Raw genomic sequence first — 114,743 nt, forward strand, 5'->3', positions numbered from 1 at the left:
CCAAATTTCAAACTGTTGGAATGGCAGGTCCAATTTCCTTCATCATGTCCTAATTCTAAGTAATTCAATATTTCAAGAGTGTTTTTGCACTTTGTTTTGGGCCTGGCCCATTTTTCGTTCTTGTATCAGCTGTATACAGTTACTATATATCAGTGTATATGCTGCTTTTGGGCCAATTTTCAGTGTATATCGATACTGTATACCAGTGTATACATGCTCTTATATCAGCTTCCAAAACTCGAACAATGATGAAGGCCGACTCGAGGGAATTCAACTCGATGAAATGCAAGAATGGAATCCAAAATAGACTTAGCCGATATCACATGCAACAGAGAGTAATGAAGGAATTAGTACTAATATTCATGGAGATCATAATACACCAATCATATCAATTATGAGAGAAAACATGATAAATGGTTTTAATTAGACATGAGAAAGTAACATACAATGGAAATTCAAAGGAAAGAGGACAGGGGATTAAGGATGAAAGTCTATTGCCATCATGCTTAAGGTACAATATGCGTCAATTAAATTAATTAAGATCACATTCTTTCTTACCCATAGCATGAATAACTCAACATCATATGTAAGGGAGTAAAAAATAACCAATTACTGGTAACCCGTTCAACCCGTTCATAATTTTAAGGGTTGGGCTTAAGATAATTTGAATTGAGTTTAATCTCAACCCATCAAGTCTTAACCCATTTTAAGTGAATCCTTAATTGAGCTCAATTTAATCTCCAATTTCAATCCGTTTTAAGACTCTTTATTTTCATTGATGTAATATATGTTACTATATTGAAGGTATGAATTACTATCTATTTTATATATTTTAGAATTTATCTATCCATTTGTAACTTTTTTTTTTTAATTTTCTTGAGTTGAAATTAAAATTATGGCTATAAAACTTAAATAACAATATATTAAAATTATTGAGATTAAGCGGGTCAAATTGGGCGGGTCAAAACCAACCCCGCTTTTAAGCCTAAAGTAAACTTCGGAGGGTCAGAACCCAACCCAATTTCTATTTCAACCCATTTTAATATCTTTAATTTCAACTCAACCCGTCTATTTGACACCTCTAATCATTTGTTGATTCCCTCATATTAATCACATAGTATTGAGATTCACATAAATAAATAAATAAATAATAATTCTCCTAATAGGACAGCTGGACAATTCACATAAAATGGCAAAGAATGAACTTAACAAAGATTATGCCTATCGGTTGGAAATGGCCCAATTTCGGTCTTTTGATGGGTTGAAACTNNGGGTCAAATTGGGCGGGTCAAAACCCACCCCGCTTTTAAGCCTAAAGTAAACTTCGGAGGGTCAGAACCCAACCCAATTTCTATTTCAACCCATTTTAATATCTCTAATTTCAACTCAACCCGTCTATTTGACACCTCTAATCATTGTTGATTCCCTCATATTAATCACATAGTATTGAGATTCACATAAATAAATAAATAAATAAATAAATAAATAAATAATAATTCTCCTAATAGGACAGCTGGACAATTCACATAAAATGGCAAAGAATGAACTTAACAAAGATTATGCCTATCGGTTGGAAATGGCCCAATTTCGGTCTTTTGATGGGTTGAAACTAAGTGAGGCAAAGGGAGGGGGTTAGATTTGTAATAAAAGAGCTAGTTTTTTGAATTGAGGAGTTAGCAAATAGATTGAACTCATAGCCAATTATAGTTAAGAACGTAGCCGAATTGAATTAACGTAGTAAAATTGGCTAAAATTTAAATAGGACGAATCAATATAATTAACTAACGAGCTTCTTAGTCCTAACGAAAAAATAAAATAATTAACTTAACGAAAAACTAATTAACTCGATGATCTAAACTATTGATTAACTAAACTAATTAACAAAATTTTACGTAAAAAATACAATCTTTTTAAGAGGATTTTCGAATATTCATAAAATATTACTCCCTCCGTCCCATTTTATGTGGCAACATTTGACCGGGCACGAAGTTTAAGAAATAAATGAAGACTTTGAAATGTTTACCAAATTGCCCTTTAAAAAGTAGACTTTTTTTTCTCTCTCCTCATAAATGTATTGGAGTATTATTTTAAGATTAAGTAGGACTAACAAGGATAAAAGAGGAATTGTACCTTTATAAACTTACCATATAAGGAATTTGGGACTGACCAAAAAGGAAATAGTGCCACATAAAATGGGACAGAGGGAGTACTAATTATATAAAATTATATAAAATACAAATTTATTATTTAAAAATTATAAAAATGACTAAAATTACTTTAAAATAACTTGAAAAATATTTTGAATTTTATAAAGCCAGGTATTTCAAATCATTTGAAATTGGAGAAACTCGATGGTTAAAATACATTGTGGAGGGCCAAAATTGGGTGTCAACAGTCTTGTCTAACCAGCTTTCCCCAATATTTCTTTAGCTACCTCTACCTCTCTTCAGACCCACTATAGCCAACCTCTCACAACTCCTTATTGGGGCATTGTGCATCTCATCTTCACATGTCTGAACCATCTATGCCTTGCTTCTCTTATCTTGTCTGACACAAAAGTCACTCTCACCGTGTCCCGAATATCTTAGTTCCTAATCTTATCTCGCCTTGTATGCCCATACATCTATCTCAGCATTTTCATTTCCACTACTTTAATCTTCTGGATGTGCGAGATTTTGAACGACCAACACTCCCAACATATAACATAGTTGGTCTAACAACCAGTTTATTAAACCTATCTTTAGATCTTGGTGGCACATCTTTATCATACAAGACACCGAATGCGAGCCTCCATGTCATTCACCTCACTCCAATAAGATGTATAACATCATTGTCAATCTCTCTATTTCCTTGGATTAATGGCCCAAGGTACTTGAAATTTCCTCTCTTGAGAAATAACTTGCGTATCAATCCTCAATTCCACATCTATCTCTATCTCGTGTGTTACATCACTAAACTCTTGCTCCCAAGTACTTTGTCTTAGTTTCGCTCAAGTTGAACCCTTTTCAACTAGGGAAAAAAAGAAGTAAGACAAGTGAAGCTTTAGTTTGTTATCGGCTAGAGCTCCCGCTTTTTTATTTACCCACTGTATGGTGGCCAAACCCACCAAATAGAAGTAGGTAAGTTCCATAGATTACTACATTTCACATCAATATTTTAGAATCCAACGGAAACTATATAAAAAAAAGGGAAACATATAAAGCTACTTTCGTCTCAATTCCAACAAACAATCAGAAGTAAATGTAAATCATCAACCTCTTGCGTAAGGAACATAAACCTCCCTCTCCTTCTTTTGGAAACTATAGTGTAAAGTGGTTAATTAGTGTTTCTAATCTCTGAGGAGAATAAGATCTACAAAATGTATTGTTTGATCTCACTTTCACCTACTTGCTTCCCCACACATCCAAAAAATGACGGCCTAATGCACAAAACATTCATACAGGGTTCAGGAAAAGACCTTCGTACCTCAAGAATATTTGTAATGAAGACAGTCTACCCTGACACAAATACTAATGATTGTTTCACACACACATTACATGTACTTAAAATAGGATCCATGTTTACACATCCTAAACCACAAAGGACTTAAATCATCATATAAAATAACTATGGTGGTTTTGCATGTCGATGCTCCTAATTTTTGTAACTTACTTAGCAAAAGGTACTAAATGGTCATTCCCAAAACCCCATATAATCAATGGCTAATGTTTTCCTCATGCCCCACTTTGGGGCGAATTTATAGCCTTATTTATATATAGTTTACATTAATCCATAGTCTTTCTGCCAAATTAGGTATTTTATGGACATATTTTTTAGAATTGATCAATATTATTTGCTCACACCCCTTTTCTACAAATGTTGAATGGTGCACTTAGTTGAATACTAAGTTATTTATCCAAAAAAATACTAATCAGTTTTCACTTAATATATACCTACTTTTTTCTCCTAATTTAGTGGTGCACCCCACTCCTAAACTTACATTACTGGGGTTGCTTCAAAAGTTGGCAAAACTAGTGATAGCTTTCAGTTATTGAAATTCATTTATTTCATCTTTACTTTTTCCTGAAATTTAACTATGGGAGTCATCCCAAATCCTTAACACCCGTCGTATTGTATTGTATGGTTAGTTTAAATACAATATTTGTTTTGTTTGTTACTTAAATTATATTATATCGTATCGTTAGGTAACGACGAAAAAATACGTAACGAACCGATTTATTGGTGTGACGCGTCGTTACCTTAATATTTTCTCCTCATTTTATCTTTATTTATTATTTAACAATCATATTTCATCTTTTATCCTGCATTTTCATAGTAACTCTACACCGTACCCTACTTTTCTGGTAGATTTATCATTCAAAATATGAATGTTTGACATTATGTAACAATGAAGAACGATATAATCTATCTATTCCTTGAAACAATACATAACAACCCTCCAAACAAAGTGTAAGTAGTAAGAAATATTTACGTACACGACGGAGGTGTATATAACCTTTCTAACCCTTTACAAATTTGTTTTTGGTTTTATACCTTTTCTTTGTTACTAAAGGATCATAATTTTACACGCAAGACAAGAAAATAACAGACAACAGATCATGTTTGCATGATCATCATCGATCATCTGTTACATATTGTAAATGGTCTTAATCAAGATGAGCTACACAATTTTGCTTACTACAAAAATGTATAAAATTAACCAAAAACAAATTTGTACTTTTGGGTATATGTTGGTATTATATATGACAAGGTCTCCTACACAAATGAATGTGCAAGTAGAGTAAAGTACTCTACTATCAGAAAAAAGAAAGAATATAATGGCCTTTTGTATGCAACAACTCGATTATACTTATTAAATAAAAGTTTCTTTCTGACTCTTCAAATCCAACACAGCTAACAATGACCGACCTTTGGAATTTGCAAAGACTATAATTGAATATATGAGCCAATTTAAACCCACTTTTCCCTTTTACTTTACTTAAAATAATTAAATTATTTGTCCCTCAATCTCTTCACGTCTCTCTAATTCTCTTTTAAACAATTGCTAACCTAAATGACACGGCAAAATTAAGTTTATTTTGGGTATTGCATTTAATCTTTCATGATGCTCCTCCATCTCGTTGATTATCATTTTATTATTATGCTAATGTGAAAACGTACTCGTATCATGTATTTATACTATATTTTATTAACGTAGTGGTAAATAATATATTAAAAGCGATAATATGTAATTAGCACCTTAATTGTGGCGTAGTGCTCAGTGAAGGTTGAGAACCATAATGCCTTAGTGGAAGAAAATTATTTTCATCTGTCCAAATTAAATTAGTTGAGGTGCGCGATTGATCCTTTAAGTTCTTAAGACATTACCACATTATCTTACCTGGATTCTTAATCTCTCTCTCTATATTTAATAATTCCACTTAATATCGTCAACACCAATTCGTTTAAATTAAATAAAAGTAGATTTTTTACTTGTCATTCCAATTTGGCAATTTTGTCCGTTCGCCGCATCCTGACACGATTTGCCATCATCCAATATATATTAATTTGTGGATCAATTATAATTAGGTTATCGAGTAGGTAGAGTCGTGTGAGTTCAGTCGAATTCAATAACTTCAGTTTAAATCTCATATTTTTTAGAAAAAATCATATTATTTAGTTTAGAACTCATAACTTAAAAGAGCTAAAATCTTGAACCTTTAAATTTCAAATCATAATTTCTCTTCTGAGTAGAATTAGCCTGATATTTAATGGAAAAGGATAAACAAATGGATCAATTATCCCAAAAGTACAGTCAGAAAACTTTGTTCATATACATCCAAAGACACAAGAGTTTTTTTTTCAATTCTAATCCATGATTCATCACTTTATAGTTTATATTGTTCAATTTATTATGTTACATTCAGGGAAGTGACAAAATAATTTGCCAGTTAAGGACAGTGATCATTTAACTGCTACCAACTACTATTCATAATTTTAATTATTGCCAGTGTCTCACTTTTATTTTATTCTATAATTTTATTTGAATTGAATTGTTTAGTTTATTTTATATTCTATATATTCTATGGTTTTGCCGCCTCCACTGGGTACAATGTAAGTCAACAATGCTACAGTAAATGATTAGTTGTATAAATTGCCATATTTTATTTCTCTTTAATTAAATAATAGATTATCAAAGTCTTCTTGTTTAATTAACTAAAATAAAGTACTCACATAAATTTAAAGAGCTTTTGAGCATTCTGATTAAAATATAGTTTTTTGATAGATTCCAATTTCCATCCCTACGACTGAATTTTTTTTTCATTGATTCTTTTTTATTTTGACGAATTATTCATTTTGGATCTTGATAGTGACGCTGTTCAAGATGCTTCCATTTTTTTTATTCCTAATTGTTTATTGTTCGTAAAAAGGTAAGTGAGAAAATATTGTTTAAATAAAAATTGAAAGAAAAAAATTGTCGATATAGAATCTTGGTAGTGACGCTGTTCAAGATGCTTCCATTTTTTTTATAGCTAATTGTTTATTGTTCATAAAAAGATAAGTTACGAATTCACGTGAGAGGTAAGTGAGAACATATCGTTTAAATAAAAATTGAAAGAAAAAAATTATCGAAATAGAATCTTGCACTCAGTATTTATACAAATCAACCTAATGAATACAGAACACTTACACTGGCAAATATTTCCTAGTCTTATTAAACATATTTGCAATTCAAAAACTGAGAGATTCTTTCCATTTTTAAAATTTAACATGTTTAACTTTGCATCAAATTGTTTGATAAATTAAACATGTCCATGATATATATGTCTCATATATTAACTTTTTCACGTCCCACCGTATTTTAATTTACTTTATACTTTTATGATCATTTTTCATCTTCACATACAAGAATGACACCCTCTCAAGACCTGAAAGGCCTAATAATAATTGCATAAATAGTGTTGCTAAATAGAACATATAAAGTGACAAATTAGTAGTAGAAGGTGATGGAATTGTACAATATAATTATCAGTTGATAAAGATGTTCCATTTAATTAATGGAAATGATGTCTTATGATCACTTACAAATTGAATAGAATACAATAATTTTTTCAGATCTTTTATAAAAAAAACGTAAAATTAAAAACAAATTTGTAAAGAAGATTATTGAATCGAATTGATATTCAATTTACTCATATTATGTGCTGATAAGCACGTTTCACTCTCAAAGTTTATTTATAATATAAGCACTATTTTTAATCTTTTAGTACTAGTATCATTTTGAATTCTGACACATTACCAAACATTTTTGTTTTTATCTAACTGATTATATATAAGTGGACGTGAAGCACGCCTTCGTTCTCAAACTGTTTGTACTACTAAAAAACAGAGCACATGGGGTCCCTAATTATAGATCAAACCACTTTATTTTGGGCTTTTTAAACAACTTTTTTCATATGATACTCCCATGTCCCTAATTACTTATCTACTTTTGAATTGACACATCTATTAAGAAAATAATAATTGAAATAGTGATTTTACCATTTTACCCTATTAATTATGAAGTGGGTGAATTAAAAATTTAAGTTTTTTCAAAAAGTTCTACCTTTTTCAAAGTAATTAATTGAGGGTATAATAGGTAAAAAAAATTGTTCTTTTTTTATTTGTCAAAATAGACAAATAATTAGGGACAACTATAAAAAAGAAAAAGTAGAAGTAATTAAGGACAGAGGGAGTATGATTTTAAAAGCGTTTAGTAGTTAACGACGAGGGTTTAATATTTAGCTAGTTAATTAAGGTAGGGGTGAGTTTTAGAAATAAGTACTAAATGTTTTTGACGTTTTAAGATTTCAATATTAGTTAACATTTGGAGTACGTACACAGACCATAGTTATAAAGATTTTGGCGAATATCTTCCTTAGTAGAAGTTCTAATTTTGTAAGTGTGATAGTGTACTTTCGGTTCGAAAGAGTAGAGATGGATGCAGTGTTGTAGCATCGAAATAAATTAAATCTTGTATCTGCTTCTGAGTCGAACTCAAATTAGTGGCTGCTCAAGTGACGAAAAGTTGCTAGAAAATAAAGAAGATGACTGTCATTTTCCACAAAGGAATGGGACCTCATATAGTCCTTCACTTTTTTGAACTGATTTTCACATAAGTGAGCCATGTGAGATGAACACTTTAGCAGTAATGTTGTGTCACTATATGGCCATACCCTCTGCTCTCTACCCTCAAAACCAACATTTAGCTATATATATATACCGTTGTGGGCTATGATTATTAACAAGGGGTTTAAAATTTGAAGAAGTAACACACAAACTAATTGAAGGGGGTTTGACTACATAAAAAATTTAATTATATATAAATAATAATATTTTCCGCCCGAAGAGATATAGAGTCTCCATCAAAGAAAAAGAAATATAACTACCGACAAGATTTGGCAACGGGGACCATATGGACCACGTAAAACATGGAAAATCAGCGGCGGCAGAGAGATGTAACTAGTCACTCTCTAGTGCCATTTTGACTAAACTTTGTAACCAAATTGTACGCGATCTACGCTTGAATACTTTTTTTAAAAAAAATTATTCGGTGTCTGGTATTCATATTGAGTCCTACTAAATTCGAATTCACACTTAGAAGTCCCACATTCAAGAGACTCGAACTTGAGGCTTCTGATTAAAAATAAAAAATATTTATCATTTCACCACAATCCTTATTAACAAGGGGCTAAACAAGTAGGTCATATGGGACATTACATTCAAATGTTTCTCTCATTTATTCTTATTTATCTACTTTCGACTTTGCATGCCTTTTAAAACTTAAGATTTAATATGAGTAGTTTACCATAATATCCATATAAATTGATGACAGTCTTATATTTTAAAAATGATTTAGGGAATAAATAATTAATGTTGAGCATAAAATTGATAAATTTTATAATGATTTTAAATTAATATTCAATAATAACTATATTTATGATTAAATATTTATAAATAATTAATAAATATATAATACGTAGTTCGCACATTTCAGTTAGACAATTTTGAGTTCGGTGGATTTCGCAATCATAATGTAAACGACTTTTTAAAGTCTAAAGACGGAAGACTAATCCAACATCTCGATTATTTTGTTCGAAGTAGCTCTCCCACATGTTAACTCTACTTTTTTTTAAAAATAAAATAGACCATAACTGAAAAGCTTTTAAGGCTTTAACCAAAATAGATACTTTTTTGTTCTATTTTATTTGTCGATTATATTATTTATTTATTTTTGTCTATCTTAGTAAATGATCCAAATAATTTATTATTTTTTAGTAAAAAAGATGTTTATTAAAAAGCTAATAAATACAATTTACTATTCATATTCTAATATATTTTGAAAATTAAATATTATTAAGAAGATAAAATATAAAAATATATATTATTTTTTCTTAAAAATATACTTTCCCTGTTTACTTTATTTTGTTCATGAACAAAGAAATGCATGCATATTTTACGCTGTTAATATTTCAAAATTAGGAAATTATTTGGGGATGAATAGTTAATGTCAATAGTAAAATGTGAAAATAAATATTTTTTATATTTATATTAAAATCGATAAATATAAATAAATAATTAAAAAGAGTACTTTAAAAAAAATAAAGTATCAAATCAATATAAGATCAAAGTAAAAATATAAACTGAGGGAGTTGGTAATTAGAGAAGAAAAAAGCAATTTGGGTACGTGGTGGTTGAGATTTTGACATTAATCAAAAGTTTAGCATCATATTAATCATTGTTAGTGCGCCTAATCTCCCTATATTTTCATTAATTAAGGGAAGAAAAATTCAAATTTGACTTTGTGTAATTCATTCCCTTTTTTGCCTGCTTCGCAGTTTCAGATATATAATCATTTTTTGTACAAGTGCCACGACATATATTTCGTCGAAGAAATTGTCCTTCTAGTAAAAATTTATCTTTATCAAATATTTACAACAAATTAATACTATAACTTATATTGATTAAGTAATTTAATGAAATAAAAAATGTATTTTAATTATAACTTAAACTTTTAGGCTATTAGCACTTGGTGATATTTTCTGCACTAATTTATCTTTTTGAAAAGCTTTGAACTTCAATGAATAAACATGTGCAAATATATATATGCAAGTAGGCTATGGACATCAAAAAGGGGAAAAGAGAAAAAAGTAACAATACGTAGCCTGCTTTTTGGTCTGCAACAACTTAATTATAATAAAAATATTCCCTCCCTCCGAGTTTATATAATTTATACTTTCCTTTTTCGTTAGTTCTAAAAAAAAATTTTTTTTTTTATATTAAGTAATAATTTAACTTTAAAATATATATTTTATTCTTAATAAAATGATTTATAACAATACAAATATTCTAGATCACAAGTTTTAAAAATTTTTCTTTCTTTCTTAAGTTTCGAATCAAGTTAAACTAATTCATATAAAATGAAAATGAAGAAATATATAAGTATTTTTATCAAAAGAAAAAAAGTCTAGTTTGTGACTCTTCAATGCGTGAGTAAGAAAGACTGACTGACCTTTTGTTATCAACAAAGACTAACGAATTGGTCCCCTCATTTACTGAAATGGCCAACTACTTGCAATAATTTGTCCCTCATTCTCTTCAACTTGCATCATTCTATTTAATTACTCATCATGGACTTCCATCTCCTTTAATTTACTACTATTCTTTATTATACACTTCTATAGTATAGTTGAGTACAATTATTATTATATATAAAAAAGAATATTCTTCGACGGTCATTTAGCTGCTTTAGAGTGTGTATAAACGGTCATTGACATTTATCAAGAGAGAAATATTAAAAATATTTTTACACTTGGTGTGAATTAGTAATTTCGTTTCTGAACTATTGATAACCTTAAAAATATTCATTTCTTTAGCTAACTTAATTTAAATACACCCACAATCTTGTAATATGAGTGAAATACACCCCTAAATTCTCGCTAAGTTTAGTTTAGGGGTGTTTTCAACACTTCTCTAGGTTTTTTATTATAAGTTTCCTCCTCCTACAAGAGTTTGATCCCACTTGTTATGTTATGTAACAGATTTTGTGTGTATCTAAGTTTAATTAAGACTGTCAATAGTTTAGAGACAAAACTAATAATTTATATCAAGTTCACGAGTGATTTCAAATACTTCTCTTTGTTTATTAGTAACCTGAGCATTTGATTTTAATAAGTCTATATACTTTTACGAAAAACAATACAACCAATTGTTTTTTAATTAAAACAAATATATATTTTACTATCAATCCAATTTGGCAATTTTAGTCGTCCATTCGCCACATATTAACAATTCATCAACCATTCAATTTTTTATAATCAACTTATAATGCATGGATCAGTGTAAGACACATCCAATGTCTGTTAAACAAATATATCTTCTATTATCAATCCAATTTGGCAAATTTTGTCTGTTCGCCACATATTGAAAATTAGTCAATCATTCAAATTTTATTTTTTTAATTACTCTTATAACGTCATGGACTGTGTAAGACACATCCAAATTCACTTAATTGTCCATTTGCATTAGATTTCTTATGAATAATTAAATGTTTGCTTTACCCTCTTCAGATTTAATTTCAGAACTATACTGAGTTTGTTATTATTGTTATTGTCGAAAAAGGGAAAAGAAAAAATAATTATTTTAGTTGAAAATTATCATTTTCTTGAGCATAAAATGGTTTAACGTATTTTTTAATTCTAAGCCAGGGGTGTATTTTGTACTTCAATTCTTCATGTTACATTCAGGATTAGTGAACAACTAACTGCTACCAACTAATACTAATTAACTTTTAATTAGTGTTTTAATTAATGCTAGTGTTTCGCTTTTATTTTATTCTAATAGTTAGTTTATTATATAGTTCTCCGGCCCTTCCACTTTCATTGGTTACAATGTAAGTCAACAATTGCCACATTAATTGCAAGCACATCGCAATTGGTTAATATAAGACAAAAAAAAAGTTAATAGTTTTCGTATTTTATTTCTCTTTTGAACCACCAAGAATCTACAATTTCCTTGTTTATTTAAATCCAATTAAATTATTATGAATTTAAGATCCATTGAGCATTGTGATTTAATTATATATTTTTTACAGGTTCGTTTCTCTGCAATTTTATTCTATTTTACTAAATTCTTTATCGAGTATAACGAACTATTCATTTGGGGATCTTGATAATGACGCCGTTAAGAAAGCTTAATTTTATTTTACTTTTTCTTCTATCATAAATTATTTATCGTAATTTTTTTTATACGTCTCTTGAAAAACTTTAATGATGAAGATCTTTATCTAGTTTATCCTTTTTTATTTGAACAATTATAAATAATTGAGGTGCTTATAATCTAGTCATAACTATTAAGGAAAAATTGAAAAAAATAATTAATTTTATTTAAATTTTTAAATATTTAAAATAATTATTTTAAAAATTACCATATATAATTTGAAACGAAAGGAATACATTCTATAATTATTATTTTGCGCTAAAAGGTGGGTAACAGATTCCCTTGTATAGTGGGTTGGCCATGATCAATAGTTTTGGTTCGGATAAATTACTTAGCTAAAGCCTAAAAGTTCTACTTGGTTCGGATATTGTTGTATTTTCAATTTTAACCATCTTTCAACTCTGCATTAATTAAAAGACTAATTATATTCTAATCCATCTACGTGGATACAAATATGATTAAAAAAATAATAATCTTGGTTGGTGTGTTAGTTAGGTACACCTCACCAACCTTCATGATAATGATGTATTAATCACTTTTTTAGTTCTTTTAATACTGTATCTCAAAGTAAAATATCCTCCCTTTCTAGTTATTTGTTTTGATTTTCTTTTACATGTTTCTTAATGCTAATCAAGTGAAAATTTTAACTATTTTACTCGTTATTGTTATTTGAGCAATCATAATATTACCCCATAGTTAAAGTATTTATAGGTAAGAAAAATATACTCATAGTTTGAGACGAGAGAGCATATGGTAATTAATTAAGAAACTCATAAGGCAGGTTCAAGGTATTTTCTCTATTCTACTTTTACATTACTTAAAAAGATATAAATAAATAAATAAATAATTAGAATATTTTTCAATTCTAATTAAATACTAACAATAACAATAATATTTTAAGTATAGTATTAGGATCTAGATTTGGAAAGAGTAAAGTCTATGTAAATTTTATTTTTGTTTTGTTGAATGTAAAAATTATTTCTAATAGATCTTCGATTCAAGAATAGTTTTGAAAAAAATAGCGATAATATCTCACAAAATCACTTAATTTTAAAAATTTATCAATAGAGTCAGTCAACTATCAACATAAACCTTTGTATCAATAAAATCACTCTTTTCGTATAATTATTTATACTTATTTTATCTTACGCGAATCCACTAACTAATGTTTTATAGGATTAATATTCTAATAAAACGTGCTACACGAGTTCATGTAACTTTTCAATCACTTTTACCTTTTTGAATGGGACAAGGGGAAAGGGGGTGGGGGTAAATAAGTAGGAAAGAAAGATAAAAGGAGAAAGAAAACGTGGCTTCATGATGTCCTTGTCGTCAGAATATTTAAATTTTATTTACGTACAAGATAGAAACGTACATTTTTCATAGCTTAAGACTCTCTCCGTTTAAAAAAAAATGACTTAATTTAACTTGTAATGAAGTTTAAGAAAAAAAAAAAACTTTTTAATCTTGTGGTTCTAAATTAAAGGTATGTCAAATGTACCAAAATGTCTTTTAATCTTGTGGCCTTAAACATGTCACGTGAAAAATTGAAGTTAAAATATTACCAAAAAGAAAAAGGGTCATTCTTTTTTAAACATAGGGAATACTATTTTTTAAAAAACTATTAAGTGTAGATGGTGCAGAAACTTCATTTTTATTTATCATAGAAACTATTTTACTTTATATTTAAAAATGATAATTATATTTTTGTGAGAGTTATCTGGAAATTAGGCGTTTGGTCGTATAATAGTTTTTTTAAGAAATACTTTTTGTGTCTATGAATTAATTAAGCTCTAGTATTAGGTAAGATTTCTTTTTCATCCTTATAGTTGAAGTGCTATATATAGAGCGTGCTAACTGCTAAGTTACCAAATATTACAAAAACAAAACTGGGGTGTTTGGTTAAAGTTTTTCGGAAATTTTAGGTTTTTTGAATAATAGTAAAAGTTAGTTTTTGAATAATAGCAAAACTTTTGAAATCTTTGCCAAACAAAATATTTTGTTTTAATATTGACAAAAACACTTTCAAATTAATTAGCTACAGACAAAGAAATATGTACATCTCTTAAAAGTGTTTCTTTTTTTCTTAAAAGCACACCTAATAATTTAAAAAATTAAAATAAGCAAATTTTAATAGCTCAGCCAAACAAATTTATAAAACCATTATACAATTCTTTGTCATATTATGGCACATGAACAAGAGAGGGAGAGCTATGAAAATGGTTGATATAACTGCTGGGGATCTTTTGGTGTAAGGGATAAATGATAGTTAATTTTGAAATTAATTATAAGATAAGTTTATTACATGTTTAGTTGAAATAAAATTATGGAATTAGTCATATCACTGTTCATACATTGGAGTATGATCTATGTACACTTTACCCTCTCTTAACTCAATGGTAGGATCCCAAAATTATAGTGTTAATTATTTTATCTCATATTATGGGTGAGATTTGACAATTCTGAAGTAAGTAATCCCGAGATAACTTGATCTATGTATACTTTATTCTTTTCAAACCTAACTGTGAGATCCCGAGATTACAGTGTTAATCATATTATCCTATATTGAAAGTAAGATCTGACAATTCTGAATTAATTAATCCAAAAATAACTTATTATTCCATCGAACAAAGTGCTTTTAGAACAATCAGAAGAGTAAATTAGATATTGTTGGTCAAACTTGAGAAGCATAACCTTTAATAGACAATGAGATCTTGGTTAATTCAAAACCACAATTATTCCAATCAATGAACTTGGATAAGATTTCCTTTTTCATTAAACACATTGAACTTTCTATCAAATTATTTTGATAAAAATGTTCACTAATACTGTCTAATTACCTTTACACGTCCCACTCTAATTTAATTTAATCCTTGTTCTTTATCTCATATTCGAGATTCACAAATTAGTCACTCTCAAGATCCTCCAAAGTCCTAAATATTGCTGAATCAACATAATAGTGTTATATGCTATTGAATTGTCTGATCATCTCATAATAAAATTAAGTGATAAAAATAAATATATTTTTAATTACTTAAATATGTGATATATTGACTTGTAATCTTACATATGAACTTGATACTTTTCATAAGCTAAATATGAGGATTTTTTTATTTTTTTGCATTTTGGATGACAGTGAAAATTTAATCTATGAAATCACTTATCGATTCTTAAAATGATAGAAAAATATATAATTTAATTATTTAATTATATTATGTTTCAACAAATAAACAAAAGTGACATTCACAAAAACAGATGATAATGATTCTCCTATGGATTCCTTTTTGACTACTTTAAAAATACTTTCTGCTTTATATTCTCATCATTAAGTGGAAATAATTACGTAAAATCTACGCTAATTATTAGGTACTAATTCTCAAAGTATATCTACAATAATATTCTTTAATCCAATTCCTTATGTTTTATCCAGCTGATCAAGTGACCGTGAATCACGTCGTCAATTATTTGTAAAAATATGTGAAGCTCACTCAACTTTAAGAAATTATCTTCTAATATTATTCAATTTTATTTTATATATGTAAAAATCACTCAACTTAAAAAAAAATTCTCAAATAAAATCACTCAATTAGAAATGTAATTTTAAAAAAGTTCAAATGAAAAAATAAATTAAATTTTATTGCATAAAACATGGATCACAAAAATAAAACAAATAAAAAAAAGACTATATTTTACATCCTATTCCGTAATTGTCAAAATTATAAGCCTAAAAATTTACCGGATTCTAAAATATTATTCAAATTCATTTTTTTTTTTTGAAAAAAATATCCGAATTCCATATATCGACTTACAATATTTCTTGGTTTTTGGCGCTTAAAAGGGCTAAAAATTATGGACCTCCAAAGTTNAAAATTTCTTTTACCAACACCTTTCTTCCCCACCACCAAACCCTAATTTCAACCAGTTCCCTCCCCCGCAACCTACCCAGCAACATCCTTTTATGCCTTTCCGTCGAGACAAACCGGCACCCATTGACTTACCCAAATTTGATGGCCAACATGCTGAAAGCTGGGTGTTTCAGGCCAATCAATACTTTAATGTCTATGGCATTCCAGATGAAAACCGCTTGAACTTAGCCTCTTTCTACCTGGAGGGTACTGCTAGAGATTGGTACCAATGGATGCATAAAAATCATCAACTTATTGGTTGGGATCATTTCACCAATGCATTGGTGGTTCGTTTTGGTTCCAAATCTATGGAGGCACCCGAGGGAATTTTGGCTAAACTCCAGATGACTTCCACTGTTCGGGACTATCTCTCTCAGTTTGAACAAATCGCCAATCGCACCTCTGATGTTAATCCACTGATGATGAAGCATTGTTTTATTTCTGGGCTGCATCCAAATATAAAAAATGATGTTTTATCCTTTCGGCCCACTACTCTGAATGATGCCATTAGCCTTGCCTTTTTACAAGAGCAGAAACATTTGGGCCAAGTGAAACCACCAACCCGACCCATTCAGTTCTCTAAGGCCCTGTCCGTTTCTTTACCTTCTCAGTCCACTTTCAACCCCAAAATCACTTCGCCTCTTTCATCTGCTTCTTCTTCTCTGCCTGCGGCCTCACTTCCTGGTGTTGGTCGGGTTCCTTTTTGAAAACTCACCCCAACAGAAATTCAACGAAAACGTGAGCTTAACCTTTGTTTCAATTGTGATGAAAAATATCAAAAGGGTCATCGTTGTTCTTCTCCACCACAACTTTTTCTCCTCCTCTCTGAAGATGAACCACCAGATGACTCAACACCTGCATCGCCAACATCTCCATCACCTCCACAAGATCCTAATATCTCGTCCCCACCGACTGAACCTTCTCTCCTTACTATCAGCTACCAGGCTTTGTCTGGTGGACCTTCCACCGTCACATCTCTTCGTTTCACTTGTCACGTAAAAGGCCAGACTGCTCAAGTTCTCCTTGATGATGGGAGCACTCACAATTTTATCACTTCACGTGTTGCAAAATCTCTTAAATTACCCATTGAATCGTCTGTCAAATTTTCTGTTTTGGTGGGTAACGGTCATAGTCTTCCATGTTTAGGTGTCATCCGCGATCTTTCTATCACTATACAAGGTCACACCTTCTCGACAGACTTCTTTGTCATTGATTTACATAGTTCTGACTTGGTTTTAGAAGTGATTTGGTTGGCGACTTTGGGTCCAATCATGACAGATTATGACCAACGCCTCTTCCAATTTAAATTCCACGGGAAACTGGTATCTTGGTCGGGAGATCCTCCTCCCACACTTAAACAGGTGCAACCCTCTGCTTTACGACGTTTTAGTCAGACCGATTCCATCTCTTGCTTGTTTCGTTTAGAGCTGTTATCTCCAAAAAAAACCCCAGAGTCTGACCACCCTCCTGTTCTTACCCAGTTGCTTGAATCTTATACAGATGTGTTTGCGTCTCCAATAGCCTTACCACCTTCACGCCTTCAAGATCACCGTATTCCACTAATCCCTGGCTCTACCCCTGTGAATGTCCGTCCATATCGCTACCCACATTTTCAAAAGAGTGAGATTGAACGATTGGTTTCTGATATGCTCAAGTCTGGTGTCATTCGACCTAGTTTCAGCCCTTATTCCTCTCCCGTTCTGTTGGTGCGTAAGAAAGATGGCACATGGCGCTTTTGCGTCGACTACAGGGCCTTGAATTCTATCACTGTCAAGGATAGATTTCCCATTCCCACAGTGGAGGAACTATTTGATGAGCTTCATGGCGCTTGTTTCTTCTCTAAACTCGATTTGTTGGCTGGGTACCATCAAATTCGAGTCCATCCTGAGGACATTGAGAAAACTGCATTTCGCACCCATGATGGCCACTTTGAGTTCCTTGTTATGCCCTTTGGGTTGTCTAACGCCCCGTCCACATTTCAGGCCACCATGAATTCCATATTCAAGCCTTTTCTTCGCCAATTTGCCCTCGTCTTCTTCGATGACATACTCATCTATAGTAAGACTTGGCAGGACCATATTACTCATTTGCGTTCTATTTTTGAGCTTCTGCGCCATAATTCTTTAGTAGTCAAGCGTTCCAAATGTCACTTTGGACAGTCTTCCATTGCATATCTAGGGCATATTATCTCCTCCATCGGTTTAGAGGTTGATCCAGAAAAGATTCGTGCTATTGAATCATGGCCTAACCTATCTTCTATCAAAGAGGTTCGTGGATTTTTGGGCCTAACAGGGTATTATCGCCGATTTGTCAAAGGATATGCCCAACTAGCCTCACCATTAACGAACCTTTTGAAAAAAGACTCCTTTGTATGGTCAGATGCTGCTTCCGCGGCCTTCATCGCTCTAAAAAGGGCTTTGAGTTCTGCTCCAGTTCTTGCGTTGCCAAATTTTGCTAAAATATTTTCTGTTGAAACGGACGCCTCAGGTACTGGTATTGGTGCCGTTTTATGTCAAGAAGGACACCCAATTGCCTTCTTCAGCCAAAAGTTATCTCCACGAATGCAAGCAGCCTCCACCTACACAAGAGAAATGTTTGCTATTACCGAGGCTGTTCAAAAGTGGCGACAATATTTGTTGGGTCGGAAATTCCTCATTATTACGGATCAACAACCATTGAAAGCTCTCACTAATCAGGTCATTCAAACACCTGAACAGCAACGCTGGCTCAGCAAGTTGATTGGTTTCGATTTTGAAATCTTATATCGTCCTGGCAAGTTGAACTCGGCTGCTGATGCTTTATCACGGGTTCCCACTATGATGGCTTTAACTTTGGCGGTCACTGAGATAGCCTTGATCAACAAATTGAGACAACTGAATAGGACAAATGCAAAGTTGCTTGACCTCCAACATCAATTGTGCACTGACCCTGCCTCATTGCCCCAATTTTCTTTTCAAGAAGGTCTACTGCTATTTCGAAATCGCTTGGTCATTCCCCCTGATCATGATCTCAAGAAGCTACTCTTGGAGGAATTTCATTCTTCAAAAATTGGTGGACATGCGGGTATTTCCAGAACTTTTCACCGTCTTTCCTCTAATTTTTACTGGCCGGGAATGCGCCAAGATGTCAAACAGTTTGTTCTAACCTGTCAGATATGTCAACAAATGAAGGATACTTGTTCTAGGCCGTCTGGTCTTCTCCTTCCCCTCCCCATCCCGTCTGCTATTTTTGAGGATATCTCTATGGACTTTATAACTGGTCTTCCCCCTTCTCATGGCCGCACTGTTATACTAGTGATTGTAGATCGACTTTCAAAGTATGGACATTTTATCGCTTTACCACCAAAGTTCACAAGCCATAAGATTGCAAAGGTGTTTGTCCAGGAATACATCCGACTCCATGGTTTTCCATCTACAATTGTATCTGACCGTGATCCCATTTTTTTGTCTGAATTCTGGGCTGAAATTAACAGATTACAAGGGACTCAATATCACCCTCAATCAGATGGTCAAACGGAGGCTCTTAACAAGTGCTTAGAGATGTATCTCCCATGCTTTGCAGCCGATACTCCTACCAGTTGGTTCCCTCTTCTTCCTTGGCAGAGTTTTGGTATAACACCTCTTACCAACACAGCTCTAAGCTAACTCCTTTTGAGGTGGTGTATGGTCGCCCTCCGCCGACAATTGCTCGATATGTTTTGGATGGAAACACCACACTTGTTGTTGCAGATTCACTTAGGCAACGTGATGATACCTTAGCACTGCTGAAGTCTAATTTGCAGTTTGCTCAGGCTCGTATGAAACGATATGCTGACAAAGGACGTAAGGATGTGGCGTTTCAGATTGGAGATTGGGTCTTTGTTCGCTTGCGTCCCTATAGACAACTTTCTCTCCGTCTCCAGCGTCATACCAAACTTAGTCGAAGATTCTTTGGGCCATTTCAGGTGCTTCAACGAATTGGTGAAGTCGCCTATAAGTTGAACCTTCCACCTTCATCAAAAATTCACCCTGTCTTCCATGTTTCAGCTCTTAGAAAATGTTTGGGTACACCTGATCAGCAAGTCACTCCTATTGATCTCCTTGATCATTCTTCTTCACTCATGCTCTCCCCGGAATCAATTCTAGACAGACGCACCATCACTAAAGGGGCTCATCCGGTTCGACAGTTTCTGATCAAGTGGCAAGGCCTACCTCTTGAGGATGCTACTTGGGAGGATTCTCATTCTCTCCACCAACGATTTCCTGACTTGAACCTTGAGGACAAGGTTCATCTTCATGACGGCGGCAATGTAACAAATCCACAAGACCACAGAGGAGCACTACGCCGCAGCAGCAGGGGTAAACAGCCCCCTAAATACTTGGACCAATATGTGGTCCCAAATGCCAAGCAAGGACCACCTGTGCTAGTACCGTTTCCAGCAAGTAGTGGTGCAAAGAGCTCTCCAGCCTAATACCTATCTATATAAGCAGAAGAGATACAATCAAAGAGGGCAGGAATGAGTTGTCTTTTAATTTCTTAGCTTTGTAGCAGTCTGGAACCTCCCTCCGTTCTTGTTTTTTTTTAGTTTTTTTAAGCTTTACTACAACTTTCAGTAATTGTAAGTTGCTATCTATCTTTCAATACAAGTTCATTTGTTCCATTTGGTGCTTTCATTGACCTCCTCTACCAATGGGTGATGGTGCTCACAANATTAGGTACTAATTCTCAAAGTATATCTACAATAATATTCTTTAATCCAATTCCTTATGTTTTATCCAGCTGATCAAGTTACCGTGAATCATGTCGTCAATTATTTGTAAAAATATTTGAACCTCACTTAACTTTAAGAAATTATCTTCTAATGTTATTCAATTTTATTTTATATATATAAAAAATCACTCAACTTAAAAAAATTCTCAAATAAAATCACTCAATTAGAAATGTAATTTTAAAAAAGTTCACATGAAAAAATAAATTAAATTTTATTGCATATAAACATGGATCACAAAAATAAAACAAATAAAAAAAGACTATATTATACATCCGATATTCCGTAATTGTCAAAATTATAAGCCTAAAAATTTACCGGATTCTAAAAAATTATTCAAATTCATCTTTTTTTTGAAAAAAAAATCCGAATTCCATAGATCGACTTACATATTTCTTGGTTTTTGGCGCTTAAAAGGGCTAAAAATTATGGACCTCCAAAGTTTAATTATATTATAAAATAATAAAAATATGTATATATATAGGAACTTGATTCTTTTTTCTTTTCTAAAAAATTTAAATATTGTAAAGTATTCCTCTATTTCAGATAATAAAAGATAAAATAATGAAATCAGACTAATCCCTACAACACCAATAAAACTTAAGTAAATATAGGAAACTACTTAATAAAGGGATATAAACTACTCATATCCCAATTCACTCGGTCCTATTTGATTTGGAATCACTCTTCAAGCATAAAAGTCATTGCTTTACTTTTCAAATCTCAATTCTTTATATGTTTTTCTTCTTTTATTTTACTATTTCTTTTTTACAATAATTATAAAATTACTTTGCCTTTTTAAAAAATTACAATTATAGATTGACTGAATCGAATGCAAGATATTAAATCTTTAAAATTTTATTTTATTTATGATATGTGGTGGAAGTCATATGAAATTACAAAGCATCTTGTTCATTATGATTTAGAAAACACCCTAGATACACTATAATGAAGATTTAAACAAGAAAATAAAAGCAAAGACTTCTGAATACAAAATTTGGAAAAGTGAATATTTGGTAATGAGATTGAGAAATAAAATTTCTATATCACACTTTAAATTATGAGTTAAATTATATAAAAATGACTTTAGAAAAGTACTTCATATCATCAAGACATAAATAATAATTTATTTTATCATATCAAAATATTTTTTTGTGGTAAATTTAGTTGCGTAATTATATAAAAGAAAATTTCAAATTTGAGTGATTTTATAGATATAAAATAAAATAAAACAACTTAATAATTACAAGATAATTCTCAAAGTTGAGTGTGACGTTTTGAAATATTTACTCAATAATTTTAAGCCTCAAATATAAAGTGCACGCGCACGTACACATTAGTTATTTATTACATTATTCTTTTCTACGAGAACTAAAAAGATATGTTAACTATTCATTCAAAAGGTGCTCATCAAAATTATTAATTAACAAAAAGAGTACCTAGGTAGTTAAGATTGCGTTAGGTGTCGATATCGATTGTTAGTATATCTTATAGTCTTAGCATTATTTTCCTTATTATGGTTGGTAGAAATATGATATAACTACTGAAAAGCGAAAAGTAAGAGGCGTGTGGAAAATGTTGTTAGAATATATTAATAAAATAAAAGATACTTTCTTCCATCAATTATCCCACCTCCTTTTTACAATTCTATTTTAATGTATACGGTTGGATATAATTATGTCAAGTTGATATATCATAAAAATTGTGTAATTTTTGACCATGTATTCTTTAATTATATTTCGTTTGACGTGATTTTACTCGTGAAAAATAGAGTATACTGTGTTTTCATGCTGAAATCCCATTAATATATAAATATGTTATTTTAATTTGGATTTATTTAGTATTTATGTTCTCCAATTTTGAAAGTAGACATTTAAATTTATACAAAATTAAATAAGTAGACATACACATTTTTATGTGACAATTCACGTGAGGTTACTCTTAAATTAATTTATATTACGTTAGGTAAAACATGGCGTCTGAATTATTGGTCCTATACTCCTATTTCAAATTTAACTTGATGATTGATACAGCACGGGCCAATAAATTTGTACTATGTCCATATCCTTTGAATATAAGTTGCCATCTTTGAATCCAATAGTTTTTGGCCTAAATCATGTGTATTTATTAAGAATTTTATTAAATATGTAATATTAAAATTTTGAACCCAATAATTTAAAGGTTTAATACATTAACCCTTTAAATTTGTGCATAAATTTTATTTAAATAGTTAAACTACGACTTGTTTTAATTCATGAACATCTAAACCTAATATAATATGGAAAAAGGGTTAGTATTTTTAACGCAAATAATTGATCTTACATGTAGAACTATGGAAGTCATCATTTACAGATGTGGTGTAGTGGATAAGGTTGTTCTTTTCTTCTTTAGAGATCTTTGGTTCGAACCTTAGGTATGAAAAAATTCTTGATAAAGAGTAGCGGAGTGCTACTCCCGAATTGAGCCCTACCTAATGTGAATCCAGAATAGTTGAGCTTCAATGACCAGGTGGACGAAGAAAAACCTAAAAGTCTATTTAAAAAGTCTACTCTAAAATGACATGTTGCGAGGCTACAAATACAATTCCAATTTTGTTTATCCATTCCTAGTAATTTCTTCATCAAAGAAAAAGCAGCAACGTCAGCCGACAAGCATGGACCATAAGGAGTTACGGACCACAAAAAGTGGTTAGCGGCGATCCGAAATGTCATTTTTCTTTACTTGTTGTTGATATTCGATATTCATAGTAAAGTCTTTATCAATTTAATTCGTATAAAAGAAAACGCTCTAGCCAAAATATGTTCACTAGTCACTCTAGCCCAACCTTCACATTTTAAATAAGACAACTTTATGACCAAAAAGTAGACAAAGTCATTGTTGAACATTGCAATTTTGTTCCTTTCTTCCCCAACATCAACACTGAAATGCAAGTATCAATAGTTGTGGATTTGATTTAGATACTTCATATCTCATCCCCATACTTGTATTTTGTACGTCTCTATTATGCCCCTTTATATCATTGTAAACCTACCAATTTGACCTCATTTTTTTTTTTAAAAAAAAAGGTTACATCTATCTTGTGAGTGAATGCTTCATAATTGTCGTATTAGAATCGGAAAAGGGTCATATTTACCCCTGTACTCTTAGAAAAGGATCATATTTGCCCTTCGTCATACTTTTTTTGATATGTTTCCCCTTGTCATCCAACTTTAAGGCCATATTTACCCTCCATCCGTTAAATCTCCATATTTTCACATAATATTATTCATGTTGTGCCTATGTGGATTTTATTTTTATAGAATTAAATCTAAATATTATTAAAATTATTTAACTGGCTCCATACATTAAACCCAATCCACTAATCAAAATAAAACCCAATCTTGATTCTTCTGCGTAAATTTCTTTATGGGCATTCTATTGGAACAAATGTAGAAAACTATATAGTATCTCCTCTTTCACATTAGACAACACTCAACGTTAGAACTAATACAGATTTTAGCATTCAATTAGATATTTTTGTTAAGTAAATTAAAGTCAAGTTTCATCGCTAATCTTGATGCATAAAATTGATTAATCTTAGCATTCAGTTCGATATTTTTGTTAAGTAAATTAAAGCCAAGTTTCATCGCTAATCTTGACACATAAAATTGATTAATCTGCAATTTATTAAAAAATAAGTAGAATTTCACCAACATTCTACATGTGCTCTGTTTTCTCGATGGTTTCAGACGGTGAAGAATGTGAAGTGAGGTTCAACAATGGAGATGGATGATTTAAGTTGGTTTCCGGTAGCTATCAATGGTGAAATGGGAAAGGAGATAAGATTAAATTCGAAGTAAATATCAGAAAACTTCTATATATCTAGAATATTTAATGTTGTTCGGGAATATATTTATTTGATGGATCTGCTTCGATGGTTCAGGATGGTGTTTCGATATTCCGATAGTGATGGAGATCTCAGATGGGATTACAATTACATTAACCCATCTGTCCCATACAAGTATAAAACCCAAACCCACGATAGTTAAAGACTTGTTCTTGGGTTCATTAGTGGATGGGGTTTAATTCAATGTGGGTGGGTTAAAATGATTTTAATAATATTTAGATTTAATTAGATAAAAATAAAATCCACACAGACATAACATAAATGATATTATGTAAAAATATGGAGATTTAACGGATGGAGGGTAAATATGGCTTTAAAGTTGAATGGCAAGGGCAAATATATCAAAAAAATATGATGAAGGGCAAATATGATCATTTTCTAAGAGTACAAGGGCAAATATGACCCTTTTCCGTATTAGAATAATGTACCTTTATGAGACCTAGATTGACATTGTGACACAGAGAAAAGTAAATTACAGTACTCTTGCATTTCATATTAATTGAATTGTTGAGGTGCTTCACATTCTTTAAGAAAAGAAGATTAAGATATAAATTAGGCTTAACTTTCCATTTTTACCCTTACTAATTATTATCAAAATTATGCTTAAAATAACTAAACATTAATTAATAACTAATTCTAATACTAACTAATGAAGAGTAAAATTGGAAAAACATTTTAAAAGTAGTCTTGAAAATTGAACAATTAAGTTAGTAGGCGTTTGGCCATGCGATACCATATCACGATATGGTATCGTGAGATGAAATCAGCGTTTGGACATGCGATTTTACGCTGATTCCATATCATGAGAGGTGATATCATATTCTCCAAAAACCATGATATGGAATTACATGGTGATTTCATATCATGATTTGAGATATTTTAATACAATACTTGATCCATTAGTTTATATTTTGTTAAAACAACCCCACATTTATATCTACTAACCATTTGTTTCATATGTAAATAAAATTTATAATCACATCATTATTTTTTAAAATTTATTATTCTCACCGACATAAAATTTATTATTCGCACTCACATATAGTCACTTTAACTCACACCTCACGATTGTGAAACTTTTCAACATTCACTTGAAACAATTAACCGGCATGTTAAAATAGTTGCCGAGGCAATTAGTAAGATAGCACCAACATTTACACAACCAAAAAATATGACTGGTGTGCATTCCAAAATTCGACATAATACTCGATTTTGGCCTTAGTTTAAGGTAAAATTTCAATCACATTAATAAATTTATTTTATGGCCTTAATAAGTGCACATTTATATTTTATGTGTAAGTTATTAGTATTTAGTTACATATTTCTGCCACATGGTAACTTTAAATTACATCCTTAGAATAAATATTATTTATTTACATAAAACTGTCTCATTTACGTCACATATGCTTTTAGTAATTCTTTATAAAATGTTTTTTGGTAGATAAATATTATGTTGTTGATGCAGTTTCCGAAACACAAAAGGATTTTTAGTTCCATACAAAGGACAACGCTATCATTTGCAAGATTATCGAGGAAGTGAAAGAGAGCCTCAAAATGCCAAGGAACTATTTAATTATAGGCATTCATCTCTGCGCAATGTGATTGAACGGACTTTTGGAGCTTGGAAAAATAGATTTAGAATATTGAAACAACACATGAACCATTATGATATTGATACACAAGTGAAAATTGTCATAGCTTGTGTAGTGTTACATAATTATTTGCGAAAATATCAAAGTAGTGATGAAATATTTATGGTCTATGAACATGAAGATATAATTGCGGAGGATATTGACCAACAAATGGCTCAAAGTAACAATGTTGGTTCGTCTTCTCGGTTACATGATCGAGAAATGCAAGTTCAACGTGAGAAAATTGTTTGTACTATGTGAGATGATTATATTAAAGACTGGTACACTACAGTTTATGTTCAATTTTTTTATTAAATTAAAGTTAGATAAAACAATTACTTAAGTGGAGAACAAATAACTTTGTAATAATTTATTATGCGATTTTATAATTTTTTATTTATTTGATAAGATTGAATAAAAATTTGGGGCTATTTTAATAGTTTTACAACTTATGAGATTTTTTTGTTTATAAGAAAATATACAATACAAAAATTCCATATCGCATGTCCAAACAAACCTTTAATTTCATCTCATGATTCCATATCATAATACCATATCATAATACCATATCATGATATCATATCGCATGGCCAAACGGGCCCTTAATTTGAAAAATGAAAAATGCCTCAACAATTCAATTAATATGAAATGGAGGGAGTAATACATTAATTTCCATTAAGTATGAATTTAAGAGCTTTCACTCTCTTTTTTCCCCATTAAATAAGCATATTTTCTTATAATGATAAAAACAATTGATTTATATTTCTCAAATTAGTGTATTTCAATTGAATTTATCATAAAAACTAAAAGTATAAGATTTCTATGAACATCATGAATTGCATGTTTGACAAAAAGATTAACATTATAAATAAAATTACTAAAATATTTGGCAAAGAGTAATCCATCAAGTTTAACTAAAAAATAAATGACTTGCAATGTGAAGTCTCAAGTCAATACTATTAAGACAAATGAAACTGAAAATATAACATAAGTTCTAGATTCAAAACAAATTAGTCTTATGTCAAATTTCAACATAACATACATAAATGTGATTTAAAAGAAAAGAAAAATGTAAGTCTATAACCTTACTCAACAATGATTTTTATTTTAATTTAAAAATTAGGATACTATCAAAATTATGTTTGTAAAAAAAATAAATATGACATAAAAAAATAGATAATAAGAAAAGTTATATTGAATCACATGAGGTAAATGTTGAGAATAAGAAGAAAATGAAATATAAAAAATAAAAAACAAACTTTTAGAAAAATAAATGAAAAAAAAAGTAATCAATTTGTAATTACATTATGTAATTACCAGTAATTCACAGTCTCTCCATTAGAATTGAACTTTCCGAACGATCCTTACTGTTTATCCTCACCTAACCCAAGTTGGTTGGTGAGGTGGGGGCACAGGACCCACAACTTTAGATTCCCAAACGACAAAAAGTAAAAACAAGCATAATGATAGATCAATGACCAATTACCTAAAAAAGGTAAGGTAGTAACCTCATTTATTTTTGACTTTTTAAAATGCTTTCACTTCAAACTGTTGAACGTGGAAAACAAGGCCATTCCGTACTTCTCATTATTTGCCTGATAATCCTACGTTCTTATATAAGGAGAAAATCACTAAAATAAACACCAGTTATTTATCAAATTATTACTCCATCGGTCTCTAATTACTTGTTCATTTTTTTTAGTTATTTTAATTTCTTGTCAATTTTAATAAATCAAGAAATGACAATTTTTTTTACATATTATATCCTCAATTAATTATTTTGAAAAAGATAAAACTTATTCATAATTAATAGGGGTAAAATGGTACACTTACTATATCAATAATTGTTTTCTTAATAAGTGTGTCAATTTAAAAGTGGACAAGTAATTAGAAACAGAGGGGATATACTGTTAGACTTCACGATTTTTTTTATCGGAGAAACAAATTGAAATGGAAAAAATACTATTTATAGTAAAAGCAAATTTATTCATATAAAAAGAAAAAAAAAACTTTGCATCTCAAAATATTTCTTTAAGAAATCTATGAATAATTTTGTATGTTTAAAAAAACTAAAGAATAGACTTTAAATAAAAAGAGATATTATTATTATTATTCAAAATTTTAATGTCTTCGATTCATTTTGAGGCTTTAGGTTCCCAATGCCTAAACTGCCCTTGTTTTTGGTATAGTAGTTTATTGAAATTGATGGGTTTTTCTTGGTGTTTTTAGGTTAAATTATTTTTATATATTAAAAGGATTAATATTGTTCAATAGTTTCTTAAGAAACTATTTTGATCCTACTCGAAATATTAGGACCATATTTTTATTTTTATTTTCTCCCTCCATTGCTAAGGCATTTTGTTTCCTCAGGTCTTTCCATTTTCTTGTTTAATTAATTGTTAGAAGAATGTTCCACACCAAGATTTTCTTCATTAATGAGATTTAAATTTGAGATATTTAATTAAAGATAAAAAATTTCATTGATCTCAATATATCTTTTGTTGATAGTCATGTTCCCATTTCCTCACACGTAAGGATAATTAACAAAATACAATTCAATTCAAACATTCTTCCTATCAATATTTCACTTCTATTTTGTGTCTATTTTTGGCAGACTTAACTTTAATTTTTTTCCTTCTATTGAGCACTTTTAGTTTCTGTCTATTTATTTATTTATTTTTGGGCAGATTTCACTTTTTTTAGCTTCATGTTTTGAACCAGATAATTTCACTAACTATTTATTTGATAAATAAAATAAGCTAATCAAAGTCTGCATCTTGATTAAGGAGTTTATTAGGACACGTAATATGGACTTTCAGTCTTGGTGGGGTTCTTCCAAAATTAGGAGTTATTTCTATATAAAAGTTATGTACCGGCGCAATGCGCGGAAAATGGTACAAAGAAAATGTAGTATGAAATTAATATATGTATCAACGCGATGAGCGAAAAATGGGTATTTTTAAATCTTATTTTCCTCCATCTAAAATGTTCCTATGTATGTGCAATAAATTCCTGAGATTTTTGATGAATTGTTAGTATTTTTGAAAATTGCTTTGGGTTTATTAGTCGCTAAAAAGTCTAAAATAATTCTATATTATCATTTGTCATTCTCTTTTATTGAGTAAATATATATATATATATATTATATATATATCCTTCACTTTGAAAAGTAAAGTAATCCTTCCTCTTAAAAACTTGAAATGCAATTAAATTCTTTAAATCCTCTTTGTTCATTGCTACCACTCCTTCATCCTGATTATTTTGATATCATTACACATGATTAGTGGTATCAAGTAGGTAAATTGAGCTGAATTTGAATATGTTTAAATGAGTCAAGATTAAATCATAGCCTAATCCATTCAATTCTTACAATTTAAAATTCTTTATTTATTTTCTAATAATTTGTTTGAATACCTAATAATTAATTTTCCCTTTTTATTATGACTATAATATCAAATAAAATCACCAAAATTGAACGAGTCACAATTTTATGAAATAGTTGATTTTGTCACCCCAATCCCTACCCCTACTCATGATCAATTTAGTCAAATATACAATTGGATTTATACGTAGTTGTAGGCGTTTGTGTGTGCGCAAAATCATGTCACTAGCATAATCATTGAATTTGTAAATATAATTTGTTTATTATACATCATGAATCACAATATATAAAATTATACTTAATGAATCTTATATTACTTCCAATATTTTAATTTAAATTCGTAATTAAGATATTTACGCTGTTTGTGAATGTAATAGCCTGTTTGACTAAGGACAAGGCTTTTGTAGATTAGTATTTTTTTAAGTGTTTTTAAGTAATAGTAAAAAAAAAACCAAACTAATCCTATCTTCTCAGCCTAATTAGCCGTTAAAGTTCATACTATGTGCAGCCCACAAGAAATAAACCACATAATTAACAGAAGACAAATGCGAAATGATAAAACAGAAATTAAAATCCTAAATTAAATACGCAGAACTAGAATACAAATGCAAAATGATATTTCTTCTGTTTTAATTTGTTCTGCCTATTTCTTTTCTAGTTCATTTAAAACAATGAATCTTTTCGTATTAACTTTTTAGTTTTAGCTTTTCACATTATATGTTTAAGATCAAAATTTATTTTGATATATTTAACATATTTTTAATTTTATATTATTTCATTCAGAATATTTTAATAATATCTTAAATTTCGTATTAAATCAAAATAGGAGGGAGTATGTGAAAGCTAAATTTCTGACTTTTTCTTGTTTCATTTTTTTTTCCTTTGTGTACATTTTTGGTCTTAGTATTAAGACATTTTGTAGAAAGCGTAGTAAAAGGAACATGATTGTTTTGTTTATAATTTTTTGCCGCATAAAACTACCGGCACTTGCTCTCTCACGTAAACTATTGGCCGCGTCTGTTTTTTATTTTTATTTTGGTACACTCTAATCTCAATTTATGTTTATTCATTTCGTCATTGAACTCGTCAATCTTATATCAATTATGTACTACTTCCTCCGAGTTTGTGGACTAAAATGAATGATAAAAAATTGTGTAGCTATAAATCATTTCATTAAGGTTAAAATGAACGTTTTAAAGTTAAATTATTACTTAATATAAAAATGTGTCATTCTTTTTGGAACTGACTAAAAAAAAAGTAAGTCATATAGAATGAGATAGAGGAACAAAATATATTCCATGTCACCATAATTTGACATATATATTAGTTGTGGATTAGCAAGTTTGATAATCAGATTTAAGAGAAATATTCTATTGTTATAATAAGTCAAAAGCTATAAGTCCTTCCAGTGAAAGTTGTCCAATCACAAAGTTGATTGATTATTAGTTGTGTAAGTTAGAGAAACTCAAATTTTAATCTTATTGTGAAATACATAATGTAATATTTTTTTCATTTTTAGTTTGTTTTTCTGATTTTAACTTGATACAAAAGATAAAAATATATTTTTTTAATTTTAATCATTAGATATATAAAATATATCAAAAACCTTTTAGTTTTGTGATATTTATATATATGTAGAAAATTAATATCAACATGAATTATAATGTAGCTATGAGACTGCTTCATTCTTGATTAGACGTTTAGAATTCAAGCTGTGAAACTGAAGAAAATTCTATTAAAACCCCGAGCTATGATCTAGAGAAAATTCTCTTGGGACCGCCATGAAAAACAAAAAAATGTTCTTGTTAGACACAGGAGAAAAGGATGATGTAATAGTTTTTCTTTTGTTGCAAATTTGTTTTTGCTCCCTAGTCCCTAGTGAAACTTTTCTAACATCGGTTGATCAACTCGCACGTAGCAAATTTGCACCTGAGAAAGCACAATAAGGGGGTCCCACAAAGAGAAAAAAAAAAACTGAAAACCTGTAAGCATTTTTTACCGTGCCCGAACCTTGGAGGCTTGTAACCGAGCCTAGAGGCGGCTATAATATAGAATATCATAATCACCACCGTGAACCTCCTCGGCAAACCGTGGCCGACGGAGAGACCCCACCACGAGCGGTTGTCGGGTGCCGCATAGGAGATTCATCTTCTACACGTGACACCAACAAATTTTAGTAGGTGTTTTGAGCTGAAAATAATACAGTAACTTTTATCAACAATGATTGTACTAGAGTCGTAAGTATTCCTTCATTCTTAATTAAGAGGTCTCAGCTTTGAGCCCTCTAGGTACAGAGTCGCCTATGTTAGGGAGCACTTTACCCCATGTGAGACTTTTCGGTACGAATTTGAATTTAATTAGACTTCAATGTGTGTACGGTGTACCGGGTGGGAAACAAAAAAAATACAGTAACTTTTTATAATAAAATATCTGTAAATACGAGTATATCATTAATAGATTCTCTTATTCATTATTTATTAAATTTAAAGTAAATTGAAAATCGGATTTAGGGAGTATTTGAAAGAAATAAAATTGTGAAAACAAATACTCCTACTATGTTTAAATAATGATTTTCTCTCACAAATTTTCGATTTATTAAAAAAATAGAGATAGATTTATGATAAATTTCAAAAAGTCTACATATTTATACTTAAAAAATATATTAAATAACAACAAAAGTTAAAGTATTATATATAATAAAATTGAATTTATCTAGTGCGATTTATATCTCTTATAATAAGATAAAAACTTATTTAAATTATACCTATGTAATGTATGATAAAAAGACATTAATTAATAGACTAGCGATTAAAATTGTAAATGGTAAAATTGAAAAATATCTACTATTATTTATTTAATGATGATAGAGGAAGAGTTTATCTTTTTTGTTTTTTTACTTTAAATGGCACTACGAAAGATAGATTATATTATATCATTTAAGATAAAACAGATACACATAATACTCCTCATTTATCAATCAATGGATAGATTTTGTTTTAAAACAAAGATAAAAACGTTTTTCTTCAAAAAAAAAAAAACACTCAGGTAGGGCCCACTCACCCCACCCCTCCAAGTCTACACACCCCGACAACTTCTACTGTCTAATCTCATCTATAAAATCATAACACAAGCCACCTCGCCCATGCCGAAAAACGAACAAGAGTGCAGAGCTCCGCCACCTACCCCTGTCTCCTCTCCTCTACTCTCTCTGTGAAGCTCTCTGGTTTTTTATCTGCCCTTTCGTTTCTCCTCATTTTCATCTCCATTTATGTGAAAGAAAGAACCTTTTTTTTCAGTTTTCTTGAAAAGTTCGTCTGGATAAGGACAACGGACAGCCCCTTTTTCTCTCTCTATATCCATCGACCCCTTTCGCCGCCTCAGTAGCCCCTTCTGGTTTATTCATCTTTTCATGTGATCTGCTGAAAAATCGACTGATTTGGTCATCTTGAACAACGGATCTGAGAGTTTCTTGACGTTTTTAAGAATCTTGGTTCCTGTATACGTTTTGTTTATTCATAAAGATCTCGACTTTAATATTATACAAAAATCTATCTTAAAAACTGGTAAAGATTTGAACTTGGGTGTTTTTGAATATGTCGATTGCTTCGAGTTCTGTACTTCAGACCAAGAACAATGGCGTTGTTATGCCGTCACCGGTTAAGAGTCTTGTGGGGCATCAATTGAATGCTATGCCTTTGGGTCGGGTCGGTGTTGGTCTGGGTAGAACTAGGGTGACGAGGAGCTCGGTAGTGAAGAGGACTACCGGTTTCGAGAAGAAGTTTTATGGAGCCAAGCTTCGGGCTTCCGGGTCGGAAAGGTTGCACCTTTGGCAATCTGACGGGCCGGGTCGGGCTCCGAAGCTAAGGGTCGTGGTGCGTTCTGCATTGTCTCAGGTGCCAGAGAAGCCTCTTGGACTCTACGATCCATCATTTGATAAGGACTCTTGTGGCGTTGGGTTTGTTGCTGAACTTTCCGGTGAAAGTAGCCGGAAAACGGTAAATCAGAAAACCTTAGGACTGTTTTTTGTTTTTTTGGTCTGTGGAAAGCGTATGAATTTGTTTTTGTTTTTTTGGGTGATAATAGGTTACTGATGCTATTGAGATGTTAGTGCGGATGTCTCATAGAGGCGCGTGTGGTTGTGAGACTAATACCGGAGATGGAGCCGGTATTCTTGTTGGTTTGCCTCATGACTTCTACAAGGAGGTGATTTAATTTAACTGCTCAGAATTACTGCTTAGTGAATTATTTTCGTCGAATCGATGTTCTTGACTCCTGTATGACTTGTTCATTTGATGGCTGCTTCTTTGGTTCTTTACTATTTATGGTTGATCGGGCGTGGGTGGATTACCAGAGAATGTTAGGAGAATTGTCATGGTAGTCTGCTAATCATAAAAAGTGGGGGTGGGGGGTGGGGGGGGTTGGTGAGAAGGAAATGGTGCCATTCTTATATATGAAAATGATAATAAAGAGATTTTATTTTAAAATTCAGTATAATTTGAAATTAATTCGACAAAAATAATAGTAAGGATTTTCTTTTCATTTATATGTTCTTTTTGAAGGTGTTGCTGATAGCTATTTTGTTAATTGATAATAAGAAATGGACTAAGAATGCAGAATTTTGTACTGAGAGTATTTGTAGTCAACTCTCATTAGAAGTTGTAATTTGTGAGGGCTGAAATCTGAATGTTATATCTTCTGTACTTTCATCAGGTAGCTAGTGAGGCGGGATTTGAGCTACCACCACCTGGACAATATGCAGTTGGTATGTTCTTCCTGCCTACCTCTGACAGTAGAAGGGAGCAAAGCAAGATTGTATTTACTAAGGTGAATTCCTGCTCTATCTGATGCTTTACTGAAAAACAGATTTATTCAGGTCAATTATGCTTTTATGTGTTCTGATTATCTTTTTTGATTATTTGTTCTTCGGCAGGTGGCTGAGTCACTTGGGCATACAGTTCTTGGATGGCGTCCAGTCCCTACAGATAATTCAGGACTGGGCAAGTCTGCATTGCAGACTGAGCCTATCATTGAGCAAGTGTTTCTGACACCAACTCCTAGGTCAAAGGTCGATTTTGAGCGTCAGGTAGTTGTCTGTTACTGAAGTACTTAGTATATTCATTGGTACTTACTATTTACTGTATCAACTACCATCCACTCATCCATTCTGAATCTGTTCCCCCTGCAGATGTATATTTTGAGGAGGGTGGCAATGGTAGCTATACGAGCTGCTTTAAACCTCCAACATGGTGGCGTGAAAGATTTCTATATATGCTCTCTTTCTTCAAGGTTTGTTCTGGAGACTCAGAAGTCAGAATACATTGCTCTTTGCTGCAGTGCTATGACTAATTTTTTGAAATTTATATGCTTCATACAGGACTGTTGTTTACAAAGGGCAGTTGAAGCCTAATCAGTTGAAGGAATACTACTTTGCAGATTTGGGCAATGAAAGGTTTACGAGCTACATGGCCCTGGTAAATATTTAATCCATTCTCTTTTAATTTGTACACTGACTCCATACTTCAACAACGAACAGCAGTGGATCAACCAGAAAACTGAAGAGATGCAAGGTTGAGGAATGACTTCTGAGGCATTGAAGTATGAATGATCTCTTAAGTTCTTCCACTCCCTTGATCACAATTTGAATTTGGATGCCCGTTTGGACTCTTTGGTGAGTTGGTAAGGAAACTCATTATGAAGTAAATAATGTTTTCAGAAACTTGGTGCCTTGCTCTCTGCCATCTGTTGTTAATAGTAAAACCTCCACTTAAATCATGTGGAGGGATTTGTGTGTGCTCAAGGTTAGACTAGGGCTCAAGGTTATGTGTCCTGTCACTGCAACAATCTTCAAAGTGCCTGAATTCAATTCCCGCTGCATTCAGAAGACATATCTCAGCATCTCTATTTTTTATTCTAAAAGAAAATCAGTTTTTTCCAAAATATAAAATTTTGGGTGTTTCTGCTGTAGGTGCATTCTAGGTTCTCTACAAATACCTTCCCTAGTTGGGATCGTGCTCAGCCTATGCGTATCTTGGGTCATAATGGTGAAATTAACACACTTCGAGGCAATGTGAACTGGTAAGTTCCCTGCAGAAGTGCATTTTATAGTAAAGTAAACGTAGTGCTTACTGTAACTCATTTAGGATTGATCTCCTGAATGCAGAGGTAGTTTAGATAATTTGATTCCATGTGAAAATTGAGAAGGAACTTCATTGACACATTGTAAGATATGAATTGTGAGGATAAGGAGTTGACCGTAGTTGTTGCTGATCAGTGAAATTTTTTTCCATGCTACACGAGTGGCACTGACGGATGCACATGTCTTCCTTCCTTTTGCATCAAATAGCTTCTCTTGTCCCCTTTGTGTTCTGGAGTAACATATTGACTGTAAATTGGCTAGCATGCCTCCTCAGAAGCTGAGGAAGAATCTCACATAAAATTCCGTTGTTTTACTGTGGCAAATTACTGTTGTTTCTTGTTAATTTGTCATCTGCATTGATTTTAAACTTTGTTCTGGACTCATTACTTTTGCCTATTCAGGATGAGGGCTCGTGAGGGTCTTCTTAAATGCAAAGAGCTTGGCCTTTCAAAGACAGAAATGAAAAAACTCTTGCCCATTGTTGATGCCAGTTCATCTGACTCAGGTTCTTATACTACCTCTCTGCACCTTGAAACAGTCAACATCTCAACCTATTTCCCTACTAGCTGTTATTTGTGTTGATTGTCCCGTATCTGATTATGATCTCCATTTATCAGGAGCTTTTGACGGTGTGCTTGAGCTACTGCTTAGAGCTGGTAGAAGCCTCCCAGAAGCTGTTATGATGATGATTCCTGAAGCCTGGCAAAATGACAAGAACATGGATCCTAGCCGGAAGGCATTGTATGAATATTTTTCAGCCCTCATGGAACCATGGGATGGACCTGCTCTTATGTCATGTAATATACTTCAAGGAATTAGCTGATATCTTTTATGAGGTTTTCCAGTATGCTGTTTGCTTAATGGGGACACTTTGCTTTGCAGTTACTGATGGGCGCTATCTTGGAGCTACGTTAGATCGGAATGGTCTGCGTCCAGGTCGCTTTTATGTTACATACAGTGGTAGGGTTATTATGGCAAGTGAAGTTGGAGTAGTTGATATTCCACCTGAAGATGTATCCAGAAAAGGTAGACTAAACCCTGGAATGATGCTTCTGGTGGACTTTGAGAACCATGTTGTTGTTGATGATGATGCTTTGAAGAAGCAGTATTCTCTTGCAAGACCTTATGGACAGTGGCTGAAAAAGCAGAAGATAGAGCTGAAAGACATTGTTGAGTCAGTAAATTATTCCTATAGGGTCCCTCCACCCATTGCAGGAGTTTTGCCTGTGAGTACTGTGTCTCATACTAATTTAGTTCCTCCAAATCTCTTATTAATTAACCCTTTTTGCTGTTAACTGTACTTGTTGTTATTTGTTGTTCTTTAAGTGCCATTTTATTTATCTATCTGTTCTTCTAAAATTTTATAGGCAGTAAGTGATGAGGACAGTATGGAAAATATGGGACTTCATGGTTTATTGGCTCCATTAAAGGCCTTCGGGTATGTATCTTTTGCCTAAGACAGAAACTTCCTTGAAATTTTTTGACAACATGAAGAAAATAGTTTAATCACTGACCTATTATGCAGTTACACTATAGAGGCCTTAGAAATGCTGCTACTCCCAATGGCAAAAGATGGTGTTGAGGCTCTTGGTTCAATGGGGAATGATGCTCCATTAGCAGTGATGTCTAACAGAGAGAAACTTACATTTGAGTATTTCAAGCAGATGTTTGCTCAAGTCACAAACCCTCCTATTGACCCTATCAGGGAAAAAATTGTCACGTCTATGCAATGTATGGTTGGTCCTGAAGGAGATCTTACGGAGACCACTGAAGAACAGTGTCACCGCCTCTCACTCAAAGGGCCTCTTTTGTCCATTGAAGAGATGGAAGCTGTAAAGAAGATGAACTACAGAGGGTGGCGTAGTAAGGTTCTTGATATTACCTACTCCAGAGACCGTGGTACAAAAGGTCTAGAGGAGACCTTAGACAGGATTTGCTCTGAAGCGCACGATGCAATTCAGGAGGGTTATACAGCAATCGTACTTTCTGACAGAGGTACCATTCTTTTTAGAATGCCTACTCTTTATACTCTTGTTTTTTTTTTTAAAAAAAAATCTGTCATTCGGCTGGACTTAGGCTCTTTATCTCTTTTATTGACATAGCATTAAATTTTTCTTCTTAACCTTCCTAGGCTTCTCGCCAAAGCGTGTTGCTGTGAGCTCTTTATTGGCTATTGGTGCTGTCCATCATCATTTAGTTAAAAAGCTTGAGCGAACTCGAGTTGCATTGATTGTTGAATCTGCCGAGCCACGAGAAGTACACCATTTCTGTACTTTGGTAGGATTTGGTGCTGATGCTATCTGCCCTTATTTAGCCGTAGAAGCTATATGGAGACTACAGGTTGATGGCAAAATCCCACCCAAGTCAACCGGTGAGTTTCATTCCAAGGATGAGCTTGTCAAGAAATACTTCAAAGCAAGTCACTATGGCATGATGAAGGTTCTTGCAAAAATGGGAATATCAACATTGGCATCGTACAAGGGCGCTCAGATTTTTGAGGCTGTTGGCCTTTCATCAGAAGTGATGGAGCGATGTTTCAATGGAACTCCTAGCAGAGTGGAGGGTGCAACTTTTGACGCACTTGCCAAAGATGCACTCAATCTGCATGGACTTGCATTTCCATCACGAGCCTTGGCTCCAGGGAGTGCAGAAGCTGTTGCACTCCCTAATCCTGGTGATTATCATTGGAGAAAGGGTGGTGAGATTCACCTTAATGATCCATTTGCCATTGCGAAACTGCAGGAGGCTGCACAATCTAATAGTGTAGCTGCCTACAAAGAATATTCTAAGCGAGTACAGGAATTAAATAGACAATGCAATTTGAGGGGACTTTTGAAATTCAAAGAGGGAGAGGTTAAAGTTCCTCTAGAAGAAGTTGAACCAGCAAGTGAGATTGTAAAACGTTTTTGTACTGGAGCCATGAGTTATGGATCAATCTCCTTGGAGGCACACGCTACTCTTGCTATGGCAATGAACAAGATTGGAGGCAAATCTAACACAGGTATGCTTTTCTTAAATGGAATGTTGACAGTGATCTTTCTTTTGTGAGGCTACCATGTCTTACCCTTGGGTAGTGGAATTTCTTTACTGTAACATGAAAGCTGTACCTACTTTTGAACAGGCGAGGGTGGTGAGCAACCTTCTCGGATGGAACCTCTTCCCAATGGTTCAAAGAACCCAAAAAGAAGTGCAATTAAGCAGGTTGCAAGTGGTAGATTTGGAGTCTCAAGTTATTACCTTACAAATGCTGACGAGCTACAGATAAAGATGGCTCAGGTACACTTCACATGCATGCGCACTACAATATGTTTCATTTATGGTTATTTTCCTTCATAGTCATGTTTGTATTAAATGTTGGTCCATTCCTATCGGGTCCTGTATTCCAGCTGGAATAGAGGTTTCTCTTGTTTATGAATTTATGTTCATGGACAGATGATGCTGCATCTGCAAAGCACCTATTGGTGTCTTTGCCTCTTTAACTGAAACCTGCATTTGGCATTTGGTGAGATAAATGTTAACAATGAAGTTTTCCGTGTATGTGTCAAACACACCTATTCACTTCTTATTGTATTTTGCAGGGAGCCAAGCCTGGAGAAGGGGGTGAACTTCCTGGACACAAGGTCATTGGTGACATAGCTGTCACTAGGAACTCCACAGCTGGAGTTGGACTAATTAGTCCCCCTCCTCATCATGATATCTACTCAATTGAGGATCTTGCACAGTTAATTCATGATCTTAAGGTATTGAAATCTCTTGTATTTGTATCATGTACTTTCTGCTTTTTTGTTCATTGATCCTGAGGTGTTACCCTATTGTGCCTATAGAATGCAAACCCAGGGGCACGTGTTAGTGTCAAGTTGGTTTCTGAAGCTGGTGTTGGGGTTATAGCCAGTGGCGTTGTCAAGGGACATGCTGATCATGTCTTGATCTCCGGTCATGATGGAGGGACTGGTGCCTCAAGATGGACTGGCATCAAGAGTGCTGGGCTTCCATGGGAACTTGGTCTTGCAGAGACGCATCAAACTTTAGTGGCTAATGACCTCCGTGGCCGAACAGTGCTGCAAACAGATGGCCAATTGAAAACTGGAAGAGATGTAGCTATAGCTGCTCTTCTTGGTGCAGAGGAGTTTGGTTTCAGCACTGCTCCCCTCATAACACTTGGCTGCATAATGATGAGAAAATGCCACAAAAACACTTGCCCAGTGGGGATTGCCACTCAAGATCCAATTCTTCGGGAGAAGTTTGCTGGAGAACCAGAACATGTCATAAATTTCTTTTTCATGCTGGCAGAAGAAGTGAGAGAAATCATGTCTCAACTTGGTTTCAGAACACTTACTGAAATGGTTGGCCGTTCAGACATGCTTGAAATGGACAATGATTTAGTCAAGAACAATGACAAATTGAAGAATATTGATCTGTCCCTACTGCTTCGACCTGCTGCTGATATCCGGCCTGAAGCTGCCCAATATTGTATACAGAAACAGGATCATGGTTTGGACTTGGCTTTAGATAACAATTTAATAGCCCTTTCCAAGGCTGCTTTAGAGAAAAGTCTTCCTGTATATATTGAAACTCCAATCTGCAATGTAAACCGGGCTGTTGGTACTATGCTAAGCCACGAAGTGACCAAGCGTTATCACCTCGCAGGGCTTCCAGCAGATACCATTCATATCAAGCTTAGTGGAAGTGCAGGACAGAGTCTGGGGGCTTTTCTTTGTCCTGGCATCACATTAGAGCTTGAAGGAGACAGCAATGATTATGTTGGTAAAGGTTTATCGGGTGGCAAAATCGTTGTTTATCCCCCAAAAGGAAGCAAGTTTGACCCCAAAGAAAATATTGTGATTGGAAATGTAGCTCTTTATGGGGCAACAAGTGGGGAGGCATATTTTAATGGGATGGCAGCAGAAAGATTTTGTGTCCGTAACTCAGGGGCCAAAGCTGTTGTAGAAGGTGTTGGTGATCATGGCTGTGAGTACATGACTGGTGGTACAGTTGTTGTGCTAGGAAAAACTGGAAGAAACTTTGCTGCTGGTATGAGTGGTGGTGTTGCCTATGTTCTTGACTTGCATTCCACTTTCCACTCTCGTTGCAATTCAGAGCTGGTTGATCTCGATAAAGTTGAAGAAGAAGAAGATATCATGACTTTGAAGATGATGATACAGCAACACCAGCGTAACACAAACAGCCAACTGGCAAAAGAAGTTCTTGCTGACTTTGATAATCTTTTGCCTAGATTTATTAAGGTCTTCCCTAGAGATTATAAACGTGTTCTTGCAAGCATGAAAAAGGAGGAAGCTTATGAAGCTGCAAAAGAACGTGCCATCAAGGAAGCGGAGGAGCAAGAAGAAGAAGAGTTGAAGGAGAAAGATGCCTTTGAAGAGCTGAAGAAGTTAGCAGCTGCATCTAAGGATGAATCCAGTCAGGTTAGTTCATCTATGGAGTTTCTAATTGAACTACCTTGGAATTCCTTTTGTATTATTTCATCATATTTCAGAAAGATTCTATATTTTCTCTTGATAGCTAGGAATGCTGATATATATATTATATGGATGAAAATCATTAAAGCATCTTTGCACTTCCGATTTGGGAATGAAGATTTGTTCGGAAGGCCTGCATTTCCGTGTATTAGAACCTGACTTTTCCATTAATTATTTTATTGGTCTTTGGAGTTGCATATGGGTATTTAGATGCTGTGAGAGGCTTTACAATATGTGTCGCAACTTTATATATGTAGTTTTGGTCTTTGCAGGTTGAAGAGGAGAACACATTGAAGAGGCCCACCCAAGTTGCTGAGGCAGTCAAGCATCGAGGTTTTGTTGCTTACGAGCGACAGGGTGTGTCTTACAGGGATCCAAATGTTCGGATGAAGGACTGGAAAGAGGTTATGGAGGAATCAAAACCCAGTCCACTCCTTACGACACAATCTGCGCGTTGCATGGACTGTGGAACTCCTTTTTGTCATCAGGTAATTTTAATGCTGAAATATGCGGTGATTAATACACACAATGAAATGTAAATGGCCAAAATCTGAGTCGACTATGTTATATAAAATATTTTGTAGGAGAACTCTGGATGTCCTCTTGGAAACAAAATACCAGAATTCAATGAGTTAGTGTATCAGAATAGATGGCGTGAAGCACTAGATAGGCTTCTTGAGACAAACAACTTCCCTGAGTTCACTGGCCGAGTGTGCCCTGCACCATGTGAAGGATCTTGTGTGCTTGGTATCATTGAGAATCCCGTTTCTATCAAAAGCATTGAATGTGCCATTATTGACAAAGCTTTTGAGGAAGGGTGGATGGTGCCACGACCTCCTTCTGAGAGAACCGGGTATGCAATCTCATCATTTGCTTGTACTGTATTCCCCCCCCTCCCCCTCTCTTCCACACACACCCCATCCAACCTTATGCCTGATTTCGTTTTTCTTTGAAGATGATCCTCTTTCTCATTTGTTATCTTTCAATGTGTTTGCTGTAAGCACCATAGTTTTTCAGAAGTAGTTGTGCCTGTACTGATTGAGGCTTATAGTAGTTAGCTTTAATGGCTAGACATTTTAGACTCTACCATACATAACTTTGATGGTTCACATTTTTCCTCTTAACAGGAGAAGAGTCGCAATTGTTGGAAGTGGACCCTCAGGCCTGGCTGCTGCTGATCAGTTAAATAGATTGGGTCATACTGTCACCGTGTTTGAACGTGCTGATAGGATTGGTGGTCTGATGATGTATGGAGTGCCCAACATGAAGACCGACAAAATTGATGTCGTTCAGAGGCGGGTTGACCTTATGGAGAAGGAAGGGGTGAAATTTGTGGTCAATGCAAATATCGGAAATGATCCTGCGTACTCCTTGGATAGTCTTCGTGAAGATCATGATGCAATTATCTTGGCTGTTGGAGCCACAAAGCCAAGGTGAGTACCATGGACATCATTTCACTTTTGGTTCAGCCGTCAGTGTGTCTTTTCTGAATTAATAATTGCTCACTCAAACTACTTGTTGACTTATCGTAGGGACCTTCCTGTTCCTGGACGAGACTTATCCGGAGTCCATTTCGCCATGGAGTTCCTTCACGCAAACACAAAAAGTTTGCTTGACAGCAATCTGCAGGATGGAAAATACATTTCAGCCAAGGGAAAGAAAGTGGTTGTTATTGGTGGAGGTGACACTGGGACAGATTGCATAGGAACATCAATTCGCCATGGCTGCAGCAGTGTAGTTAATCTAGAGCTTCTTCCTCAGCCACCAAACACTAGGGCTCCTGGAAATCCTTGGCCACAGGTTTGATCATGTTTTAGTTAATCTAGAGCTTTTTATTCAATTAGATGCTTGCTTTATGTCTATCATGTGCATGATGGTTTCAGTGTCAACACGAGGTTTTTGACAGCTAAAATCTTGAGGAAACTGCTCTTTTATACCTCCTGTGGAAGTTACTAGAATTGGCTTTATAGTAGGAGTTAGGATCACTTTTCTTTATAAATTCCTGTGGAAGTTACTAGAATTGGCTTTATAATCAGAGTTAGGATCATAAAGTGATCATGGAACTTCTGTTGACAAGTTTTTCATCAAATTCCTGAATGTCATTGTGACCCGTTCTTTGCCTTTCTTTGTTGGCAGTGGCCTCGTATCTTCCGTGTAGATTATGGGCATCAGGAAGCTTCTGCAAAGTTTGGTAAGGATCCGAGATCCTATGAGGTTTTGACCAAGCGGTTCATTGGAGATGAAAATGGAAATGTGAAAGGGTTGGAGGTGATACGTGTACAGTGGGAAAAAGATGCCAGTGGAAGATTCCAATTTAAGGAAGTAGAAGGCTCTGAAGAAATTATCGGGGCCGATCTGGTTATGCTAGCCATGGGGTTCCTTGGTCCTGAATCGGTTAGTATTTAATGACTTCCATTTTAATTTCCTCTTTAAATCCTGGTGCTGTGATGAAACCCAATTAAATATTGACTTGGTTATCCTTGCGTTTGATTTTTGTTCAGACAATAGCAGACAAACTAGGATTAGAAAAGGACAACAGGTCCAACTTCAAGGCTGATTATGGACGCTTCTCAACAAGTGTAGAGGGGGTGTTCGCAGCAGGAGACTGTCGTAGGGGACAGTCTTTGGTGGTTTGGGCCATCTCTGAAGGACGGCAAGCAGCTGCTCAAGTTGACAAGTTTCTCATGAAGGATGACGAGGACTCGTCTGCTGATGCAGCTAGCCAACAAGAATCTGTCAAAAAGCAGCCAACAGTCGTGACATAAGGCACTTGCTTTTGGCTGAGGCTGGTTTTGGGATTTTCCTTCAAACGACTTCCAAGAAAAGAAACACGTAGTAAATCAAAAGCAGCTCAGCTGGAACATAGGATAGGGGGACTAGTTGAGAATTTCTGATTCTTTTTTTGGGGGAGTTTGGGGGTAGGGGATAGTATTTTGTTTTTTTGCTGCATCTTGGGTGTTCATAACTATATTATGTCCGTGTCTGTTTGCTTGGAGGGTAGCTCCAACACAGGCTAGATGAAAAAAATAAAATAATATGTACAGTTCGTTTGCCCAAAATTTCCTTTAAAATCAATATATGGGGATTTTCTTGATTTATTTGGTTGTGCACTTTGCACGTTATACATTATTTCTGATGACTGTGTGCGCATTTACTAAGTTATATAAGTGAAGTATTGTCCAACTTACTTTTTGCAATTTGTTCAAGTTGTAGATGTAGATGCTGAAAATCAAAATATTATCACAAATCTACTGATGACAGTGATTCAGCTTTACGAAAAAAGTAAATAGTTCATCACTTTTAATATGTCATAAGTATCTCTAGGCATAGTCCATGGAAGTTCCACCGCCAACAAATTACATATCAAGTATAATTTCACAAGTCAGATCATAAATTCACTAGTAAAAGTATGGCCAGAAAACATCCTTGCTTTCCAACATAATCTAACCGTCTACAGCAAGAAGAGATCCTTACTGTGAGCTCTCTCCAAAGTAGAATAGTTTGTTTTGTCCTAACTTGTTCTTTCAAGAAATTAGCCATCTTTCCAATTCCTAAGGATCTCTAAAAACTTACTTATAATCTAGTTGTACCAATTGAAGTCTCCAAGCTTTAGATTTATTTTCACTAATAAAAAATGTAAAAGAAATCATATTAAGAGGTCGATTCAACACACAAAGCTCTTGGAGTCCAACTTAAATATACCAGGTGCTACCTTTTGTAATCAAAACAACAATAGTTTCATTTATTTGTGACTAGTTTTTTTCCTTTTCTTTTTTAATTAATGTAAAACTATATATGTATGGAGTGTAAAAGGGTTCAAAATGCTCTAAACAGCTGGGGCAATTTTGATCAAAGTATTAACGATACATTTTTAGATCAAAGTATTGATAACAAAGATATGTTTGGCGAAACTAAAAAAACAAAGATACTTTGGTTCAATTTCACATTATTAAAGATTTTTTTTTTTACCCATTTCCGTATAATTAGAATAGTTTCATTTTAGCTGACCCATTTGTTTCCACCATATATATATTTGCCAATCTTTTTTAGGGAAGAACTGAAAAAAGAGGAAAGATCGAAGGCGCAGCAGATTCAAAATTGAATCAATCGCCCAATTGGTATATTTCGAAGCTTTTTTCACAGATTCCCCCCTAAACCCCTAGTTTTTACTTCGTCTCTTACAACTGAGCTTGTTTCTTTTTTTGAACTTGGTAACTTGGGTTGTGGCAAATTGGTTGCAAAACAAGGAGATTGCTTCTTCTTATTCCTGGGTTTCCCTTAATTATATGGTAGTTTCAAAATTACATTTTTTGTGATTTTAGGTAGATAATTACCACCTAGATGACTGGTTGATCTTGTGTCTTTATGTTCTTTGTTGTTGATACAATAATTCATCCCATGTAAATATTTTACATTTCATTGTCGAAAAGTGTCTTGATTAGGAGAATCTTGCGTCAAATGGTGGTCTTAATAGTAAATTTTTGTGCCCAGTAGTTGTGAGTTTTTGACGTCGAATCTTGGTTTTATTACCACCTTCGCATTTTCCATCAATTTTAGAGAGTTGCTTTATATGGCCACAGTACAATTAAAGTGATGAGTCAATAGTTCGTGAAATTGGATCTATCTAATGAGTGATGACATTATCTTCGAATGATACAACAAGAAGTAGCAAAATTGGGTTGTACTTTCTTCAAGCCTACTTGTTTATCATTTATTTATTTACTTCCCTTTGTGATTTTGGTTAAATTCAATATTTTATCAATGCTAGGATAGATGTTTCAAAAAGTGTTGATCTTGTGTTGTATTCGTGCTAAGGAAAAAAACATATTTGCTATTCTAATGCCAAATTATATTGCATGAGTTGGTATAACTAAGTCACATGCATGAGATCGTGTTGGCCTGCAGAAATAAGAAGATACTGGGTATGGATCAGAATATTAGGTCTACCCATGAATTTGTGGCCTCAGGAAATGTTCAAGGAGATCGGTAACCAGTGTGGAGGATTTATTGAGACAGTCAATAATGTTCATTCATGCGATATTGTTTGGTGTTGGAATAGCAACATTAGTGACCACTACTTAGACAATCCACAGTAATATGAATATGATTTTACTGAGAGTGGTTAAACAAATAAACGTCTTTGTGGGGAGAATATTATCTAACCAAGGATGAAATAAAAGAAAAGAACCTAGGTCCAACTTTATATCCTCATAATCTATCTTTTTCTTTTTGAATAATAATAAGATTCTCATGGCTATCTTGTGACTTTTGAAGACGTAATTTTTCAAGGGAAAAAATAGTTGTGCTAGGATGACATGCAGACTCTAAATGATGGAGTCAAGTTGCTAGTTGTAGCACCTAAGGTCCAGACTCCAGGGTCCGTGAGAACACGTTCTTTCTGGTAGCACCTCTGTGAATTTATGTACTTCTGATAGTGCTTAGGTGCCAACTGATGGTGCCTAACCAACAATCTTTCTTAAGTTTTTGTTTCAGATCCATCAGTTAGCGCCTATGCCCTGTTATTTAGAGCCTAGACGCTATACACCTAGGATGTACTATTTTAAGGACTTACAACAACAACTATACCTTAATCCTAAACAAAATCGAGGTTGGCTATGTGAATCCTTACCGACCATGTAAAATAATCCCATCTTCACTCTGAATTGATTACTAGGGTAAACAATTACAGGTCAGTTGCTGAACTTAGTATAAATCCATGGTTATGGGGAACTCCTTTGTATCTCCTACTACCGTTCTCACGCTAGTGACGGCTCCTTCTTACATGTCCGTTCTGACATTTATCTGTTTAACATGAATTTCTTTTTTCTCCAAAACACACCAAAAAAGCTATTTTGGTACACTGTCATATGTTTTTTCAAGATCGATTAACACCATGTGTACATCTATTCTCCTCTTGCTATGAATTTTCATCAATCTTCTTAGTAAGAATATAACTTTTGTTGGAGATATATTGGGTGTAAATCCAAACTGATTCTTAGTCACTCTTGCAGTGTCCCTAAGTTGCCTTTTCCCCGAGTTTCATTGAACGACTTATAAATTCAATTCCATGATTGTTTTACAACTTGGAATATCTCTTTGTATCCAAGGGTGTGGCCTAGTGGTCAATGAAGTTGGTTTAGAACCATGAGGTCTCATATTCAAATCCCAACAAAGATAAAAAAACACTAGGTGATTTCCTCCCATCTGTCCTAACCTTGGTGAAAAAAGTTATCTAGTACATGTTGTTTGGTAGGAGGGGACAAGTGTTTTGTGGAATTAGTCATGGTGCATGAAAGCTGGCCCGGACACAATTGTCATAAAAAAATTATCTTTTTTGTTCTTATAAATTGAAATTAGGGTACTCCTATATTCGTCATGCATCCTACCACCTTAAATAAAACATTAAATAGCTTGGTAAACTTTCCTTCTCCGAAGACACTCCCAAATCTTAATGCATTTACCATTTGGACCGCATACTTTTCTAATCTTCTTTTTATGTAGGCAGCCACTAATGCTTGTATTAGGTTAGGCTGTCCACATAACACCTCTTGGGGTTTGACTCTTACCCGGACTCTGCTAATGCAGGATGCTCTGTGCACTAGACTGCCTTTTTTTAAATATTTTTTTTAGGCTTAATTCTACCTGTATAGCTAAAGTTTCTCTCGTGCGCAGATGTATTTAGATCCAAATTGTATATTCTTGTGGCTTGAGTTGAACAATTGACCAAAATAGCCTCTCCATCTCTCTTTGATCTTGTTATCTCCACATAACCAACATTATGCCACACAGTTGGCCATTATGGCAATGTGAACAGAAATGCTTTTTATGATTTAGGGGATGATGGAAGAGTCTGACATGTGGTTTTGAATTGCACCTTCTCTATGTGAGTATTAGATACAATACATGTGTTCCCTTCAATAAACTTCTCTTATCACTTTGTTTTAATAAAAGAAAATGAAATCTTTGCCGTAAGTATATACAGTTTTTAACTATTTGCTAATTTTGTGCTACTTGTCCTCTATTAACGTTCTAGTTTTTTCAGATTTTTTCTCCAATTGCAAATCTCCTCCAATTAACAGTCTTTATAGCACACTTAAGAGAGAGAGAGAGAGAGAGGAAACTTTTCATGCCTCTGTATCTATTCTCAGTATCACTTTCCACTGTGCTCTCCCTGTCTATTTTCAATTCACTTCTTTGCTTCTGTTTCTCTAAGTTGTTCCATGAAATCACTGTCTTGTTAGGGTTCCTGAATTTGCTGTCGTTATTTCTCTATGTGCTTTCCCAACAAAGTTTTCCTTTTTAAAAATTACTTGTACTGTTTTATTTAGGTGGCAGACGAGGTCTAATGACAGTTTTTAGATGCATTCTTTATTTCTTTCTACAAGTTTGTCATGATTGCCTTTTTCTCTTGTTGCTATTTATCTCATCATTTTCACTTCCTTCCTCAGAGCTGAGAAAATTATGGAAGCAAGAACAATGATAAGAATCATTTATTGACCAACTAAATGTTGCATCTTCTTGTTGAATGTTGTGTTCTCATGAGGAACTTATACTTGAAAGTCTTTTTCACTATAAACTCTCTCAAAATTTCAAATGTGAGGATAGAAATTTATCATCTTATGATATTTGTCTTAAAATTAATGGTATCAATGAAGCATCTTCTCTGCATGATATTAGTCTTAAAAACAATTTCCTTTCAGATGAAAACAATGTGTATTCATTTGTTTTTTTTTTTCATTGTGGTATGAATCTGTATTGAATTGTGACTTTGAATGTCAAAGCTTACGCTTGTGACATTTTAAGCTGGCAAGAATTTTCAAAATGCTTTTTGGTGATAGTCAAGGAGAAAATATGGAATTGCACCTGTTAACTGCAATCTGATCAGGCACTATTTTTTACCGTTTCTGAAGGTTTTCTGTCTCGCTAGCGAGTCTGGTCAAGACTGGGCGAAGCAAATAGGAAATGGCAAGAAATATGGGTCATCTCTTGAAATCGTTGATTGAGCTTCCAGTATCCAAAGTTGGTTTTTCAAAGAACTCAGCTAGTCGACTCATTTGTTCTTCAACTCAAGGAGGGCAAATCAAACATGATCATCCTGGAGAGCATGATGCTCATACTTTGGATGAGAAGGAGAAGGTTGATAACAAAAATGAAGGGAATCTTGAAGTTGAGGACGACAGTGATGAAGAGGATACTTCTAATGTTAACAAAAAGACTGGTGAGATTGGAGGCCCTAAAGGTCCTGAGCCCACCCGCTATGGTGATTGGGAGCGTGGTGGTCGCTGCTCTGATTTCTAATCTTCTTTTCAGCTTTTGATTCAAACTGTCGTCTTACAGGTAATGAGTTGCCTATCGGATATGTAGGAGACAAATACTAATAATGTAGGTGCTAGTCAAATAGTGATATTATTTTTCGAAGTTCTTTTTTTTCTTCTGATGCTTGAATAGTGCAATGAACATTGAATAAGAGCAGCTGTTACATGATTGTACAACGCGTGATATAATATAGGTAAAATGGTCTTGTTAATTACGAATTACTGTCTCTAAATGATAGTGGCTTTTAGAGGATTAGATGATTTACAATATATGGCATTTGAGATTACAAAAAAATCTCTAGCTAACTATACAAACTATCTAAGTCAGAGCTAATGAGTTAGTAAAATCCTGAAGTTGTTCTGCATTAACAACAGGATACAAGTTGGTCCAATTAAACAAATTTTCAGTGCACCTAGTCTTCAAAATGCCTAAAGCAGTTGACTCTCCATCAAAACATCTCTTATTCCTCTCTAACCAAATACACTAAAAAATACAAGCATGTATCATAATCCAGATCTTCTTCATGGCTTTGTCAACTTTCCATAGACTCCAACTCTTATATGCATCCTTAACAGTGAGGGTGTGGTCCAATTGATGCCAGAGAGACAAAAAAAAAATGCTCCATAATTCTGAGGCCACCTCACAATGAAGAAGAAGGTGTTTGGGGTTTCAGCCTCTTTTTTGCACATATAGCATCTGTTTGGGAATTGGATTTTTCTTTTCTTTATGTTGTCTTGGGTGAGACATGCCTCATATAGAGCTATCCAGGTAAAAAAAACTACCTTAGGTGGTAGCTTGGTCCTCCAAATGAGTTTCCAGGGCCAGTTAGCTATCACGGAGTTTCTAGAGCACAACTGTTGATACCCTTCCTTGACCGTATAAACTCCTTTCTGGTGACCCCATTTGAGCTTATCTGTTGCCTGGAGATTAATGTGACAATGTTGTAGTCTAGCAAAAAGGTCTACCAGATCATTCACTTCCCAATCGTGCATATTTCTTCTAAATCTTATATCCCAATTGATCCCTTCTCTATTAGCAGCAATAATAGAATTATAATCTTGAGCAATGATAGAATTGGAATCATCTGTATTAGATGATTTGAAGTTTTCTGGTATTTGGGAGATATTGAAGTCTTTGATGGTGACTTGAATCATTTTGTGTGATGGAACATTCAATTAAACCATTTTACTAAGGCATTGACCAACTCTATGTCTACAAAGTCAAGAGTTAATGTAGTATTATTATCTATTTCTAACTTGGAATTGGTAAAATGGTGATCATTTTCTTGATATTTATGATCTTTCTCCTTCCCCCACCACCATAATTTTCTCATTCATTCATTCATTCATTCATTTTTGTTTTGTGTTTTTTCCACTGGCCAGTTTTGAGTGCTATACAAGCTTTCTTCTTTTCCCTTATACATGAAGTAGGGCTGGAGGTTCGGATTGAATATGAAAATTTCAATCTTGATTTTTGATTTTCAGATTGAAAAAAAATTACAATCCCAAATAAGTTTGGATTGAATTGGATTTTTTAAGTTCAGTTTTGGTTTAATCAGTTTGTATATTTCAAATTTGAAGTTTTGACTTTTAAGCCTTTCGGTATATCATAATAATTAACGGTTTTAATTCACCTTATAGTTTGCCCGTTAGAATGTACAACTTTCTATGATTAATAGGGATTGAAGTCATCCTTTTGCAGTCCATGTCATGTAATTTCATATTGAACTTTATATAGGATCGTAGGTATTGAAGCCCGACTAATGAGATATTCATGCCGTCTAGGGCCTCATTCGGAGGGAAGTGCTCCATATCAAAGATCTTTTCATATCCATGGCTCGAATCTGAAATCTCTGATTAAGGGAGAAGTAACCTCATCCACTACATAACATTCTTTAGTTGCGCTGTGCACTTGCTTGTGCTATGGCCTTTCATCCGTAAATTGTTTGTTATGAGTAGTAATTTAGTGGGGCATAAAACAAAATTACTGCTCCTTTGTCCCATGATGCGATACTTTTTTTAGTTTATTAAAATAAAACAAAACAATAACATACTTTTCTTTTCCAAAAGCTATTTAACTTTAGCGTCCTTATTTTACTTTCAGTAATCCAATTTATTTTAATCCACCTGATATAAAAGTTCAACGAAAATACACATATGCTTTTACCGCCACTCGTTAGTTACCTACTATTCTTTATTTTACTTTATTGGATACATAGTACTAATTAGGTAAAGAGTAGGAATTCAATTCTCTTTCTGCCTTACTATAAACCATATTACAAACAAAACAACACTATTAATAACTCTCTCATAATCCTGATAAAGTTCAAAGTAAATTGTTGTAATAATAAATTACTACTCTTCTTTTTGACCAAACAAAAAATATATATTAAAAAATCAACTCTAAATAACATTGACTTGTGATATTGACGTCCTGATTCATACCAATTAACAACAATAATACTCTTTTTAACAATACTATAGTAGTAGTAATAAGTATCATTTTACAAACCAAAACTGTATTATTTTTTTTCAATGGAATTGGAGAAAACAATTGCTCTGTTTCTTCTCTTGTGCTATTTAATTAGCACAACAAGCACAGCTTGCTTCACATCTGCATGTAGCAAAGATGAACCATTAATCCGATTCCCTTTTCGTCTCCGTAATTACCAATCTCCAGATTGTGGCTATCCAGGATTCAACTTATTCTGCGATGCATTAAATAGAACAATTATTCGATTACCAGGAGAATTCACAGTGGAAGCCATAAATTATTCTACACAGGAATTATGGCTTAACGATCCTAATGATTGCCTTCCTCAGCTTCTCCTGAACTTAAATCTATCTGCTTCCCCTTTTTTGGGAGTTTATTATCAAAATTTCATATTGTTCAATTGCTCCTTTGATTATACGACGCTTAAGCTAAATCCAATAGCTTGTTTGAGTGGTTTGAATTATACTGTTTATGCTACATCTTCTATGAGGGGATTTAACTTGTTGTCGAGATCGGAGTGTAAATCGATTGGAACTTTACCGGTTCCTGTACAGTGGCCTTTCTTCGAACAGGTGGTGTCCTCCGATCTTAGTGATGCTATTCTGGTCACATGGGATAATCCAGATTGTAGAATCTGTGAGTCAAGAGGTGGAAGATGTAGTTTGAAGAGGACAACGTTTAATCGAGAAATCATTTGTGAAAATAGTCGTCGAATTGGTAAGATCTCTAAACATCAATCTTCTTTCGTTATCAATCTCTGATTGCCGTTTTCCTAATCAAAACATCCCTTCTCCTTGTGCACTTTTACTTGTCCAGATTTTTGAAACTTTCCACAATATTAATTGATATTTACTTTTAAGTTTTGAGAAATGATTTTGGTGAATAAACCAGGAAAATAATAGTATGTCTTTTTCTCTTCATGCGCGAAAAGTAACAAATAAAAATATTTCTATTTTTTAATATAATGAACAGGTAAAAGTAAGCTGAGGGAGTATATTCAAATCCAATAAAGAGCTCCTTAAACTCTAAATTGGTGTGTGAATATTTAGAGCTTTTCATAGGCAAGTTAAAAGGCTTGTTGGTCGCAAAATTAGGATGCTTTCTAATTATAGTTGAACTATCCATAGATGTGTCACCATATGAGTTTACACTCAATAGCTTTTTTTTTTTTTTTTGCTTTCTATATACTTTTATTAGTTTTAATGTTATTTTTTGCAACTAAAAATAGTTTCGCTAATTTTATTGTTATAGTTAATTTGAGTTATTTTACTAAGACAAAAATAATTTTGTGACTTCACACTATAATTGATGAAGTTCAATGATCATACGTAAAATTAAGGTTTTCCATTCCATTGAAATTTCTCTTCTTCTTTCTACACTTTTTTTTTCGTATAGCATGGCACTTCTTATACAAAATTTGAGGGCTTTCCTTGTTCTATTGTTGAGAAGAAAAAGTCTCTCTTCTCTCTTTCTGGCATTGACCAAATAAAAGTTTCAAATGATCATTTCATAGCACAAAATTTTAATATTTCATGTCATTTAATAAGGTTTTAGGCCTAGACTTCAGTATTTGAAGTCTCCTATCCTTTTGTTAATTCAATAATCTCGAAGCTTGCAATTCGTACTTCTTTTCACATGTTTAAGTCAACATAGCCAACTCCCCTCTTGAAGACTGTGTTCATTTCATATGGTTGATAGTCCGATAAACACGGAAGTAGCCAACCATATATAATAATATTAGAAGGTACTTAGTTAAATAATTAATTAGTTAGTATCCTGTTTCTAAAATCTGAATATGCACACCATAATGTGAGAAAATGTCTTGTAGAACATTTCGATATGAGTTGGTTGAGATTATTGTGTTTGAACATTATGTTGAATGTAGCTTAGTTGGAGAGTTGTTCACATCTTCACTCTATGCTGAGGTTCATATCCTATTGTATTTGGACATGAAACGAACTTTCATATTGTATACTTCAAATTTGAAATTGAAATAATGGACCAATTTGATAATGACTACTAAATCAAAAACCATAAAAGACAAGTAAAGAGAAGAAGATGCAAGAAATGATAACTTCATCTGACTTTTAAAGCCATTTTCATTATTTTAGTGGCATTTTATTTTTGTGGTTTTGTATCTTTATGTTTCCTTGCACTTTATCTATGTTACTCAATAGTTTTATGGGACGCTCTTTATTTTTTTCCCCTTTGCACTCAAATATTCAAAGTTTGACTTTGGAATTGGAGCATTAAAACTTTGAGTGAGTCAATAGTCCCCACATACGCCCTTTCTTCTACGTTATAAGGCCATGCGTGAAATGTTGCCTTACTTTTCTCTTTCTTGCATTATTTTAATAGGTAAAGTGACGAAGGAAATATGTTGAACCAAAAAAATAAATAGAAGTGTGAAATCAAAGTAAATCCCCCATTATTCATACTATAGTCATTTTTGTAGAAAGATATTGGAAAATAACCTTTCTATCTTCATGAGGTAGTATTAAGGTCTGCTTACACTCTATTATTTTAGACCCCACTTGTAAAATTTCACTAAATATATTGTTGATATGTTGTTATATTAGAGTTGCAATAAATTAAATAGCACGGGAATTGAATTGAACATATTGGATCGAATCTCCTTATGTCAAGAGCTTTTGGCTTATCAAAAGAGAGAATTTAGGTCATAACTTAGGAGACTGTGCCATGAGTAGCTATTACTATTAAAATGGTATCATTTGTTTGTGTGGACAAAGTACTTATTATAACAGGTTAAAATGCATTGACAATACATCATCATCACTATGCCAAGTTAAATCTATTGTAAGTAATCATTTTTTCCCCTTATACTACCTTCTTTATAACTAGACTTCTATCCATATTCACAAATAGTAGTTTTTTTGTTTCTCATCTGGTATCTAATAAAAGGTGACTCCGTATTCAAAGCTCAAACTACGAAACATCTAGTTAAAAATAAAAAAAAAGTACTTGTCATTTCACCATAATCTTTGATAGTTGCTGGTGTATTTTAAGATATACCAACTCACTAACTGTAAAAAAATAAAAAATGATTTGAAATTGTTTGCAGTATTTCCTAGAGGCGCGCGTTACGCTATAATTGTGGGAGCTGGGGTACCAGCAATGTTATTCTTGATTGGGCTTCTATGTTTCATACGTGGAAGGATAAGGTCTTGCAGGAGAAGAGCCCAACCAGTACTAGAATTCAGTTCTGCCGTTGCACCACAACCTATCGTATTTACGGGCTTAGATGGGCCCACAATAGAATCATATCCCAAAACTATATTGGGAGAGAGCAGACGTTTGCCCAAGCCTGATGATAATGTCTGCTCAATTTGCTTGGCTGAATATCAGCCCAAAGAGACTTTAAGGACCATTCCTGAATGCCTACACTGTTTCCATGCAGACTGCATAGACGAATGGCTTCGATTAAATGCTTCTTGTCCAGTTTGCCGCAATTCCCCTATGTGTGTTCATGGCACTGTATAATATGATTTTGAAAATTTCGATTCGATAATTTGAAATGGTATATCATTACCATATTGAATTAGGTGGATATGGTTCAGTTTTGATTTGTGTAGTACTGTAATTATGGTTTATTCTATTTCAACTTACATATAATGGAGAATTATGACTTGGGAATGAAATCTCTCATGCTTGAAATGATCAAGGGAAAGTACGATACATATGTTTGAGTAATTACTTTGTACTGTACATGACTATATATGTATAAATTAAGTTTTTAGTTTTATAGAGTATTTAGCCGGAAAGACGAGAAGTTTTTAGTCAGAAGGATTTTGGACATTTTATTACTTTATATTAATTATCTGTATAATAATATATCGTAGATTATATATGTAATGAAGTAAAATATAAATACGTATTGAATACTAAGTTTTAAAAACCATACCAAATACCGTAACGCTGAAATCAAAGTGTCATAAATTTATCCGATATTGTTATATGTTTTGATAATTGATACGCTGGTTTAATATTGAGAAAAAAAGACATAATCAAATCTCATTTGTGATTTGAGTTTTATACTTCATCTTGTAATCTAGACTACACGAGATGAACCTTAGTTTAGTGAATTAAAGTTAGCCTCGACTCCCAGTTATTGTGGTATATGTATGCATAATGAGGTGCTCACTGCTTGTTGTCGGCTTTAATCTTTGAGAATAAATGGAACTCATGCTCAATGTTCTTGTGAAAATTAGACAGAAAAGTTCTTGGCCTTTCCTTTTTAATGGTTTTTGGTGTACAAGCTAATAATACAAGCGTCCTTTTTTACATGCCAAATGGTCATATTGCAACTTACAAGTCTCATTTGCTGTATTGTAAAGTAAATTCTCTATTTTGAGAAATCAGCTTTATTCAAAGTTTTATTGAGTACAATGTATAACAACCAAATTGATACATATATACATCAAGGACATACTAGATCGTATAGTATCAATTAACTTGAAAAATATACAATGCATCACATCTACTCAATTTGAACTTGCACCAGTTCCAAAACTACTTTCAATCTCACTGCTAAATTGGCTTCTCTCTGCACTAGTCTTCATGTCTGTCGAATTCATTGAGCCGAATGGATTTGGTGGCATTATGGGAATGCCTTCTCCTACTAGCATTTGAATCACAACTTTCATGGATGGCCTATCCGCTGGAAACCATTGAATGCACCAAAGTCCTACGATTGCTAGTTTCTTGATTATGCTGTTCTCATCTTCATTCTCAATTTGGATTGCTATTTCTTCACCTTTCTCGAGTTGTTTGTACATCCACTCCGGGTAGTAAATCTGACTACTACTGTTCTCCGCCTTTGCAGCATCGTCAAATTTGTTCCTTCCACCAATCATATCAAGCAACAACATGCCAAAACTATAAATATCTGCTCTATATGACACATCTCCGTAGTTCCTGGAGAACACTTCAGGGGCGATATAGCCAATAGTACCTCGAGCTGCAGTCATTGACACAGCACTTTGCTCCTTGGCACACAACTTTGCCAGCCCAAAATCAGCAACTTTTGGATTGAAATCTTGGTCTAACAAGATATTATGAGGTTTGATATCGAAATGAACAATTCGTTGATTGCAACCTTGATGGAGATACTCGAGTCCCTTGGCGATTCCTACAGATATTTGTAACATCTTCTCCCAACCTAGTGATGATGACCCTCTTCCATTCCCTGATGATATGATCTTTTGAAGTGTATCGTTTGATAAATATTCGTACACAAGAGCTCGTCTATAACCATCAGCACAATATCCAACTAAACGCACAACGTTCACATGATGAATTCTACCTATGCTGCCTACTTCATTGATGAAGTCTTCCCCTTCACCCTTGAAATTGTTAAGTACCTTAACCGCCACGAGAATTTCATTTGATAACTTCCCTTTGTATACTTTCCCATAGCCTCCTTGACCAAGTTTATACTTGAATTGCTCTGTGATCTTCTTAATATCTGCATAATTGTATCTTGTAGGCCTCAGAGCTTTATAATCCTCCAAAAACCTCTCAATTCTTTTCTGATCCTCTTTCTTCATTTTCAATTTGACAATCTTGTAGGCTGCTAGAGAGACTAACACAAAGGCAAACAGGCTACCTAATACAATTGCAACAGTAACTTTCTTTGACAGCCCTGTAAATGAAGATGATAATATTATTAGCTTGTAGTGGTATGTAGTACTTGTTATTTAGCACTAAAAAAAGGAAATGAATACTAACAATCTTGATCTCTTAAGACTATAACTATGTGAATTCATATCAAAATATCCCCTCCGAATATGACATGCTACATGAGCATCAAGCTCCGTCAAAGAGTTTCAAGTGACAATACACATGAAAAAGTTTGAGTGAATAGGTTAACCCCCCCTCCCCACCCAAACTATCACCTATTTGCGAGTTTCATACCTAATGAACTCATTGTTCTAGTTGACTCTTTTTCATCCTCCACGCGTTTCTTAGCAAGTTATCCCAAACATTTTGCCACATATTCAGTCGAAAGGTTTTTGATCTAAAAGGAGTTATAGATTCAGAGGCATATATAGCATTAAAGTTATCCATGACTTTAAAAATATAATGAGTTCAATGTTAATAATCTTAAAATTGAACCTATAGAGTTTAAATCTTGAACCCGCCTCTGGTTATAATCCAGGGAAGTAACAAGAACATCCAATAGTTTAGACATAAAACTTGCAAAATAGCAATAGTTTAGAGGGTTTTGACCTATTCCTTACTTCTATGCTAAGGTTCTGATTCTTATTCAAGGTAAATAAAAAATTATTAAGAGACTGAAAAGGGGAAAATCAATTTTAAAGATGTACCTTTGCTGGGTTCTTCTGGAATGTCAACACATTCAGTTTCACTACTTGAACTATTGGATTTCAACTTGCAGTACTTCTCATCCTCTTCACAATTCCCACAAAATGGTTCAGACCAATGCAGATAAATTCGTGTATAACTATATTCTTGCTTCCCGAAAAGTACCTCGTTTGGAACATCTGAAATGTTGTACATCATTGTACAAGATGAGGGATACTCAGAAATACTATTGTAAGATCGAAAGGCAAGGACATCATAGTGAGGATTGCTAAGGCAATTGATCCGAATAGAAGACGATGAATACGTTTGCTTTGACGAACAATTGAATAAAGTGAATCCACCATACGAGTTCGGATCAAAAGTAAAAATTGAAGCAGAGGAGTTAATGTTCGCAATGTGTCTGGGAAGACACGAAGCATTGAGGTCTGATAATGTTATTGTCTGTGACTTGTAATTAATTTCCTGAACAGAAACGTTAGCTGATATTGAAATGTCGACTTTGTTGATAGTTGCTTGTATTGGAAATTGGAGGTTGAATTGAGTAACATTTCTTGAAGTACAAGATAGTTCGAAACCAGGGTATCCGCAGTGACTTGGCTGATGATTTTGGAGACGAAAAGGGAATCGAATTACCGGACCGAAATCGCCACATCTTGTTGGTAAACATTGATCATGGGGTGTTACTTGTTGTCCTAGAGTTACAGTTAAGAAAATTAGATGAAGAAACAAGTGGATCAGTGGAGACATTTCTCTAACAATGGTGCTTTAGTTGCCAATTAGGAAAGTAATAAAAAGAATGGTTCCTTTGGGAAAAAAAACTAGTTGTGTGCTTAAAGGTCAACACGCTAAACATATTATAACAAGTTGCTGAGCTGTTTGAATTGAAGAGAAAAATATGACAAAATTTGTCCCTTATGTTTGAGGATAAATTCAAAATAGACTTTTAAGTATGGATAATATAGTTTTGGGCCTTCAAATTTGCAAAAAGTTAGTACGTAGTATTTTAGCGCTCATCAAGTATTAATGGTTTATGTTTGTTAGATTTGATGGACAACATTTGAAAAAGAATTTGATAATAAATACCAAGAAAATCACGTCAAATCCTAAAATATAAAATACAAAATGTTGCATCCCTCCGTTTTAAAAAGAGTGGCCTGGTTTGACTTGACACGGAGTTTAAAAAAGTAAAAAAGACTTTTAAATTTTGTGGTCCTAAATTAAAGTTATGTCAAATGTACAAAATTACCCTTTAATCTTGTGGCCTTAAACATGCCACATAAAAAATTGAAATTAAAATGTTACCAAAAAAAGAAATAGGCCATTCATTTTGTAATAGACTGAAAAGGAAATGAGGTCATTCTTTTTTAAACGGAGGAAGTAAAAAGTTGCAGAAATTACACCTCAAAAAGTTACACCAAACTCTAGAAATAACAAATATTACAAAAAATATTTGAAGGAGACTAAAAGCTTACCTCATTGACTCGATTTATATGACATACTTTCATTTTCAATCAATGCCAAAAACTTTGATACATTTATATATTTAGTAATAATTTAATTTTAAAGTGTTAATTTTTATTACCACACAAACTTCTTGTGACTTATTTAAGACCATAAATTTTAAAAGTCAATTTTTCTTTCTTAAACTTCGTATCCAATCAAACTATATCATATAAATTCAAACAGAAAAAGTAACTCATTAACAAACTTAAAAGACCTAAATTGCTTAGTGCGTACTTAAAAGAAGGGATAACCCATCGGTGGCCCCCTAAATTTGGCATCAATTTTCACTTAGACACCTGAACTAGACTTTGTTCATTTTAGACACCTCATGTAAGGTCCTGATGTGTCATTTTGACACTTTTTGCTGATATGGCATAGTGAGTGTGACCCACTCATTAACCGCGCGTCAGGCTCTTTTTTAGCCAATTTTTATTTTATATTTCCTTGTTCTTCCCCATTTTTTCAACCACCATTTTCTCAAACTTAACCTTCTTCCATGGTGAAATATATTCGATGATGCCACAAACGAGGAATCTAATTCCAAACGTCAGGGCTTTCCCCAAGATTTCCCAAGGATGATGCCCTTCTTCCTCAATTTAATATGAGAAAAAAAGACTGAAATTTGAAGAAAAAAAATGAAAAGTTGGGGATGAATAAAAAGTCACTAAAAAAAAAAAGAGATAATCCCATTAAACGAAACTTAATAATGTGATATGAACACGTACACATTTGTATTTTAAAAGTTCATTGGATCTTAGATTTTTTTTTTTTTTTAGCAATAAAATCTTAAGAATTTTCTTTTAGCAATAAATTTTGTGGAGCTGCATTTATTTGAAAAAATTTGAGTTACACGAGTTCACTAAAGTTATACCATAGAAGGATTGAACAATATTTAAGTAAAAGAGATAGAAAAAATTTCGGGTATATGGTAGAAGATTAAGGGGTGTGTGCTACTATGCTTGTTTCTCCAACGATGGAGAAGACGATGGGGGTGGCGGTGGGGTGGGAGATGCTTGTCCTAATGATTTTTTAAGGTGATTTAATCCTTCTTTTGTTATTATTTGGGAAAAAATGCCATGTGTCATCGATCCATTGGCCTTTTTTTTTTTTTTTATAATTGATAGTTTATTATTTAAGAGTTATTTTGAACAAAATGACAAGTGTCCTCATTTAATTTGACACTTTACACATCATCCGCGAGTGGAACACACTCACCATCATATTTTTGCTGAATGTAAAAAAAGTGTCAAAATGACATATCAGGGTCTTACATGAGGTGTTTAAAATGAACAAAGCATAGTTCAGGTGTCTAAGTGAAAATTGATGCCAAATTTAGGGGGCCACCGATGGGTTAGCCCTTAAAAGAACTATCATAAACCTACCTTCAGATATAAAGAACCATTTTAGTAATTCTCTCTTGAATCTTTCAATAAATATCTTTGACTTTCAAACATGGCAACTAAAAAATCATTTCCCCCAATTTATCTTGAAAATGTCATAAGTCCACTCTGTCATGTTACTGAAAGCAACGTGTGTAGATAAGACTGGGCAATACATTTCTTAACCTATTCAACTTCAACTTAACAAATCAATAATCCTAACATTTAATTGCACACGCTGCAAGAAAAGTCATTTTTATTCCTTATATATATAAACCACACATCAAGAAAAAAAGAATATCATTTGTGTCTTTCTATTTTCCTCAGTATATTCAATTGACAAAATGTCCATAACAAATTCATTTTTTGCTACTGTTTTTCTATTTGTTACATTCATAACAAGTTCTATAGCCCAGAATAGTACGTCTCAATGTGTCCCTTCTTCCTGTGGCGATATTCGCGATATAAAATTCCCCTTCCGATTGAGGTCTGATCCCGAGCATTGTGGTAAGACCGGATATGAACTCGATTGCCAGAACAATGAAACCATTTTCCATTACAAGTCGCGAAAATTCTACGTACAGGAAATTAACTATACAAACTTCTCAATTAGGCTACTTGATCCCAGCCTAAAAAATCAGACTGAAAATTGCTCTGTTTTCCCAGAACACAGGGCAAGTTACGATGCCATGACTAGCCTAATCTTCGGATGGCTTAATGTTGACAACGATATCAACTATGTCAACTGTCGTGGTCCAATCAACTCTTCACGATACATTCCAACAAGTTTTTGTAGCACAAATACAACTGCTACCAATTCTAGTTTTAGCTATTTTGTCGTAGGTGAAATATTGCAAGCTTCAGATTTAGCAGGCGGTTGCAGAGTTGAAACTGTGGCATGGTCATCAGCTCCGGGGATTTCACCTAACATATCGTCTTCGTTATCCAGCATTCATCAGGCCCTGGGTTACGGATTTGAGCTCTCTTGGAGGCGTGATTTCTTATGCGGAGAGTGTGGGAGAGATGACGAATGTGTTTTCAAAGACAATAGTGATGTAGCAACTTGTATTCATTATTGTAAAGAGGACACTCCTGTTTCTGAACGTACTTTCGGATGCAAAGTCGAGTACTATTCTGGTAAGAGTTTTAACTTATATACATCGACATTATAAGTTATACTCATGTCATAAAATTTTACTAACTTGTTTTTATGTTCTTCTTTGGCAGTTTTTGTAGTGGCGTATGGCGGTATAGCAGTTGGTGCACTCATGCTTGTGGGAATCGCAATCTTGATTGCAGTTGTGGTGTGGCAGTGTAAAAGGCGGAATTTGAACACATCGAACCATGATGTGTTGGGGAATAAAGCTTCTTCCAGTGAACAGAATTGTTAGAATTCTTTGATAATTCTAAGCTTTATCATCATAAGTACTCCATTTGTTAGTATCCATATGTACAATCGAAGCTATTTTGTATTTTGTTCAGAACTCTAGGACAAGGTCAATCTAATCCAGTTTAGTCCTGTATAGTATCTAGAGATTCCATTATTATCTATTTGATTCATTGATTGTATATCTTAAGTATTTTTTTAAAAATCTTTTGATTAACCTAGTTCTTGTAAGTGAATGAGTGGATATTTGTGCATTCTGTCGATTATTGGACAAGAAATTATTTCGTTTTTGGATCAAAAGCAATAGTTCTCTGTGTTGGAATTTGGTAAAATCTTTTTATTTTATTTTATTTTATTTTAGTCTAAAAATATTTTATAGTATTTAGTTTCCTTTCAAGTCTAGGGTTTACATTAATTGCAAAATATTTAGTTTTATTTTAGTCTAGTATCTAGAAGGATTCTCCTTTAAAAAGGATTGTCCTTTAAGAATGATTCTCCTTTAAGAAGGATTCTCCTTAATTATTTATAAATAGGGATGTACTCTTCTATTTGAATCACTACAAGAATCAATACAAAGAGTTATCATTTATTCTCTCTTTAATTTATCTTTCTAGTTTCTTCCATTCCATAACAGTGGTATCAGAGTCTTACATTGATCTTAATGGATCTGTGAGTTCGTTGAAGAAGAACTTTCAACCACTTTTAATTCATATCTATTTTCAACCCACTTTTAACCCGTGCTTTTATTTTTAACGCAGGGCCAATTTTAACCCGTGCTTTTATTTTTAACGCAGGGCTACTTTTAACCAATTTTTAATCTATATTAGTTTAAACCTTATTTTTCAAACCATGACAAGCAATACTCTTTCTTTCAATGCCTCACAAACCTTCAATGGTGAAAATTATCAAATTTGGGCAGTTAAGATGAAGTCTTATCTTCAGGCTTATGATTTGTGGGAAGTTGTAATGGAAGACAAACCCATACAACAACTCACTGAAAAATCTTCTGATGCTGAAATCAAACTTCACTCAGAAGAGAAAATCAAAAAACACAAAGCCAAAATTGTAATTCAAAATTCAGTTGCAGATTCAATCTTTTCTAAAATCATTGCATGTGAGGCAGCAAAAGAAGCTTGGGAAAAACTTGAGAAGGAATACCGAGGAAGTGAACGAGGCAGACAAAATCAAATTCTGAATTTGAAAAGAGATTTTGAATCTCTTAGGATGCAAGAGGATGAGACTATCACTAATTATTCTGACAGGATTTCCTTGATTGTCAACAGAATCAGGTTGCTTGGTGAGGATTTTAAAGATAATAGAATAGTTGAAAAGATTCTTGTAACTATTCCCGAAAGATTTGAGTCTAAAATCTCTGCTTTGGAAGAGTCTAAAGATCTCTCTACCATCTCTCTTGTTGAATTGATTAGTGCTCTTCAAGCACAAGAGCAAAGAAGAGCTTTCAGACAAGATAAAATTGTTGAAGGTATCTTTTATGCAAACTATCAAAAAAGAAAAGTTGATTATCCTCCTTGCAAATATTGCAAAAAGAAAACACATTTGGAAAAATTCTGTTGGTGGAGATCTGATGCAGTATGCGGAAGTTGCAAACAAACAGGTCATGTTACAAAAGTGTGCAAGTTCAAAGACACTCAAGATAAATCACAAGCATTACTAGTAGAAGAAGAATGTGAGGATGAATTTTATTAGAAGATATTTTTGAAGAATAATTAAGTGTTCAAACTCAAGTCAAATACACCAACTTGAGTTTGAGGGGGAATGTTGGAATTTGGTAGAATCTTTTTATTTTATTTTATTTTAGTCTAAAAATATTTTATAGTATTTAGTTTCCTTTCAAGTCTAAGGTTTACATTAATTGCAAAATATTTAGTTTTATTTTAGTCTAGTATCTAGAATGATTCTCCTTTAAGAAGGATTGTCCTTTAAGAATGATTCTCCTTTAAGAAAGACTCTCCTTTAAGAAGGATTCTCCTTAATTATTTATAAATAGGGATGTACTCTTCTATTTGAATCAATGCAAGAATCAATACAAAGAGTTATCATTTATTCTCTCTTTAATTTATCTTTCTAGTTTCTTCCATTCCATAACACTCTGTTGTACGTTCAAGTATACCTTAATCGCGAACAACAAAATCCTGTATTAAATTTCAAAAATTTTATGCACAAGAAATAAATTCAAGAGCTAGGTTTAAAGTCAACAACCCAGTTGTCAAAGTGTATTGTGTTTGCACCATACTATAGAGTAGCAGGGCAGGGTGATAGCAGATTTAGTTAGCCATGTGTATTTTTGAAGTTTATATAAGCTAGATTTAGTTGTTATAGTATGGGGCAATAGAGTTATTGCTCGTTTGTCTTGTAATAGAGTTATTACAAGGGGATAGGAATTAAGAATTTAATTCATGGGTTGCAAGAGCTAGTAATTTGATACTTGGGTTGTGTTGTTAGTGAAGTTGTTGGTGGAACCCTTCAAGGTAGGTCGTGGTTTTTTTTCTTTCTTGAGCAAAAGGGTTTCCACGTAAACTTCTTGTGTGCTATACTTTCTGTTGTGTAGTTTCTTCTTCCTTGTTCTTAGTTAGTTTTTCGTAAAGGGCCTGATCACTTGCCTCGGGGTGGACTCACATACGGACTAAAGATTATAAGATGAATAAACACAAAAGTGCATGGAACTAAGGGGTCATTTGATAGAGTGTATTAGAAAATATAATGCATGCATTAGATGTGTGTAATAGTAGTACCTTGTTTGGTAGACTTTTTCATGCCATGTATAACTAATGCAAGCATTAGTTATACACTCTATTGTGTATTAAGTTGTGTATTACTAATACCAAGTACTTCTAGGTATTAGTAATACATAACATTTTAACACTTGCATTAGATTAAATAATTACAAAACTACCCTCAAAATCCTTTTAAAACATTTCCTAGCATTTTTTCACAACTTTAGAATCTTTTCATTTTCTTTCTTGTCATATGTTTTTATTTTTATATTTATTTGTTTTTCAGTGTTTTTAAATTTGTTGGTGTCTTAATGGGGTTTTTTTTTGGGAGGATTTGATTTCATTTTATTGAATAAAAGGGCCTGCCCTACTATTCATCCAAAAAAAAAACAAAACAAAACTACTGTGTTTGTAAGGTTCCAAGTTAAGAAACGGATTTTCCTCCGTTTTCTTACCTCTATAAAACGTAAGATACCACAAGAACTGATGCAATCGATATGCCAGCTATTGCTCCACCTGAGATTCCTTTTGAGCTTGTAGAAGTTCTTAATGATGGATAAGTTCCATTTTGATAGGATCTTTTAAGTATCTTTTTTTTAAAATCTAATTTCAATACAATTTAATCAATTTTTTTTACTATTGTAGCGATAAACTTTATAAAAAATATTTTTGCCAATTTTTCACAAAAATATTTTGACGCAATAGTACAATTATTTAATATTATTTTTGAAAAAAAAGAAGAAGAAGAGTTAATAATGTTTTAACAAAGATTTTTTTTTTTTATGTTTTAGCAAAGAACTTTTTACAAAGGAAGTGTAAAAATAAATAAAGTGTGAAGGGTATTTTTGTAAATATATATTTTTAAATAGAAATTATGCAAGATTTGTTATTTTTAATACATCAAATCAAATAGTGTATAAGAAATAATGCTTGCATAACTAATATAAGTATTACTAATGCACCTTATTTTGCATTGTTCTTATACACCCTACCAAACGACCCAATATTTTATGTCCAATGTTGTAAAGAAGAAATTGTGTACATTAAAAATTGTAAATCAACATGAAAAAAGATAATGCATAGCATAAAAGGACAGTTTGATTATTGTTCAAAGTTGAGTGGAAGGGGTGGGAGTGATTTTTATCATTTTCTGTTGAATCTTTTAATATCTTTTGACTTTCAAACATGGCAACTGAAATATCATTTCCCCCAATTTATATTGAAAATGTCATAATCCCACTTTATCGTGTTACTGAAAGCAACGTGTGTGGATAAGACTGGCCAAATGAATAATCCTAACATTTAATTGGACACACGCTGCAACAAAAGTCAAATTTATTTATCAAACAACTAAGAAAACTGCATCATTATATAAACCACATATGAAGATAAAAGAATATCATTATCCTCTGTATATTCAATTGACAAAATGTCCATAACAATTTCATTTTTTGCTAGTGTTTTTCTCCTTGTTTCATTCATAACAAGCACTATAGCCCAGACTACCTCTCAATGTGTCCCTTCTTCCTGTGGCAAAATTCGCGATATAAAATTTCCCTTCCGATTGAGGACTGATCCTGAGCATTGTGGCAAACATGAATACGAACTCGATTGCCAGAACAATCAAACCTTCTACACTTACAAGTCCAGAAAATTCTATGTGCAGGAAATTAACTACACAAGCTACAAGATAAGGCTACTCGATCCTGGCCTAAAAGATCAGAACGAAAATTGCTCTGTTTTCCCTGATTACAGAGCAAATTATTACGGAGGCTTAACTAGTGAAATCTTCCAATTGATTCATATTAACAATAGCATCAACTATGTCAACTGTCGAACTCCTATCAACTCGTCACAATACATTCCAACGACTTTTTGTAGAACAAATACAACTTCGCCCAACGCCAATTTTAGTTATCTTGTCTTAAAAGAAATATGGCAAGCTTCGGATTTGGAAAACGGTTGCAAGGTTGAAACTGTGGCGTGGTCTTCAGCTCCAGGTATTTTTACAAACAAGTCGCCTTCGTTAGCAAGCACTCATCAAGCCCTGACTTATGGCTTTGAGGTTTCATGGAAGTACGGTTTGCTATGCAGAGAGTGTGAAGCGAGTGATGGATCTTGCTATCTTGAAGACAACAGCGATGTTGTAACTTGTATTCATTATTGCAAAGAGGACACTCCCGTTTCTGAACGTTCTTTCGGATGCAAAATCGAGTACTATTCAGGTAAGAATTTAACTTATATACATGGACAATTTTTTTTCTTACACAATCATGTCATAAAATTTCACTAACTTGTTTTTATTTTCTCTTCTTCCTTTACAATTTCACAGTTTTTGTATTGGCCTACGGCGCTATAGCAATAGGTAAGATCATCTGAGATATTATCTCATTGTTATCGTCTTAAGAAAATTGGAGATTTTTCTTACGATATATATTATTTTTTGATATTCTGCAGATGCACTTATTGCGCTAAGATACATAGTGGGAATCGCAATCTTGATTGCAGTTGTGGTGTGGCAGTGCAAAAGGCGGAACTTGAACACATCCAACGATGATATTTTGGGGAATAAAGCTTCTTCTAGTGAACAGAATTGTTAGGATTCTTTGATTTTACGCTCTATCTTCATAGTATTTGTTAGTATCCACGTACAATCCAAGCCATTATAACAGACGCTTTTGTGTATTTTGTTTATAACTCTAGGACAAGGTCAATCTATTTACTGCTAGAATTTTTGTTTCCAGTTTAGTCCTGTATTGTATTTATTCCTTTATTATTTATTTGATTGTATATGTTGTTTTCTTAAATCTTTTGATTTACCTAATTCTTGTAAGTGAATGAATGAATTTTTGTGCATTCTGTCAATTATTGGACATGAAATTCTTTCGTTTCTGGATCAAAAGCAATAGCTCTCTGCTGTCCGATCAAGTATACGCTAGTTAGGAACAGCGAAATCATGTACTCACTTTCTCTCAATTTATATGGCACTATCCGATTTTTGAGAGTTAACTGATTTAGTTTTTACCGTGAATTCGTACATGTGGGATTTTCCAACAACTAAGTTACTAAAACTCATGTTCACTCTAAAAAACAGAAGTATGTAGTACTGTTCTTTGTCTTAATACATAAACGTGACTTTTAACTTGATCTATGTGTCCTTTAATTATAGTTGTGCACAAGTAGACATTTAAACTTGTATAAAATTGCACAAGTAGACACACACGTTCTACATGGCATCCTATGTGACATCCTACATGTATTATGTCACGTAGGACACGTATATTTATTTGTTCAATTTTATACAAATTTAAATGTCTATTTGTGCACATTCAAAGTTGGAGGACATATATTTCAGTTGAAACCAAGTTCTCTTTATCTCTATCCTTGTCCAAGAAATGAGATTTGTCTCAACGATAACTTCTTGTCGTTTCTACAAATACTCGCCTTCCTCGAAGAAGATATAGTCAATTTACAGTATACAAGTGGCTTAGTTTTATCCAGGGGTGTTCCTGGTTCGATTTGAGTTGGTTTAGACCTAGCGGGGATTTTTCCATTAAGTACTAATAATAGAAAATGACAGTGTGTTATGTGTTGATTTGAAGAGCAAAAAAAAAAGGACACTCAAACAGCAGTTTTGGATGTTTAGCTTGTTAACCGTAGTTCTGTTCTCTCATTCAGCTATAGATTCAAGAAAACATTACTTGGTGTTCTTCTTCTTGCAGTTATATATATATTCATGACATCAATTTTCTTTACGATTGAAAGCTTATCCCAGAAATGGTGGAGATTCAAATGTTCCGGCTCGATTGCCAAAACAATCATACTGTCATAAATTTGGATTCTAGAAAAATACAACGTGGAAATCAACTATGATAACTTGTTGCTCAGGCCAATGGTTGCTGAGTTAAGAATCATTCTAGTAAGAGTCAACACGCTAAAACATTCTCTATTATACTCACAAATTTCTCAGTTATTGAATCTTCCAATAATGTCAACTGAAATTTGACTATTTATCTTGAAAATGTCATAATCCTATCATATAAGTAATAAAATAGACTGAAGTGGACAAGACATTCCACTTTATTTTTATTAAAAAAACAAGATAACTTGATCACTATATAAAACCACATCAACAAGAAAGATCCATTCTATTGACAACATGTCGATAAGAAATTCGTCTTTTGATAGTGTTCTTCTATTTGTTACATTCATAACAATCTCTCTTGCCCAGAGTACTACTTCTTCTCAATGTATCCCTTTTTCCTGTGGCGATATACTAGAAATAGAATTTCCTTTCCGATTGAAGTCTGATCCCGAGCATTGTGGCAAACATGAATACAAACTTGATTACCAGAACAATCAAACCATCTACACTTACAAGTCCAGAAAATTCTACGTGCAGGATATTAATTACAGAAGCTACATGATAAGGCTACTTGATCCTGGCCTAAAAGATCAGAATGAAAATTGCTCTGTTTTCCCTGATTACAGAGCAAATTACGGAGGCTTAACTAGCGAAATCTTCCAATTGATTCATATTAACAATAGAATCAACTATGTCAACTGTCGAACTCCTATCAACTTGTCACAATGCATTCCAACAACTTTTTGTAGAACAAATACAACGGCATCCAACGCCAATTTTAGTTATCTTGTCTTAAAAGAAATATGGCTAGCCTCGGATTTAGCAAACGGTTGCAAAGTTGAAACTGTGGCATGGTCTTCAGCTCCAGGTATTTTTACAAACAAGTCACCTTCGTTAGCAAGCACTCATCAAGCCCTGGCTTATGGCTTTGAGGTTTCATGGAAGTACGGTTTGCTATGCAGAGAGTGTGAAGCGAGTGATGGATCTTGCTATCTTGAAGACAACAGCGATGTTGTAACTTGTATTCATTATTGCAAAGAGGGCACTCCCGTTTCTGAACGTTCTTTCCGATGCAAAATCGAGTACTATTCTTGTAAGAGTTTAAGTTATATACTTATAATTTTTGTCTCAACACAATTATGTTATAACTCAAAAGGTGAAATTTTACTTACTTGTTTTTATTTTTTGTTCATTTCTTTGTAACTTTGGCAGTTTTTGTATTGTTCTATGGCGGAATAGGAATAGGTAAGTCTCTATAATTAAACTCTAGTAAATTGTTGTCTCAAGAATTTAAAGTGCATATTTTTCTTACTACATGTAACTTTTTTGTTGTTTGAATTCTGCAGGTGCAATTATGGTGTTGAGCTTTCTTGTGGGAATCCCAATTTTGATTGCAGTTGTAGTGTGGCAGTGCAAAAGACGGAATTTGAACATATCGAATGATAATGGCTTGGAGGATAAAGCTTCTTCCAGTGAACAGAATTGTTAGGATTTGTTCAGCTTTTTGTATAATGTCTTCTTTTTTATAATCGTACTTCGGAGCTTCCACCTTTTTACTCATTTATTAGGAACGTGAACACGAAGAAAGATGCTTACTATCTAAGCGATTCTCTCAATCTAATTAGTCCTGTATATTTTTAATATTTTTATCTAACTGATTGTATTTGTTCTTTGCTTAAATCTTTTGATTTTCCTAATTCTTTCAAGTTATTGAATGGATATTTGTACTCTGTTTGATTTGAGCATTTAAGTTTTGCAAGCCAGGGATAAAGTGATAATGATTTTTCGTTTTAAGTTCTCATATAAAATGACTAACATATATTTTCTATTAATATATTGAAAATGACAAATAAAAATATTTTAGTAGATGAGTGATTAAAAATGTACGGAATGAGTAACATTTTGGCTTAATAGTCAATGACGTAAGTTGATAATTATGAGCTTCAAACCAAAATTGATTGATTTCTTAATATGTGTGTCCCGAAAACCACTTCTATAAACAATTGACAGACTAACACCTTGCCCTTTGTGTTGTATTGTATTACTCCCTCCGTCTCATTTTATATGTTATCCATTTTTATAAATAGTTGGACCACAATATTTGTCATTTTATAAAATTTATGTATAAATTATCATATTTTGCCTATTATACTCTTGATAGAGTAGTTAATTAATCTTGAAAATGTATTCATCATTTTCTTAATGTAAAAGTTGACTTAAGAAAACATTAAATAAGAGTAGAAGAGTAAAGTTACATTATTTCTTAATGTCAAGGTAAAAAGGTGACATATAAAATGAGACAGAGGGAGTATTAGTTTAAATATAATATTTGTTTTGATTATTATTTAAATTTTATTGTATTGTATCATTTAAATTTATCGTTAGGTAAAGATGAAAAGATCCATTTTATGTAATAATCGATTTGGTGTGATCGCATCCTTACTTTAATATTTTCTTCTCATTTTCTCTTTATTTATTATTTAATAATCATATTTTATTTTTTGTCTATCTTTTTTATTATAACTCTACCTCGTATCCTTTTTTTTTTTAGGGTTTTCACTCAAATTATGAATGTATGACATTATCTAACATACAAAACGATACAATCTATCCAAACACTGTATTCATTAAAACAATACAGTACATAAAATACAATACAACACAATATAATACGATATAATACATATATAATGAAAGAGGGGAAAAGGGTTAAAAATGTCCTTAAACTATGTGAAAGGAACAAAAATGTCCTCTGTTTATAGTTTGGCTCAAAAATGTTCTTGCCATCAATACTTTGGTTCAAAATGCCCTTTCATTCAATACTTTGGTCCAGAAATTCCCCTATAGTTACTAAATGGGTCAAAAATGTCATTTTGCGAATACATATATTATTCTTTTCCTCTTTAAACATATCTTCTTCCTAATTAAAATATTATTAAAAAATTATGTTCTTTTTTTATTTCGTTTGAAATCACTTTAACAAATAAAAAATGTAAGAAATATTTTTTCTTCTTAATCTCATTTTATCAATTAAAATAGAATAACTTCATATACCCTTTCTACAAATAATATATGTCATATATATAAGATCATAGTACATCCATCATTAATTTATATTTATATAACGATAAAAAATAATTATAATAATTTTTTTATTAAAATAAGAAATATTTTCATTTTTTATTTTATTTTATTTTCTGAATTGAAGTATGATAAGCATTTGTTTTTTTAAAAAAAATATTATTAAAAAAAAATATGTTAAAAAGAAAATAAACAATATATTTATTTGAAAAATGAATAATTTTGACCCATTAAATATAACAATAAGGATATTTTTTAATCAAAATATTGATGATAAGAATATTTTTTGGACCAAACTACGAATAAAAGATACTATTTGTAATCCTTTCGCATAGTTTAATCCCGTAAAAGAATAAGTAACAATCATGAAACACCCAAAGAAAGTGTGAATAGCAAAAATGAATAGCCATTTCCTCACACGCTTCCCGGTCAAACTCTCTCTCCACCCAAAAAAAAACTGATCGAACTTTGACTTTTTGCCTTGGTTCTTTATAATCCCTGACCAGATTTTGGATAATTGGCTTGTTAATTGCAGTCCTACTCCTCTGATGAAATGGTTGCTCCATAGTGTATTTGCAGATAACATGTTTGTAAGAATGCTCTGTATTTCTGTTCTTGTATTACTTGTATTTTCCACAAACGTATCCGAAGCCCAAAACAATACTCAGTGTTCTTCTTCTTGTGGTGATATTCATAACATCAACTTCCCTTTTCGATTGAAATCTGATCCTGGGAATTGTGGAGATTCAAGATTCCAGCTTGATTGCAAGAACAATCGTACTGTCATTAGTTTTAATTCAAGAAAATACAACGTGCTCGAAATCAACTATGATGAGTTCTTGATCAGAGCAATTGACCCTGGTTTGGAGCACAAAAACAGTAACTGTACTTCTTCTCCCAATTATCTCACCACAAGTTATCCTTACTCCTCAACTTTTGACTTTGGTATTTCGATTATTCCCATTATCTATGTCAATTGTTCGGCCACTGTAAATTCTTCGCGATATGTGGAGACTACTTTCTGTGGATCACTGAACAAGAGTCATAGCTATGTTGCCATAGGAGAGGGCATGTTGATTTCGGATTTGGCTGAGAGTTGCAGAGTGGAAATGGTGGGTTGGGGTTCGGCTCGTGGGCTTTCGGGGGATAATACTTCTCTTTCGAGCATTGAAGATGCCCTGAGTTATGGATTTGAGCTTTCTTGGAAGCGTACCTTCTTGTGCAGAGAATGTGAAGCGAGTCAAGGCAGCTGTTTTGCTGAAGGTGACGGCTTTACTTGCAGCCACCGCTGCTATGATGACACGGGGTTTGATCTTCCCCTCCCTTGTAAGTCAAAATTCATTTTACATTTCACTGTGTTCAACTCAGACCCTCTTGTGGGATAGCTTTACCACTAGGTAGAGGTAAGACTGCATACACCGAACCCAGGATTTAAAGACTTTTCGAGCACACTAATATTACTTTCAGCTACTTCAAATAAAAACAGCGAAAAAAAGCTTCAAACTAGATTTGAACCCTTGTCTCACGAATGGTTTCTCTAGCTTGTACCAACAACACAAGGGCACTCATTTGCTTCTCTTGGGTGCACTTTTAATTATATTCTAGTTTCTGTCAGTTTCTCAGGATAGATATACATGATTTTTTTCGAAGTTAATGGGTGCACGTGCACCCCACTTACAAGTGTGGGTCCGCTTTTGTGCATACACACCACCTTTCCTCATACTCCACTTGTGGGACTACGCTGGGTATGTTGTTGTTGTTGTTGTACTATGTTCAACTAGGAATACCTTTTCGAGTTATCTGTTTTAACAAAATCAATCCCCATATATGAGGTTGAAGATATGGTTTGTTCGGATTCTAAATGGTGGTAAAATTATTGAAGTTATATGGTATTGTGAGAACAGAAACATCTCCTTAAATGATGTAACTGGCATCCGAGCAATTTAACTGTACTTTCAAGTTTCAAATTAAGGTGTCATGATTTACGACAGATTAGGTTGTCAATTAAAGCAGGTCGAAGATGTGTCATGGTTCTTTCATTTATTATATCCACTCTCTATGGGGTCTGTCCTTTGAAGTTATAAGAAAATTTGGATCTCTTTTGTATTCAACTCTCCCCTGGGTCCTCTTCTTATGCTTATCAGTTTCAATTCTCAGCAACTTGTTTTGAGATGTAGCATCTGTATTTTACTCATATTCCTATATTTGGACAAATGCAGGTAGCATCCACTACTATGGCGGTACGTATTTGAGATACTGGAGTGCAATAACTTCACTACACTAAGCATTTTATTGAAAGGAGATCGTTAAAGCAATATGTTTACCATTTATAGAATCCGCGTTCATTGCACTATATGGCTGTAAGCTATTTCTTCAAGACTTTAATGATTTTACATCCTCTAACTTTATGTTTCCTTTGTGATTTACCTGTTTTGACAGTTCTTACTATATTGTACGGTGGAATAGTTATAGGTGAGCCTTCTTATCTTACTCAAGGATAAGCATTCTTCGCACTCTCAGAATTCTGAAAAATAATTAGCTTTTGAAGCCTTACTCAAACCCATTTACCCCTATGAAAAAGATGTACTGGTTTTCTTGTCGATGACTTCCATTTTTATTTTTGAAATCATGCAGTATCAATTCTATCGTTACGACTTCTCTTTGGATTGGTGTTCCTGACTGCATTAATAGTGTATATATGGAGAAGACGACACTTATCTATGTATCAATCAATTGAAGACTTCCTGCAAGTCCAGAGCAACCTCTTGCCGATTAAATACTCCTACTCTGAAATTAGAAAGATGACCAACAAATTCAAGGAAAAACTAGGCGAAGGAGCCTATGGATCTGTCTTTAAAGGAAAGCTGCGTAGTGGTCCTTTTGTTGCAGTGAAGATGATGCACCAATCTATGGCAAGTGGGCAAGAATTTATCAGTGAAGTTTCCACAATTGGAAGGATTCACCATGTTAACATTGTGCAGCTCGTTGGATTCTGCGTGGAGGGATCAAAACGTGCTTTGGTTTATGAGTTCATGCTCAATGGTTCCTTAGACAAGTACATATTTCAGCAAGAAGGAACTGTTTCCTTGACTTACAAGCAAATGTTCGACATATCTCTTGGTGTGGCCTGTGGCATAGACTACCTACATCAGGGCTGCGACATGCAGATCTTACATTTTGATATTAAGCCTCACAACATTCTTCTTGATGAAAGTTTCAATCCCAAAATTTCTGACTTTGGGCTTGCGAAACTGTACTCCTCAGATGATAGTATTGTGAGTCTAACTGCAGCTAGAGGGACAATGGGTTACATGGCTCCAGAGCTGTTTTATAAAAATATTGGAGGAGTGTCATACAAAGCCGATGTATATAGCTATGGTATGTTATTGATGGAAATGGCAGGCAGAAGGAAGAACATGAACCCATTTGAGGACCACTTAAGCCAAATCTACTTTCCTGCATGGATTTACGACCAATTTAATGAAGGAAATGATATAGAGATACAGGATGCAAGCGAGGAAGATAGGAGACTTGTCAAGAAGATGATGATTGTTGCTTTGTGGTGCATACAAATGAAGCCTGCTGATCGCCCTGCCATGAACAAAGTAGTTGAAATGCTTGAAGGAAATGTTGAACTCCTACAGATGCCCCCAAGACCTTTTATAGCTCCTCGTGAGATTGCTGGAGACAGTATTGAGACAATACAAATTTCCAGTGACGTATAGGTGGTTGGCTACTTACTGTGCTGTGCAAAACTGCAGTCAAAATTCACTTAATTTAGTTCATGGCATCCAGTATCTATCAGAAGAGCTCAATCTCAGGCCAACATTCCCTTGAGATGTCACTGTGGAAGAGTTGAACGAAAAGATGCCTATATCTTCGAGCAAGTAGTCATTTATGTCCCATGGTGGTGACACTAGTTCCTCCTAGTTTTTTACGTAAGAATTTGAATGTAATATGATGATTTAGTAAAGTGTAAATTAGTTTGCATGTTGGTGTTGTAAATTCTTGGAAACGGTAACTATCAAGCATAGATGTATCAAACAAGGAAATGATTACACCTTCAATTTTTTGTGTTTAAACTACCATTGATTATCTTTATGGATTGAGAGCATCTTCTGTTTCTCAGGAGAAGCAATTTCCTGGTAAAGAAGCCCTTTAAGATGATAACCTGAATTTAAACTTGCCATAACTCATACAAGATAAATCATTGAGGGTTATTGCATTATCTGCTACTCCTTCCAGCCCCATTGGTACTACTACTGTGATAGAAGGAGAACCTGATCGGTATCACTGAGAACATGTATTTTCTAGTAGAGAACTTATTAGCATCCCCTCTACGCACAATTTAACCACAGTTATGTTGGCGTGACCTTCTTTAGTACTTAGAAAGAATTCATAAGTAGGCAGAGATATATGGTATCCTCCATCACAGAAGCCAAGCAACTTAAAGCTCCTGATGTTTGCATGTTAGATCTTAGTGATCATCCCAGGTTCTCTGACAGATGAATGGTTGACGATTAAACTACCACAGAAATGGCATAAAGTTTTCTTTTGAAAGGTATTTCCTTCGCTCAATTGAGGCCTTAAACTCAATTAAATTGAAGTGTATTTCTTTGCAAAGGATTATCCTGATAGAATTTAATGCCTGTCTGAGCAAATAGAACAACATAAAGAGCTGCCTTCTGACTTTCATCATTCATCCTGCTGTTATGACCAGATCAAACATCAACTTTGGATAATTAGACAGTTGACATTTGCCTTGCTAAATGTTCAAATATTGATTCAAGAATTGCAGATATGATGTTGGCAAGACAAATATGGATTTCTATTCTTGTTATCTGCACAACTATTGGCGAAGCTCAAATTCTTGTGGTGATATTCATGACATTCACTTCCCTTTTAGATTGAAAGCAGATCCCCTGAATTGTGGAGATTCCGAGTTTGAGCTTGATTGCCATAAAAATCGTATTGTCATAAGTTTGAATTCAAAAAGATATTACGTGCTAGAAATCAGTTGTCATGACCCTGGTTTGGAGCATTAGACGAGGAACTAAACTTGTCCTCCTGATTACTTTTAACACATCTATTATCACCTCAATATTTGGTAGAGCTTTAACTCCTAAGTATCATTATCTGAAGTCAACTTCTGGTACTATCACAACTGTTGAATATCATGATCCTTTCGTTCCCATTATCTATATCAATTGCTTAGCTCCTGTAAATTCCTCGCGCTATGTGGAGACTACGTACCTTCTGTGATTCACAACACAAGATTCCTTTCTCGAATTCTTTACAAAGTCATAGCTATATTGCCATTGGACGGGACATGTTAATTTCGGATTTGGCTGAGAATTGCAGCGTTGAAATGATTGCCTTGGCCTCGTTGTCTCAGGGTCTTTCAAGGGACAATACTACCTATATTAGGGCTGCAACATGCAGATCTTACATTTTAATATTAAGCCTCACAACATTCTTCTTTATTAAAATCTCAATCCCAAAACTATCTGACTTTGGGCTTGCAAAATTGTTCTCCTCAGATGATAGTATTGTGAGTATAACTGCAGCAAGAGCCAAGAGGGACAATGGGTTAGTAAGGACAAATTTATGTTTAGAAAACATAGTTAAGTTACTTTGGTGGGAAAAAACTCATAGTTACCTGACCATATATGAAATTTATTTTACCTAAATGTACGCTAAAAATATTGTATAATTAGGAGATTCAAATGAACCCGCCCCTCCAGGTACGCCTCTACTTGTAAGAGTAGTCCCTTTGCATACTATACAAGCTGACTGTTTCAACTATGACAACTAATAAATCACTCTTATCATAATTCCACTGAAAGCAACGTTTGTGGACAAAATGTTCCAAAGTGATACAAGTCAAGTCTAAGTCAATTGAAGTATTGGACGCACTAAAGAGAAATATAAACTTCATCACTCTATAAAACCACATCAAGAAAAAAGAAGATAGATCCAAATATATCTTTCTGTTTTCCTCTGTATATTCAATTAACAAAATGTCGATAAGAAGATCAATTCTTGCTAGTGTTTTTCTATTTGTTACATTCATAACAACCTCTGTAGCACAGAGTTCTACAACTTCTGATCAATGTGCCTTTTTTTACTGCAATGATAATCCAGTATTTCGTAAGCCTCAATTATTCAGATCTATCGATTTAATTTTATTCGTGCTCATTCAACTTTGAATTTTTCACGAAAATCATCCTTTTAAGGCTATATTCTCTTGTGTGTTTTTTTTTTTTGGGAAATTGTGCAGGTGTGATTATGGTGATAAAATTTGTTGTGGGATTCTCAATCTTGATTGCAGTAGTGGTGTGGCAGTGCAAAAGACGTAATTTCAACACATGGAATGATAATTTGATGAATAGAGCATCCTCCTCCTACGAACAAAACTGTTAACTTTTACTACTGTTTCCCTTTTTTTTTTTTTTTTTATATATAATATAAAAGATACAATTGTCCCATCATATCATATCCAAAAATGATTTCTAGATTTAGCTTTGATTTTCAAATTAACAGCTAGTTCAACTCATTTTGACACTAAAAAAAATGAGGTTTGTGGTATTGTAATTTTATTTCTGTATTTCCTTGTTCAAGCAATGAGATGTCTATCCAGAATAACTTTTTGTCATTTCCATAAGTACGAGTCCTGATATACAGTGTATGGCTTAGTTAAAGGTTCACTTTGAGTCGATTTTCTTTTAAAAATAAAATAATAAAATTAAACTAACTGAAAATCAAATGTGTTGAGCTTGGGAAAATGGAAGTGAAAACCGGGAAGAAAAGTAGAGGAAGTGAAGTGAGTAGAGACCTGGAAGACTGGACCGGAAAAGGATTAAATATACCCTGTAGTATTGGAAATAGTTTATATATAATGAAGGGTATATATAGATCATTTCCGATAGGCAGGGGTATATTTTACCATTTTCCCATACTCAATGATTGGTTTTGGGTTAAAAAGAGAGGGTTGGGTGGGTTTAATTTGCCATTAAACTAAATAAACTCATATCAACTTAAATTTCAAAATCCATCTATTCCATTCTTCTTCACAGTTCACATCATTACTCCATTTGAAACATCATACATTGACAACAACAATAACCTATATATTCTGTAGGGGTATCAAATAGAGGGATTCGGTTGAAATTGAAATTGTTAAAAGGAGTTGGATTAGGTCATGATCCATTCAAATTTACTTTAGGTTCAAATAAGCTAAAAATTGTTACTTTAGGTTCAAATGAGCTAGGCTCAAATAAGTTAAAATTTGTTATTTTAGGTTCAAATGAATTAGGCTCAAATAAGCTAAAAGTTGTTACTTTAGGTTCAAATGAGTTAGGCTCAACTAAGCTAAAAATTGTGTTTGATCATGATCCGTCCAATTTTACAGAAGAGGCTCCTCTCCAGTAATGAATCTCTCTATTTCCTCTAGTTGAGCCTTATCTATCTCACACATGTCCCATCATAAAATCAATGGATCAATTAAATATTTAACTAATTAATTTTAAGGATAACTTACATAAATTTTACTGATTTAAATGTTAATTACTTGTATATACTTTAGTTTGTTATATTATATATCTTATCAAATTTGGTGTCTCCAGATACGATCAGATAAATGAAATGTATCTCAGATACATGGGTCAAGTTTAGGTGTACTTGATTTTAGATACATTATATCCAAGTGGATTCACATGTATTTAAGAAATATAGTATATTTTGTTCGTCTCTCTCCCATCTTACTCGTCACTCTTTCATGTATCTTGTAACACCCCTATATACTAACCAAGAGTCGCATGTCGATTCACCATTGCTTAATTACTACAATATGTTTTATTCTCATTTTGGGAACTTGAAATTTTGTGATATTTGCAAACTTGCTTAACATAATTGTGATCGTAACTAAAAGGATTGTATTGGGTTATTTACGTAATATTCTAATTAGGATTATCTATAACTTGAAAGGGTGGTGAGGTATATACATATAGGTACATATGTATGCATTTTGGGCAGCGTACACTTTTATTTGGATAGCACCTTTGAAGGACAGTTGTACAAGTGATAAACATCACTTGTGTGACTATATTTTCACACCTCCTTTAGTTAAATTCGTTTCCTTGAAGTCTAAGAACCTTAGAACTCTTTCTAAAAAGATTGTTCTTCAAAATCACAAGAGAAAAACTTGGTCCTTTTGGCTTGAATTCGAGACACACCCTTCCCTTTGGTAAGTGATGAAATCTGTTTTTGAGTTGGGTAGTGTTTGGTAGTTTAAGCATATTTCGTTCTCTAGAACTTCGTTTACAGTGAATAAATATGATTTGAAAAGCTAATTCATATACCTACAACTCTTATGTTTATGTACAACTCTAATTTAGCTGTTATGGATTCAAAATATGGGACGCAACATAGGACAAGTTTTGTCCAGATTTCGGAATTAGAAATCATGTATGATCAACTGTTAGTGTTTTGACTATATCTTTTTGTACAAAATATATTTTGCGATGATTCTTGATTATTTGAAACCTTAAGAGATGTACCTACATCTTTCATGAAGGATATACAGTCCAGTTTTGTCATTTTCATTTTCAAATCTAAGTTGCGACATGAGATACTAGGTTGGCCATAATTACTGTTTTGGGAGCATAGTTGTATTTGTACAGGCTAAACTTACTTGTGATGATAATCCTGTTTTACATCAACATTATTGAGCTACTATGAATTAAATAAGTTATGTAATTTTATTTTTAAGGTTGTATATACTCGTGAACAAGTTGAGGACCTTGATGCGTTGGTTGGTCTACGGTTTGAACTCTTGAAGTTGTGTTGGACTGCTTCTAAGCTAAGCACTGAGGTTTGTGTATAAACTTGTAATTGTACTCTTTTTTACCTGCTGGTATAACTGAATGTTTATCTTGGTACCTTGGTTACCTCTTGTCACTTTGCATTGTCGTGTTGGTATCCTTTAAGACATTAAAGACATTTGTATAACTCGCCTTCTTGTACAAATTGCTTGATTCTTGTGGCTGTGACTTTGTCACTATTGGCATGCCTCTTGATTCAGATCATTTGTTATCTTGACTCTGGATTTTTAGTTCGTCTTAAGAATGAAAGTTGTCTATTTTAAGTACGAACTAGAAAGTCATGTTTAATATGGTTCTTGGTTCTTTTGATTATTGGGCTTGACCCTTCTTGATACCTGCTTGTGCCTGGTGTAATGACATGATGTATATATTTGGCGAGCCTTGTTATTAAATCTCTTGGAAAATGATGCTATGAGCGTTCTTGACATTTGGATCTTTAAATATTGAACTTGATACTCTTTATANAAATAGTTTATATATAATGAAGGGTATATATAGATCATTTCCGATAGGCAGGGGTATATTTTACCATTTTCCCATACTCAATGATTGGTTTTGGGTTAAAAAGAGAGGGTTGGGTGGGTTTAATTTGCCATTAAACTAAATAAACTCATATCAACTTAAATTTCAAAATCCATCTATTCCATTCTTCTTCACAGTTCACATCATTACTCCATTTGAAACATCATACATTGACAACAACAATAACCTATATATTCCGTAGGGGTGTCAAATAGAGGGATTTGGTTGAAATTGAAATTATTAAAAGGAGTTGGATTAGGTCATGACCCATCCAAATTTACTTTAGGTTCAAATAAGTTATACTCAATTAAGCTAAAAATTGTTACTTTAGGTTCAAATTAGCTATTGCTCAAATAAGTTAAAATTTGTTATTTTAGCTTCAAATGAATTAGGCTCAAATAAGCTAAAAATTGTTACTTTAGGCTCAATTAAGCTAAAAATTGTGTTTGATCATTTGATCCGTCCAATTTTACGGAAGAGGCTCCTCTCTAGTAATGAATATCTCCATTTCCTCTAGTTGAGCCTTATCTATCTCATACATGTCCCATCATAAAATCAATGGATCAGTTAAAGTATTTAACTAATTAATTTTGAGGAGAACTTACATAAATTTTACTGGTTTAAATGTTAATTACTTGTATATACTTTAGTTTGCTATATTATATATCTTATCAAATTTGGTGTCTCTAGATACGATCAGATAAATGAGATACATGGGTCAAGTTTAGGTGTACATGGTTCTACATATATTATATCCAAGTGGATTCACATATATTTAGGATATATAGTATATTTTGTTCGTCTCTCTCCCATCTTGCTCGTCACTCTTTCATGTATCTTGTATCACCCCTATATACTAACCAAGAGTCGCATATCGATTCACCATTGCTTAATTACTACAATATCTATTCTCTTTTTGGGAACTTGAAATTTTGTGATATTTGCAAACTTGCTTAACATAATTGTGATCGTAATTTAAAGGATTGTATAGGGTTATTTACGTAATATTCTAATTAGGATTATCTATAACTTGAAAGGGTGGTGAGGTATATACATATAGGTATATATGTATGCATTTTGGGAAGCGTACACTTTTATTTGGGCAACACCTTTGAAGGACAGTTGTACAAGTGATAAATATCACTTGTGTGACTATATTTTCACACCTCCTTTAGTTAAATTTGTTTCCCTGAAGTTTAAGAACCTTAGAACTCTTTCTAAAAAGATTGTTCTTCAAAATCACAAGAGAAAAACTTGGTCCTTTTGGCTTGAATTCGAGACATACCCTTCCCTTTGGTAAGTGATGAAATCTATTTTTGAGTTGGGTAGTGTTTGGTATTTTTAGCATATCTCGTTCTCTAGAACTTCGTTTACAATGAATAAATATGATTTGGAAAGCTAATCCATATACCTACAACTCTTATGTTTATGTAAAACTCTAATTTAGCTGTTATGGATTCAAAATATGGGATGAAACATAGGACAAGTTCTGTCCAGATTTTGGAATTAGAAATCATATATGATCAACTGTTAGTGTTTTGATTATATCTTTTTGTACAAAATATATTTTGCGATGATTCTTGATTATTTGAAACCTTAAGAGATGTACCTACATCTTTCATGAAGCATATACAATCCAGTTTTGCATTTCATTTTCAAATCTAAGTTGCGACATGAGGTACTAGGCTGACCAGAATTACTGTTTTAGGAACATAGTCGTATTTGTATAGGCTAAGCTTATTTGTGATGATAATCCTATTTTACATCAACATTATTGAGATACTAGGAATTAAATAAGTTATGTAATTTTATTTTTAAGGTTGTATATACTCGTGAACAAGTTGAGGACCTTGATAAGTTGGTTGGTCTACGGTTTGAACTCTTGAAGTTGTGTTGTACTGTTTCTAAGCTAAGCACTGATGTTTGTGTATCAACTTGTACTTGTACTCTTTTTTACCTACTGGTATAGCTGAAAGTTTATCTTGGTACCTTGGTTACCTCTTGTCACTTTGCATTGTCATGTTGGTATCCTTTTAAGACATTAAAGACATTTGTGTAACTCGCCTTCTTGTACGGATTGTTTGATCACTTGGCACTCTTGTTGGGACCTTGTCCTTCTTGTGGCTGTGACTTTGTCACTATTGACATGCCTCTTGATTCAGATCATTTGCCATCTTGACTTTGATTTTTTAGTTCGTCTTAAGAATGAAAGTTGTCTATTTTAAGTATGAACTAGAAAATCATTTTTAATATGGTTTTTGGTTCTTTTGATTATTGGGCTTGACCCTTCTTGATACAGGGCGTCGGCCCTTCTTAATATCTGTTTATGCTTGGTGTGACGACATGATGTATATAATGGGCGAGCCTTGTTATTAAATCTCTTGAAAAATGGTGTTATGAGCGTTCTTGACATTTGGATCTTTAAATATCGAACTTGATACTCTTTATATATTGTTTATATACTTGATTTATTTATTATGTTTCATGTTGCCTATGATTTGAGAAAGGTAGCTTGGTGAATCTGAGAGCTCCAAACCTATAGTTTTTTCACCAGTAAGCTATATGCTTAGCGATAGTTGTTTCTATTGTAGGGAATGTTCGAGAGGATGCATGAAGTTGGCCATTGGAGATGGAGTTTTTGAGAGCCTTAAAGAAGATCATATTTGCATATAGGCATCTATATTTTGTATAAACCTTGGGACTTGTATATGATTTATGTGTTGTACATTTACATGAAATTTTGAAGGCTAATTTGATCATGTCACCATGGGTTGTAATATTAGTGTGGCTATATGTTTTGTTCTTTTTGGGGTGTATAAACCCAAGTCTTGTAATATACTAAAATTACTATCTGTTTTGAATATTGTGTGAAGCATGAACCGGCGAATTTTGGTACTCGAAAGTTGGTAATATTATTTTTACATCATTTTTAAGTGTGAGAATAATATATGCATGAAAATCTTGTAAGTTATTTGCTTAGATTATTTTGGAAGGGTTTTTCCGCCATAAGTTAAAATTCTGCACAATATCAATTTGACATCAAATAAATGTTTAAATGGGCAGGATGCACATCTTTAACCTTTTTTTTGAACCTGATCTCTCTACTAGATTATAATCAAAATTTCCATCGTTAATCTCTTTTAAATGTCGCAAGTATTAAATTAGATTTCTTGTTTAAGTGGTAGTATCCTTTCGAAAGAGTCGCTACATATCTGGTATCCAAAATACATGTGAATCACTCTAGATACATACAGTCTTGTGTGATTCGCATGTATCTGTGATACATACGAATCTCATTCACCTCCCTCTCCAATCTCGCTCACTTCTCTAACTATGTTTTTGTATATGATAACATAATACATATAATTAAATGTGTATATGGTATTGAAATATGTCTAATTATGTAATTTTTCATAATTTTAATAATGGTTAACTATTCTTTCCCTCTCCCTTCTCCTTTTCTCTCCCTTGAAAAGCACGACCACTATGGCCACCATTTCATTGACAAAAAATTGTCAAAGAAAATTTCAAATTCAATGTTCTAATGATTAAAACTAAAACTAAGGTAGCGTTTGACCATAGATTTTCAAATATTTTTGGCAAATGTTATTTGGGTGAAATTTCACCATGTGTTTGGCCATAGTATTTGGAAAACATATTTCACTTTTTTAGGAAATATTATTTATACCCATAAGTTTTAAAAACTATCAAAACTAACCATAGGTTTGTATTACAAGTCAATTGGATCTTTATTGCAACAAATAACAAGTAGTGTCAATGACACTAGAGCAATATGGTAGTTCGAAGTGAGTACAATAAGCATCATTCCATACATAGTGAAGTAGACAAAGCACATGACTTTGTTATCCTGAACCGATTGTTCATCATTTTCATCAATAAACATATCATCACTTTCATATTCACTGAATATTCCATCACCACTTTGGTGTTTATATAAAAAATTATGTAATACAACACAAACAACTATTATAGAGGGTGTTTTTGTAAATGATAAAAGTTTGGTGTAGAGTTTAAATATTCCTTCTTGGTGTAAAATTTGGTGCAGTGGGTTGGAGTTGATTTACACCAAATCCTTTATTTGGTGTAAATTTTGGTGTTTTGAGCTCCAACCCACACCAATTTTTACATCAAATTTGGTGTGTGACTATTCATCACACCAATTCACTTTTTGAATATTTTAATATTATTTCATTATACAAACTTTTAATTAAACATTATATAAATTGTATGTTTTAATTAAATCTCTTGTTTATTTAATTATATTTTATGTAATATTTTTATAATATTAATTTTAGATATAAAATTTAGCTTTTTTATAAATTAATTTTTCTATATATGACTTTTTTTTAAAATTAAATTTATGTTAATCCTATTATAAATTACAATTAACCTTCAGAAAAATTAAAAATGCAAACATATAAATTTTTAAACAAATAATACAATGTACTTAAAAACAAACCGAAAATAATAAACATTCAACAAAGTAGTAATTGACATACATCAAAATTGAAATATAAAATACATAGTAATTTTAAAAAGAAGTGCAACATGATATTTTAACTTCCTGTATTATAATACACAACATGATAAATGGGGATGAACGTGATCTTAATGCACCAATTCAAGATGCGTTAGAAGGTCCAACTCCGACCATAGAAATGACAATAGATGAAAATTATCAATTTCAATAATTTATAGCTCGATATAAAAAAAATAAAGGACAAAGAAGCTCCATTTGAATTACGTAATGCATTAATAGAGCATTTATGGGAGCATCGTAGTAATCTTGAAAGTTGAATATTTAAGTAGAATTTAAAATAATTTTTTCAATTATGTAATGTTTATTTAATTGTATTTCATTAATGATTTCACTTTTATTTGTATTATCCATTATTATGTATAATATAATGTATAATATTTGCTAGCGTAAAATTTGGTGTTTAGAGATGCACTAAGGAGGGTGAGTTTGAAGAATCATTACAAGAAACACGTGTCCTCTAAATGGTAGAGAGTAGTCAATATTCTTGTCCACCAAACGGCAGAAAGAAAGATAGTTTCACCAGAAACCTTAGCAATTACGAGACGCCACTTGTCCTATCACTACATCCTATTGGTCCCACCTACCCACGCACCATTATCAAAATAAATATCATCTTAATATACGTATATACAGTGACGGATTCGAAAATTTTGTATCATGGGTGTTCAATTATTTTTAGCTTGAAAATTACTACATATAATAGGTGCTCAGTTAATATATTTCAATGAATTACTAAATTTTTGTACATAAATAATAATATTGTCACAAAAGACAGTGAATGCATAAACAGGTGTAACTAATTCTTGCATAAACTACTATATCAATTTACTCATAATTATTTTTTACATTATGAATATCTACATAATTATGGGCAGAGCTAGGTGGAGGGTTTGTGGGTTCGGATGAATCTAGTATTTTTTTCGTAGATCTTATATTTGTATTAAAAATTAAATAAATATATATGTATATACTAACGACTCATTGATAAAGAAGGTTTCATGGAAACATTTTCCACCCTAGAGTTGTAGATTTGAACTCCACTATCATCAAAAGCTACTTTTTTTAAAAAAAAAAGCAGGCTTTGCAATATTTTTTTCTTCTTAAAGAACTTTCAAATTTCTAATTCTTACTTTGCCTTTATGCATAACTCTAATCGGCTATCAAATAATCTCTTAATGAAAAGAAATAATTTATAATCACATAAAATATCTAAAATTTGACTTAAATTACAAATTATAAAAGTTTATTTTTCATTAATTTTTTGTCAAGTTAAACATACCACATAAGGGCATCTCTAACCCTACCCTTTATTTTACTCTTCAAATATAGAATTTTCTATTTTTTCAGACAATCAACACCAACTCAATTATCTATTTTACTCTCTAAAAAAATCGTTTATCTCTCTTTTTAATATTATATTATTATTTCTATTTCATTTTTATTTTCTTATTTCATAATGTGGTTGTCTTTCATTCTTTCTTTCTTTCAAATAACCGCTTTATATAATTTTCATGCCATATAAAAAAATTATTTTTTTCAAAATTTTTATTTAATTTAAAATTTTATTTTATTCTAAATTTTAAATAACATAATTACAAATAAATATTATATAATATACAAACTAGTGCACATAAATTGCAACAAAAATTGTTGTGATAAAATTATTATGTTATGATCGTGTTGTTATCTCGTATTTAAATTATATGTTATGTATTGTATTTTTAGATTAAAATTTTATCTTATCATTTTAATGATGTGCAGTCATCGTAGTGACAAATAATAATAATATCAAATTATAAAGTGACGAAAATAGAAATAAACTAAAATATTATTAATTCGGGATGAAAATAGTATATATTAAATAATATATTTTTAAAAATATTATATTACATCTAAAAAGAATTACGTATGTTAAAATATTTAATTAATGATCTTATATAAAAATAACGTGTTAATTATAAAATAATTAAAAAGTAAAATAGAGAATGTGAATAATAGTTCTCAAAATTTGAAGAATACTATATACTCCCTCCGTCCCTTTTTAGTTATCCACTTTAGAAATGGCACACAGATTAAGGCAACAATGATTAGCACAGTGAAGTTACAATTTTACCCTTATGACAACTTTTCACTTCAAAATTACAACCACTTATTTGAATTAAAGTGAAATAAATTGGAGGGAAACAACATGCACTTTTACAATTTTCAAGAAGTGTAAATAAGGGTATAATAGAAAAAAATTTGTTGTCCTTTCTTGATTTGTCAAAATGGACAACTAAATAGGGACAACCAAAAAATGAAATATGGACAAGTAAATAGGGACGGAGGGAGTACTTCTGAATAAGTGGAGAATAAAGAGTAAAATAAAGTTGAGTCGGATATGGTCAGATTGAGGTGGACGACTAATATTTTTCTTCCCCTAGGGAATCCCTATTGACTAGCCAAACATAATTTCGCCACGTATTTTCCTCTTCCTTCATCCATACCGCCCACGTGTTTCAGTCCTCGTCCTACTCATCATTGCGTTTTGATCTTTGGAACTCAACCAGCCGCTTCATCATAGTCACGTGGCACAAATCAATCATCCTATTCTATCCAACGGTTAATATTCATCGTAGAGTTGTTTAGTATTCAACTCTCTCTACTTTCTCTCTCTTTTGGACCGAATTACGCAAAATATCTACTAGTACTACTTCCATTATAATCTTCGCAATGCAGTTATCGTCTTCACATAAAAATGATTGATAGCGTTAAAGGTTTGCCGCCGGTAGCCGAAAAAGGTTGCCGGTTAACGGCGTTAGTGGATTCCGGCGGACTAGCAGAAGTAGATCTGAGTGAGAAGGAGCCAAATTTCACTCGTCGTAGGCGATTGAATGAACGTCGGTTGAAATCGTCGCCTGCGCTACCGGAAAATTTCAATGTCTTCGCCGCTGATTACAGGCATTATAAGAAGAAAAAACCGGAAAACAGTACCGTAACTGATACTGATGATCAAGTTCAACTAGCGACATCTAGAGAAGTGAAAAAAGTAAGGGAGAGCTTGGTCACGTGCTGTTCACATGGATCGATATCGTTGATCGGCCGGAGAAGGGAAATGGAAGATGCGGTGGCGATTTATCCGAGTTTTTTCAGTGAAGGCAGCAGCAGGAAGTACGATTATTTTGGTGTTTACGACGGGCATGGAGGGTCACGTGTAGCGCATGCGTGCCGTGACTTTTTGCACCGTTTAGTGATACAGCAAGTTTCGGAAGGAGAAGATTATGATGGGAAGAGTATTAATTGGGAGAATGTTATGATGGAGAGTTTCCGTAAAATGGACGAAACGGTGAACAAGGAAGGGGCGGAGATGGCGACGATAGGATCAACGGCGGTTGTAGCGGTGGTGGGAGAGGAGGAATTTGTTGTTGCGAACTGTGGAGATTCAAGAGCTGTGCTTTCCCGTGCTGGAGTTGCAGTACCTTTGTCTATTGATCATAAGGTATACGTTTTTTAACTTCCTTTTATTATTTTTTGTTATTGCAATGTTCGAATCAATTTTCACTAGCGTAGCCATTTCAGTCCATATTAATAAAATTGCTGAAATATACGTGTTTTATGTTCCCTTATTTTCAATATTCTTTTCTATTTCTAAAATACCTTATTTCTCTCCTAATTTTAAATTATTTTATAATATATTCGAGCTAGTTTTTAACGTATTCGAGCTATATATTATGCATCTGATTTATTTTAGAATATATCCGAGTTACATATTATGTATTCGATTTGTTTCACTTTTTCAGGGATTAACGTCATTACAAACTAAATAGGAATAGATTTTAATTTCATATTAAAACTATGTGATTCTTAAAATTTATACTTTAATATTAATTTTCAAAAATTCAATTAATTTTCAAACTTAATTGAAAAAACAGTTTTTTTTGGTTTTGGAAAACAAAAAAAATTAGGGGGCGGTTGGAAGAAGGGGGGTAAATTTTTTTATTTTTTTTTGGAAAATAAAAAAATTTAGGGGTAGTTGGTGGAAGGTGTGTGTGGGGTGGGGGTGCCTGGAAAGGAGGTAAATTTATTTGAAAAAACAGATTTCTTTTTGATTTTGGAAAACAAAAATAGGGGACGGTTGGTGGAAGGGGGTGCCGGGGGAGGGGGTAATTTTTTTTTTTTTTTTTTATTGACAAGTCGTAACTATTCATTTGGTAATCTTATTATTCACTATTACTTGACTTGTTTTGTGAGCTTTAAAATTTGAAGCTAAATTGAGTTAGATTAATTTAATTTTTATAAATGTAGATTTACAGAAATTATATGAAAAATATTATAAGTCATCATCCTTACTCATATCAATATGATGAAAAAATACGTTTTTAAATATTAATCAAAATTTATGCCAGATGAAGTTAAACGTGACAAGGTGAACCTAACAAATTTAGCTTTGCAGAATCAGAAAGAAAGGAAAATATTTCTGTCGTTCACACTATTCAAACAGATTTTACCAACAACTTAATGTTTTACTATTTTTTGTTTCAATTTATTAGTTTTATACTTTCCTTCGTTTGTCTATTTAATAAAGGATGTATCTTTTTTTTCAACTCTTTAATTCTACTTTTTCATCTGATATGTTTAATACCACAACATTAAAAATTATTTTGGTATATTTTATATAATATTTTTAGTATAAAATCGTAAGACTGAATTTTTTTTAATTTTGTGTCAATTCAAAATCAAACACATTACTACTATTTATAAAAGATTTGGCTGTGAATAATGTCAAAGGATTAGCCCTACTCAAACACCAACAAAGACATATCATTATTATTTATTTTACTTTATATTTTTTCATTGTAATGTATAACTTTCATAAGGTCCTATATAACCACGAGCCTGGCAACTTTGGTATACCTTTTATTTATTTAACATCCTTAGATATGACAGTTTGTATGCTGTTATTGCTATAATCTTAACTCGCCAAAGGTCTAATATTTTATCGGATGTTCGTCATATTATTAAACTGACAACGAGTAATGATATGATCAGTGGTTGATGTAGCCTTTAGCGCTGCGGGTGATCAATGCTAAGACCATCAAATTAAAATCCCTAATTTTCGTGTAGGATAAGGATAGGGATGAATTAACTTGGTACTCAACTTCTCTCGATCGACATTTTCTACATTTGATAGTTCCAAGTAGATGTCTTTGATTTTGAAATGGAATGCTTTCTGTTGACCAAGTTCCTGTATGGGCGCAGCCTGACAGACCTGATGAGCTGGATAGAATTGAAAATTCAGGTGGGAAAGTCATAAATTGGAATGGACAAAGAGTCTTAGGAGTTCTTGCTACTTCAAGATCCATAGGTACGTCGAAGACTCAACTTACTGCACTAGCAGGTGTTTTCTTAATTCTCATCTTTGTCGAGGCTTCCACAGATGAAGAACAAACTTACTGTTTGTGGAAGAGCTGATCTGAGCACTTTGGCAAATTAATAGTAAATCATGCTTTTTATGATACAGTTATTGATCGATGCAGGTGATATGTACCTCAAACCATATGTCATTCCAGATCCTGAAGTCTTAGTTAGCCAAAGAAGTGATGAAGATGAATTCTTATTACTTGCAAGTGATGGTCTATGGGATGTCATTCCAAATGATGTTGCGTGTGACGTTACAAGAAGATGCTTGAATGGTCAAACGTTCAGGAGGTGCGACCAACAAACCAAATCCCATAAGAGTGATGATCAGTCAAGTGAAGGTGTCAAAGAAAGTCTCGCAGCACGAGCAGCTTCTTTCCTTGCAGAGTTGGCAATTGCTCGGGGTAGTAGGGATAACATCAGTGTAATTGTTGTCGATTTGAATAGATCTGTATGTTCATCCACTGACTGAGCATAGTTAAGCTTCCCATACAAATGATATGCAAACAATTTTATGGATGTCCACCAGGTTAGCAATGTGAAGGGATCTTTCCTTTTGATTGTCTGCAGCAATACCATTACTTGCCTTCCTTGCTTGTTCGCGTAATTCTCCCCTTTTCTTTGTAAAGCTTATGGTTTATTTAGACTATTATTGACCTTGGTCATTCAACATTTGAATGAGATTTTTAACAGACTAGTTGGGGGAAAAAGTCTCCACAGGTTAGTTGCTGCAATGGAAGTCTTTGTGAGACGGTGGCTTTGAAGTTTTCAACCTCCACCATCACTTTTTTTACTAACCCGATTGACGGACGATTCATAATTTTTTCAACACACTTTTGTTTCAATTTTGCTTTCGTCTTTGTATTATTTCAACTTCTAGACTCCTGTTATCACCAATAATGAAATATGAAAATCATCGCCGCATTCAATCAATCAGCAACATAAATTTTCAGTTTATCGTAGAAACATATTTCGACATAGGGATATGCACTAAAGTTTCCAAGCATTTATCAGAAAGGGTAAAACTATATGCCAATGCGGGTCATAACATATTTTATTCAAGTCTCAATATCAACTAATAGAAGAGTTCAACAAGTTAACAATAGATATAGCAGTACTGAAACCTGCATATTACATGTTAATGCCTTCAATATCAAATACCAATACAAACCACACAGATAAATAGCCGCATCTACATTTCCTGCTGCCTACGCGTGTAACAAGTGGGAAGGATATCAACCAGTTTACTAGAGCAGCAAGGAAAAGAAATGGGTAATAGTTTCATAGATAATGCAACAACTTAAATCTTGACTCCTGCAGAACGTGGGCCATCACCGAGACCGCTCACCTCCCTCCTTAAAAAGCACGGCAATGCGAAAGCAGCTTCATGCATCTGTTAAAAGAACAAGATACTCTGTCAAAAGAAAAATGACAGCTTTTCTTGGTTGAATTGAAGTGCAGCTGTTGGACTTCAAATTCCAAGTATTTGATGTATGCCGGTGGATGCAATGGAACAGAGACAAGGAAGCTTAAAACTCAAAATTGTTACCCTATACCAGCTAGTAAGGTAAAAAAAAAAAAGTTCAAATGGTAGAAGAAAAGGCCCTCTTATCAAATGGCAGATGATAAGCTTGTATAGTTTGTCTTGGTACATTTGAAACACCCATAATATCAAATTGTATCCAAATTATGGTACAAAACTCGAAGACAAGTAAATATCGATGCATACCACACGCGCAGTCAATACAGCATAAACAAAATCAAAGAATGTTTATTGGTGATGTTATGAGTAGCAAATATGAAATTGCTTACTAGTAGAACAAGTTACCTCAGAATTGTAAAACTTAAGTTCCCGCTGATGCTGAAGAGCGCCCTCTAACTTCTCAATAGGATTAACAGGGTGCTTAAAATCAACAGATGATCCCTCAGTTGAGCACAGAAGAAACCCAATAGTGCCACTGCATAATACGTAAAGCAACAATCCTCAATAACCATTAAGTGGAAGCATGTTTGACAATTCCTCTTTAACCTTCAACCGCACAACTAAGGAAACAAACAAATAAAATAGCTGTTAATTCCTAAATTATACCTAGGATATGTAGGAACACTGGCCCATGCATAATGAACAGAACTAAATGTTTCACGGCAAATTGAGATCATATCCTGAATAAGATGAGTATGAAGCCACATGCTCTCTGCCATGTTGCAAAGTACACCGCCAGGCCTTAATGCCCTGGCTATCGTTGCAAAGAATGGTCTTTCCACAAGCTCTAGCGCAGGACCTGTAATGAAAGACATTTCAGAACAATTAAATCAAAGCTCATTGATTGAAAAATTACTAGATGCTGCAAAACCCATCTTTTAGGAGTGTGAGGTACAAAACCAAAAAACCAAAACTATTCCTACTCCAAACAAGAGAAGATACTATAGAGTCAATATATACACTGGCAAAGAACATCCAACAGAAACAGGAAAAATCAAACAAAAGAAGTGATGTGCTCTCCAACGAAAGACACGGATATCTACTCAGAAATGCATGCAGTTTTTCAATCCTTGAAAATCAGTGAACTATAGGCTCTATCTTCAACAAACAAAATCTGCCCTATTTGGACGGGGGATTGCTTCACTGTGGATGGCAGAACTGTATGGGAAATCCATAAATGACCTTTAAGTTGCTAAAACTTTTAGAAAGCAAGGATTCATAAAATTAAAAGAAACATCTGACTTACCTACAGGATCTGATGAATCAACTATGATAGCATCATACTTCCCTTCAGGTGTGTTCTTCAGAAACTCAACAGCTGTCAAAAATTATTCAGAAAGTCATATACAGCTTATCTAAAGAAAAAAAAATCATATACAGCTTAACTAGTAAAACAGGGAAATTAAATTTCAGCAATAAGAAAAGCATTCTGTCCTGCTTTTAGTTTTAACTGTTCATGAGCCATTCCCACCATATTGAGGCCAAACTTTGGGTCCAGAATAACCAAAATGATAAACTCAGGGAGTTGTGCTATCTTTACCCTATGCTTTCTCAGCCTCCCAAGCATTCTCCTAATAACTAAAAATCGAAGAGTAGAAAAAATATTTCTGAATTGATGCGAAGACTCTGATAATAAGATCAAGCGACACAAAGTAGTGTTCATACCATCACCAACATGAAGATTGACACGAGGATCCTCAAAGCCAATAGCCAAATCTGGGAAATACTTTTTACTGACCTGCAACCCAAGAAAATACAACATATTTAGAATGAAACTCAACAAAAGCACCAATTCATGTATCTTGGATCTGTTACTCACATCAATAACCATTTTATCAATCTCACAAATATCAATCAGCTCCACAGAGCTGTGTCGAGAAATTTCCCTTAGAACTCCACCATCACCACCCCCAACAACTAGAACCTGCATTTTTAGATCAAAATAGATTAGACAGAGAACAAATGAATGGTAAAACTGAGAAGCAAAAACCAAGCCAATGATAAAAAACAGATTAATATAAAAGATGAGGCATTCAAACAATAAGTTCCAATAAAGACATATAATATAATATACATATACATACAGACACACACACACACACAGAGGCTCATCATATCTTCATAATGAGCTTTTCATAGACTCAAATCTTTCTAGTTTTGTCTTGGATGCCCAGGCAAAGAATAAAATCAAAGTATCAATGTTATGAAAAGAATTGAAGAAAAAAATAAAGAACCTCGTGTTGGTTAACTCTTTTTCTCTCCCTTGTTACAAATGAGAAAACCCACACACTCACAGCAGCTGTGAAAGACCAGCAACATTTCAAACTAGGTCTTTTGATCAATTAATTAAATTGATCAACTATCACCTATATTAGATTCCATCTAAAAACACGCAGACAGAGATAACAAGCAGGATGTGCCAACATTCTAGTGATTATTTACAACACATATTTGAAGATAAAAATCTGCAGATAAAACTGAAAACTGGTAAGCTACTGCTGACGAGTGATAAGAACCCATAAATCAATGAAGATTTGGCACTTTAACAGATGCTTAACAAGTAAAGAAACTGGCAGAAGAAAATTTTAGTTCCACCAACAACCACACACATCAAATTCTCATCCACTACAAACAGGTTCTGCAGAAAGAATAGACCAAATAATTATATGATTGAGACTCCTCTGCGTATGTCCTTCAAAACTAGGACAGTTCTTAGTTTCAAGTTCAAAGTAATTACATGTAATCATCTTAGAAGAGATACTGCTTAATGCAGTCTACCAAGTTTACAAAGGTAATCCTCCTAGTTCCTAATGCACTTCCACTAAATGATTATTCAAATTCCTTCATGACATAGACCTATCAAAGGGCTTTATAATCTTAACATTAGGTGATTCACATTTTTCGGTACACCCACAGATATTGATGTCCTTGTATGTGGAAATGATAGTAACATACAGCAAACAGAGCATAAGAAAGGGGATGTAAACAAAGAAATTCTCTTAAGGTACAATTTCTATCTTGACCCATTGGGCTTAATGCAAAGAGAACCGAAGGCTGATTAGGATTCCTCCTGAAGCAGTAGCACATTAATTTGTCAGATTCCATAAAAACTAATGAGTTGCAGATAAAGGTATAATTCTACCAGAAAATCTATATGAGCCTTTAGAGCAACAGGACTTAGAAAGCTACAACCGTGTTAATCATCAAATTACCAAGAGAATGATGTATCAGTCCACACAACAACCAAGGGTGTGGCCTATTGGTTCGTAACGTGGGTACCGACCGAGGTAAAAATCCCAACAGAGACTAAACACTAAAGAGATTCTACCAAACAAAATTACCCTGATACCTATGTAGGCAGGAAGAAGAGGTAGCTGATAGAGTAGTCCAAGTGTGCACAAGCCGACTCAAACATCAACCGTTACTAAGAGCATGTTTGGCCTAGTGGTTGGGAGGCTAAAAACACTTTTTTGAGAAAAAGACAATTTTTAAAAGTTAAAATGTTTGGTCAACCAGTAAAACTGCTTTTAGATATAAGTAAAAGCAGTTTTTATGTGGTTGGGAAGAAGCAAAAAAATTTGCTTCTTAAAAAAGGCAAAAGAAGAAAATCATTTTTCAAAACAAGAATACCCCTACCATTTATACATATTTTTACCAATATATCCCTTGTTATTTAATTAGCATATCTCATAAATTTGGTTAAGTTCCATTTAAAAAATTTATTCTTAAATTTTACACAATAAATTCTTTATTTTATTATACATTTTATATATTATTATATTATAATTTAATTTGTGGAATAATTATTTAATTTATTTGGTTTAATATTTTTAATTATATTTAAATCATTAGGTTAATATTATATCAATAATTAATATTTTCTTCGATTTAGCAACATATAATATTGAAGAAAATTTGCAATGTGTACTTTTTAGTAAAATAATTAAAAATTAATTAAAAAATTTATAATAGATATTTAAAATAATTTCTCTCAATAAAATAAAGTTAATATTAAAAGTGCATTGATGTCTGTCTTTTTTCGTAATTTGACTCTCAAAAATACTTTTTAAAATAGATTAACCAAACACAATTTGCTTATCAAAATCACTTTTCAAATGAATTAGATGGACACAAATTGTTTTTTTTTTAAAATACACTTCTGAAAGCTATTTTAATAAAAATGCTTCTAAAAATAAGCAATTTTTGCCACTTGACAAACAAGCTCTAACAAAGAAATGATTTATCAGTCCACACATGCAAGCCTCAAAAGGTTGGGGAGAGGTGGACCATCCATGATGATGAAATCTTAAAGGGTGAGTGTTTGGTTGGTTCCATCACATAGTTTTATCTTTTCTTGATTGACTTACATATAAAAACCCAGGTCTCAGCTTGTCACGCGCACACACACGCAATGCAAACACACAAACACATATCAATCCAGTTCTCAAGCACATAAGATTCACTCTCTTCCAGTATATTCTGATTCCAAAACAAGAAAGCAAATCCGAAAACCTTTGTTGATCATTGGGAGTGAAACAAAGGGAGCAAAATCTTTAAAGCCAAATTTTTACATGGTTACCTTCTTAGGAGATTTGATTGAACAAAGAGGAAGATGGGCTATCATCTCCTGATAGGCACATTCATCTTTCTCAGTCAACTGAACAATGCCATCTAGCACTAGAACTTTTCCATAGGATGCAGACTGCAAGTATGAATACACATTTAAGGCAGATGATAAAAGAGCTTGAGAGAAATTTAATAGCTAGAATTTAAAGCACAAAACTACGATAGAACAAGATGCTGAACCTCAAAAACTAAAACCTCCTGGAATTTTGACTTTCCCTTGAATAAAACCTTTTCTACTTTCAGGGAATGTGCTTCTCCTGTAAAAAGACGCAATGAAGAAAAAACCATTCTTAGTAAACATTCAAGAGAAAGGGTATAAGAGAAAGGGCATCCTTGAGTACTTCAAGATCGAATAGGAGTCATACACTTAATAATAGAAGTCAAACTTTATGCATTAACTTGGGTTTAAACTAGCAAACCAAATTATAGGAATTTGTTACAGCATAAAGCTCATTTTTTCTCCTACTTCTACCAGAAGCATCATTTTGTGCTACTTTAACACACATACTGGAAATACAGGGCTCAAGGAAACAAGCGCAAAATCTGAGCCACTCACCCTAAAATTTGACAATTCCCTTTGCAATAGGACACAAGTATCATCTCCTAAATCTAGTATAACTAACTAATGTAGTTGCAGCTGACATAAGCTCTTCTGTTTTACACAACTAAGAAGAAAAAAAACTCCAACTGTCCCAATCATCTCCAAAAAAAAAAAACCTATTTTTGACATATGATTGAGTCTACAAAATCACTAAGATCTTCTAAATTGTTGAGATTAAGACAATAACAAAAAGATAATGATTTCGTGTTTTCATCAACTTTTCTGAAAATATTTAGTTTAACACAGCTAACAGAAAATGTAAGTTAAAAATTAATCAACTTTTGACTACTGTTTGGAGCAAATTACAAGTATCAGCCCTGGGTAAATCCTTCCTAGAGAGAGAGAGAGAGGGGTTGTTTCGGATAGAGCCTCAGTTAATAGTAAAATATAATAAAGGAACAAGCAAATTCTAACCTGGCCACATTGGATTGTTGAAGTACAGTACCTTCTCTTTTCCATCTACAATTGAAGAAACGACAACAAACAGGTCAACAATAACATCTAAACCCTACACAACTGGCAATTATTAATTTCGTTTAATTACCAAATGATGAGGGAGGTTGAGAGAACCATCCTGAAACAACAGTGGAGTGACAATTGGCTTCAAGTTCAGGATCATATACCCTAGCCTTCAAGCAACATTTAGGTATAACAACCTTGTTTGAACCATTATTCTCCTTCCCATCCATAGTCCTCCGGTTGTCCAAACCTCTTCCTTCTTCGAGCTCCGTAAATTATTATCTTATTGGAATCCAGCCTCCAACAACCTCACGATAACCTACAATCATGTTCAACAAGAACACAAGGAATTATAGAATACAATTATCTCTTAATTCAACAATTAGTACCAAAAGAAAGAGTGCTCACTTTAGGCAAAAATTGAAACTCCACTGAAAGATTAGAACTAAACGAAGTATTAATAAGCAAATGGAACCCAAATCAAACACTTTCCAACTGGGAACTCCACTCTTACTTAACAAAAATACAATAAAAGCAGCGTTGAATTAACGCAGAACCAACACTTAGCAAAAAAAATCAAAAAGAAGAAGGAATCCGAGAGAGAAAAAAAAAGCTTTGGTTTGGACGAATCAATGGCGTTAGCGCTTCCGAATTAGGTCTTTATATTACATTAAATTATTGATTTTACTACGTCTAAATTTTAGAAATCACATAGTTTTAATATAAAATTACAATCTTATAATTACATTAATCCCTAAAAAAAGTAAAATAAATTGGATACATAATATATAACTCGGATACATTATAAAATAACCGAATACATAATACATTAAAAATTAATTTAAAATTAGGAGAAAAATAAGGAATTTTAGAGATTTTTAGAAATAGAAGAAAATATTAGAAATAAGGAAAACATAAGACGTGTATTCTAGTAATTTTTCCTAAATTTAAAATAGGACTTTAACATTTATTTTTTCTACTTACAATGGGAAGCTTATTTTTTTAAATTATTTTTTCAAAAAGAAAATTTTCAATCAATTTAATCAAGCAAACATATGAAAATTATAAAATATTTTTCTTTATGTCAAACACACTCTTAATTATTTATTTTTTAAAAAGTATTTATTCTACTATTTTAATATTAAAATTTAAAATATGGTTAGTAAAATAAAACAAAGCGATGGCGTACTAAAATAAGTAAAGAGAATAATTTTTGTTATTATTATACTTTTCCAATATTAATATATAAATTTTTAAATTATTATTAATAAATTAATTTAGTAAAATAAAACCGAGCAGGGAGTAGTTAACTGAAATTTCTAGATTTCGTCCCTAGATAGGAAGAGAACGTTTGGTAGGAACCGACACACTCTTAATTATTTATTTTAAATAAAATAAAATTTTAAAAAATATTTATTTATTATACTATTTAAAATATTATTAGTAAAATAAAACAGAGCAAGGGAGTAGTAAAATAAGTAAAGAGAATTGTTTTTGTTATTATTATACTGTTCCAATATTAATATTTAAACTTTTAGATATAATGAGGTTTCCGATTCTTTTTTCAATGTCCACGTGTGATAAAAATATGGGACAGATCATCCAGTCTCTTACTTTCAACACCATCGAATCAAATTAAAATATAATCAAAACAAATTTTATTTTAAATATAAACAGAAGCCGTACGTCATGCCATAATCAAAACATTATAATCGTTGGCAACTGAATGATTATACTATATTATTTTTCTACTCTATTATATAGAAGAGTGAAGACGACCAGGACGATCAAGGGCAAATTAGTAATTATGTTATTATGCAAGGCATTGTTGCTTGCCGATCAAGGGGTAAATTAGGTATTAACAAAAATAATCGCTGTAATTGACTTGTACCAGCTGCTATCATGATTATTTTATTGTTTTATTGGACAAAAGACCTAACACATATATATGTATTTATTTATTCGTCCTTTCTCAAAATGTACTACTATTATGACGTATGGATCCCAGCAGGTACTTAATTACTACGCGCCATGTGCTTTTTTACTCTTTTTTTATCTTTTTTTTTACAAAGTGTGGTCCTTACTTAGATGTTTATACACGCTCTCTTTATGTAACTTTTTAAATAGAGTCATCCAATAAAGTGGGGTCCATTAAAATTTTATTTGATAAGTTCTTCCTTATTTTGGTCTCTCATATTTTCTAACACGGTACTTTGGCCTTTTAAATGTTTTTGTACTTAAAATATTACTCTTAATATTATCCCTCCCCTCTATTTTATATATTATATAAGTAATTTTAATTTGACACATAGTTTAAGAAAGAAAGAAAATTAAAATTTATGATCTAAAACAAGTGATAAATATTTATGTAGCTATAAATAATTTTATTAAGAATAAATAAATATTTTAAAGTTAAATTGTATCATTCTATTTTATATATATATATATATATATATATATATTATTTTACTACATATATGTAGTAAAGTGGTAATAGTAATATTTTTCTTTACTACTTAGTATTTTCTTTGTATTAAATTTATTTCTCTAATATTGTTCTTTCTGTTGATTATAAATTTAAAAAATTGTATAAATAATAATTAACAATATAAATATTTAAAAGCTATGTAAAAGAAAATTCGATTGACTCTTGACACTCTATTGGTGCTACAAAAAAAATGAGTTAGATGACAAACATATATTATTCGAAATTGACGTAAAAAATACTATAAATCATAATAATTAACAATTTTTAAAAAATACATATAAAAAAATCACTTGACTCCAAAAAATCTATCAATGTCACATAAATTGAAACATGAGAAATAACATATATTATTTGAAAATTATGTTAAGAAGATACTATAAATTACAAAAATTAACAATTTAATATGTTTAAAAAACATAAAAAGGTTTATTTTTTAAATCCTATATATGCCACATAAATTGAAACAAAGAGAGTAGTAAAACAAGTATAAATTACAATAATTAACAACTTAAAATATTTTTAAAATCATATAAAAATTTCGATAACTTCTCAAGTTACATGATATAACATAAATTAAGACACAAAAATTAACATATATTGGGCCCTGTGTAACAAAATATTGACTCTTGAAAAATCTATTGCTTGTTCATTACTAATATTTAAAAATAGTATTAAAAAATTATCGATACTCAAAATTCTATTACTGTCACATAAATTAGGATAGAAGAAATAACATTTATTATTTAAAGTTTATATAAAAAGTACTATAATTATTGTAATTATTGAATTCAAATATTGAAAAATCATATAAAAAATGATTAACTCTCTAAATTCTATTGTGCCACATAAATTAAGATGAAAGAAGAAACATATGTTATTTATAAAAATAATGTTAAAAGCACAATAGTACTATAAGTCACAATAATTAACAACTTAATTTTTAAAAAATAATATATACAACACTTAGCTGCCTCTTCAAATTTCATTTGCATCACATTAATTGACCATTAATTCTGCATTTTATCCTTTTAATTTTGTCTTACATTTCTTTTTTAGCCTGTTATATATTTGAAAATTACAGTAATAATACTTTAAATCACAATAATTAATAAGTTAAAATATTTAAAATTAATATAAAAAAATTGTTTGACTTCCAAAATTCTATGTGTGACACATAAAATGGGTTAGAGGAAATGACATATATTATTTGACAATGACGTAAAAAGTATATAAATCACAATAATTAATAACTTCGAAATTTAAAAGACGTGAACAAAATTGGCTAAGTTTCGAAATTATATCAATACCACATAAATTGGGACATGAGAAGTAAAAAAAATTATTTATAAATTACATAAAAGGTACTACAAATTACAATAACTAACAATTTAAAATATTTAAGACATAAAAATGATTAATCTTTGAAATTATATCTATGCCGCATAAATTGGGAGAACGAAATAATATATATTACTTCAAAATCGCTTAAAAAATTATAAATCACAATAATTAATAACTTAAAATATTTTTAAAAATCATATAAAATTTTGAATAACTTCTCATATTTCAACATGCCTGCTTGTAGCCCGGGGTAGTTTGGCAATTTAAAGTTTTCTTTTTTTATAATTTGTCTTTTATTTGTTTTTGGAATAACACTTTTGAAGTACAACTGATGAAGTTATTCAGGCTAATAGGTTTGTTGTTTCAGGTTTGGATGATGGATGATAGACACAAGTGATAAATGTATTCATTTTTCTAGGGGCAAAATGTAGACAAACACATTGTTTGTGCTCCTTTTATTTTGTGTGAATTTCAAAGTTAATTCTCACTTAGATGTATACAAATGGTGGTGATGGGGTTACTGGTTCTTACCTATGAAGAATGCTCATGAAGCTATGGTTGCAACAAATTTTATGGGATGAGTTGGGAACGTGTAATTTTAAAGATTGTTGTCTTATGTTAAAAAGAATGTCTATGCTTTTATGTTGTCTCTATGATTTTAGACATTTATTATAGCAAACAAACAAGGAACTAAAAGTCAAGTCCTGACCGAATGACAACACCATTGCTGGTGCAAAATATTAGTATTACTTGGCCTAAAATATTGGGCCCGTGCTTAGCACGGGCGACACTCATCTAGTTTTATTAGATTATGTTAGTTTTTTTATTTGAAAGATTCTTAAGAAAGAAAGCTAATTTCTTATATTTGTGTTTTTCTTTTATTGACTAAGCATTTGTTTCTCGTATATCATTTTATATCAGGTAAAGAAATATTAATATATCCATTTTCATAGATTTTTTCATATTTCTGAAAAGACATCAATTCCAAATTGATCCATGAAGTAAGTTTGAATGTTTGTTCCATTTTTATGATAACGGTTGGTGTAATATATTTGGGTATGGGACCTTGTAACAACACAAGAAACCTATACTTAATAGTTAGGTCCTTGTTAGGTGAATTTAGAGGGTACTGAGGGAGTTTATTTGAACATGTGAATAATTTTTTAATATATATATAGATTTTGAACTTGTTACACATAAGATTAGATGTTGATTTAGTAGTTGAGGTGATTTAAAATATGAAAAAAATTATCTAAATATACTTCTTAATTATTTTATTATAATCTCTGAAAATTTTTACTATTTAAAAAAATTACAAAAATCACTATTTTCATATTTCACTCTCCTATTATCGGATACAAATACATCCCTCAAACTCTACATACACATTGCTTAACTTTCCCAAAATCATGCTTACTTCATCAATTTAAATTCTAAAAAAAAGGTAGAAGAATTTCTTCATCATCTTTTTTTATTTTCATTGTGATAATAAGCTTTAAATATTCTTCTTGGTGAAGATGGTAAAGGTATTGGCAAGGAGAATTGGAATCAAGAAAGATGATGATTTGCGATATGAATTGAGGGATACCCAATTGTACATGTCGCCGGAGATGGTCATCGGCGGCGAACAGGTTGCTTGGGTGTGTGGTGGCTGAGATGTTTGCTGGAGTTCCTCCTTATAGTTTCTCCAATGATACAAAACTGTTAATTGTGCGTTTATATTTCAATTATTAGATACATTACAATTTTGTTTGAATGCAACGTATCTGGTATAAATGTCATTGTATGAGATACATAACTACGTCAATGTTCATTATATTTTAATACCCGATATATACAATACCCACATTTATGTATCAGATATATAATTAAACACATCTAATACAAAGTTGACACAATACATATGGTAATGTATCAAAATTCATTTAACAGTTTTTTATTAAGTGTGTTTAATAATGTATCAGAATTACCGTCTATGATGTATCTGAAGTCTATTTTTTCCTCAATCGCCAAGTAAGCTGCAAGTGTTGATTTCATATTCACAAACGAAATATTTTCTCCAACAATGATTTCATCACTTCTGTATCATTCATACTTTATTTCAGATTTCTGAATGTCTTAGCAAAATCGATATATTTATGATGTATCTTCTTTAAATTTTTGCGAGAATTTTAAATCAAAGTTTGAACAATTTTAATTTGATACGGAATTTAAGAAAATAAAGAAGACTTTTCAATCTTATGATCTTAAATTAAAGTTATGTCAAATGTATCAAAATGTTTTTTTTTATCTTTTAACTTTAAATATGGCACACGAAAATATAAAATTAAAGAATCACAAAAAAAAAGAAAATAAGTAAGTTTTGTAAAGACTAAAAGAAAAGAAATAATTCTTTTTTAGATGAAAAAATATTAATATATTGAACGTAATAAATAAAAAATGAGAATATATTGTTGAAATTATAGACAAAACAGAATCAGATTCATAATTAAGGAATAATTACACGCTGCGTAATGCATCTCTTTATTTTGTTAATCATATTTATGGTTATCCGGGTCATGTGGAATGACCCACACTTTTTTTAAAAGAAAAAAGAGAAAGACTTTCCTAGTTTCAAAATTTTGAAAAATACAAAATAGTTCATTTTTATATAATATTATGGTCATGTGGGATGACCCACACGTTTTTTAAAAGAAAAAAGAGAAAGACTTTCCTAGTTTCAAAATTTTGAAAAATACAAAATAGTTCATTTTTATATAATATTATTTGCTCAGGTTAGAAACAAAAATTAATCTTCTTGTGTTTGATACTCTCGACTCAAATATTTAAAAATCTTCAGGGTCTGTTTTCAAGTACGCCACATAAATAAGTTAATTATTTAAGATATGTCGCATCATTTAATTATATACATTAATTTCAATTGAAATGTACCTAAAATTTTACAACTTGAATAGTTAATTTGTCTACGTAATGAAAGTTAAGAACATGAACAAAAAAAATTCTCAAAACTTGAGGAAAAAGTGTCTAACATGACACTTTATCATGTGCTTAGATGCTCAATTATAGCAAATTGTAACTTAAGTGTCTAAATAAAATATAGTAACAAAATTTAAGAAGTTATCGATATATATAATCATTTTAAATTATAATAGAAAATACATTTTGTTGTATTAAATTTTTTACTATAAAAAATATTTGAAAATAAATTTGAGCAAATAAACATTGAAATATTTAAAATCATTTTCTCTCGTCTACCTACCACAATAGTCCTTCTCACATGTGAAAAAGAAGAAACAAAAATCAACAAAAGGGGTAGGTTCTTGACAGAAACTCACATGTGAAAAAGAAAGGGAAAAGGAAGAATCTAGAAGAGGGTAGGTTCTTACTTGACAAATTGACATAACCTTGTTAATTATTTGAGGTCGAATCTAGAAGAGGGTAGGTTCGGCATAAACTTGTTAATTATTTGAGGTCGTTTAGTAGCGGTATAAGAGATAAGTTATTTATGTACTCTCTCTGTTCAATAATAGTTATTTATTATTGATTTGACACACTCCTTAAGAAATAATAAATAATAGGGGTAATATTACAACTTTATCTTTTGACTTTATTAAATTTAATGTTTTGAGAAATGTGCTAGATGATAAATAGGAATATTTAATAGCAAGGGTAAAATAAACACTAGACAAGTATTGTTTGACAACTATTTTTAGTATAGTGGACAACTATTGTTGGACGAGGGAGTATTACTTTTCGTATAAGTTATACGATATTTGATAGATAAATAGAAGTTAAGTTATTCATGTGTAAAATTAATATGACGTTTGATTGACAATTTAGAAACTCGCATAACTCAACTAGCTACCAAACTACTATTCATGAAAATCAAGAAATATTCACTTTTTCGATTATTTTTCTATTTTATATGAATTTGAAGTTGTATTGAAAATTGAAAAACCCTTGGAGTTCCATTTTTTTGTAAACTTTTTTCATTTTGTTATAATTTTTCTTTTTCAAATATTTACAAAAACAAATAATCTAACATAACTCGAGAATTAAAAATAAAATGAATAATTTTATTTAATTTTTATGGTTGATTGCCTATTAAATTATTGGAGGGGCAATTTAATTGGCTTTTCTCCTTAGACCTACTATAATGTCGATTAACTTCTTAAAAAATTTATTCTTTTAGACTTTTTTTTATTTCTTTTATAAGAAAATAGTAATATTTTGGTGAAGGTATGGAATGACAACTACCAATATATACATATAAAAAAAAATCCTTCTGTATGTCTCAAAAAGCAACAAAGAGACTATTTTCCTTTCCTACGTGTAAGAAACGTACACATCCTAATAAATACCACATGAAGTGTGTAATCATCCATATTTATAAAAATGACTCATACGTTATACAAATGACTCACATATATTTTTTTTTTTTTAACGAAAGTGAAAAAAAATATTTTAATTATTTTTTGAAAAAAATATAATTCATATGGGGTGTACTTGATCCTCCTCGCACATATTTTTTTTTTGACTTTTTTGTTTCAACGACTAATTTAAATTTATTATTTTAATGGTCAAATTTATTTATGTTTCACTAATTTTCTTGTAGAATTTATTATAGATGCACCATTTTTTTAATAAAAAAATACAAAAACTAAATTACAATATAGCCACAAAAAAACTATTTTTAAATTTTTTCTTTACACTTAAGAATGAAAGAAATAAAATAAGAAACTCAAATAATGATAATTAAAGAAGTCAAAAAATAATTTTGTATGAAAAAGATTAAAAAAATATACCTTAAACTTTCTTAGAAGGATCATATATATACCCCTACATGATTTTTTAAAAATTTAAAGTAAAAAAAATAAATTTAAAACTAATTTTTCCACTTCCGTTAGATGAAGAGTATATGTGAGATATGTTAGACATTTATATAACGATAAGGGTATATATAAGTCATTTTCATAACGGATATATCAACTTTAAATGACAAAATTAAAAAGTATATCAGATCATTTTCCCTTAATTATTAGTCCATGATGAGGGGGAAATATGGTCACTGAATTAAAGACAGCCCCATGCTACCTAATTGGGTTGTTGAACTGAATTGATGGGTCTTAGTTGGTTTCGGTGGTGGGTAACTATCATATCCGTCCAATAATAGTTGTTCACTATATTAAAAATAGCTCTTTAGTAATATTTGTCCAATTTAAAAAATCAAGAGATAATTTAGTTTTTGTGTCTATTTTACCTTTACTACTCCCTCCGTCCCTATTTACTTGTCCATATTTCCTCTTTTAGATGTCCCTATTTACTTGTCCATTTTGACAAATCAAGAAAGGACAAAAAAAAAAATTCCTATTATACCCTCATTTAAACTTCTTGAAAATTTAAACTTCCCCCAACATTGATTAGTTATCTTGAATAAATTTATTTTGGAATCATAATTAATAAGGGCAAAATTGTAACTTCACTATGCTAATCATTATTGCCTTAATATGTGTGCCATTTCTAAAGTGGACAACTAAATAGGGACGGAGGGAGTATTAAATACTATTTATCATCTAACACATTTCTCAAAGCATTAAATTTAATAAAGTCAAAGGACAATATAGTAATACTACCCATATTTTTTTAAGAGGTGTGTCAAGTCAATAGTGAACAACTATTGTTATAACGACCTGATTCCGTCGTTAGGAAAATCCAAGGTGGAAATAATTGGGGCAAAAAAACTTTTGAGTAGTAACTTGGGAATTCCTAGCCTAGTCCAGATTTGGACGAAATCTGAGCCAGTGAGGTCTAGGGAAATCTGGTATTGAATGAGAGATTTAATTATGAATTTGATCACATAAGTGGATAGCTAAGACGTAAGGAACATGTACGGCTTTACGGCTTTACGGAATCGAATTCGGACGAGTAGAACTCCCCAAATTGATCTTAGCGTGAACAGGTATTTTCTGAGTGTCATGGGATGAAAGTGTGTTGTGAAATGGGAGTTGAAATTCTTAAAATAGCTCATGGTTTCCGTGCAAGCTGTTGTGGCAGGATTATTCCCGCTAGGGCAGGGCCGCTGCAGCGGGGTGAGGATCGATATGGCGGGCCAGTCGCGATTTAAGTCAGAAATAAACCCAAAAAAGTTTTATTCTGCACTTTTCGTCTTTGAGGGCTAAGAGACGACCCCAAGTGTTTTTTTGACAGTTTTTCACCATTCTTGAGGCTAAATGTAAGGTTTTTAGTCCCCGAATCCATATTTCGATCTGTAGAATGTAAATTCATGGGTAATTATCGATGGGGGAGTGTTTTGATCGGGAAATTATGGTGGGAAAAACCCTAATCTGGGTATGAGGATCAAGGGTTTGACCTAGAATTAATATTATTGATTATAATCCGGGTAATTAGGCCTCGTTTGTTGATCATTGCGTTAATTGTATGATTTTAGACCACGAACAAGCGAGAAGAATCCGGAAAAAGAAGATTCAAGTGCCTTAGGGGATTCAAGCTTGGATTCGAGGTAGGTGATGGTTGTGATTTCATGTTTGGTGTGATATATGTTTGCAATTACTACATTATGATGCAAGTATGTATGGGAATGTTGCGTTATTGATCACACTACTCGTAAATAAGGTTGATTGAATAATTTTATGCCATGAAATCATGAATTGATGGTATGATTATGAGAATGTACATTGTGATTGTGGCTTGTTGAATGGATTGGGTGTTACGTTTCAACACACTAACTGGGATTGGTTGCCACGTTTTAATATAAAAATGAGATCGATTGCCGCGTTCCGACATAAATATGGGATCGGGTGTCGCGTTCGGCACACTAACTTGGATCGAATACCACGAACCGATACACTAATAGTTTGGGCTTGGGTTTCATGAGAGGACTATTGAATTGGGTTTTATGAGAGGACCATTAACTTGACATAAATGTATATCTTAAGAATTGTGAAATTGTGCGTTGTTCGTGAGTGATGACTAATATTGTATATGTTCAGTGTATGCATTCATGTTAATTATTTTTTGTAATGACTTATATATGGTTCACCTTTTGGGATAGTCGCGTGATCATACCAGTACACGGTGATTGTGTACTGATATTGCACTTGCTTGTTCTTTGTTGAGTACAAGACATCTTCATGCGGTTATTGATAAACCTCAGCTAGACGACTATTGAGTGTGACAAAATTCAAGGGTGAGTCAGTTATTTCAAGCGGTCATGGATTTTTCTTGCTTAAGTCCACTTTTTTCAGACTCAGACTATTTGTTAAAGGTGTTTGTTAGTTTCGGGGTTGTACCCCTTGTTCTTAGACTTGTCGTTAGTAGAATTTTGGTACAATGACTTTCAAGTTCTAGGGGTTGAATTTTCGCATTAGTTTGGTTAGTTAATTGTTTAAACCTTTGGAGTTTATGGGGACTCCATTTTTATTGTCATTTAAATCTGCTTTCGTATCTTTAAATGCCTTAGTTTTTGATTAGGTTGTTAGTTTGGGTTGTAGTAATGGTTCTCCCACCGGAGGCTTAGTGTGGGTGTCAATCACAACGGTCTGGGTCATGACAATTGTTGAACAGAAGAAGTATTTTTTTTGTCCCAATTTTATATGATACAGTTAAAATTTTGAAAGTTAAACAAATGTTTTTTTCTTGATTCTTTTATGCTTTTAAAATATTCTAAATTTTTAATTATTATGATGTATTGTAGTTTTTAAATATATTAATTTTATTTTTTTAAAAAAAAAACTTAAAACTTCTATATCAGAATATACAATCAAAGTTTAGATGTTTGAATTTCAAATTTTCAATAAAAAATTATTAACTAAACAATTAATTTGACTAAATTATTTATATTTATTCTTTGATTCAAATTTGGCACTATTCTCTTTTTCAATATATTAATCTATCTTCATATCTATTTAGGATAAAATTGAAAACCACAATTTAATTCTATCTAGGTTTTCTAAATTAACAATTACTCCATTTGTCAGTTTTCACATGACCAGTATTAACTTAGCACATATTTTAAAAAACACTAAAGAAAATGATAATTTTATTATATCATTTTTTTAAATATAATAAATTCAGTGTCTTAAAAAAAATGCATTAAATATGTTTTTAATTATTAATAAAGATAAATTAGAACCTAATTAATAAATAATCTTTTGATTTTTTAAATTAAACAATAGTTAAAGTAATATCTATTTTCCGTATAATGGATGAATAACATTGATGGAAGGGGAATAGTAACATGTCATGCTTCAAGCCTTCATCTATTCCACCAACAAGAATTGTAATGGAGTGGTTAATACTTTTTCATTTTTAATTAAAGATCTTAAATTTAAATCGTCATGATCTACGGAGCCACATTTATTAAAGAGCGTTTTACCCATTAATATGAATCTTTTTAAAATGAATCTAAATTTGATCGAACTTCTATATAAATACTGAACATGAAAAAAGAAAAGGATTCCACCTAATCATGAAACTAGGAAAGGGATATGCTTATTTGATGAAACGATGTGACAGGAGACAGGTCACAATATTAGACGAGGTGAATCCGAGGAAGGTTGGTAGGTTTAATTGAATTCATTAATTTCTATTCGAATTATAACTACATTATTTATTTAGAACTCACAGACTCTTCCCTCCAACATCCATTGCAGGGAAAGACTATAACGCAGGAATTAGTAAAATAAAAATTAGTAATACAAGAATTAGTAATGCATGAAATATTTTTTATCAAGTGTTTGGTTCATTGCTTCTACTTCATATTGTGTTTAACTTAAAACTCTACAAAAGGCTTCTTTTCAATTATACCATTGATAATTATGAGATTTTCTATTTTATGTAATCGGGTCAAAGTAGATAATTGCCGGACAATATTATTTTTTATGGCCTTCTAACTAGCTAGGAGAAGAACAATTTTATTGTTATGTTTGCTTTTTTCTCACTTGAATTATTTGAAGGTAAATAATTGTAATCTTAATAAATTAATCACTCAAAAAACGTTAATTTTCAATTTAAAATAGATAGACCATCTACTGTTAAAATCGAAAAGACGGTAAACAATAGTAAAATCGAATAAACCATCTACATTTACACATAAAAATGACAAGTTGAAGTTTTAATATGTATGCAATTTTATAAATAGTTCAAAATACAAATAATTAGAAATCACATATATATCAACAAATAATATATTTAATTAAGATCGCAATACATTTGCCTTTTCAATTAGTAAATGTTAAGCAACTCATATTTAAATATTTTGTTGATTTGTATTGCATTTATTTAGCAACAAACAACTTTCTCTAAATAATAAAATATGTAAGCTAATTTATTCAAAAATATATTTACTAGTACAAGTTTAAAACAAATAAAATGGTTAAAATGATTTGAGGGATATTTTAGTCTTTACATAGATAATCTCATGGTATTATATCCTATGTATTACGAATATCACCAAATAGAAGGTATTAGTAATACATCCTATAATACCATGTAGGGTGTAGAACTAATCCATGAATTAGTTATACTTAGGCCCAAAATTCCTACCAAACATAGAATTAAATAATACCATACATAATACATAGACAATTTCTCCTAGTACTTCCTATCAAACGACCCCTTAGTGGCATACTTTATGAAGAAAGGCTTCCATTAGTAGACATTTAGGATAAAACTTAACTAAATTAATATAGGCGGAACTGTGAAATATTATTATTTTATAGATGTATTGTTTAATCGATAAAGTAATATTCATTAATTTAAAGAGTGTTTTGAGATTCAACAGAGGTTAATTTTGATTACATCAAATTCATTGTATTTTTACTAATTTATGTAGCACATTTATTGAATCCACATAAAAATACATTCATTATACATAAAAGTATAATATGTGTATGATTCATTGTAATATATTTTTTTGAAAATAATACAATACCTTTGGAACCAGTTACGTGTAAGAAAACACTTATCGCATCTAGAACTCTTCATTATTTTATGGTGCAGTTCGAAAAAGACAACACCAGAACTTTTCGATGCAATAAGAAAAGTTGAAGATGAACTTCAACTAGATTTAAATTTTAACAAAAATCAAGCACAATAGAATAGAATCATATTTCACTAAATTGTCTTAGATATATTTGTACTTTTAAAGAATGATTAGTTTATAATATTAATGGGACCATATATTTATATAGGGGTCCTCTAAAAATATATTATCTTATTATCTCATCGAAATGAGTGATTTTTTCCATTGGCACAAGTCGGAACCGGAAGAAAATATTATCTTAGAGAAACTATTAATTTATATGTATTAATTTAGTGAGGTCTTACTGTACTCTACTTTTATGATACCTTCATGTTAGGGCTACTTATCGAACGGATACTTCCGCTTAATGATTTGGCCTATAAGATGTCGATTTTTAAATTTACTAATCCTCTAGCCAACCAATAAGATATCGGCTGGTTCGATAACGACTTAGCAATTATCTGACGGTTATCGGACGGTGTATCGATTTACCTTCACTTTTTTTTTCATAAACGCACCTTTAAGAAAAGGACTTCTTTTCACTATTTTAAATGCAGCTAAATTTTAATATTCTTATATATTGCAAAAATTATAGAATAATAGTAAATTAGTAATATAATGGTTAATATAACAGAAAAGTAAATAGGTTTTTCAGTTTTTGACTTTACGGCTTCAGGACTAACAATATATGTATTATGACAAAATATTAAATGAGGGCAATATATCTAAGTTAAAAGTGTAACTATGGTAACTCTTAACGAGTTAATAGTTTTCGATATGAAAATTAAATAATTCGCCCCAACACCAATAAGTTGTTAATTATAAAATTCTAATTCGTTCACCAACCGTTTATTCAATAACCCAATACCAATAAACCAATAAGTCAATTTTATGATTGGCTTATCAATTATGGTTTAGTTTTGAACACCCCTACTTCACATCTTATTATCAAACCAACAACTTTTACCGGTTAAAAAATAAATAATATAAGCAGATATAAAAATATTTACGAAAAATCAAAAAAAAATTTAATAACTTAATTGATTGACCAATTTAACATTAATTTTACCTTGTTGATGAAGATTTAATTTTCGTCTCGTAATATTCTTCTTCATTTCCTCATCTCCCTTGCCCCAAGTTTTTCTTTTTAAAAAAGGTATATGTGTAAAATCATAGAAATTATAACATAGAGAATATACGGTGGGACATTTTTTTCTAGATGTGCTAAAGTAGAATCCTAATTACCATAATTAATATAATATTTCATTTTCAAAACAAAATATTACTTCTTTTTTTTTTTTACAAAACATATATAACCTGTTCTATCTCAGGGCGTCCGTAACTTTCTTCTCTCTATGCACATTCGTATATAATTGAATATTATTGTGTGTCAATGGGTGTAAAAAATGAGCCCAAATATAGGTAATTCGTTTAACTCGTTCAGAATTTTACGGGTTGGATTCAAGATAATTTGAATTGGGTTCAATCTCAACCAATTGAAGCTTTAATCTATTTTAAGAGAATCCTCATTTAAGCCTAATTTAATCTTCAATTTTAACCCGTTTTAAGACTCTTTATTTGTATTAATGTAATGTATGTTCCTATGAAGATACGAATACTGTCTATTTTATATCTTTTAGAATTTATCTATCTATTTATAACTTTTTTTTAAAAAATAATCTTGGGTTGAAGTTTAAATTGTGGTTATAAAAGTCATAATAACAATGTGTTAAAGTTATTGAGATTAAGCAGGTCAAATTGGGCAGGTCATGACCTGATCCAACCCAATTTTGAGTCCATTTGAACCCAAAGTAAACTTGAAAGGGTCAAGACTCA

General features: G+C 32.4%; 9 protein-coding genes and 1 long non-coding RNA gene across 15 annotated transcripts; 8 read left to right on the forward strand and 2 right to left on the reverse strand.

Moving 5' to 3' along the window:
- The first annotated feature begins 32,942 nt into the window (after positions 1-32,942).
- Positions 32,943-44,497, forward strand: LOC125858190 (glutamate synthase 1 [NADH], chloroplastic). Of its 3 annotated transcripts, XM_049537896.1 has the most exons (22): positions 32,943-33,783; positions 33,872-33,991; positions 34,499-34,612; positions 34,719-34,871; positions 34,974-35,074; positions 35,163-35,259; positions 35,754-35,863; positions 36,326-36,429; positions 36,542-36,721; positions 36,807-37,150; positions 37,292-37,362; positions 37,450-37,919; positions 38,056-38,925; positions 39,046-39,200; positions 39,503-39,664; positions 39,749-41,347; positions 41,674-41,889; positions 41,986-42,254; positions 42,529-42,834; positions 42,934-43,201; positions 43,538-43,795; positions 43,903-44,497. In XM_049537896.1, exons 1-22 carry the CDS (start codon positions 33,382-33,384, stop codon positions 44,164-44,166), a joined length of 6,633 nt encoding a protein of 2,210 aa, XP_049393853.1. In that variant the 5' UTR covers positions 32,943-33,381; the 3' UTR covers positions 44,167-44,497. The 3 variants fall into 3 exon arrangements, with proteins under 3 accessions (XP_049393853.1, XP_049393854.1, XP_049393855.1); XM_049537897.1 differs by lacking the exons at positions 32,943-33,783; positions 33,872-33,991; positions 34,499-34,612; positions 34,719-34,871; positions 34,974-35,074 and adding an exon at positions 35,322-35,464 and having other exon boundaries at positions 35,161-35,237; XM_049537898.1 differs by lacking the exons at positions 32,943-33,783; positions 33,872-33,991; positions 34,499-34,612; ... (1 more) ...; positions 34,974-35,074; positions 35,163-35,259 and adding an exon at positions 35,331-35,456.
- Positions 44,498-45,392: 895 nt separating this feature from the next.
- Positions 45,393-49,972, forward strand: LOC125858204 (uncharacterized). Of its 2 annotated transcripts, none has more exons than XM_049537916.1 (2): positions 45,393-45,519; positions 49,312-49,972. In XM_049537916.1, exon 2 carries the CDS (start codon positions 49,364-49,366, stop codon positions 49,697-49,699), a length of 336 nt encoding a protein of 111 aa, XP_049393873.1. In that variant the 5' UTR covers positions 45,393-45,519; positions 49,312-49,363; the 3' UTR covers positions 49,700-49,972. The 2 variants fall into 2 exon arrangements, with proteins under 2 accessions (XP_049393873.1, XP_049393874.1); XM_049537917.1 differs by lacking the exon at positions 45,393-45,519 and adding an exon at positions 48,241-48,284.
- A 2,247-nt stretch (positions 49,973-52,219) lies between these two features.
- On the forward strand, positions 52,220-55,836 carry LOC125858197 (putative RING-H2 finger protein ATL21A). Its single transcript, XM_049537907.1, has 2 exons — positions 52,220-52,927; positions 55,293-55,836. The coding sequence occupies exons 1-2, from the start codon at positions 52,252-52,254 to the stop codon at positions 55,709-55,711; spliced, it is 1,095 nt and encodes a 364-aa protein (XP_049393864.1). The 5' UTR covers positions 52,220-52,251; the 3' UTR covers positions 55,712-55,836.
- Positions 55,837-56,536: 700 nt separating this feature from the next.
- LOC125858193 (rust resistance kinase Lr10-like) lies at positions 56,537-59,336 on the reverse strand. The gene is made up of 2 exons (XM_049537902.1): positions 58,558-59,336; positions 56,537-57,872 (listed from the first exon to the last, which is right to left on the reverse strand). Exons 1-2 carry the CDS (start codon positions 59,300-59,302, stop codon positions 56,713-56,715), a joined length of 1,905 nt encoding a protein of 634 aa, XP_049393859.1. The 5' UTR covers positions 59,303-59,336; the 3' UTR covers positions 56,537-56,712.
- A 2,402-nt stretch (positions 59,337-61,738) lies between these two features.
- Positions 61,739-68,449, forward strand: LOC125858200 (LEAF RUST 10 DISEASE-RESISTANCE LOCUS RECEPTOR-LIKE PROTEIN KINASE-like 2.1). Of its 3 annotated transcripts, XM_049537910.1 has the most exons (4): positions 61,739-61,924; positions 67,129-67,784; positions 67,892-67,924; positions 68,017-68,449. In XM_049537910.1, the coding sequence occupies exons 1-4, from the start codon at positions 61,782-61,784 to the stop codon at positions 68,157-68,159; spliced, it is 975 nt and encodes a 324-aa protein (XP_049393867.1). In that variant the 5' UTR covers positions 61,739-61,781; the 3' UTR covers positions 68,160-68,449. The 3 variants fall into 3 exon arrangements, with proteins under 3 accessions (XP_049393867.1, XP_049393869.1, XP_049393868.1); XM_049537911.1 differs by lacking the exon at positions 61,739-61,924 and having other exon boundaries at positions 66,964-67,784; XM_049537912.1 differs by lacking the exons at positions 67,129-67,784; positions 67,892-67,924; positions 68,017-68,449 and adding an exon at positions 62,665-63,045 and having other exon boundaries at positions 61,739-62,574.
- Positions 68,450-69,718: 1,269 nt separating this feature from the next.
- Positions 69,719-70,915, forward strand: LOC125858201 (uncharacterized). Its single transcript, XM_049537913.1, has 3 exons — positions 69,719-70,517; positions 70,637-70,669; positions 70,771-70,915. The coding sequence occupies exons 1-3, from the start codon at positions 69,719-69,721 to the stop codon at positions 70,911-70,913; spliced, it is 975 nt and encodes a 324-aa protein (XP_049393870.1). The 3' UTR covers positions 70,914-70,915.
- Positions 70,916-72,921: 2,006 nt separating this feature from the next.
- LOC125858194 (rust resistance kinase Lr10-like) lies at positions 72,922-76,587 on the forward strand. Its single transcript, XM_049537903.1, has 4 exons — positions 72,922-73,831; positions 74,725-74,745; positions 74,945-74,977; positions 75,140-76,587. Exons 1-4 carry the CDS (start codon positions 73,054-73,056, stop codon positions 76,228-76,230), a joined length of 1,923 nt encoding a protein of 640 aa, XP_049393860.1. The 5' UTR covers positions 72,922-73,053; the 3' UTR covers positions 76,231-76,587.
- A 1,844-nt stretch (positions 76,588-78,431) lies between these two features.
- Positions 78,432-79,112, forward strand: LOC125858205 (uncharacterized). Its single transcript, XR_007445721.1, has 2 exons — positions 78,432-78,655; positions 78,786-79,112. It is a non-coding gene; the product is annotated as an uncharacterized LOC125858205 (long non-coding RNA).
- Positions 79,113-89,118: 10,006 nt separating this feature from the next.
- Positions 89,119-92,568, forward strand: LOC125858196 (protein phosphatase 2C 51-like). The gene is made up of 3 exons (XM_049537906.1): positions 89,119-89,948; positions 91,709-91,814; positions 91,987-92,568. The coding sequence occupies exons 1-3, from the start codon at positions 89,208-89,210 to the stop codon at positions 92,337-92,339; spliced, it is 1,200 nt and encodes a 399-aa protein (XP_049393863.1). The 5' UTR covers positions 89,119-89,207; the 3' UTR covers positions 92,340-92,568.
- A 398-nt stretch (positions 92,569-92,966) lies between these two features.
- LOC125858198 (spermine synthase) lies at positions 92,967-99,664 on the reverse strand. Its single transcript, XM_049537908.1, has 11 exons — positions 99,445-99,664; positions 99,122-99,355; positions 98,992-99,036; positions 98,157-98,233; positions 97,930-98,052; positions 95,170-95,274; positions 95,016-95,088; positions 94,597-94,668; positions 93,957-94,149; positions 93,696-93,825; positions 92,967-93,260 (listed from the first exon to the last, which is right to left on the reverse strand). The coding sequence occupies exons 2-11, from the start codon at positions 99,264-99,266 to the stop codon at positions 93,168-93,170; spliced, it is 1,056 nt and encodes a 351-aa protein (XP_049393865.1). The 5' UTR covers positions 99,267-99,355; positions 99,445-99,664; the 3' UTR covers positions 92,967-93,167.
- Positions 99,665-114,743: the final 15,079 nt, after the last annotated feature.

This window comes from Solanum stenotomum, chromosome 3 (genome assembly GCF_019186545.1).
Source record: "Solanum stenotomum isolate F172 chromosome 3, ASM1918654v1, whole genome shotgun sequence".
Taxonomy (NCBI): domain Eukaryota; kingdom Viridiplantae; phylum Streptophyta; class Magnoliopsida; order Solanales; family Solanaceae; genus Solanum; species Solanum stenotomum.

Bases quoted from the DNA above. Each gene is read 5' to 3' on its own strand.
- LOC125858190 (XM_049537896.1), top strand. From the start codon at position 33,382: ATGTCGATTGCTTCGAGTTCTGTACTTCAGACCAAGAACAATGGCGTT. The intron at 37,151-37,291 runs GTGAGTACTGTG...AAAATTTTATAG, and splicing joins CCATTGCAGGAGTTTTGCCT to GCAGTAAGTGATGAGGACAG. The intron at 41,348-41,673 runs GTTAGTTCATCT...TGGTCTTTGCAG, and splicing joins CTAAGGATGAATCCAGTCAG to GTTGAAGAGGAGAACACATT.
- LOC125858204 (XM_049537916.1), top strand. From the start codon at position 49,364: ATGGCAAGAAATATGGGTCATCTCTTGAAATCGTTGATTGAGCTTCCA.
- LOC125858197 (XM_049537907.1), top strand. From the start codon at position 52,252: ATGGAATTGGAGAAAACAATTGCTCTGTTTCTTCTCTTGTGCTATTTA. The intron at 52,928-55,292 runs GTAAGATCTCTA...AATTGTTTGCAG, and splicing joins TGAAAATAGTCGTCGAATTG to TATTTCCTAGAGGCGCGCGT.
- LOC125858193 (XM_049537902.1), bottom strand. From the start codon at position 59,302: ATGTCTCCACTGATCCACTTGTTTCTTCATCTAATTTTCTTAACTGTA. The intron at 57,873-58,557 runs GTACATCTTTAA...CTTCATTTACAG, and splicing joins TCCAGAAGAACCCAGCAAAG to GGCTGTCAAAGAAAGTTACT.
- LOC125858200 (XM_049537910.1), top strand. From the start codon at position 61,782: ATGTCCATAACAAATTCATTTTTTGCTACTGTTTTTCTATTTGTTACA. The intron at 61,925-67,128 runs GTCTGATCCCGA...CTTCCGATTGAG, and splicing joins AAATTCCCCTTCCGATTGAG to GACTGATCCTGAGCATTGTG. The intron at 67,925-68,016 runs GTAAGATCATCT...GATATTCTGCAG, and splicing joins CTACGGCGCTATAGCAATAG to ATGCACTTATTGCGCTAAGA.
- LOC125858201 (XM_049537913.1), top strand. From the start codon at position 69,719: ATGTCGATAAGAAATTCGTCTTTTGATAGTGTTCTTCTATTTGTTACA. The intron at 70,518-70,636 runs GTAAGAGTTTAA...TAACTTTGGCAG, and splicing joins CAAAATCGAGTACTATTCTT to TTTTTGTATTGTTCTATGGC. The intron at 70,670-70,770 runs GTAAGTCTCTAT...TGAATTCTGCAG, and splicing joins CTATGGCGGAATAGGAATAG to GTGCAATTATGGTGTTGAGC.
- LOC125858194 (XM_049537903.1), top strand. From the start codon at position 73,054: ATGAAATGGTTGCTCCATAGTGTATTTGCAGATAACATGTTTGTAAGA. The intron at 73,832-74,724 runs GTAAGTCAAAAT...GGACAAATGCAG, and splicing joins GTTTGATCTTCCCCTCCCTT to GTAGCATCCACTACTATGGC. The intron at 74,746-74,944 runs GTACGTATTTGA...CTGTTTTGACAG, and splicing joins TAGCATCCACTACTATGGCG to TTCTTACTATATTGTACGGT.
- LOC125858196 (XM_049537906.1), top strand. From the start codon at position 89,208: ATGATTGATAGCGTTAAAGGTTTGCCGCCGGTAGCCGAAAAAGGTTGC. The intron at 89,949-91,708 runs GTATACGTTTTT...GTATGGGCGCAG, and splicing joins CTTTGTCTATTGATCATAAG to CCTGACAGACCTGATGAGCT. The intron at 91,815-91,986 runs GTACGTCGAAGA...TGATCGATGCAG, and splicing joins TGCTACTTCAAGATCCATAG to GTGATATGTACCTCAAACCA.
- LOC125858198 (XM_049537908.1), bottom strand. From the start codon at position 99,266: ATGGATGGGAAGGAGAATAATGGTTCAAACAAGGTTGTTATACCTAAA. The intron at 99,037-99,121 runs GTAATTAAACGA...CTTCAATTGTAG, and splicing joins TCAACCTCCCTCATCATTTG to ATGGAAAAGAGAAGGTACTG. The intron at 93,261-93,695 runs GTAACTTGTTCT...TTCTTTTAACAG, and splicing joins TTAAGTTTTACAATTCTGAG to ATGCATGAAGCTGCTTTCGC.